This window comes from Crassostrea angulata, chromosome 8, assembly GCF_025612915.1.
Source record: "Crassostrea angulata isolate pt1a10 chromosome 8, ASM2561291v2, whole genome shotgun sequence".
NCBI classification, from domain to species: domain Eukaryota; kingdom Metazoa; phylum Mollusca; class Bivalvia; order Ostreida; family Ostreidae; genus Magallana; species Magallana angulata.
The window spans coordinates 3,522,971-3,626,653 of NC_069118.1; the positions used below are offsets into that span (position 1 = coordinate 3,522,971).

A 103,683-nucleotide genomic window follows, 5' to 3' on the forward strand; every position below is an offset into this window, starting at 1 on the left:
ATTAATTAAAACAGAAGTATTAAACTTTCTTAAAAAAATGAAGAATGATAAAAGTCCTGGACCGGATGGTTTCTCTAGTGAGTTTTTTAAATTTTTTTGGAAAGACTTGGGTTCCTTTATAACACGGGCAATAAATAACTCATATGAATTGTTAAACTTTTCAGAAACTAATAAATTAGGAATTATTACCTGTATTCCCAAAGAAGGAAAACCTAAGCAATATTTAAAAAATTGGCGCCCAATAAGTCTATTAAATGTTGTCTATAAATTAGCCTCTGGATGTATAGCTGAACGATTAAAAAAAGTCTTGGACAAACTAATCAGTAGTGACCAAACAGGATTTTTAAAGGGGAGATTCATAGGAGAAAATATTAGACTAGTGTATGATTTAATGAACTATACTGAACAAAACCAAATACCAGGATTATTAATGTTGATAGACTTTGAAAAAGCATTTGATTCCATATCTTGGAGATTTATTTACCAGACCCTTGATCTATTTAATTTTGGTGATTCAATTAAAGATTGGGTAAAAACTTTCTATAGTGGAATCAAGTCATGTGTTATTCAAAATGGGATAGCGTCAGATTATTTTTACCCTCAAAGGGGCTGTAGACAGGGTGACCCAATTTCACCATATCTTTTTCTTTTATGTGCAAAAGTTTTAGGGATTCTTATAAGAAATAACAAAGATATTAAAGGTATAATTATAGAAGGAGAAGAATATAAACTGTCACAGTATGCAGATGATACTACTCTGTTTTCAGATGGATCCCCAGAATCATTAGATGGAATTCTAAGAGAACTAGATTTTTTTGCTGACTTATCAGGACTAAAAATAAATTTTTCTAAAACAAAACTTGTTTGGATTGGGAGCAAAAAATTTTCTAAAGAGGTTTTTCATCATTCAAGATGGAAGTTAGAATGGGGAAATAACACTTTTGACTTGTTAGGAATTAAATTCTCCATAAATCTTACTGAAATGATTGATTTAAATTACAACCCAATATTTCAAAAAATTCAAAGTACTTTGAAACAATGGAAACGCAGAAAACTAACACCTTTTGGACGATTAGTGGTTTTGAAAAATTTAATTATTCCAAAATTTAACCACCTTATTCTTACCTTACCAAATCCCAACAATGAAATGTTAAAGGAAATTGATAAAGAACTATATTATTTCCTATGGGGTGGCAAAGTCCACAAAATAAAAAAAAATATTGTCATCCAAGATTATAGACTGGGGGGATTGAAAATGATTGATTACTCTGATTTTACACTTGCTTTGAAATCAAGTTGGATTCGTAGACTCCTCACATCAAAATCCAAGTGGGTTAATTTATTAGAAGCTCAAATGAAAATAAAAATAAATAACTTATGGATAAAGGGCTCGGATTATGTACTTAAACACAGTAAAAGTATAGGTAACAAATTTTGGTCAGAGGTGTTCCTAAGTTACATAAAAATAAGTGAGACAATCTCCCAAAACACCAATTCACTTTTTGAACACATATGGTATAACCCAAGGGTAAAGATAAACAAGGAAAGTATATTTTTAAGAAGTTTTTTTAATGCTGGTTTTGTTTGCATCATTGACCTTTTTGATATAGATGGTGACTTTAGAAGTTTTGAATCTTTAATTGAACTTGGTATTAAGACTAACTTTGTTGAATATAATGGTCTAAAAAAGAGTATATTAAAACGAATAGGTGAATGCAATATAAAGGAAATTAAACCAACAGTTGGACCATATATCCCAAACACATTATCCATATTCTACAAAAATAGAAAAGGATGTAAAGATATGTATAATATATTGATAAGGGAAAAGAGGGTCCAAAATAAAGCAATACTAAAATGGGAAGAGAATGACACAATATTTAATGAGAATGATTGGTATAAAATATTTGAACTTCCTTTTAAGACAACCCAAGAATCTAAATTCCATTGGTTACAATTCCAAATTTTACACAGGATATTACCAACAAATTATTACTTGCATAAGCTTAAACTTATTGAATCCCCTAAATGTTCTTTTTGTAAACAAGATTCTGAAACAATCGGCCATCTTTTTGTGGAATGCCCATTTGTAAAAGAACTATGGAGTGACATTGAAGAGTTATTTTTAAGAAACTACAGGGTGTCCCTAATGTTTGATAAGCAAAGTATACTTTTTGGTAAATATAAAAACTACCATATGTATAGAATACAAAACCTTTTAAGTTATATTGTAAAACAGTATATTTTCACTTGTAGACTTAAAACTTACCCAACTTTAAATGTGTTGGAACTCAAAAGGAAAATTGAAAACAGGCTTCTTGTGGAAAAATATTTACTTTTAAAGAACTGTGAATTTGAAAAATTTGAGAGACACTTGGAGAATATTATTGAAAGAATTTAGCAAGTCTTTACTATATCCCCAACTATTTGTTAAAAGAATGTATGATGCTTTTTTAAAATATCTAAATAAATCTTTTTGATAAGCAAACCCTGATAGACAGCTATGCTGCAAAGCAACCATTGCCCCGTCAGCTTTTTTCTCTCCGCCTTCTTTTCTCTCATAAATAAATATATGTACATGTACATGCTAAATATTATGTTCATGCTGGTGTTTGTGTATATTATAATCACATATTGGAAAATCCTTAAATTTAGAGCTGTCAATTTATAAGTTGGTGTGCATGTTATATTTTTTATTTGCTTTTCTTCTTTTGTTTCTTTTGTTTGTGTTTATATGCATATTATTTCACTCAATGTTTTCTGTCCTTTCTCACCCCCACTAAAAACATAAAAAACAAACTTTCACACCATTGTGAACTATTATATATCTATTCTTGCATGTATATTGTATGTAAAAAAATGTTGAGATTCCAAAAGAAATGTATTATGTAAGAAAGCTGTGAAAGTCATGAATAAAAAACATAAATAAAAAAAAAAAAAAAAAAAAGATAAGATTGATTTCAAATTTAGTTTAAATGTCTTTCAGAAAATTGACTGATTTTGTAACATATGTTTACCTTCTTGAAGGACAGGATACATTGTAAACGTTGGTAATAATCACTTAGTTTTCTAAATGAGTCACAAAGGTATATGTCTATTCGCTCACAATAGTCTATTAATAAACTTTGTTAGGTTTCAAGATGCCATTAAAAACCTCTGTGTTTTATGGTTTGCATTTTCATGCAAATAAAATAAACTCTCTCATGCAACTATTAACCTATAAACGCAATTTAGTGCCAGAAATAATTCATCTGGCGGCCGCAAAATAAATATCAGTTAGTAAGGTATTGCTTGATTTTACACCAAAAAAACACATTTTTGCATTATGCGAACAATTTATATGCTTCTTTATTCTTGTCACCTCTCAAACACCTTTCGTGTAATTTAAAGTGTCTGACGACGTTGCTGTTACGAATAAATATCTTCCAAAACATTTCAACTGCTAGAGGCACTCATGAAGAAAAGAAGTACCACACTACATAAGAATCAGACAACATCAGGCAATACAATACATGACATTAGCAAGAAATTACCTTTCTGTTAGTGAATTTAAAATCGCTTGTTTAATACATTCGTGCAGTTTTATTTTGATTTGTTCTTTGATAAAACCACAGGTGCGTTGTATGTTTTCAATATATGCTTAGGTATTCTAGAAGGAACACTGTTAGCTTCGTGTATTGTTTTGGAAAAACTCGATTAGCATAAGGGATTTGGGTTAGTTTTTATTGTGTAAATAAAACGTATTGATCAGTAGTTGATAAATTCAATGTAATGTATCTTGAAGCATTGTATTTCAAGGAAAATTATTTATAAATACCTTTTAAAAAGTCAGATTTTAATTGGTACGAACAATTCAGATATTTATATAGTAGTATGTCAGTCCTTCTCAGAACTGATACTCCATTGCACTGGTTGCGTTGTTAAAAAATTAAGTTTGCCATATTGTTTTAATAATTTAGTTTTCCAAAAGAATATCATTTATGCTATTTCTTCTGAGAACTATTCCCACATAAATGTTGTATTTACAAATCTAGCTCAGATTCTTTGCATGGGGGGTATAGTCACAGTAACGGATGTTAAACTTATCGAACTAATGCTTTATTCCCACAAAAAATAATAAAGAGTCTTAAAATTCACTAATTCTCTCTATATTTCAAATTATTAAGAAGTCTATTACTAAAATTAACCTTGAAATGCAAGGACAATTTTTTTAAAACTGCCAAATATTGAATGCACAGCAAGCATGGAAATCGACAGAGACCCATTGCAACGTGTTTTAATGATACAAGTAGTTACTTTAATTTAAGAAACATATATATAAATGTATTTGCCTCTTGAATGCGAAATTATGTGTGCCATAAATGTTTATAAAAGGATATTGTTCAGTTTACAAAAAAAATGTAAATATTGGTACAAAATGAAAAGATAAAGTAACGGATGTTAAATGAAACTTGAAACTACATCCCATTATATGATACAAGGTAAGTATTTCTTCAAAAAGTAATTCAATATAACTAATGATAATGGTTTGTGAAATAATGGTACATGTTTTGACAAAAATAATTGTAAATCTTATAAAATTTACTTTTCCTCTCTCATATCAATTATTTTCAACCGGTCCTTGATTTTGATTTCCCGATATTGGCGGTTGTATTTCCGCTGTATTAAATACCATCGAGAAAAATAAGAAATTCATGTTTAATTAAATCAGGTTTAATTCATAATGTATTTGCATATACATGTAGGTTTCTTTAACTATTTTGAATGCAAATACACAGTATCACAGACGAATTTATATGACGTTTTCAATCTCAATCATTATTGGATTAGTTTTCATTACATCGAACAAGGCGAAATGTTTTTTCGAATGTGGCGGGGTCCGAGGAATATCTATTTTTGATAGAGAAGGAGGGAAGGGGGTTGTTCCGGGCCTATTTTCGATAAACTTATTATGTACATGTAAATATATACAGCTTTTAGATCGGATTCGGACCCTCCCCTTCCATGTAGATCCGCACATACACCGTGACCAAATTTTTCATTCAATAAACTTTTCATATTTAATAAATTGCTTATAAATCATTAAACAAAATTAATATTGAAATGTGTCTTTTCATATAAATGTATAAACAATGAAAACACACTTTGCCAATAAAGAAATAACTTAAAAATTGTATTTTTGTGCGATAAAGCCGATACCGGGCGTTGTATTATAACTTCTTTTTATATAACTAAGCTCCTTAAAATCTGTTACCATTGCTCTTTTTAAATAATACTTAGAGTCAGTGGATATTTTACCAAAACAAAATCTATACAGCTCCCAATGGATGTCGTTACTTGTATATGTTCTCAATTATGTGCATTGTCAAAAAACAATCATATGTATTTGTGTATATATGTTATATGATCGATAATCAAATATATAATAAATAACAAATGTTGGGATCTTTCAAAATTGCTATTGTTTTGGTAAATTCGTTCTTACGAATGGTTTTTACTTTACTGTTACGTCATGAATGCCTAGATATTTGAAAATTTCCGATTAGTTATAGTAATATCCAAAAATAGAAGATAGTAACACTTGTTAACGGTAACGCTTGTTAATAAAAAGTCATATATTTCATTGATTTTCTTTACATCAATGCTTTAATTAGTTTGAATATCCCCCAAAAATGATGCTATACATCTATTTTAAAGATATATAGGATGGGATTATTTAGAATATATTGTTTACGCAGACAAAAAGTGGTAACGCTTGTTAATCCTTAATCATATGACAGTGAAAGAATCGGAGAAATGCCGAGATTTTTAACAATGCAAATGCTATATAGTAAAAACGGATTACATGTATATACTTATATGCCAACAAAATAGATGAATTCAAATGAAACTTGATTGATAAAAGATCGTTTGTGGCTTAGTTTCTATTGAAGGGTAAGTTTTGGTAACGCTTGTTATTGCTAACATTGCGACAGGTTTTATTAAGCCTTGGTTAAAAAAAATATTGACAAGTGGCAAATATTGTAGTCTCTAAAACGTTTGGGATTTATTACATAAATAGTTATATTTCTATTTTTTCCTTTCCTGACTTCAGTAGCTGAAAAATGGACAAACATTATCACTACCATAAATGGCGACATTTGGAAATCACTGTGACATCTATAATTCGGCTGTTGAAATAATAATAATTCATATAAAAATATAAACGGCAATTAAATCTGGGGACGTTTGTTATCTAATACCACTTTTAAAATGTCGACATTTTAGCGGTGGGTCACGTCATCAACGAAAACTCTTCAAAGGACCCATCACTCATGCAACTCATGCGACGCCTTATGGTTTTATCTATAACACACATCATCAATGCCCTAGCTAAACATATTGAAGGGTCAGTAACATATCTACAGATTTACTTTCTCAATTACAGGTCAAAGAATTCCAAGCATGGTTCCCATACATTGATCCGACCTGAAGTACTCGGGGACATGTTTTAGCTTAACGGAACTTTTTATAACTCAGGCGCTTCTTTTATAAAATGCATGTTTTTTAGTCAATGTTTGGCGACGACCTTGTGGTTTCACTACATAATATTTGTCCCTACCTTATTTTATTGATTGCAAATTCTTTTTTTTTTTTGGTCGTTTACTCTAATACGTCTTGAATTATTGACCATTTCTATTCTTGTTACCTATGAGTAACTGTTATGATTTCATAGGAAGGTTTAAACAAACATTAATATTTATTTCGCTATAAATTATTTCTGACACCATCTTGCGTTCGTAGATTAATAATTGTATGACAAAAATTTTATTAACTTCGCATAGACATTTCACGTCATAGAAAACACAGGTTTAAAAGCATTATGAAAGTTAACGAAATCTATCAATGTATTCTTACCGACTAGACATAAACATCTTCGACCTAACAGAAAAAAACTAAGTAGTTATTGCCAACGTATGATTATGTCAGTGTACCTTGTCTTTACGAAAGTAACAATTACGTTACATAATCTATTAGAAAAGTTAATTTTATTCCTTTTCTTCATTTTCTGACTGACGTAAAACAAAGTTTATAATCAATATTGTCTTTGCTCTAATTCGAAATGTCTGTTCTTTCGGGAGGGGGAAAATCCCGAACTAGATATTTTTGTACATGTGTAACTTTGATTGAAGCAAACTCAATTGCCTTCGTGGGTGGCTGTGTGGATTTTGCTACTTAATTGTTTACGTAAGATTTAAACAGGGATTTTCACATAAATTCGCTTTTAAACTCACTCCCGAAATCAAGAGTTGCGTAATTTTGGTATAAGCATAAAGTAAAATTTAAAACTGGGGTAAAACCTATATTTGAGCTAAGTTTTCTTTTTAATGTCTGCAAAAGTTTGGTGCAGCGGCGTAATTAGGCAACATCAAAATGCAGATTATAATGGTATTGAGGCCCAGTTATATTGGACGCTCGACAGCTTTAAAATTTGCTTTTAAATACTGATCGGTTTTGACTTTTCATCAATTTCAAAAAGAAAACAAAATTGGATATACTGTGAAATCTTTAAAATTCGTGATTGCTCAATTTTCGTGGTATTCGTGGATAGCTCTCGCCAACGAATTTACAACCTTAATGAAAATTAATTATAAAAGAGTTAGTTTACCACCTAAAACTAAAAACTGATGCATCCACAAAATTACATCCCAACGAATATGCAAAAAACCCATAATACAAGAAAATTGGCCCCCAAGAAAATTAAATGATTCCACAGTATGCATATTTATTTTAAAATAATAGTAAAAACAAATGGGATTTGATGTTTATCTAAAATCTAGTAATTATCAACATATCAATCTTATTTCTTAATTTCAAAAGGAGGATGAAAAACAAATATAATTGCGAAAACACCACCATTTTAATACTCATATAAGCTTCAATATTCGTTGTCTGTACTGATCAAAACAATGGTATTTCTATATCCTAGAAATGGCGACTAGTGGCACTTTTAAGTCTTGGATAACAGGTCTAGACTGTTTTCTGTTTAAAAGCCACATACATTCTTATACAACTGATTATCTATAGGAATCAAGTATATAATGTAATGATGTAACTAGGCACATACAAAGTGTATGCATTTTTAACAAATGGTCGTTGAGCACCTTGAGACCCCAAGGGTTTTAAAACAGAGTGGGAACTAAGTAAAACGCTTATGAAAAACAGATTAATTCAGAGGTTTTTAATAACGTTTGTTCTTAAAATTACGTGTTTTTATATCCTATTTTTGTAAAGAGCATGTGGATATATCATCCAAAAAAAATTTCAATTAGTTCACTTATAGCTGTCAACAAAATATGTTGGTTAAATAAGTTAAAAGATCATTTTTTGTATAAAATATGTTTAAACGAAAACTTTTGTTGCCAGCTATAATAACATTAATCGAACAATTTTCTATTGATATAGCTATATGCTCTATGTTATAAAAGATCGTCATTTGAAGGACAAACGTTGTTTTGAGCTTCAGAATTCATCAGTTTTTCATAAGATTTTAAATTAAATTCCCACTCGGCTTTAACATCCTTGGGGTTTCAATGTTACTCAACGACCAATTGTTAATAATGCATGCCATGTGTACGTGCCTACTTAAAACTGTACATTAAATGCTATAAATGATTTCTATAAAAGATCACAAATATTAAAATGTTTGTAGCTTTCAGAATATTTTGGAATTAAAATTTTACAGGTTTAAAGCAAAGGGGGCAACTCTTCAAGAACAGGGATATGACATTTAATAGAACATATTTTACTATTACATACTGACACTTGAACATAAAAAGTATGTCTACGTATACTGAGTGTAAAGACCATACATATCTGGTATGCATCCAGATTCATTGCGTCCAGGGCTATCATGAATTGGACACCTTATATTAAATATAAAAATCTTTGCATCAAGATAAAAGTATTAAATACTGATTGTATTTATCGATACGGTTTTTACAATAACTTTCGTCATACGACATCTAAGGGATTAAAAGTTTAAATCAAACGTATCTTATCATTTCAAACTTGCAATACCTGTTAAGCAGTGGAATGCCATACCATACACTTGAAGTTTTGCATTACAGCAAAGATAAGATTGATTCCAAGTTTAGTTTAAATGCCTTTCAGAAAATTGACAGATTTTACGTTTTGAAAGATTATGTAACATATGTTTACCTTCTTGAAGGACAAGTTTCCTAAATGGGTCACACATGCATATGTCTAGTCGTACACAATATTCTATTAATAAACTTCGTTAGGTTTCATGATGCCATTAAAAACCTGTGTGTTTTATGGTTTGTATTTTCATGCAAATAAAATAAACTCTCTGTCATGGAATTATTAACCTATGAACGCAATTTAGTGCCAGAAATAATTCATCTGGCGGCTGCAAAATAAATATCAGTTAGTAAGGTATTGTTTGATTTTACACGAAAAAAATAGTTTTACATTATGCGAACAATTTATATGCTTCTTTATTCTTGTTACCTCTAGATACACGTGTAATTTAAAGTGTTTTACGACTTTACTGTAACGAATAAATATCTTCCAAAACATTTACACTGCTAGAGGCATTCTTGAAGAAAAGAAGTACTATACTACATAAGAATCAGATAACATCAGGCAATACAATACAAGACATTAGCAAGAAATTACCATTCTGTTAGTGAATTTAAAATCGCTTGTTTAATACATTCCTGCAGTTTTACTTTGATTTGTTCTTTGATAACAACACAGGTGCGTTGTATGTTTTCAATATATGCAATAGTATTCTAGAAGGAACACTGTTAGCTTCGTGTATTGTTTTGGAAAATCTCGATTAGCATAAGGGATTTGGGTTAGTTTTTATTGTGTAAATAAAACGTATTAATCAGTATGCTTATTTATATTATCTTGTATTTATATTATCTTTGTATTATCTTATTGGTTTTTAAATCACTGGTCTGAGGAGTTATTACCTCTTTTAACAAGAAGAATTTCAGGAATGAAATATTTGATTAACAGTGGAAGCATTCAACGCTTTGGTTTTACAGCCACTTGTGTGAACCATCTAGGATTTTTTACTAAGAAAATTGTTCCCCGTATTTGTTTCTAAATGTATAAAAAGTTTTGGTCATTTTTGGCCATTTTTATTGAAGCATATCCCATATTGCAACTAAGAGGCATCTATTATAATTACGATGGAACCTATGCTTTTATCAGATACAACAAATAAAGCGGTTATATGAAAACGTTTGTCTTCAGCTCCGAGCTTTTTCCATTCCACATTTTGTAAACTAAATTCAACACGTTTAAATCACCAGTTAAATTAATCTAAATTTTTATACTTTTCCCAACATAAATTTTGGAAAAACCATGATAAAAAGTCTTCTTTTTTCTCGATATATAGATATTTTGTTTTAAATTTTAATATTAATGAAGTATTATCTTATGTATTTCTTCTTTTATAGTTTACGATTCAAAAATGAAAAAAAATTCAAAATTATTTTCAGACATGATATCCGAAAACCTTAAGCTTAAATACTCTTAACACAATAAGACGAACAATAGAGGAAATTTCATAATAGTAGTTAGGTGTTATATCAAATAAATTAAAGTAGCCGAAGCAACTTAGAATAGAAATGGAAAAAAAAACATGCCCTGAGTAAACCAAACTTCTTACATTCATTTTACATTTTGTCGAAATAGTGTCTGCTGCATTGTCCTTTTGCAACACCAAAGAGATCGCAATTTTTTTTTCATAAATTCATAATTCATAAAATTGTAAGGTACTTCATGTATTCATTACTATCTGAAATAAATCAAATGCCACAAAATGGTCACTATCATCAGTGGACTTTTTTTGCACAGTGAGAAAACCGGGACTGTTGGTCTCTAGCTGTCGGTCTGAAAAAAAATCGGATGTAAGACCTTAAAGCTACAGTGCCTCTCATAGCAAAAGATAACTGCAATTTAAGGCGCACAAAAATGCGCTAGTTTCTGACTGATTTACCTTACTGACAAACACATTCTGTGAAGATAAAAATTAGTATCATTAAAGAACTATATATGATATAAGTCAAATTTGGCCCCCATAAATCGCTATTTTTAAAATGATTCAGGTACATTAATTTGTTGTGCTATTTTATATAAGAGTTGACATAAAATATGTTTTACACCTATTTATTTGATTTATATGCACTCACTGGTAGTATATGACGTCAGAAATGACGCTATTTTTATAATTCAATCAAAATCAGTCAAAAATTGACATTTTTCTGATCTTTTTTCGAATTGGAAATATAGAGCGACTCTTTGAACAAGAACAAACTTTTGGTCACTTATAAGTATTGGGGAGATACATCTTTAGTGAAAATATTTTGCTTGTTCAAGCAGTCGCTCAATGTTTCCTTAAAGAAAAACTGCTTCAAAACAAGCCGTTACATGCTTAAAATGAGAAAATGGCGGGAAAAGGTAAAGTTTATGATGTCATATTTTTAAATTGTGGGCACTAAAAACCGACATGAAAACTATGAAAAACTTCAAATGTATATTTGTACAAATAAAACAAAGAATTACAGTAAAATGAAAATGTTCATTTAAGGGGGGCTATTTTAGGCTCAAACCATATATAGTGAGGCATTTTATTATTGATGTTGTCTCTTTATTTACGTCATACTTTTTCCGTAACACTCTAACCGCCTTCGGAAAATGATGGATGTTAAATTCAAATCGAAATCGAAAGTTGCAATTTTTGCAAGTTAACAAATTGTACCACTTATTTTATGGGGCTGATTATGGTAATTTAAATAATACCTGAGGCAAATTACGTCATGATATCTGTTGTAAATTATCCAAGAATATGTTGGTACATAATTTGTTCGAAAACAAAATTAGTCATTTCAAAACTAGAGCGAATGTTTGTGCGCCGTAAAATTCATTTTTTTTAACTATGGGAGGCACTGCAGCTCCCATGTCGTCATTCCGATATTTTCCCACCGGGAGTACAGACTTGCAGCCAAGAAAACATTCTTTGTTAAACATTGTCAAAAAAAAGACATATCGTGTATATATGTTTAAAAAAACACAATACGTTCAAAGTTTTAAAGACCTCAAAAGTGAACGAGAGTTTTACGGCATTTCCAAAAAAGGTTTTATTTTTGTTTTTTAAAAACAGTTGAGACACTTAGTTTGGTAGGAATTTGTTTGAACATATTTTATTATATATAATATACAAAGGGTTCTTGTAACTTACTAGGTTCTCACCTTAGGAATTGGGAGGAATTAAAGTTTGGAAAACTTTTTTTCACTATACTTATGTTATTTATGTGCATACAAGACGGCCAACATTGTGAAGTTATTTCAATTAGTTCAGTGATCACTAATTCTTTCAAATAAATCTCCATTTTTTTTATATCTTTAACTGTAGTTCAAGTTCACTAAAATGCTTTTTTCTTCAGTTTATTCAAATGATTACACCGCTGAGGTTTTCTTAAAGATAATATGAATCATTGTTTGCATTGTACTGTAGTAATTGTTAAGAAACACTGCAAGACGACAGATCAAATCTGATATGATTTTAGAAATATCAATTTTTTTATCAGATAAATTCCTCGATATAATGACCAAAGAGTTCATTACTTAAACACCGTTTACGGTTGCCAATAGATCGATAATTTAAGCGCTACAAGGTCTTTTCTATTGAGTCTCTTTTGCATATTACAAATTGACAAACTTGTGATTTAAAACCACCTTTCAACCATTAGTTTGTGAGGCCTTTTAGAATTTTACGTCTTAACATTGCTGCTAAAAATATACAGAGTTACTTCAAATTACAAGTGTTGACCAACCATTTATGAATCACTGTGGTTGTATTTAATAATTAGAACTAACTTAACACCAAATGTAAACAATGTTTATCTCTGTACTGTTTATTTTGATATTGAAACAATAACAATTGTAATTCACTCTAATGATAATTATTTGATACGTTGTAAGACCATTTGATAAAACAATATGTTTAAACCAGCAATTTTATTGATGAATATAAGCATTTTTATAATAATAAGCAAAGAAATTTTCCTTTCATTTCTTTATGTGCTATTTATTTGACCCAGATATTCAGATAAGCTTTTTTGAGTACTTAGTAAACGTTGTTAAGAGAATCTGAATTTATAACGTTCCCCCATGATATGAGACCCCTTGAGGGCCTCGAGGTTGCCCAGGGCTACTTGCTATCAATGCATGCACTTTGTATTTTGCCTAGTTACATCATTGAATTTTAAAGAGTATCAATGATATAAAAATGTATGAAGCCTTTAAATATAAAACAGGCTTCTTCCAGTCCAGTCATTAAAGCGCAATTTAACGCTACTTTGGGACATAGAAATACTACAGTTTTCATCGTGTGAGACAATGAATATTGCAGAATATGTGAGTACAGAAATACATGTAGTTACTAAACGCACTTTATGTGCTATTTATTTGACCCAGATATTCAGATAAGCTTTTTTGAGTACTTAGTAAACGTTGGTAAGAGAATCTGAATTTATAACGTTCCCCCATGATATGAGACCCCTTGAGGGCCTCGAGGTTTCCCAGGGCTACTTGCTATCAATGCATGCACTTTGTATTTTGCCTAGTTACATCATTGAATTTTAAAGAGTATCAATGATATAAAAATGTATGAAGCCTTTAAATATAAAACAGGCTTCTTCCAGTTCAGTCATTAAAGCGCAATTTAACGCTACTTTGGGACATAGAAATACTACAGTTTTCATCGTGTGAGACAATGAATATTGCAGAATATGTGAGTACAGAAATACATGTAGTTACTAAACGCACTTTCTTGCAATGTTGTCCTCCATACGTATTTTGCAAATTAGGAATAAAAGATGAGTGTGTTCGTTATTACTTGATATAGACTTGTTTTCGCAATTATCTTTGAGATACCCATATACGAGGGCTTTCCAAAGTTACATAGACAGAACCTGTTAATGGCATTAAACGTCTATGTTCTCTTCCATTACCTTTTTGCAAACAATACCGAAAAAATCAAATTACGTGATTCATTCATTTTTACAGAATAAGAAACAAGAAGCAACAAGTTGTGTCTAGCGGTACCATGTGCGGCCTCGAAACTTTACCGTAGATGCGCCGTTGTCAAACTCTTTAGGATAACATATTCAATTTATTTCCGAAAATTCCGAAAATAACACATGCCTTAAACAGAAGTCAAGCATTATAAGCATTAAATAAATTTTGTTTTTTCTTCAACAAAACTGAATATGTGCCCGATGCAACGGTCACACCTTTTACTTGTTAAATTCATAGTATAATCTAAATAGTAAGTGTATATAATAACATCCTGCATGTGCGATTTTTGTGGTATCTTTATTGAATTCTGTCATACAATATTTAAATTCATACACACAAACTACCTACAGCGCAGGAATATATCGTCAGTTGTGGTTTAGTACACTTGTACAAACAGTATGCCAAAACATATGTTCACAACTCAATGATACAAAAAGGGGAATAACTCTTGATACAAAAAAAATTGTACCAAAATATTCATTTACTATAACAGTCACGAAACTTGTCCTTTTATTTTCTTTGTTGCTTAACTATTGAATCAAAAACTGCATATCTAAGCAATTTTATTTGTTTTATTGACATTAAAACCGCCATTGAATTTGTTTATAGAACTTGACTAAATTTTATCCTGTACTGTTGCGCCGCCTTGTCGCCATTTTACCACGAAGTCAAACATTACATTGTCGCAAAATGCATAAAAAATCATAAAAAAAACTCTGTAATAGCCAAACACATTTAATGGTTAATAAGATAACAATGATAAATACACCTTTTCTTTTATTTTTTTTTTTATCATGAAAGTGCTTTCCTGAGGACTTTGGTCTCATTTTGTTGATGTAAACGATTCGCTTTGACATTGTGCCGCTTAAGGTTATTTTCATCTAGTATGCTTTTATTTTACCAATTTAATCTCGCATAATTTCTAAAGTAAACACATAATCGTAATGTATATTACTTGAACTATATTTCATAAATGTTTCTTCTATTAATTATAACCCAACTTGTTATGCAATTTTAGGACAACCTTCGTAAATATATTCATTACATTGGTGATTTTTCTGGTTTTTAAGGTCAATAAAAATGGAGTTCAAATGCCAAGGTGTATCTCGAACATCTTGTGTAACTAAGTTATCAAACTTAAGGCACTTCCATGTACTGACCTTATCCTACTTAGTATTTACTAGTTGTAGTCATGGTAGTATTCTCATAAGAAAAACAAAACAAAACAAATCACAGTGCCAAACATTTTTTAAATTTTTGTTTTAGACACCATCGCTATTTTTTTTAATAATTGTAAGAGCAAATTTTGTTCTAGAAATAAAAATATGTTTTCAAAAATTAAAAACATTACATCAAAAATATATCAATTGGATTTTATAGATTGAAATGGATGACACAAAACGCAAGAATTACATGATAGTTGGGGCCATAGACTTTGGAACAACTTTCTCAGGATACGCTTTTTCTACAAAACATGATTTTTTGACAGACCCCAAAAACATCAGGAACATTAGCATAAAACACTGGGTGGATCCTATCAGCGCAATGATGTATTACAAGACCTCAACATGCATTCTGTTCACCGAAGAAAAAATATTCGACAAATTTGGTTTTGAGGCAGAGGCTAAGTATTTGGACCTGATACTTGACAATGATCATGAAAAATGATATTTTTTCAGAAGATTTAAAATGTCTCTTTACGCAATACAGGTAAAATGTCTATTTCATTCGAATTTTTAAGTTTCTAGTATTATCATATACGAATTTTTTCTGTGTATGATTTACGCCCGTTTCTTGTTTAAAGTCAGAAGTCCAAGAAATGTTAGTTGAAGATGAAACTGGAAAGACTATGTCTGCTCGAAAAGTGTTTTCCGAATCACTCAGATTTTTAGTGAATTCACTGTTTGATGAAGTGAGGAAACAGCAAACCGATATTGAAATGACGGATATTAGATGGGTTGTCACAGTGCCAGCAATCTGGTCTGACCCCGCAAAGGCATTCATGAGGAAAGCTGCAATAGAGGTGTTCCTTTCTATCATATATTTTTAATTACTTTAAAGAAAACAATGTTATATTACTTAACAAATGGGCAAATGGGGATAACAATGTTCAATAAAATTAAAAACATGTTTGTTAACTGAACTCTCCGACATATTGATATCTGATATGAATTAGTTGTTTATTACAGGCTGGAATAGACTCTGGTATGTTGACGATAGCTTTAGAACCTGAAGCGGCAGCTCTATATGTTAAACATCTTCCTGTAGAGAAAAGAATTTGTGAAAATGAGAACGAAGACTTCGAGACATTTGCTCCCGGTTCAAAATACATTGTTGTGGATGTTGGAGGTATGGTATGCGTTAACCTTTTTTCTATCTACATGTAACATACCACCGAAATCATTTTAAGTGTTTGAGTTTGTTATAAAAGTAAAATTTAAAAGTAACTCACACTTGACAGGGGGTACAATTGATATAACTGCGCACGAGGTGCTGGAGGACGGTCACGTCAAAGAACTTATTAAAGCCACTGGAGGGAACTGGGGAGGCACAAAGGTGGACGAAGAATATATGGATTTTATCAAACGTCTCATTGGTGAAGATACTGCAAAGTATATTGATGAAAACATACCAAGTGTATTTTTTGAAGCTTGTAGGGAGTTTGAAATGGCCAAAAGAACAATCAAACCCAATTCCGACGGCAAATTTAATGTCAGGATTCCCTCTCAAATCGGGGAAACCTACTCAATAGTATATTGCGGTAGAGAGTTGAAATCAGTAAAAACTGTCTTTACAAAGTATGAAAAACATATGGCCGTTTCATTTACTGGAGACAAACTGCGACTGAAATCAAAAGATGCCAAAGATTTCTTTGCTGAATCGATAACAAAAATTGCTGATTATCTTTCAGAACTTATTCAGCAAGATGGTGGAAATGACATTACTACTATTATTCTTGTTGGTGGCTATGCAGAGTCTCCGATGCTTATTGAGGGAATTAAATCCAGGTTTTCTCACATGCGTGTTATCATCCCTACAGAAGCAGCATGGTCAATTTTGCTTGGCGCAGTCATTTTCGGTCACAGTCCCAACCTTATAAAACATAGACGAAGCAAGTATACCTATGGCATTGGCGTAAACAAAAAGTTCAATCCTTCTGAACACGATGAAAAACATAAATATGAAGAAAATGGAGAATTTCGATGTTGGGGGCTTTTTAGTAAACTAGTAGAGATCGATGAAATTGTATCTGTCGGTGAATACAGAAAAATTGATAGGCATTTTCATATAAAGAATTGTAAAGAGGAAGGGAATTTCAAATTGTACGCTAGTACATTGAAAAATCCAAAATATGTTGATGAGGAAGAATGTTTCTTCATCGGGCATATTCTGTCGCCTGGTCATGAGTTTCTTCCCAAGCATATCATTTACATCGATGTGTGTTTTGGAGAAACGCAAATCATGTTCTTAGCACAGCAACCAAAGAGTGATAAATTTTTTCTTTGCTATCTTGGAGATTGATTTAAAAGCCAAAGGCTTATGCGTATTTATGTTACTAACACAAAGGTAACAATACATACTTATGTTAATCAGATTGTTGAGTGGAAGACTTCAAGACAATAAGACATTTTTTTTCTTGATATTATTTACTCCATTGTCTAGTGTACTCATGACTCATGTGTAGATATTTTGTATCAGTCGTTTGCACATTATCTTTCTGAAAATTAGTCCAAAAAATAATCTAGGGCATATATTTTAAGAATGTCAATATTGATTTTGCTTATAACAAGGCCACGTTCTTGATTTCCTCATAATTGGAAAGTAATAGACGAAAGTATTAAAACCATTGATAGAAGTTTTTATTCTCTTCGATCAAATATTTATTCTTCCGGTTCTCAACTTTTATGCAGTTTGTTCAGAAAAAAAATATATGTAGCATCAAAGCAACACAAAACGCAGGATTGAGGTAGCACTTTTCAAGTTGTGTATTGATCAAACCATTGATAAGTGTAAAGTATGAAATTCAATGTACGGGGTAGTGTTGTTCTAGTCGGATTATTTATATCGTAAACAACGACAGAGGAAATCCTGGGCGAGAAACAAAAGTATAACTACATACCTCTTAACATATATTTGATAAAATCAACATCTGTTCTAATATTTTCAACAAAAAACACTTATCAACTTGAAGATACTTTTTATTATTCTTATATTTTACGTATTTTAAATCTGTTTTAGTGCTGTTTACAAATTTACAGAACATAACACTTACAGTTCTGTCGTCATCTTTTTGTAAATCAATCTATTTTATGTAAAAAAAAAATTGTCTTTTGTATTTTTATATAGATAATAATTTTTTCTACGTATTATTTGAAAATCTGTGATTTTTCTGTAAGATTTGTTGTTTTTAAAATCCATATAGGAATATAATAACTAAGCTATGTTATGTCACGTTGTTCCTGTTTGAAAATGCTTCAAGAAAATTAACATCAACACTTCTCCTTGTTGGTGATCTTGTAGGGAAAATGTTGAAACAATATTACATGTACATGTTTTTATTTCCTATGATAAGGTACAACGACTGTGAAGTGATTTAATATTTTGTATATGTCATTAACAACTAAGCATTTGTGTAACAAAATAGCCCTTGTTACCTATCATTATATAATCGAACACTGGTGATTGGACTTTATATTTTACGTATCCTATAACTTTGACTATACTGATTGGACGTTACATATTATTCTTTGAACTATTGTGATTTGACTTTATCATTTAATTTCAGAATCAGTATAGAATGCTTTCGTAAAGTAAATACCTTTATTTAATGTATATTCCATGTTAATTGAATCACGAATATTATGTGTCCATCAAAGACTTTATTGCTTTAAAGGAAGGTCAGAGAGAGAGCCAATAGCTACCATGTTTACATATTTATGGGGTGTATTGTTTTGAGGTGATGATCCTTTAATGACCGTAATTAAATCCTTAAGCTTGCTGGTCAGTATGTCTCCAATTTGGACATATGTTCTCGATTAGTACACAAATATCCTGAGGGGGTAAAGTTTGAAATAAACTAAACAATTACATACATCATTCGGCTAATCGAAGTCAATTAGCCCTTTGATCGGCTCAGGTAAATGACAGTAATTGGTCACGATACAGTGACCCTCCCACTAGTCAATATCTGTCGCAACCTTGATTGACCCTAAGTACACTGATTAAGGGCGGGTTCTTGACTGACCAGCTTGACGCCATCTTGGAGCATCATAGTAACAAGGTGGTGGCGCCCTCTTAATGGGCTTTTCAACACCCAGTGAACACTTATATTACTTTGATAGTTGTTTTCCCCAAATAGTATGAAACTACCAACTTCTCGGCTGTTAGGTTAATTCCGACGCTCTTTCGAACTCTCAACATCTCTCTCTCTGACTTCCCCGAATTGGGACTGTGTATTTAGTTTGTTTTTTTCCGAATAAAACCACTATACGATCACTTAAGACTTTTACTTAACGTGTACACTAGTTACGTACTATATGCGTGGTAGTGTTATATTCGTTAAAAACTAAATATTCCACATACATGTACGAGGGTCAATAAAAAAAGAAAACAATGTGACTGTATCATATTCTTGTTTTATTGATAAACGATGTTTCATTCCATTTGATGAAAAGGGATTTTTGTTACCCAATTTTAAAATCAACATGTTTGTCACCACGGCGCACGGCGGTAACATTGAAAACATATATTAACGTCAAGATGACGCACGCACAGATTAGAAATAACCAATCTTTCTTTCACTCTTGTTTTTTGCGCTTTTCACTATACAGTTAAAATCAGAAATATAAATAATTCATTTGACATCTAATATGTTCACATATATTCGAAAATCATATATTAGTTCCTCGAAGTTTTCTTGTTTTTTACCACATGTCTGTTTACAGTAAGGAAATTCCGGAACGTCTGATGACGTTGTTTATTTTTTGATCAAATATTTATAGATATTCTACTCTCTTTCGTATTGTTTGATGTCCAAAACACATTTACCACAACCCAACAAAATGTGTTACAGTTAAACATAAAAGTGAAAATATTTTTTCACTTATTTTTCTTCCACTGCGCATTTTCTGTTTTTATACACTTTTCCCGAGTTAGATTGAAAATGAAAAATGACAATAACAAACTGTCAATCAGGCATGTAAAGGCTTCCCGATGGATTTTTCAGCGATGTTTAGAAAGTCACTTGTCTGAACTTCATACGATATGACGTCACTTTCTTCATTCCTGTTGATTGTACTGAGGGAATGTATCTTAACGTTAAAGTGAATTATATAAAACCACTATTTAACCGCATTTTCCTCTACATAAATGCTGCCGTTAATGCTAGACGTACAGAATTCATTCATATTAAAAACCAGTACCAAATAATCGGCAGTTTTAAAGTTTCGTTTTAAGTAAAAGACTATTAATGAACTAGTGGTTTGGAGACTCTCACTGCTACGTGTAAACAACTGAATGAAGAAATTTTAATGCATTTAAAACCAGCTTGGCGCAGGTGAAAGATCAACATAATTTTAGAATATTTTACGTGAAATTGGTAGAGAATATGAGTACCAATGTGAATCGTGCTCGGGAAACCTACAGATTTACCCAATGTTTGTAAATCGCTTTTGATTAGAAAAAATGTGCACTATTTTGATGATTTTGTGGAATGTTGCAACAATATCTTCCATAAACGAAATATCTATTTCTTTCCCAAGCAAGAACTTCCAAGTATATGACTTAACAAAGGATTTTTCTTAAAATATGTATAATTTAATGTTATTAATGCGATTCAAATAGATCATTTGCAATATTAGGATTCGCCTGTCACGTGATAACAAAGAACATATGACGTCACAAAAATGCATCAAATATAATGTTTAACATCGGTGTTAATAAATGTAACATAGATTTTAAGAAATACTCCCGGTCAAAGTATTTTTGCAATGATAAAAAAAATATCGTTTTCCAGCCGTTTTTTAGCATCGGGACGCCTTAACATTGCTGCGCATCTCGAAAATCCATGAAACAAAATACAAATTCAAAGCAGAGCAACACAGACCTCTAAAAAGATAGAGGTAGAATCAGGTGCCTAGGAGGAGTGAGCATTCTCTGCTGACCAGTCACACTCGCCGTGTGGTCTTTGTCGTAATCGGGGAAAAAACGGAAAAGTCCGTAGACAATACCATACAATCCATACTGTTAATACTCTTTGTTGCGCCAGGAGGTCCGGCGACGTCAATGTTTTACTCCATTTTAATGAGGACTTTATGTCTTTATTTACTTATATCTGTTCAAAAAATCTATATATCTCGTCATTTTATGGTACATAGAATATTATGACAATTTTTGATTTTAGGTTTCAGTATTAGTTAGTTTTAAGCCCAATTTATGTAGAAATTACATAATATGGTTTATTGTTGACACAACCTAAAGTTTGACCGTGTGATATGACTTTATTTTCGCAGGATTAAGTTTTAAATAATTCTTAGCAATATACAAATTTTTTTATTTCAAATTGTTTCAAACAATTAAAAAATAATATCTACTGAATTTAATAATAATATGACGTTAAATAACATAGCTATGGCAAACATCTTCGTATTTTTTATTGACCCTCGTAAATCTTAATTTGTACGTGTTCTTTCTCAAATTTGCCATTATCAGGTTGATCCTGAAGTTCGTTTAACGAAATTTCACGTTTATTTTGATTATACGTTTAACATGAACATTGTTTACCTTTCCTATCGTGTATCATCCTATTGTATCGTGCGTGTATACTGCTCCATCCTGCGTTAATCCTATCTAATCGTTGGTGAATCATATCCCATCCTTTATCTTGTAAAAATAAATTTGCGTACATGTTTTTAAATTTCCTGTAATTAAGTAGAAAGACTATGAAGTGATGTGGTGATGTAGATTTTTATGTATATAAAAAGACTTCTAAAAAGGTTGACTTTTATGATTTTATTCTTTGTGGAATACAATTGTCAAATGATAGCAGGGTTATAAATTTAATAATTTCATATGTTAAATAATATATTTTATGGCCTAAATGCAAAATATTTTTAGTGGGGATTACTCGGTCACTCAAATAAAATTTTAAAAAAGCAGTACAATTTTAAAAAATTATGGCTTTTATGGAAAATTTCCTAAATTAAGCTTATTCATGTCATTACTTTTTTTTATATCTTAAAGTAACCACTTACCCCAAATTGATTTGGTATTAGTTATATGCAACGCAACCAATAAAAAATATATATAATATTATTGTGTAATTACATTAATTATATTATAAAGTACATTACATATGCCTCCTTGTCACCCCTTCATATATGTCGTCCATTCTTGAAGTCGTTTCTGGCATTCTGGTTTTGTGTTTGTCACTCATGATAGTTTTACTGTTTATGAAAGATTTTTTGTTTTAATTAAGAAAAGCTTCAAGTATACTGTGGTTTTGTGGGTAATTGTCCAAAACACCTTTTATTATTTTTTATTGCATTTTCCTTAACACTTCTTTACTTACATCACAAATACTAGATAAATCAATTCCTCCAGGTAAATGGTGTCGAATAGTTAAATCAATATCAAAGTGTAACAATAAAAAAAAATACCACCTCTAATAAAATCAAATGGTAAAATATATATACACCCAGTAGATAAAGCATCAGAACTTAACAAACATTTTGCAAGCATATCACATATAGAAACAACTAATGAGCCCAGTCTTCCACCTCAGGGCCCAGGGCCCCCTCTCAGCATAGATAGAATTAACATCACAGCTCAAGATGTTGTTGATCAATTATCAAATCTAAATATCACCAAACCTCCAGGCCCAGACGGTATCTCACCTAAGATTCTTAAAAATATCATACCTTCAATCAATCATCCAATCGCTAAATTATTTAACCTTACACTTCAAAATCAAGAATTACCTTTTATATGGAAATTGTCACATATTACACTTGTATATAAGAACAAGGGCAAACCAGAGGAGCCCTAAAACTATAGACCAATGCACTCTTGTGCAAAACACTGGAAAAAATTCTTTTAAAAAACCTGCACAATTATATAAAGGACCATAATCTTTTATTTAAAAACCAATCAGGATTTCAGCCCTCTGATTCCACTATTAATCAGCTTACTGAAATTTATAATATTATAATATCTAACCTTGATAAAGGTAAAGATATTATGTTCATATTTTGTGACATATCAAAAGCATCTGATAAGGTCTGGCATAAAGGTCTCATCTATGAATTACAAAAATATGGAATCAGAGGAGAAATCCTTGGATGGATAGAAAACTACATTACTGATAGAATACAAAAGGTTGTCATCGAGGGCTGTTCCTCAGAAATTGAAACCACTAATGCAGGAGTACCCGTGGGGTCAGTGTTAGGACCCTTCCTCTTTCTTATTTACATTAATGATATTGTTAAAAATATATGCAACCAAATAAGACTCTTTGCAGATGACACATCACTTTTTGTAGTAATTGATGATAATGATAATTATTCAACTAAATCATTAACAGCTGATCTTGAAAAAATCAAACAGTGGTCTAATCAATAGCTGGTGGATTTTAATCCAAACAAAACAATAAATGTTAACTTTTCTAGAAAGAAAAAACCCATCCCCAGGTCTCTTTTGGTAACACTTTAAACAATATTATCCAAAAAAATAATCATTGTCACTTACGACTTACTTTTGCAATCAAATGGGGGATGGTCACATCATATATCAAATATCTACGAAAAAGCATGCCAAAGATTGAACATGGTACGCATTCTTAAATATGAAATAAATAGGGAGTCATTGATTAAAATTTACTTTGCATTTATTCGCCCTGTGTTAGAGTATGGTGATGCAGTCTGGGACAATTGTACAGATGAACAAACTAATTAATTGGAAAGTATACAGATTTAAGCTGCACGAATAATTACTGGTCTCAACTACTGGTCTCATCTAAACAATACCTATTTCAGGAATTAGGCTGGGAAACACTTAAGAAACGTAGAAATAACCATAAATTAATATTATTGTTCAAAATATTAAACAATTATACCCCTGAATACTTATCTAATAGAATTGGTGTCTGTTTCCCCTCACATAATACCTACAATCTTCGTAACAATTTCATCTATCGCACTCCTGTTGCAAGAACAACATATTACTTCAATAGTTTTATACCATCTACAATTATATTGTGGAACAATCTATCTCAAAATACAAAAAATATAACTACAGTTTCAGCATTTAAGAACAGCCTCAAAAATATTAATAGTAAAAAACTGAATATGCATAAATTAATTAACCATGTCAAAAGATTAGAAAATATTTGGCATTGTCAGTTGAGAAATAACAGTAGTAACTTAAATGCTGACCTTTACTCACACCACCTTATTGCTTCTCCGCTATGTCAGAAGTGCTTTCTTGAAGTGGAAGACTCTAAACATTATTTCTTACACTGACCATTATATGCCTCCCAAAGAAAATCTCTATTTGATTATATGAACGACAATTCCATACCAATCACAATTAAGAATATACTTTTTTATGTGATAAACTAACATTTCAAAATAACGTACTATTAATTGATAAAATTCATTTTTACATAAAAAGTACAAACATATTTAAGTAAATTAATAGGTTAAAATGTACACATTGTATAAAAAATGTATCAAAATGGGTACCGCTGACTTTCCTTACACTCCCTTTTTTTCATTTTTTTTATTGCTTATTTGTTCTCCCCCTCCCCCTCCCACCCCATCCCCCCAAACTTGCCATTTTTTTCTACTCTGTTATCAATTTTTGTTTTGTTTTTATTACATGTTTTTTCTTTTCTTTCTCATTTTTTTCTCTACACTACGTATACTTTTTTTTTTTATTTTCAACCTTAGCAATTTACCATTATTTTTCTATTTTTTTGATAATCATTTTGCTATCATAAGCTATTTGTTTTTTGTTTTTGTTTTTTTTTTTTTGGCACTGTACCTCCTTCCAATGCTATTTATGATATTAAAATTCAGTTGCAATATACATGTATATATATATATATATATATATATATCTTATTAAAAATTATATAATTACTCATATTATACCTTGACTACAGGAGAGAACAAAAATAGGCATTATGCCTGCTGCTCAATCCATTTCAATGTATCTATATACTTGAATAAAATACTTCTTAAATTAAATTATTACTTCTTTGAAAACGTATAGCGGCTTGACGTCGTTTATTCGGTTGTTTTTACAATGAAATATTAATAAATGATCCACAATCTATTTAGAAATAAAAATATTAATATGAATAAATGATCTGTTTAAATTACTTCACTCAATATTTTCATGAAAATCTCAACACCTTTTTTAATATATTTACAAGGTAAGGTCCCTTTTATCATAGCTAATTAAATAGAAAAATAAATGATGACAAACCTAGGCATTTGATGACAGTGCATGGACATGAGGTTGAAAGACGATCATATCATATCATATCAAATGTATATCATGTATGTGATGGAACACTATCATGAAGTAAACGAGCATCCCTATATCCTGACACTGTGATTATATTTTTTTGAGTTTTTATAATATACCGAACTGTTAAAATTTTGCCCTTCGTTTTCATAGGTAGGGGTCATTACATTTTCTTGAATCGGCAAAAGACGCCCACTTTTTTACAGACGTAATGGATAGTCACCGCATGTTTATCTATTGTACTCCTATATATATATATATATATATATATATATATATATATATATATATATATATATATATATATATATATATATATATAAAATTGTTTCTTCTTCTGCGCGTTCTCTGTTGTACACGGTATAATTTGACCTGTTAAGTGTTATTATTCACCTCATGATTTCTAACCCAAGGTAACTTTGTGAATACAGGACTCCTGTCACGTGACGTATTAGGTAGCATGCATTCTGCTGGGCGATATCATTTGTCTAAACCTATTCCACTTCATCTAAATCGAGTGATGGGTTTTTTTTTTACATTTCTCTGCAAAAATATTAAGAGTATCGGTTCTGTGCCACGTTACTGATTAATCTACTTCTAAATTCTTTTCGAATACGTTGACATCAACTTCTGATTGATCGTCAATGGCTTTCTGTACTGGCCGATTTTATATATTATTTATTTTAATTTGAAACCTTTCAAAAATGGTAACATGCAGAGAGAGAGAAAGAGAGAGAGAGAGAGAGAGAGAATATTACAGTAATTTTAGATCACTCATTACAATATACGTAAGATCAACCCCCCCCCCCCCCCCCCCCCCGTGCATATGCATGAGTCCTATCTTCAATCAAGGGCAGATTTATCTTCAATCAAGAGCAGACAAGTCTAAATTCAAGATATATGCAGGGAAGCACTGGCAGAAGAAAACAAGAATTATTTTTGGCACCTCAATTTAAAAGCATTACGACAATAAATTTCTATTGAAAATTGACCAAACTACTAGCATATAACAAATGACTTGTAGTAAAACTGAGCGAGGAATAAACGTAACAGTAGTGACCGAAAGAGGACCCAAAATAAGGCCTTATATGCAGTCATCATTTTGCTGCATCGTTGACGGACTGATGACTGCATGTAAGGCCTAATTTCATCATATTATCATTAGGATAATATTTATCATTATTATATCAGACCTATTAACATTCCCCCAATATCTGAATTTGAGTGTTTGCGTCATTATACAGCTTGAAATTTGACTACAAATGACAGAGAGTAAAGTATGCAATCGATTACTGCATGCGACATAGGAAATCAAAAAACAAGAAACATGATATAATATACATGATAAATGAAATGAACATGAAAATGTGGGGGTATCTATGCTTATTAATAAAATAAATTTTGCTAATAAAACTATACGAAATGCTTACACCAGAATCAATGATTAAACATTTGATAATTCAACACATATCTGGTGATGTCCATAAACTATAATTGAATTTTACCTCATGAAGGGTGATTTAATCATGCAACGGACACAAGCATTTGATGGGACGACTTTGAAAGCACAACAAATTTCGTCATTAAATACTCTATAAAATTCAAGAAATGAAAATTCTCTAGTTACAGCCATAATCTGCATATGGACCAAACAGTCAGAGGTCGAAAAAAGTTTTCATTTGATTTAGCTGCAACAAAAAGAATTAAAGCAACATATAATCATTTAATTCTAATTTAAACTCACATGTCCTGTAAGTCTATCATGTGGATTTTTTTTATCTAAGTTTTAAAAATTAATATTTAAATAAATTGATAATTTGCTTTAAATTTCAATCAGCTTAGGAAACTGAAAAAAGAGAAAAAAAATCAAAAATAAATGTGATTAGATATCTTTAAAAAATGAAGAAATTCGGATTCATCATACAATTTCTATTGTAAATTGTTATTATGGTCTTCCGTTTCTAACTGAAGACCTTCTTGTTTTCGTTCTGTTTCTTTTTCTTCGCTATTTTTCTTTTTTTTCCAACAAATTTTGTGCACGCGATTTCTCAAAAACGACTCAACCGATTTTCATTAAACTTTCAGATATGATAGATTGTTTTGAACATATTCTATTGACTTAGCAAAAGGATCAGAAACAAGTTCTAACAACTTACAAGTTCCTCTCCTTAAATATAACAATAGTTGTCATGCATATGAATATAGAACAAAAGAAAATATAATATTGATATACACAAAGAAATATTATTTAAATCTCAAGGATTCGTCTATAAACTTTTGTACAGAAGCAAAAATGGTTTTGTTGATATGTAAAGGAAGGTTGTTGTTGCCATATAAAAGTAAATCAGTATCAATATTGACTAAATCTAACATAAACAATTGATCAAACATGTTGTTTCTCGCTCTAGAGTATTTTTTACAAGAAAAAAAGAAATGATACACATCTTCTGTTTGACCACATAAACATAACGGATTATTTATAATATTACGTTTACAAAGATCATAGTTTAATACACAGTTTTGTCTCAGCTTTGTATGAATAATGTTGGTACAGCGTTTACCAAAAGAAAAATAAATAGGGGGTTTCGTAACTTTAGGCATATGTTTGCAAAACAAATTGATTGAGGTGGCTTTTCTGGCTTCTATATTTAGTGAATTCCATTGATTGACAGCATTGGTTACAAATGATTTTTTAAGTAAGTCTAACCTGCACTTAGGAACATTAAACTGATCCTTGTTTCGTGTGTTGTATCGCGATATATTTTCCCTCTTGTTAGGAATAATATCACATAAATAATCAGGCAGACTCCCCATATTTAATTTGAACATAGTTTTCATCTTGGCGATGTATCGTCTGGTTTGTAAAATTTCCCACCCTGTTTCTAAGTAAAGCGCTTCCCTTGGTACAAAAATTGGCAACCCAGTGACAATTCGTGCAGCACACAATTGAACCTTTTCAAGTTTGTCTGCATCATGCACAGAACAGCCATTCCACACAATCGACGCATATTCAAGGGTAGGTCTTACGAATGAAATGTATAATTTTTTAAGAGTCCTAATTTTTTGTATGCAGAGTCTACAATACCATCAATGTATTCAGACCAGCTGAGATTTTGCGATAATAAAAGTTCTAAATGGCGATTGGTCGAGACAAACTCTAGTCTATCGCCTTCAAAAAATAACTTAGGTAAAACAGAGTTACGCTTCTTAGTAAAAAAAAAAACAACCTTTTTTTGATGAATTAAATTTAAGAAGCCACTTTTTGGACCACGATTCCAAAATTTTTAAATCATGATTTAAAATATATTCAATGTTAAGTATGTTGTTTGAAGAATATTGAAGCGAACTGTCATCAGCAAATAATCTACACAATGATAACATATTAACCGCCACATCATTGACATATATCAAAAATAAAAGAGGTCCTAATACAGATCCCTGGGGTACACCTGCTGAAATTTCTGATTTGCTTGACAAAAGATCTTTATACATAACTTTTTGGGACCTTTGACTTAAGTAACTAGAAAACCACTTAAGAAGATCACCACATACTCCATAGGTTTGTAACTTGAATAAAAGGCCGCTATGCCATACTCTGTCAAATGCCTTTGACAGATCACAAAAAATCATACATGAAAATTTACCTTCATTAATATTTTGAACAATGCTGTGATACGTTTCTAGTAGTTGATAAACAGTGGAATGACCTGGTAAAAAACCGGCTTGATATCGATAAAATAAATTGTTCCTATGAAAATAGTTGTACACATGTTTAAAAACGATTCTTTCCATAATTTTAGTAACACATTATAACAAAGATACCGGTCTATAATTAGAAACCAATGACGGATCATCTTTTTTGAATAGAGGAATAACGTGAGCAATTTTCCAAAAACATGGAAAAGTATTATCAACAAGTGATCTGTTAAATAACAATGGAAGTGGTTTTACAATAGTAAAAAGGGTTGCCTTCAACATTTTGTGGCTAACCAAATCAGGACCAATTGCTTTATTAACAGGTAATATTGAAATAATGTCTAACACTTCTTGTTCATTTATATAAATATTACAAAGTGTTTCTCTACATAAACTATACATATTAGGTAAAGCTGCATTCTTATTGTCTACAGAAGAAAGAGAAGAAAAATATGTATTAAGAGATTCGATCTTCCCAATATCTGAATAAACAAACTTGGTTGTACCGTTTACATTAGAAATTTGAATAGGTGGTAGTTGCGTTGAAAGCTTCATATGAAATGAGTCTTTCATCAGCTTCCAGTATAACTTAGTATTATTTTTGCTTGAATCATTTAAATACGTTTCTATATTGTCATAATAATTTGAGATAGCGTGTTTTTTCGTTAACTGAATTTCGGACCTTTCTATACGCAGACCAAACAGAATCTTTATTCGTTTCAATTGCTTTGTTACGCAGTCGATCTCGAACTCTGATCGTTCTCCGTAATACAGAGTCAAACCATGGCTTGTCACGAGGCCGAATGGTTATTGTTTGTTCCGGTATACATTCCCTAACAAACGAGAGAAATTTTGTGGTAAAATTATCAACTGCTATATTAACTTTGTCAGCTTCCGTAATAATGTTTGTCCAATCGCAATGTTGAATTAAGGAATTTGGTTTATCGAAGTCAGCATCTTTGTAGATCCATACCTTACGTTTGTAAGAACGATTATAGTTTAGACTTGACGAAAGCGCTATGTATGTCGCTTTGTGATCGCTAACGGACGAGTCCATTACTATTGTACCCGATTCGTAAACTTGGATACTGCAGTATCTGTAGAAGTGAAAATTGGGTCAAGAAGTGTGTTCGACGTGTGTGAAATTCTGGTCGGTTCATGGATATTGTTAACAAGGTTGTACGTAGAAGAAATTTCAAGGATAATGTGCGTTCGTGGAACAATAAGGAGATCTACATTGATATCACCAGCAATTATTATTTTATCTGAGCGCTCGCCTACTTGGTCTATGCTCCAGGAAAGTTTAGTCCAAAAACTGATATCGGAATTTGGTGGGGATATAGACAGCAAAGAAAATATTTAAAGGTATGGTTGTCTATTTCTACCCATATACATTCAACGTCAGCGGGTTCAAATTCGGGACGTCTAGTAGCACGTATTTGATCCGAAAGGTAAATCATTACACCACCACCAAAACAATTTCTATCTTTACGCAATATTTGACTGAAACCGTCTAAAATAATGTTATCGTTACTAACACTGGGATCTAAGTGGGTTTCGGTGAAACATAGTATATCAAAGTCTTGAATAAGGTAGTTTAAATGACCTAACTTGTGTCTGATACTGCGGATATTGAGATGTAGAATATTCAGAATATTTACAATAGAAGGACCTGGATTAAGTTCAATATCTCCGCACAGCAGTAAAAGGATAAACATAAAAAATTGGGGAAAAAAATCAATATGCACAGAAATTTGTATTATGCTTAACAATAGGTGGCTAAATGCGTTACATAGATAATAAAAAAGAAACAGAAAATTTGCAAGTGGGGAATTCAGAAATAAATAAACTTTTGATACACCTCTACATCTAAAATAAAACAAGCCGATTGCAGCTCGATACTGCTCGACTGAGTTACCCATTATCTATCTTGTGATAGACTAAACATGAAAAAAACGGGCTGCAATCGAAAGAAATATTTGCTTCTAAATAAATTGCAAAATCAGGAGTGTGTGTAAAGTTATTAGCATGACAGAGAAAATGTTCAAAAAGTATAAAACATATAATACAAAAAAGTGGAAAACAAGACATAGAAACAAAAATAAATGTAGCAGAAACGAAAGTAAATGTTGTACATGTATAGGATGTATATACATGTACATGTATAATAATATAACATGCAAAAAAATATGAAAGAAAATAAACACAATAGAATATAAATTCAAAAAAATGAGCCGCTTTTTCCGAGAGTTTTGAGTAAAGCAAACTCTGCACAGACAGAATAGACAACACAAAGTAAATAGTAAGAAACGAAACACAGTGAAGTTATTGAAGACAAAAGCTGTGTTTTGCATGTAGTAAATATTTACAGAGTATTTGTACACCCAACGTTGAGTGTCGAGCGTGTGAACGTGAGTCAACAAAACTGCACATAACAATATGCCGATCATTGATTACACAAATATACAGGTGTGGAAGGTAGCTGTAATACACATGGTGATGTATAATCAGAGTTTATCACGTGACCGAATTGAATTAGATCTGCCTCTTCCCGAATGTAATGGGCGCGATTGTTGAGATCGTAAACTTTAATTTTGCCATTGGAGGAAGAAACCGATTTCAGGTTGTGATTTCTGCATAATTGCCTGCCAAGGAACAAGAATCTATCCCGGTATTTGGTCAGGTCCTCATTGATGGCCACATTTCTAGTACTTGGGTTGTTTTTGAATTTTTCGAGTTTTTGACGAGATGAAATTTAAGATCAACCGACTTTAGTCTGGCAATAATTTGTCTTGGGCGTGTTCGATTTCGATCTGATAGATACTGATCTAAAGTTTACATTTAATTTTTAATTTTGATGACGTCATTTCCGTTTTTGAGATATTGACATTATAGCTATTTTCAGAGGGTCGGCTTGTCCTGGGGTCTTCTCCTTAACGATTGAAGATATTGAGTTCAAACTTCCAGGAATGGTACATGTAGTCGAAAGATTGTAAATGTGTCTTTAGGCATTCATTTTTGTCTGACTTAAAAGGCGCTGAAGCTCGCCTGGACCGGAAATTTGAGATTTAAAAAACGTTGTTATCTTTTCGGGTTTTCTTTGTTTATCTCTGTTCTGAAAAATATAAAACATGTAATGTAAAAAAGGTTTATATGTACTAGATCTTTCATTTGATATCAATAAAAAGGGATTGATTTTATCATGTGTTACGTAATTAAGGGTTTTAAGGGCCAAAAGTCCAAAATTTTGATCAACCATATCTCAGAAAGGAAAAATATTTCGAAATGTAGCACAGAAGACAAGTTGTTAAAAATGATGTTCTTAACAATATGCAACCTTTAAAATTTCGTTAAATGACCCCAAAGGAGACAAGGAATCGGCCTCTAAAACCCTTTTTGTCATATAACTCCAGAACGGTAACAAATTTCTAAACACTTGTTGAACAAGATGTGTTCAGAATTAAATGTCCTTTTATTTGATATCAAGAAAAAGGGGCTGGCCCCTTTAATTGGGGAACCAAAGGGCTCTACAGTTTTATCTAAAGCCCTTTACTGAGGGATATTTTGTGAAATGTTATAGAAGTAAATATGTTTATTTTACAGTTACATGTATCCAAGCAAAGTAATTATTTCATTATATGTTATGTAATTAGGAGTTTCTAGGGTCCAGTAGTCCAACATTTGATCAATCATATCTCAGAAAGGAAAAATATTTCGAAATGCAGCACAGAAGAAAAAAGTTGTTAAAAATTATGTTCTTAACAATATGCAACCTTCAAAATTTCGTTAAACGGCTTAAAACGTTCTTTCTCATATATCTCTAGAACGGTAACAAATTTCTAAACATTTGTTGACAAATATGTTTAGAATTAAATGTCCTTTTATTTGATATCAAGAAAAAGGGGCTGGCCCCCTAAATAAGGGAATCAAAGGGCTCTTAATTCTTTTATCTGTAGCCATTTACTGAGAGATATTTTGTAAAAGGTTAATAAAGCAAATACATGTATGTTTATCTTAGAATTATGTATCCAAGCAAAAATAATGATTTCATCGTGTGTTGTGTAATTAGGGTTTTTAGGGGTCGAAAGTCTAAAATTTGATCACCCATATCTGAGAAAGGAAATTTTTTTCGAAACAGTACAAAAGAAAAGTTGTTCAGAATGATGTTCTTAACAATATACAACCTTCAAAATGTCGCTAAACGGCCCATATAGGTGATAAGGGATCGGCCCCTAAAACGTTCTTTCCCATATCTCTCAAGAACGGTAACGAATTTCTAAACATTTGTTGACAAAATGTGTTCAGACTTAATGACCTTACATATCCTAACAATAAAAGGATTTCCTCTTGCGTAACCTAATTAGGGTTTTTAGGGGCCAGTGGTAAACAAGTTTTATTTTTTCTATCTTGATTGGAAGAAATGCAAGTATTTAAAATGCAATGTAAGAGAACTTATATTTTAAAGAGATACAACAAAACATTAGTATGTCACTCCTTTTTTCCATATCATATTTTTTGTCGAAAATGAAAGTCGATTATGTCATATTTTCCTCTAAAAATCGGACGGAAGACCTCCTCTTTGCTCGCAACGAGATCGTTTTTAGTTTCCTGTACTTGTTCTGTGTTCATCAAATTCATTTATTTTTTAGAAAGGCCGCTTAAGCTAAAATCGGGTCACGTGAATTTCTGTTGACCGCTCCTATAACATTTCATTGAAGATGTTTACCAGTTGGTGGCACCGTATCGTTAACGTTTAGTAGAGATGGTAAGTACAGTGTAATTTATGCCTATAATGTATTTTAATCTTTGATGTAAGCAATAATTAACTGAGGAACGACACAGACAATATTTAAACAATCCAGAAAATTTTTCCAGGGGGGGTCCGAAGGATAATTGTGTTTGCCAGGGGGGGTCCGAGGCATATTTTCGCGATAATTTTACTATGTAAATTTAATAAATTTTCATTTTCCAGGGGGGGGTCGGCATAAGTACGTTAGCTAAAAGAAACAGCCAAATCGTCTCCTGTGAGACTTTGAGTCTGCCATCGTCATGATTATTTCGTGCAGTCCGGGATTTTACTAAGGTCGCTGTAGGTTCAGACCAATCGATAAACAGGGTGTGTCAATTTCAGTCTGGCTGTTTCTATAGAGCTATGAATTAACTATAAATTTCCGTAAGAAATAGAGGAAATTATGCTTGGTAGATGTAAATATAAAATGATGCATGCATTGCAGTATGCATTTGTCGATTTAAAAAATGCAAAGCGGGCATCAATACCCAAATAAGCAACGTTCATTTATTTTCTTTAATATTAGAAAATGAAAGTGTGTGCCTTCTTACAAAGTAAATACAAATGTACACGTTATAGGCTTTGTTAAACAATCTTGCAAACTGCTTGTAGTAAATAATATCAATGTCAAAAATAAATACGTAAAGTATTTGGCTGCTTTGCTAGGTATAACTAATCATTATAAATCCGTGCTAAATTTTAAAATATATTCATAATTTTACATTTCTGTGCAAATAAAACAACCCCCCCCCCCCCCCAAAAAAAAAAAAAGGAAATGCATATTAATGTAAAATACATCATTTGGAAATCAACTTTCGTTTTGGATAAATTATTTTATTATAACACTCTTTATCATAAGCCAACGATAAGTCTAATCATATCATGAGATTGTGTTATCAACTCTGTTTTAAACATACTCATATGAAAATAAAAGTTGAGAAATCCACTTGTACACAGATTAACTGAAATTTTAATCTAATTTAATTTAATTTAATTTATAAACTTTATATCGAATCTTTATACCCACATAAAAACATAGCACTCTATAGAAATTAGTCGGTATATCCTCCCTTTTTAAGGGAAGAGTAACTTTGACCATACCTCTAATCAAAGCAGCTAACTCTAGTTAAAAAAAAAAGCTTTATAAAGTCAAATATACAAAGCCGTGTCGTTTCTGATGTTGTTGCGTCAACAATTTAGAATTAGGATAATTTATACATGATAATATCCCAGATTGTCGGCTTGCTTTTATCAACAATGTATTTGACGTTTAAAAACAATGCACTAAGTGCTAGCGCAATTTCAACAATTAAACTATCTTTGCTCACCTAAAAAATATTGAATTTTTTAAAATTCATAATGAGTGTCAGAAAAGGTTTAAGAATCTGGTAGGAATGTATGGGTAAAAATCTTTTTTTTTTTATTTTAATCTGTATGATGAACTGCAATGCCATGAAAGTCAAAGTTATAAATAGGGAAGGTATAATGCCTCAGTAATGGTATGTTTCACAGCTTATTGTTTCACACAAAGATTAAATATCAGTGTTTTAAACTCAATAAAGTGCATACTGTGACGTGATTTATAAACAAATCAAAATAAAAAGTAGTTAGCAGATAAACAAAATATTTAATTTTGTAACAGTTGTGATCTATTGATAAAAAATGTAATCAATGAAATTGAATTTTAGACTTCAAAGAGGAATTATTTGCTAGTAGCAGCAATTGACTTTGGAACAACATTTTCTGGATACGCATTTTCATCAAAACATGATTTTGAGAAGGACCCAACAAAGGCTAGCCTAAGACGGTGGGTAGACCCTATAAGCTCGATGATGTACTGCAAGACTTCGACGTGCATTTTATTCACTGAAGATCAGAAGTTTGATAAATTTGGATTTGAGGCAGAGGCCAAATACTTGGACCTGATTTCTGACAATAACCAGAACAATTGGTATTTTTTCACAAAGTTTAAGATGTTGCTTTACGAAATACAGGTAAATTACTTAATACCTATCATTCTTGTATATGTAAATAATATGTATTATAATATCTATATAATTGCAGTAAAGACGGTAAAATCATAACTAGTACTTATACCAGACTGAGTTCTGCAACATTCAATTAATATGTTCTTTTTTTAAGTCAGAGGATCAACAACTTTTAATTAAGGATGACAATGGCAAAGCAATGTCCGCCCTAGTTGTATTTTCTGAATCACTTCGATATTTAAAACAATCTCTGTTGGATGAAATCAAGAATCAGTTCATCAATATTGAATTAAACGAAATAAAATGGGTAATTACAGTACCAGCTATCTGGTCTGATCCTGCAAAAGCTTTCATGAGGAGGGCTGCGATGAAGGTATTTTTAAATAATATTTTGTTTTCGACAGTTTTCATATAAATTTCAAATTAAGTTCAAATAAACATGAAATAATCAAATCATCAGGTTAATATAAACGAAAACGCATTCTCCATATTTTTGAGATATTTTGAATAAACAAGATTTTCAAAGTAATGCATAATTATATTATTGAATCGAAAAATTCAAGCACACCTCCTTGCAAATCTGTTTTCTAGCTGCAATATGAACGCAAACGAATTCTTAATAGAAAATTACAAGCGTATATCATTCAGTAAAGATTCTTTGAGCAAATTTTATTGAAAAACCTTTTAATGCAATTTATCACAGGCAGGAATAGACTCCGAGATGCTAACAATAGCATTGGAACCTGAAGCAGCAGCGCTGTATATTAAACACATTCCTATAGAGAAAAGAGTGGATGAAAGCAAGGAAGGAGTTTTACAGGTCTTTTGTCCTGGAACAAAATACATCATAGTGGACGCTGGGGGTAAATTGTTTGTTAACATACATTTTTATTTAAAGAGAAATAGACCATTCCATATTATACGTCAGTAATATAGGTTAGAGGCTGATTCAATAGAAATTTGTATTTGATTGTAGGTGGTACAATTGACATAACTGCACACGAAGTGCTGGAAGACGGTCACGTCAGAGAACTCATTAAAGCCACTGGAGGGAACTGGGGAGGTACGAGGGTCGACGAAGAATATATGGATTTTATCAAATCTATCATTGGTGAAGAGGCCACAAAACATATTGAAGAAAGCAAACCTGACGTGTTTTTTGAAGCCTGTAGAGAGTTTGAAATGGCTAAACGTAGAATTAAACCGATGTCCGACAATAAATTTACAGTTAAAATTCCGTTGTGCATCGGGGAAGAGTACACAAATTATAATGAAGGTAAAAGTTTAAATTTATTAGAAACTTGTTTATCAAGGACTGGTATACAAATAGGGATTTCATTTATCAGAGATAAATTGCGATTGGCATCAACAGATGCAGAATATTTTTTTAAACAATCAATCACTGAAATATCTAATCATCTTAAGAAACTATTTCAAAATAAGGACGGAAAAGGCATCTCCACCATAATTCTTGTCGGTGGTTATGCAGAATCTCCAACGCTTATCGAAGGAATCAAATCCAACTTTCCTGAAATGCGTACGGTTATTCCACAAGAAGCATCTTCGTCTATTTTGCTTGGCGCACTCATTTTTGGTCACAACCCCAGTCTTATAAGACAGAGGCGGAGCAAGTACACCTATGGTATTTGTGTGAACAAAAAATTCAATCCTTCCGAACACGATGAAAAACATAGATATGAAGAAAATGGAGAATATCGATGTGGGGGATATTTTAGTAAACTAGTAGAGGTTGATGAAAGTTTTGATGTTGAAGAATCTCAATTTGAAAAACGATATCGCATAAAGAAGTGTAAAGATGAGGGAAATTTGAAATTATATGCCAGTACATCGAAATGGCCTAAGTATGTTGATGAAGAAGACTGTTTTTACATTGGGCATATTCTGTCTCCAGGGCACGAGTTTGTCCCTGAAGAATATATATATATTAATGTTTTCTTTGGAGACACGCAAATTTTCTTCCTAGCTAACCAACCAAAAAGTAAAAAGACGGCTCTTTGCTATCTTGGACAATAATGAAAAAGCTACACATCCCATTTACATTTACCTGTTCCTGCCTAAAAGCGTTCAATGATGATATGAAGATCGATTATTTAAATCATTAGTTGGATTTTTAAAAAATTGTTTTTGTATTAATCACCTGTTTAGGTTGGTTTTTCTTTTTTGTCACCTTTTGTCTGGTGAACTAAGCGCAATTATCATTCTCAGTGACCATTGAACTTGAAACATGCATTTACGAGGAGGTTTTTGCATGATACATAAAACTCAGTATATCATTTATATTATATTCTTCTATATCATATATAATATTATTTGCATTTAAGTTATTTCAATCTCGCTATCTGTACATTTTTGATGCTACTACACAATGTGTTTAATATGTTATTTCTAATGCAGTTGTTTCACGATACCTAGGCATACTTGTAAAAGTGTCATAATTTCAATATCTTCTAGAACAATTATCAATTATTGAGCTTGACAATATTTTCTAAAACGCTCTTTAGTAATTCCTTTTTATGGTTTCGTCATCATATTATTGCTAAATCCCCTTTAACGGGGCATAGTCACGATTTTGGTCAAAAATTATTTTTCCGGTTTTAATGTTTACAATGCATAAGTAAGGTATTTTTAATATGCAACCACAAATTTGAGGGTCATGTGTTGAGTTATAAGCGAATTACAGAGCTTTAAATCTTTAAAACTATGTAAACAAAGCTTTTGTTTACATTTTGAATGTTAATGAAATGCCAAATTTTAGACCTTGAATGAATGTGTTAAACGTTAGAAAATCTTTATTTATGCTTCAAATGAATAAGAAGATGGACAAATTAGCTTTAAAAAAGATTTTTACTGGTATATTGAACCTGTATGTAAATAAAAACAGGGCATGAGCCTTGTTTACATAATAAAGAATAGCGAGCGCTGTATCTTGCTTATTTAAACAATAAAATGCTTTCTTTGGTGATTCATTCGGGATATGAAGGTAGCGGGTTATGTAAATAATTTTTTTCTGCAATAATCGCTACCTTCATAACCCGCATGAATCATCAAAGAAAGCATTATATTGTTTATATTAACATCTTTTAGCTAATTGATAAATTGAAGTTAGTAAAATTCACTAAATTACTGTTAATGTACATAAGTACGTTAGCTAAAAGAAACAGCCAAATCGTCTCTTGTGAGACTTTGAGACTGACATCATCATGATTATTTCATGCAGTCCGTGATCTTTCTTAGGTCGCTGTAGATTTCGACCAATCGATAAACAGGGCGTGTCAATTTCAGACCTGTCAATTTCTACTCAAGTTTCAGCCGCTGTAGTTTTCGATCGATCGATAAACGGAGCGTGTAGATTTCAGTCTGGCTGTGTCTATAGAGCTATGAATTAACTATAAGTTTCAGTAAGAAATAGAGGAAAAAATACTTGGTATATGTAAATGTAGCTTAATGACTGACTCTCAAATTTCATTTGATCATTAGAAATGCATTTCTAAAGCATTGTAAAAAATAAAAACAGATAAAAAGAATTTGACCAAAAATAATGCCCATAATTGTATCAAATTCAGAATATCAGACAAGATTTTCTAGACGTATATTTTTTAAACAATGCATGAAGTGTAAATGATGTCCACCTTTTAATAATAATATTTGTGTCGAGTTTGGCTAGCAATAAAGTCTAAACACCAAAACAGCAGTTGCAGTTCTTTTTCTACGAGTTATTCAATATAGATCTACTTGCTTACAGTAGATATATTCCAGTACATGCCTAGAAAAAATGTTCATTGAACGTGGAAACTGCTAATTGTCCGTGCAGCTGTCGGGCCCTACGACGTGAATATTATTACTGCCGAAGGAAAACGTAAGTCTGGTGCTCGATAATCGTTCTTGATGGAAGTACGTCATCGCACGTTGCGAGTTGAATCCTGTCTTTAAGGTCTAGATCTAGTAAATGAAAGGTGCCTACAAGTTTATGAAATTCAAGATATAAACTCTTTTAATGATGCTTCATAACAATATCTTTGTTTCATAGGATGTACCGGGGCTTAATTTTTTTGGTAAACACAATAAAAAATCATCTTTTAAACAAATGATGAAATATGAAGGATAAAAGTAACAAATATCAGAGTTTAGTCCATTTTTGACAAATGAAATATATTCAGAATGTCTACAGTTTCTCCAAAAACGGCATTAAACAAGCTCTTGACCTCTTTAAAATGATGTCAAATAGAATATAGGTACGGGGATTACTTTTCCCGTGGTTGAATATAGAATGTCAAAATATTGTTTTATTTTCTACACAATTATAGCCGTAAAATACGGCAAAGATTATTCAGATGAAATCGGAGATGGAAGTAAAATAATGCGTCAGACTTTACTGTCACTTTAAATTTTGAATTTAAAAGTAACATACATCAAAATTCTAACTTTGGCTTAGGTTTAAAAATGTATGTTCCACGTTAGATTTTCAAACAAACCATATAAACCCTGTTTTTCTGATCTATGGGTTTGGTAACGCCAGAGAAGGCATAAGGAAGTGTATGAAATACTGTGCTAATGTAAAACCCTCCGTAATTCATCCTAATTAAATAATAACTCATTAATCATCCATTCATCTTACTTTTTATTTTTGCAAGATAAAATATATTTTTTCTTTTATCATAATAACATATGACGATGATATATTAAAAACTGCAAACTTATTTAAACAAGTCATAGTTCCAAAGAAAACTTCATAAAAAGCACTGAGTAAACTCTCAAAATGTTCCAATTTGACAAGTTATATACAAGATAATTTTATAAGAAACAAATGACATTGTGTTCTAAATAGACAGAACACATTAGTATTTACAAGGTGTGAGTATGAGACAAAACACATAATAATTCTCTCAGTAACTGGCATTTTCACAGTATATATTTATAACAACCATTTCATTCAACAACTTATTTCAATGATATACAAGTAGACACCATTTTGGTGACTAATGAATAAAACTGTTCCTAAAGACAACAAATTAAAATTAAACAAATCTCATTCTACCAAACAATAAAAACACTTTTCATGTTTTATCATTAAAAAAATGCAAAAACCATAAAACTTAAACTTGTGAAAATAATTTCTGAAAGTATTGTTTTTACTTTTAAAATAAATATTGCACATTCAATATAAACAAAACATAAAAAATTCATACTAATTTTCTTATAAATGTAACATCAATATGATCACTGTCATAATGAAAGTTCTTTTAACTTGCATATCAAATTTAAAGGTCTTGGTAAAATCATTTTCCATTGAATTTGTTAAAATACATTTCATACATACTCGTACATAGCACCAGAGCAAAACATTGACCATAATACATAATGGTATCAATGTATCATTTCTATACAATATCTCCTATGACAGCTCTATTAATCACAAATAGAATAATTATTAGAATGGTCAGTCCCATGACTATGTACTGTATACAAGGCAGTATTCGTCCCTGTTTTATTTTCGCCCCTTTCTCCTTTGTTGTCAGCTGTGGAATGTAAGACTGGGATAATTCTTAAAATAACTGTTTTGATTAGAAAGAGCATCTATTTTAACTGTGTCTGGTTGAATTCCAGATGGGACAAAACTGTCTGAAAGTGTAAAAGGTTGAAAATAACCCTGTATACAGTGTTATAGGGATGTTGACAAGTTGTATTTACACAATATTAAACAATGGTAAAATTTAAAACTGTTTGTCTACTGACAAGATGTGGTGTTGATGGGTGGGGTATACATTTGTGTAAAAGGTTGAAAATAACACATGCGAAAATAACCCCCTATACAGTGTTATAGGGATGTTGACAAGTTGTATTTTCACAATTTTAAACAATGGTAAAATTTAAAATTGCTTGTCTACTGACAAGATGTGGTGTTGATGAGTGGGGTATACATTTGTGGTAGGCTCATATGGTTTGTGAGACAGGATTTTAAAAATCTAAAATAATGAAATGAATATCACTGAAAGGTGGTACATGAAGTGAGGGGGCAGGGCATAAGATAACAGGGGGTGAAGTATGCTAAATTTGAGTGTTACATAACGTCTGTTGTACTTGCTCATTGCATAGTATTAATGTAAGAATTGCACTTCAGATAAAAGTTTTCTTCTCAGAGAAGGAGAGCTGTAGTCCTCCAAATTTCGAAATCAAATCTCGGCAGATTCCTTTCGCCATTGCACTTGGAGCTGTAGGCATTGTCTGCAGGCATCCTGTGCTCAATATCTTTACTAGATAACCAGCATCACAGTCGAAAGTTCATGAGCACAGATTTGCAGTGTTCAGAGACAAGAAAACACTCATACAGAACTGAGCGTTCGCATTCATAACATGTCTGATGAATCGTCCAGGTTACTGGGACTCACGGGCTCAGACGACAGCATAGGGTCCGCGTTCACGGGAGAACTGTCATCCATGAACTCATCCATGATGTTAGCATGGTTCACGAAAACATTGGTTTGAGTTAGATCAGGCTGGAATTTGGCGGCCTGAAAGGGGGCAGGTTGCTGGGTGAGTGTCAGTTGTTCTATTTCGTTGTCAAGACCAGTTCCCATTCCTTGAGATTTCATGACCAACTCCATTTGCTGAAATTTAAAGAGGTGATTGAAATTACTGTATAAAGAGAAAAAAATTAGTTTACTTTCTACTGTATATAACAATTTAAGATTTTTCATTAAAGTTTAAGATGATTATTGTTCATCATTAAAAATTAAAATTATCAAAACAATCTTTTTTACCTTAAATCTTCTGACACAATTAATCTACCTGTGTCCCTATCACAAACAATCTATCTAATATCAAGAGTACCCAATGTCAAACAGTTAATATCTTCAGTGACATTGTCATTGTTAGATGCAGTACATCTATGGTCTTAACTGACAAATTACTGTAAACTAATATTTGTAACATTACAGTATTTGGTGAGGAATTATTTTTCAACAGTTAAAGTGTCTTTGATTTAGTGCATTCCTGGATGTATATTTATGTGTGACATTTAGCAATGTTATTGATTTAGTGGAGGCAGCATTCTGCCAAAACACTAATTAGAAAACACAGCCAATGAATTATTATTACAGTAGATTAGGACTACTGGGGCACACACCTGCATTCTGAGGAGCAGCTTCCTGTTGTTCATCTCCAGCTGTCTCTGGCGGGTCTCCATCTGCTTCACCCGGTCCTGGTCCTTCTTCAGCCGGCGGATGTACTCCACTGAGGCCTTCAGGATCGTCCCTTTGTTCTGTCTCATGTCACTGTAAAACACAACAGGTTGAATGCAATAACCAATCAGTGAAGATGTTATAATCAATGTTATAATGAAACAACCAATCAATGAAGCTATTACATGTACAAGGAATCAATATTGTAATGAAACAACCAATCAATTTACTTCTCACTCAACTAATTAATTCTTTAAATATTTCAGAGACCATATTGTAATTATTTGACCTGCATTAAGAATTCAAAACTTTGTATACATCTACAAACAAAGTTAAACCAGAATGTTGATTTGATATTGCCATTAATTTTGGAGCATGAGTTATTCGCTCTTTAGTATCTGAGTCAGTGATGACTAAATGTACTTGTATAAATGTTCAGAATCTATTATTACATGTCCCCTAGCTATATGGTAAACAATAAACCACAATATCACAAGTACGCATTAAATCTGAATTGCTCTTGACTTTTAACAAGCGTTCCTACTTCAATAAGAGCAATTTTGTGTATTCAAATATTTTGCGAAAAAAATTACAATGCTAAACTTTTTTAAAAACTATTTCTTAAAAGATTCTTTAACAGTTTCTACCCATAAAAGTAGCTGTTCTCACATAAATGCTTAATATGTATATCAAATTTTAAAATACCGTAATTCAAATACATGATTAATGCCAAAGACCCAATGACAATAGACAGTGACCCTCAACTGCTGTCTCCTGATGATACTGTATCCAAATAAATTTTGCTTTGTCAGCAAATTAACGTTTGCAATTCAAGACTAATCAACATTTGCTCTTGAGAATTAAAATCAGACTAAATAAACCTGCAGATTTGGAAAAAAAAATGCACATGTACTGAAATTCTCTCACAATAGAATAATTTATTGCTTTCTTGACTGAAAAATTGCTCATCATTTTAACAAACACAAACATACGGTGGATTGACTATGTCAGCAAATCTTACCGGTACATGTATGTGCATGTATATCTATCATAACACTTACGGGTCGGTGCTCTTTGGGAGGAGAGTGCCAAGTTCTTTGATTCTGTCGTTTATGTTGAATCTTCTTCTTCTCTCAACTATTCGAAATAAAATCATTTTATTTCAAAAGAGTTGCACATACATTTAATTCAACATAAAACTGATGCTTGGGAGCTTTCTGTAAGTTTCTATGGTGTTCATTCACATGTATTAATAATATACATTTATTTAACAAAATAAGACAATATCTTCACCAAAACATTTATAGCAATATGTAGACAGACATTGGAAAAACCAATTAATATATAAAAATAGATTTTTAAAAAATATCTAAAATCAAGTCATTTTAATAGGTTTCTACCAGGAACGAATCACTTTCTAAAATTACTCCCAATTTTTTCAGGGAACCCTTTATTTTCAGTATCACATAACCTACAGTGCAAGCCACTTAGGGTGGAGATAGCAGGAGTTTTTATGATAACTCTCATTTGGTACTTATCATCAAAGCTGAAGAAGATACCATAATACACAATAACACAGACAAACACTGTATATTGCTTGCTTCCTCTGTTCTCGTACACTTTGTACTTGGGAGTCAGTGCAGTGTACTTGTACAGAACGCAGAATTTATCTAACGACCTTTGAAGGGAGTACTTGACAGGAGAGTGAAGGACAACTCCACCAATTGGACCGTGTGTTGTACAGACAATCCATATGTATTTCATTACTACTAGATTTCTAAGGACCCTTACAAAGTTCTTGATGTTCTAACAATTCAACATTTGGTTGTGTTTTCTATTTAACCTTTTGGCAGAAAGCAGCTTTTGCAACATCAAGTTTACTGTGTAAGGTAAAGCTAAACTTGTTAAAAATCAATTTCCTTTCAAGATCTTACAAGCTATTAATATTCTTTTAGATTAGTAAATATAAATTAAAAAAGCAAAACAACTATCAAAGCTTAAAGAAAAAAACTTCATTAAAAATTTTTTGCAAAGAGAAAAAAGTTTGATAGCTTAATGCCATTCTAATTTGATCCTCCAAAAAATAGACCAACTGTTAAACCATTTCTAATTTTCTGTAACTGACCCCCCCCCCCCCCCCTTCCCTTCAATTCACCTTCAAAATAAGGGGTGTATTTGACTGCACTAAAAATCTTATTGATTTTAATCCTAACTCATTAGATCTTGCACAAGAATTCTATGACTCCTCTTATTTATATCCCTCTCCAACTAATAATACAGGTGCCACCCCTGGCAGGTTCTGGATCCACCACTTACTCATGTTATGGTTGTCTTTCTTCTGTCGGTCCTTTGCCCACATTCTCTTTTCCTCCTCGGACATGAACTCTGGCAGTCTCAGTTCCCCCGCCTGAAACTTGGCGGGGCAGGAGCTGGCTCCATTCGACGCATCATCATTTGTGTCGTACAGACCAAGGATGTTGTTTGAATGGGGAAGCTAAAAACAAAATGAGAATGATGGATCAAAAGAAATAGAATAGAACATTGTTATTTGTTTGCATGAGATTATTAAAAGCAGAACAATACTAACAACAAAGCATTTTTTCAAACTAAAGATAATACCAAAGATAAAGAAGTGAGGTGGTTCCATCAGTTGATATCAATTCACTAGCTTTTCATTGATAAATAAATTGATTTTTTTTAATTACAACATGACAAATTTGTTGTCAAAATTAGAGAATAAATCAAACTGTAAGGCGTTCTAAAAATATTATAAAAAGGATTGACTAGAGAATAAAAAAATTGGCCTCTGTCATTGATTATGTAAAAATTACAAAGTACATGTACCTTATAAATTACTTTATAAATCCTCATGGCTCATGAAACCAGAAAATTACTAACTCAGTCAGTGTTTCCTTTAAATGTCATCTTTTTCTACATACAGGTATGTTTTCAGATATGCTTGAGTTAGTTCTTTTGAGCATTTGCATTTAAATGTCACATGATTTCACATGGCCAAAAACCTTCACTCACACACCGCTCAACCATATACAGACCAGTCACCTTCAGAATGGCCTTGATCTGTAGCACATAATGAAGCTAACAATCAGAAATCTTAGCAATGACAGGAATCGTCCAGGTGAGACCTTGTAAATGCAGTGAAATCAAGGACTGTTTTAACTTGACTACAGCAGAGACAATAAAACAAAAGCATGTACAAGTATTAACATACCTGCATCTTATCGAAAAATAGAACATCATGCCACATGATTGAGTTCATGACGGGTGATGAAGACAAGAGAGGAAATGGAAGTGAAAGTAACAATAAAAACACATGGAAAGGAAAATATCATAACTCGTAATTATCACACTTGGCGGAGTTAGTCATCTCCTCCAAAAAAAGACACAAAATAACAATGTTGTCCGACAAGAGGTTAAGTGTGACTAGATTAAACTCCGTGAGTGGGCCTCTATTTCTGTGGACCCTTCAGTGGTACGTGCTTCTATCTCTCCCCCTCAGTCGCAAGTTCAAAAGTCGATGATGTTAAAGCCACTGGAAGATCCAATTAATGGGGGCTTTGGATGAGCCAGGAAAGAGGCTCTGATCAAATAGTCAACAAATGGCGACGTTGTTTCGGGGGAGGTTAATGGGACCTTTGTTTGTTTGTTTGTTACACCTACAGAGAGACCTTGTTACATTGTTTTGTATTAATTGGTGTACAGTGTACTTTATGTAACAATGCAATGGTTGTGTTTGTTTTTTGCAATTGAAAAAAAAAAACCAAAGTCTCACCTGTACTTGTCTCGATAATTAATTAAACGTTAATTAGTTTCTAATGACCGACAAAAAAAACAACAACCTTGCATCATATCAATTCATTTGCTAAAGGAGACTGCAAACTTTTGATTCACCTGGTAAAATAGTGATAAAGGAATGAGAGAGAACATTGCTTTGAGACAGAAACACAAAAACTGACGAACTATTTTCTTTATTGAAAAAAAAAACAACTGTGGAACCTTTATTGGGGGACCAATGTTCGTCGCTTTCGTGGGTAACCCTTGCCCATGCATGACTTTATATCCCCACAAACGTATATATGAACATTTGCTTAATATTTATTATTATTCCAAACTTTTAATCAACAAAATTACATCCCCATGAACCAGGAAAAAAGGCTACCCACAAACACTGACTCCCACAAAGACAACTGGAAAAGAGTAAAAGAGTGTTGGTTTTTTGTTGGATTTTTTTATTTGTTTTTTTTTTTGTTTTTTGGGGTTTTTGTTTGTTTGTTTTTGTTTGTTTTTTTGGGGGGAGCTGTTATTTATTGTGACTTACTGTTGTGGACATGTGGTTGAGGGAGGGTTCCAACAGATTAAGATCCTGGTCTACATTAGGATCCACTGACTCCAAGCTGATGAGGTCATTCAAAAGGTTATCCACCTGTCAAATATAGAACAAAGTGATAAAAATCTCCTTCATTATCATGTTTTGATTAGTAATATTACAAAAGCATGTGTTTGACAATAACAAGGATGCACTTAAGTGATGGAGAGGGAAGGGAGGGAGATCTAGATAGTATCAATTCAATATTGACAAATATTAAATCAGCATTATTATTGGAGACCTATAAATAAAGTTCAGCAACAATTCTACTTATAATTATAATATTGCTTACGTCTATAGGTCAGATAAATACATATGATATTAATCAAGTTAATCATGTATCTCCACATTAAGATCATTCAATCTTTGCATCTACCTGGTATGTTTGGTAAACATTTATATATTTATCACAAATCAGTTTCAGGTACATATATAGATATAAAAAAAGTCTGCTTTGAATAGTATTATCACTCTCACGTTATTTTGTCAAATTTCAATATCTTCTGTTCAAGATCTCATCTAGAACAGAATCTGATGTGACATTGATGAATTGAGGATGTATTTTGATCTTTTTCTGCAAATATTCCTGACAATGTCTTGTGTGACAGGAAATATCTTGTACATCAATATTGTCAGTAAATCATCAATAGAACAAACCTAACACTATATCCAATCCTTTCAATTGTTTTTTGGCATTATTGTGATTTCATAGATCATATTATTTTGTATTTAACCCCGGCCTTCATGTATTACTGTGTATCACTAGAATCCCCTGACTTTTGATCTTTGAACCCCGCACCCCTTTTTATTGAGAGACAATTCAATCAGTTAATGGTTTTTCCTCAATTTGTATCAGGAAATATATGATCAAAGATAGGTTGTTGCGCTTTTTCTGAACGCCCTTAAACGTTTCAACTCACTCAACTATGGAGGAAGTTGAAAATCGAAAGTAAATTAAATTAAGGAAATATCTATTCATTAATGAATAATTAAGCACTCAACTTTATTTTTAACCAAGTTCTAATTTAAATATTTTAATCTTTAAGTTAGATAATGAAAGGTTGTATTCTAAATGCTTTTAAGCATTTGAAACTGAAAATAGTTATATTTTTTATTAAACTGCACCTTATTTATCTTGAATATTACATAAATTGCCACAATACGCAACATTGATTTATATTTGCTGGGCAGAAGTTAATTAGTTTTATCAGCTATCAAGGTACAAATATAATTTATCTAAACATTTACATTCTGAGAAAGAAATTCTACTGAAAGGTTCAATTTCAGAACATTTGCCTTGTTTGAAAAATAAATTTTTCATTTTCCTTAAGCATTTATTTATGTGTACCTTAATTAGTGTAGAATATTTATGACAGAAAAAACGTAACTACACATGAAAAGGAAATAACACTGTGCCCACCTCACTGTTTGAGAAAACAAAACAAAAAAACACCTGCATATTCAAGGGAAATAACTGCCCACATCTAAACAACTGCATATAAAAGAGACAACTCTGTCCATACCTCATTGAAATCGGAGACACTGTTAGTGGCACTGCTGAGTCCCATGGAGAGCGGGCTGTCCGGGTCCACGGGGGCGCTGCCGCTGACCGTAGTGGGCACCATGTTGGCCCCGGGGATCTGTGTGGTGAGGGCAGGCATAGACTGGGCAGTGGTCACCTTACCAGAGTTGTGCAGGAACAGGTGAATCTGTCGCTTCTGGTTCTCAGTCACATGAAACTGTGTTGGGTTTTCTAGCTGAGTCTTCACCTACAGACAAACAGAAAGTAGCTCTTCTCAATCACATAAAAAAACCTCTCTCTCTCTTTTTTAAAATCTCGCTGAAATTTTATGTTTTCTAATGGCTATTCAGCACTTGGGCGAGTGATATTAAGTGTCACCCTCGAATATCTCTTCCTGAAAAGGAGAATAAACAGGAAAATTAATCGTTGTTACTATATTTTACAGTAAGTAAAACACAGGGCATGAAAGCATACCTGCCATCTCTTTCCAAGTATAGAAAATGTATGCGTTTTTGACTTTATATTTATGACAAGTTTTGGACGGTCTGCAGTGTGTAGACAACCTTCGGTGGCTAGAGGTCGCTGACAGGGTAAGGTCATTCTTAAAGATCTTTACCTTCTCGGCCAGAGCCACTAATTACACGAAACAACCACGACAATACCCTGGCCCTCCTCAGTGCTAACTTCCTGCTCATGCCTAAAAGTGCTCTCGTTTGAAAAGCTTTTTCATAAACCTATCACTAAAATTGATTGTCAAAAATTCAATTCATACAAACAAGGAAAAAAAACATGCATAATCATCGTCTCAAATGCAAACAGGATCAAACATTTTTTTCTTACATGGGTATATTTATGATACAATTTAGCTTTCAACATTTGTGAAGTGTTCCTTTTAAAAGTAATGTGACAATGTTTGCATGGTACTGGCACTTACAAACATACATAAAGAGAAGGAGAACTGATTTTTTGGCAATGTTTCCTTTACGGACAGTGCAGGGAAATTTTTAACACAATCTGGGCTCCAATACAGATATATAAATCCTCCACTTACCTATCCATGTACAGCTGTTTATCAAGTTTACCATTATTCATTTTATGTAATAAATAAAAGTCAATGGCCACCAAACTATGAACTAAATTTTACACAAATGTACCAAATTAATGAATTAAATGACTATATATGAATGCAAGTTTGACAGAATGAGGACCAAATTATACACCTAATGATTTTTCTGGGTCTATTCAATTGCGAAACTGAGGGATCAATACACTTAAAAGAAAAAGACTTAACACTGAAACAGAAACAGCAAGATCATACAGCTCAAAGCAAAATTTTTTTTTTAAATGCACAACAAGGAAACATAAAATTATGGTATTCCGCATTTATTTCATACCTGTGAAAGGTCCACCTTGACACTTGATAATTTTCCTAACAGCAGAAAATTTACACTTCCTTCATCAAAATTTCATTCTGATATTGTCGCATGTATTATACATTCTTCACACTGATTAAATGAAATAACTTTTGTCCTATCATTTATCTTAAAGTTCAAAGGTGACTAGAGTCAACAAACTCCCCCCTACACCTATTTGTTTGTTTCTCCTGTGGGTATCAGTGGGTCCAGGGGAGACAAGATTATGATTTCAGCAGCCAGTTTGGTCTTGTCAAATCCCACAGATCAGTGCACTGTGACCAAAGAGGGCAGGTAAATTCATCAGTCCATAATTTGATAAAAAATGTATTAATTCATTTGTTTTACTGTCATATCATAATGAATCCAGAGGGTATATGTATCGATAGTTTTCCACTGGTGAACAAAAATGGCATATTTTATATTCCTGAACAGTAAAAATTTGAAGTGTAACTACAATGTTCAGGAACGAACTTTGCACACAAGCACTAATTAATATTCAAAATTTTGCACACAAACTGTAACTTTCAGAATGGTCTGTTTACACAGAGTACAAAAATTTAATCCCATTATCATTGCACCCAAACCTACATCATAACATATGTAACATTACATGGGCAGTGTACAATACAAATATACGCTAGAAACTGGGTTATCAATCGGTAAACAGTGGACTGTTTATCCTCTCTCCGTGTCTACAGCAGATGTATCCAGAATACCTAACCATCATATGTTATATGTGTGTCCAAAATCTAGTGCAATATTGCAGTCAAAAATCAACATTGAATTCACATGTACAATGTACTGTACTTCCAGTGAGATTTCTCCATGTAAGTCCTGATTGGATCAAAATACAGTTTACAAAAATAAATTCCTGCTTATGTTACATGTCAATACATGTACCAGTATTCACAATAAATCTGACATTTTCACCTTTGGATGTTGCACTTAAGTTGGCGGTAGACTCCTTCATTCCTCAACCCCTCCCCATTCCATCCCATCCCTCCACTTTAAATAGCTTTTGTACCGGTATGTCTTCAAGTTTGTGATACTGATTTTATCTACCTTTCCTTCACAATAAACAATTTTATGGGTTTTTTTTGTAAGATTAAATCTAACAAAAAACAACATTTTCAATAGATATACATGTATATGGTGACTTCCATGCACAGGAATGATTTGAGGCTAATTTAATTTAAATCAAAGCAATTTCCTTTACATCGTCATTGCTCATTACTCTAGTTGCCTTTATTCAATTATTGTACCAGTCACTTATATAATCTAATCAATATTAATAAGTGTGCATTCATGTGCAATAGGTTTTAGCATATATACATGTACTAAATCAAATATCGCTTATAACATGTATAAGCTGCACAGATAGTGACAGTAACTTTAATAAACTTGCATGTTATTTTCAAGTTACATGTACATGTTTTACAAAAAATTATAACTAAGTTGATTAAAAATCTGAATATCTATATATTTAAAGTCAAACAGGAGAGGATTAGGAAGGATGGATATAGTCAACAGATCTAACCCTTCATATCTACCATCAAACTTTAGGTATGATTATTTTTTAATCATAAACTATTACTTCCAAATGTTCTATCTTTAAAATCTGAATATCGACTATGTCCTTAAACAGAAATCTTCATCTAAAAGAAACTAATATAGTCTTAAAATGATAATGGACATCCAGCTTTCTTTAAATTCTACAAATGTCAGACCACAAAAATTGACCCCAAACTTAAACAGTACATACAGTAAAACACGCTTATAATAAATCAATAAGCGTCAATTCATTATAAACATGTAACTTTGCTAATTCATTATAAACATGTTTGCTCTAACCATATCTTACTGTATTTCGTGTATACTTACTGTAAGAACTCGTGTAGGGACCTCTGTACTGGAGCTAACGGAGCCCGCCGGTATCTGGATCGACTGAGGAGCGGTATGAGCTGGCCGGTAGGACTGGGAGTAGGATGGTGTCTGCTCGTTCTTTTTCTCCTCCTGTTCCGTCTGCAAACGCATCAGCTGGAGGCGGAGGTTGGCTCGCAGGTTTCCCTTTGAGACGTCTAGTTTTGTCATGTTGTTGCTGTAAAGAATTAAGATACAGTAACACCTCTATCAATCTAAATGATATATCTTATATAAACATATACCGGTATCTGCTCACAACTCGAAAGGGTAAGCATACATTTATAATAAGAGCTTGGGCAGAAAATGTCAATACCAGATTCTGAAGTAAAGAACAATCTTTTGATACATGTAAACAAACAATTAAATAATCTAATTATCAGTCAGAATAAGACAGTTACCATATGATTGATAAGAAAAGCATAAAACAGGAAAAAACCCAAAACAACACATGTACCTAGTCCGTGGCTGCTGATCCTGGGCATACATACAGGACTGCTGGTTCTGACTATTCATGTACATACAGGGTTTATATTCCTGTTCATACAAGTAACTACCATAAGAAGTTAGGTAATCCATTTGTGTGATGGTCACTTGGTCTCTATACTATAGTCAAAGCTAAATGATACAGCACCAACATGGGAGGTTTGATATAAGGTCTTGTGCTGAGAGGGAGTAAACTCGTGATTTAAATTTGATCTATACTATACTGTCTTAAATATTGTGAACAATAACATTCATTTTGGTTACACCTTATCACATGGACCAAAGACTGGAAGTCCTGTTTTGGGGGTTTATTTATAATTTACAAAATATATATAACACTTTACGCAATATCAAGTTACATGTACATATAAATAAAGAAACTTACATATATAAACAAAAATGTCATCAGTTTTTATGAACTCAATGGCTATCACATGACCCATAAACATAGAAAATGACCGCACAATGACACTTATAAGGTCCGGAAAGCTGTTGCCTGCATCTTTTGTTGTTTACATGAGTAATATCTTATTTGCATGGTGTGGTTAATGTGTAACTTCCGATGCACTACATAGCAAATACAGTAAAAATAGATATATAGGAAATTCTGTGATCTATCATAAAGGTTACTGGGAGTCGGAAACAAAGCATGTGAATGGATTCAAAATCATGAGATATCTGTGGGTGTGAAGAGTTCTTCCAGAAACCACCCACCAGATTCTACAAGGACTTTTGTTATCGGATGCTGTCATGTACTTAAACGGACCATTAAATTTCATACCAAGTATTGATTGCATTGATTGATGTGCAAGAAATTTTATAAATCTCTGCATACCAACATAAATGTAAGGAATCGAATAAATGACAAATTTAACAACAAAAATATGGAAATACATGAATATAAATGAAGTCTTTCCAATCTGATGGTTTTTTTTAAGTACAAGAAATAAATTTAAGTCTTTCAAATGTAATTTGATTTTAAAAGGTTAAGTTTCAAAAATCAGTGCTGGTCTTATGAACGGGGATAGAAAATATTGTACAGTCAGTGACAGAATAAAGGTACTGTAAGATGGGTAATACATTGTACAGAAATCCTAAGTCAGGTGTGATTTTCTACGACTGTCTCTGAAACTCTGAATATATGTACCGATATATTCATAAAAGAAATTGAATCATGCTTCCTGTATGCAGGATGCATTATAATTTTTAAATCTAATTTTCAGATATTGGATGTAAACTTCAGTTAAATTTCTTAGTCAAACTAATTCACTTTCATTTCAACCCACTGTCTATATAATTAACACTTATTAAGTTTGTTACTGATGACTGACTACAGAGATATATCCGGTTGATAAATCTCATGGATGGCAAGGCGAAGCCGAGTGTCTATGAGATTGATCAACCCATTGGCAATATAGTTCTGTAGTTTGTCAGTAACAAACCTAATATGTGTTTTGTTTTTCCAAGGACTATCAAGTGACATATTTATTCACAAAAAGCGATGATCTACGCAAACTCATTTATATAAGTTGCCTTACATTTTGTCCAATTTAACTTATTTAATAAACTCTTTAAAATTATCAATCTCACCTTTCAAATACCCTTTGAAAATCTTTGCTTAACTAATATTTACTTACAATATTTGTATACAGTGTGTCTTAAGTTACAAAATAAATTTAATATAAATACAATACACTAAATTGTTCCTTGATACGTTTTTTAGAGAACATGTCCCTGTTCTGTTCTGATCAACTTAAAATGCTTATTTTTATTTCCTAGCTAATTTTTGCATGTAGAGATAAAATTTCATGACATACTATTATTACCAATATTTGTTTTTTCAATTTTTAAACTTCAATTAAGTAGTGCATTATCATAATGTGTGAATCAAATATCCTGATATTATCTGTGTGAGGAAAAATTAACCAAGAAATTAGGCCTTCCAATTGTAAGTTAATCATGCTTCAATTTCTTTAGCTTTTTAAAGTGGCAAAGTGTTAAAACCTGAAACAATATTATATATTCTATATCTCGATCACTGAATACCCCCTCCTATATATATATTAGTTGACATGCAGTAATATTTACATTTTCCAGTGTCTTTGCCTGTGATAACACTACGTATCGGTTTTGTACTATATAACCCATAACTTCAAATGACGCCAAATTGAGGCGCCAGCGGGATTTGCTTATTTATATTTAAATATTTAATCGTACAATCACTTAAAATTATATAAATATAAGTAATAAGGAATCATTCTTATTATGAGGTGATATTTTGGGTTGGGGGATGATCAAATCTATCATAAAGCCCTTCGGTCTTTATTGGATTTGATCATGCCCCGGCCGAAATTATCACCTCATAATACACAAAGAATGATTCCTTGTTCCTTAATATATTCCATGTCTATTTCTCAGCTGGCTATATGCGCAGTCAGGAATTTTTAATACATGATTGCTGTAATTGTTATCAATTATTATTGTCGATACAACTATGTAGGCAGGTTACCAAATAATAATATATCAAACGAATTATCAAAGTTAACTATGTTCTGAGTGATAGTATTAATTAAGCTATAATATATAGGCTTAAATTAATTATAATAAATATTTATAACATATATACATCTACTTTGTTATTCATGTTTACATATCAGTTGGAATTTTTCTTTAATGAAAATATTTGAGGAAATATCTATAAATGTTCAAAACATCTTTTCGATCAGTATCTTGTCAAAGTTTTTTATTTCTTTTTCAAGAATTATCTAAACTATTATTTACACGTGTGATTAATTAGAACATAAGGATTAAAGTATATTTAACACAAATTTTTTCTGATAAGAGAATGAAGCTTATATCTGATATCACATGTGGCTTTGTATACAATACCCAGACATAGGACAAAGGGCACTTGACCGCAGTGACTCTTTGACACGCCCCCTAAATCACCCCGACCGTGTTTACGCAGTCACGCATCAAAACACATGTGTTCCGTAACAAAGTGTCATGGTGAAATAAACGCTTTAACATAAAAGACATATTTCCTACATTTCATAACTCGAGAAAAGCGTTATAAGGAACATGTATGGACTCAATATTTTTTCAACACGAAGAAAAATCACTGTTTATACAGACCTTTGGCTTTGAACGATCGTTTTACTTTTCAGCTGGTAAAAATTTTTGTCATCGTTTAAAACTTGATCTGCGTCGGCAAGTGAAGCTATATCAAACTCGATTCCAGAATCCTGCATTTTTGATTTCTGTCACAGTCGTTTTGAGAAATAAGAGTTTTCAACCTATTCACGAATGTCACAAGTATGGCAGATTCTCTATTGTGTGTGACGTAGCCTCGTTCTACTTTAAACAACCAATCGGGTGCCAGAAAATGCTGTTCGATGTTATTTTTAGATAATGCTGTCATTACTGTTGGAAAACCCAGCGTTTCGTGCAATAACTAGGAAGGGGGGGAAGGGTGTTCAAACAAACAGAAATGGTCGAAACCTACTAAGCCTATATATTTTTATTCAGAGGAGAATATTAGAATTTTCTGAATTTCAGCTCACATGCTAAAATATAATACTATTTTTCTATAGGCTATTAAAAAAAAAACCAAACATTAAAAATGCCCAATCTGATTAATATATGAATTATTAACTTCCATTTACCCCCCCCCCCCCAATAATTTTAATTCAATTGTAAAGTTGCCGAATAGATGTTCCTATATAAATTGACATTTTGTAAACTTGCCACTATTTTCCTACAAGTAGATGTAGCTCAACCCCCCCCCCCCCCCCGGAAAAATGGTCTTAAATTATTGCGTTGTCGAAAAGGCTTTATAGGGCCTATAATTACATAGCACCGTCGGTTCGACTTATTCAAATTGGACAGATTGAAAAATCCCCGTTTTGTTACTGTAATTAATTTAATACACGTACGAGTCCTTAATCTATATGAATGTACGTACTGCATACAAATCCATATATATATTAAAAGCCCCCCCCCCCCCGCGAAAAAGAGAGAGAGAGAGAGAGTGAGAGAGAGAGAGAGAGAGAGAGAGAGAGAGACTGGACTATTATGCATGTATGGTGCATTTACAAAAGTATTTACAGTTACTCAGAGAAGTCAGAGGGTTATTCATAGGCTGGAATACTAGCGAATACAAAGTAATACGATAAAGCCAAATTAGACCCTTTTTAAAAAAATACTGGAAGTCATCAAAACAATACAAAAGTTAAAGAGTTTTAGATTTTGTTAAATCTATTTGGCCAGATATACATGTATACCTCTACCATAGTTATTAAGGTCACAAATGGCCATGCATCGTCACTCCTGCAGAAATAAAAAAAAAAACATTCTGCCGAAAGGATCTCTAGAACACCCCATTGCAAATTGAAATGTATTGCAACTTTTTACCGTTTCGTGTCTCTTTTTGAATTATATACATTGTATATAAACAAATGCACATTTTACATACATTATGCATTATTAAATACGTGTTCAGTATTATCAGAGACATAAATAAATGTTATTTATGTCTCTGGTATTATATTAGGCTCTGAGATCGAATCCCATGTCAATGATTCAGTGTTCTTTTTGTGCAAAATTGACCGTATCTTGACGCCTCGATTTTTAAGTTCACTCTCTAATACCCTTATATTGAGGGTTTAGCAATTCAAAAGACTAGCACACACAGCATGCATACATGAACGAAGATCAGAAGACACAGTGCTAATTTTAAAAACAGACTATTAGTATAGTGTATATATACGTATTTCCATTTTTTAACTGAAAATTTAATAATACACACTGATCGATGACAATTCTTTTTTAGCTCACCTGAGTTGAAAGCTCAAGTGAGCTTTTCTGATCACTTTTTGTCCGGCGTCCGTCTGTCCGTCTGTCTAGATCTGTCTGTCTGTAAACTTTTTACACTTTCGACTTCTTCTCCAGAACCACTGGGCTTATTTCAACTAAATTTGGCACAAAACATCATTTGGTAAAGAGAATTCAAGTTTGTTAAAATGAAGGGCCAGGCTCTCTTTCAAGGGGAGATAATTAGGATTTATTGAAAATTTGTTGATATTTTTCAAAAATCTTAAATTCTTCTCAAAAACCGTTTGGCCAGAAAAGCTTAAACTTGTGTAGAAGCATCCTCTGATAGTGTAGATTGAAGTTTAATTGTTCAAATCATGTTCCCTGAGGGTATATGGGGCCACAATGGGGGTCAAAGTTTTACATAGCATATATATAGAGTAAATCTTTAAAAATCTTCCTTTCAGAAACCAATCAGCCAGGAAAGCTGATACTTATGTGAAAACATCATCATGTAGTGTAGATTTATAGTTGTGAAAATCATGACCCCAGCAGGGGTAGGGTGGGGCCACAATGGGGGGGGGGGGGGTCGAACTTTATATGGGAATATATAGTGTAAATTTTTTAAAATCTTCTTTTCAGAAACTAATCAGCCAGGAAGGCTGAAACTTGTGTAGAAGCATCTTTAGGTAGGAGAGATTCACGTTTGTTCAAATCATGATCCCCAAGGGTAGGGTGGGGCGGCTGGGGCCACAGTGGGGTCGAACTTTTACATAGGAATATATAGTGTAAATCTCTTAAATCTTCTTCTCAGAAACTAATCAGCCAGGAAAGCTAAAACTTGCGTGGAAGCATCCTTATGTAGATTACATACAAAATTGTGAAAATCATGGCCCCGGGGGTAGGGTGGAGCCACAATGGGGGGGGGGGTGGAACTTTACATAGAATATGTAGTGTAAATCTTTTAAAATCTTCTTCTCAAAAACCATTTGGCCAGAAAAGATAAAACTTGTGTGAAAGCATCCTCAGATATTGTAGATTAAAGTTTCTTCAAATCATGGTCCCTGGGGGTAAGGTGGGGCCACAATGAGGTCGAACTTTTACATGGAATATATTGTGTAAATCTTTTAATATCTTCTTCTCAGAAACTAATCAGCTAGGAAAGCTGAAACTTGTGTGGAAGCATCCTCAGGTAGGGTTGATTGAAGTTTTTTCATATCATGACCCTGTGGGTAGGATGGGGTCACAACGTTGGGTGGGGGGGGGGGGAGGGGAGGGGGCAAAAATTTACATAAGAACATTTTATAAATATCTTTTTCTAAAGACTGTTTGCATAGAAGAGCTGTCAATTTACTAAAAGCTTGATTATAAACATAAAAATGTCCAGGGTAAAAAAATGAACTTATATTTAATATACAGGATCTACATGTATTATACTACTTTGTACAGATAGTTTGTATTAAATAAGACTCCGTCAAGCTGATTTTACCATACCTATTGTTGCTCATGTGAGCGATATGGCCCATGGGCCTCTTGTTCATCTGTACTAAAAATGTTTGGAAGCATACGAGTCATACATTAGACTATATGTGCGATGAATTTCAAATAATATATATTATAATATATGCATATAAAGAATAAGGTTTCTGTTAGAAAAATATAACCAACAACAACGGATTAGAATTTTTATGAATTTGGGAAGATTTTAAATTTAAACAAAAAATTTATTTTTTTTTAGATTGCCAAAATTTCTTTTTTCATTTTTATTTTTTGGATGAGATTGCCCCCCCCCCCCCCCTCAGCACCTTTCAAAAACGATGATGTTTTACCGTGTCATCCCTCTTTTGGAATTTATCTACACGTAAATGCAATAAGTATTCGGTTCTGGGGTCCCAAGGTCAGAGAGGTAGTTTTTTTTTTATTATACCAACATTGACCAAAGCCTCAGCTTTAAGGGGGTCTTCCAGCTACATTCAATTCTAACAATTGTTCCGAAAATTAGGCGAGTCGATACCCATATTTGATAAGAACTATATTAGTCACATGAAACATTTGTAACACCAAAAGACACATGCAGTATTATTTGAACAAACTACTTTATATAGTAGTTTACGTATGTGCTTTTTTTCCTTTGCACTACTGGTAAATTAAATACAGAATGCATTATAGTTTAGAAAGTCGGGTTGGAACCTTTAGTATATAATTATAACTTCATGTTTCGGAATAAATAAAGAAATAAAACAAATGTGCAGCATGTATTTGCAAAAAAAAATATGAATACATGCTACATGTACATATACATGTATATTTACATTTCCAACTGCCATTGTCTGTGATAACATTACGAATCAATTTTGAACCCTAAAACCCGATTATTTCATGTTCAACATGAGTGACACAAATGGGCGTGTCTTACAGCATATTAAGCGAAAAACGGTTTTGGCTTCGCTGCGTAGTATTTCATAGCACGTGCTACATAAAAAAAATTAGGGGTTTTAAAATAAAGTTGTTTTAAAGTGTACAAATTGGAAAAAATATAAATATAAATAATAAGGAATCATTCTTTGAATATTATGAGGTGATTTCGGTCGGAACGTGGTCAAATCTATCATAAAGCCCTTCGGGCTTTATTGGATTTGACCACGCCCCGACCGAAAGTATCACCTCATAATACTCAAAGAATTATTTCTTATTCCTTAAATATAAAATACAGATAATACATACATATACCCAACTGATGAATAAAGTCACATAAACACTGTCAAAATATTTTTTTTTAAAGTGTTTAAAAGTGGGTTTTTTTTTTAAAGATAACTTTTAAAATAAGAAATACAAGTTGAATACGTAAAATGGTTTATATATGTTTCAATTATGACAACTATGCAAATTAAAAGCACAGCTATAGGTTTGTGTGTCATCGCTGGGATGGAAATTATTAAACAAATATAGTCTTTAATAGTGCACGCGTTACGAATTTTAGTATAAAGTACGTAAAAAATGGGGGCAGCACATAAAACGTAATTATCAAAGGGTGAAACAGCTGTCAGCTGTCATTGGCCTCTCAGGTTGTTAATATTGTGACCTTTTTACACTAGAGGTACCATTTTTTTAAAACAACGAATTATAATGCATACACATGTACACTTTCAATGAAGTGAATGGGTACATGTATACACTTAATTAATTAACACGTAAGTTTGCCACAATTTTCGATGCATAATTCCATAACACAACTGTATAATTGCTGGGGGTTTGTTTAGTTGATTGACCGAGTTTCTCTTTATATTATATAGTTGGATTATTTCTTTCATTAAACCCTATATTCGATTTTATCACATCCTACGATTGATAACTTAGTGCTTGTATGATGATATAAGTATTATTCATATGATTTTCAGTCAAGGTTTTGAAATTCTTAGAGTATTTTCATATGCAATCGCACTATCAATATATGTATTCAAAGACATATACGCAAGAAACATGTACATGTACACATTTTCCCCTGAATGTCTGGCCTAAAACGCATACATATCTTTGCAGATCAGTGATTTGAATTGCAATAAGACTGAACCACTAAGATTGAACCGAATTGATATCACCGTGGTACACATGCATGGTTACCTTTTGATGACTCGGACTTTCTCTATCTTCCCGCCTCTATTGACCCTGGAGTCCAGCAGACTCCTCAGCTGTATCCGCCTCTCCCCCTCCCCACTGAGCCGCCGCCCACTGTTTAGAACAATCACAGAGTCATCGCCGGTTATCGTCGTCGAGTCGTCAGATTTCACAGACACCTCAGAATCATCGAAACTCCCATCGTTATGAGCGCCCAAGGCGTAAAAATCGCCCTCTGGGTAACAGAGATTGATATCGATACCTCCGCCCGATACCTCATCGATGTGACTGTCATCGATCACCCTGGGGTTCTCGCACTCTGGGTCGCTCTCGCTCCTCTCTAACTTGATCTTTCGACCGTTTTGCACGAGGAATGCCTGAGTCGTTTGTTCGTCTCCCTCTGATTCCGTCCGACTGTCACACCGCTCCGGATCATCCGGGGACATTTTGGGAACTCTAAGATCTAGTCCAATGTCTTCATAGTCTCCCATAGTACCCATGCTTGTCAAGCAACGCCATGTGGGAAACGCCCCCTTTTAAACGTGGACAGATAGCTTTTGTTTACACCGCTATATAGATCAACACACAGACCAGAGCACGTTTATCTTATACTGTTATCAATTCATTTATTGGGTATGATAAATATGCATCCTCAGTCCACGGGCAATATGTAAAAGGGTCTAATTTGTTTAAAGATATATATGTACATGCATGTTAACCGTCTCCCCCAAGTGCATTTAAAAAAAAATTATAAACGCTGATGCTTTAAAATAAATAAATGCACCTTCTTGATTATTGCATCCTGCTCTACACAGATCGGGTCAAGTATTGACGTCCGATCAATCCCATAGGACGACATATACATCACATAGTCACATAGAGCATCAAAGAAAGGGAAACGGGCGGCCAATTCACCAACCAATGCAAACATACCGCTATACCATGGTACTTGTAAAGGGTAGACTATTGGACGATTAAAGTGCGGGTTTTTTTTGTCAAAAAGGGATTAAACAGGATAAGTGAAACACAGAACAATTGTTGAATAATAAATGGAAACTTAAAATTGTACTCACACCAAGTAAATTTCAAAATGTATGCTTTTGGCAGATGAACACGTTGCGTTTATTTACAAAAAATACCCTCAACTGTAGACATGTAGGTTAGTTTACTATAGTCTGTCCCAAGTTATTTTTGCTGCATATTTGAACGATTTTTAATAAAAATACACATACCTGTGACTGAAGTGCAATAAAAATCGATGGAAGGGAAAATTCCCAAGATAACTTCATTCACACATTATCATTTTTCCCTCGTAAAAATTCACAGGAACGAAAACAGATTTCCTACGGAGATTTATAATGGGGAATGTTGACATCTTTTCTCCATTCGGAAATACTCGGGACCCCTCGCGCAATTTTTCAACGTTATCATCCGGGCGTCTTCATCTCCTTGGCAATGGAAAAACCTCGTAGACGTTTTATTCTTAGCCGTGTACTGATACCTGACAAGCTAGAGGGGGCGTTTCAAAGGGGAAATCTTGGGATTTTTTCATACTATTGAATGAACATCGTCTGAACCAAGAGGTATTTACATGTATAAATATTGAATAATTTAAGAAAATATGCGGCAAAAATATCTTGGGACAGACTATAATATACTATGTATACACGTGCCCATTTTATCTAATATGCTTTAAGTTTTTACAAAATGTACCATCAACTGTAGACATGTAGATTAATTTACTAATACTATGTATGCACGTGCCCATTTTATCTAATATGCTTTAAGTTTTAATCAAAGAATTGGTTAGTTTTAATGAATATAGAATACACGGCATAGACTTACAGATGGAGGTATCGCCACATCATCATAATGATTTCTGCCGTCGTAAAAGGTAGCCCATAGGTCCATTCCGAACCAGAAGTTCTAGGACTCGTGAATCAAATTCGTTAGCGCTCCGAATGGATTTTTTTTTTTTGCTAACTAAATTGGGTTACATTTTTCGTTATCTCAAACTAGAGTTATACAAATTTGAAATATCCAAGTATTCGAGATATCGAGGGTAAAATACTAAAAAAAACTTAAATCACTTCGACATGCTGGTATCCATTGTATTCGAGATGTCAGTGTTCGAGATATCGAAGTTCAACTGTAGTTCAATATAATTTTGAAAATTACACTTTTTTCTATGTGTTTATTATATGTTAGTCGAAAATGCAATTTAAAAATGCTCACCAAGTCGAATATGTTATTGATTCTGTAAAATGATTTTCTAATAAGTTTGTGTCGACCTCAGATGTTTCATTCTAAAAATAAAGGGAGGGGGGGGGGGGGTTCATAGTACTAGATCGTGCCATTATTGTTAGTATACAGACAACACTTGACTTTCTCGCCAAACAGCAAAATATTTGTCACTACTGCCCAAGACAAATTCAAAGTTTCAGCCCAACATTTTACGGGGGCGTTAATGACGAAATTTCAGTATTCTTGGTTATAGATACCCTACATTTATATCTGGTAGAACTATTCAAAATTTATACATGCTCGCCGTACGGTGGCGAAACACCTGATCGAGACAATAGATAAAAGATGAAGGAAAAGCGTAATTCGGGATTAATTTTAAAAAAATAACAAGAGGCCTATGGGCAACATTGCTCACCTGAGCAACGATAGACATCATAAAATCAGCTTTACGGAGTCATATAATACCAAAAAATATGGACATTGTACACGTAGTCTAACAGATCCTGTATAAAAAAATCATTTTTTCTCCTTGATATTCTGTTTATCATTGATCCCTTTATGTCACAGTAAAGTCAATTCACATATTTAACATTACTGTTCTAAAGACCTAAATCAATTGGGATATAAACCTACATCAAACTTGTGAAGCCTAAGAATTGTCCAGGGGCCAATGTCTATAAACAATTTTAAAGAATCAACGATATTTAAAAATGCTTGCATATAAGTAATATCCCACATTTGATAAAGCATTTTAGTTTTGGTGAATTTAAAATGTTTTCCTTTGTAAAATTGGACCCCCCCCCCCACCTGTGGCTCGATCCTTCTCCTGAATAACACTTGATTTCGACTAATTTGAATCTACACTTTCTAAAATTGCTTTCACTAATGTTGCACCTTTTCTAAGAAAATGTTTTTTTTAAAGAAAAGGATTTTTCTCGATAATAATATATTATATATTCCTTTGTTAAGATTTACCCCTCCCCATTGTGCGCCTACCCTATCCCTGGGGATCATAATTTGTCCAAACTTGAATTTACCCTACCTGGTGATACTTCACACAAGTTACAGCTTTTCTGGCCAGTCGTGTTCTGGGTAGAAGATAAAAATAAAATTTCTCATTATATTCCTATGTAAAAATTTGACCCACCATTGTGGCCCCTCTTACCCCACAGGGACCATGATTTGAACAAACTTGAATTTGCACTATTTTAGAATGCTTCCACACACGTTTCAGCTTTTCTGGCCAAATGGTTTTTGAGTAGAAGATTTTTAAAGATTAACTCAATACTCCTATATAAAACTTTAGATCCCCATTGTGGCCCCACCTTACCCCCAGGGACCGTGATTTGAACAAATTTGAATCTACACTTTCTGAGGACATGCTTCTATACAAGTTTCACCTTTTCTGGCTAAATAGTGCTTGAGATGAAGATTTTAAAAGATCAACTCTATATACTCCTTTGTAAAACTTCGACCCCCCCCCCCCCCATTGAGGCCCTACCTTACCCCCAGGGACCATTATTTGAATAAACTTGAATATAAACAATCTGAGGATGCTTTCACATAAATTTCAGCTTTTTTGGCCGTATGATTTTTAAGAAGATTTTTGAAAAATATTACCAAATTTTCAATAAATCTTAATTTAAAAAAGGGTGTGACCCTTTATTTTAACAAATTGAATTGAATCCCCTTTACCCAATGATGCTTTGTGCCAAGTCTGGTTGAAATTAGCCCTAGTGGTCGAAAATGTAAAAAGTTTACAGGCACACATACGGACGGACAGACAAAAAGTGATCAGAAAAGCTCACTTGAGCTCTCAGCTAAAAATAAAATTAATATTCACAAATTTTATTGATGGGGGAATGGGATTGTTTTAACCTTTTTAAAAACAACATTTACTATTAATCAATTTAGGTAATTATCTATCTCTATTACAGAAGGGGCATTGAAATGTGTGAATTTTAAATATGAATTATATTCCTTTAAACAAAATATAATTATCATTTAATAAAAATGCAAGCATTAGGGTACGGTGATTATGCATCTTAAATTTGCGTTAGGTTGTCCTGCATTTAATAAACAACATGTAGTTAAGGCATTACATATATATGTATATCCAAACTTTGATTATACTGAACTTGTGACCAACGTGTAGTAAATGCTACAGCTGTGGTAAATCTTAGTTGTGAGTCATGTTAAATTGTAGGGGCTCATCCTGGAGAGAGAGAGAGAGAGAGAGAGAGAGAGAGAGAGAGAGAGAGAGAGATTGAGATTGAGATTGAGATTTCAAAACACAACCTTTAACACAGTAATTTTAAGCTCTAATTTAATAAACTCTCTATATTGCTCCGAGTTCAAGTCATACACAATTCTTGTTACAAACACTTTGTAGATTGATAGAAAAAGTACAGATAACCATTTTGATGTTGCTTTGTAAAACAAAAACCCAAAATAAACATAACTTTAGAAACTTTTGGCTCAAAATAAACAACATTTCATACATGTACATGATCTTGTTTGATAACTTTTTTACTTTTTAATAAATATGAATAGATAAAATACAATAAAAATTGTCACTAACATTTTTTTAATCAATCAATTTTTAACTGTAAATTTATTTAAAAACATGCCCATAACCTATAGAAAGAAATTTGTTTGATAATATATCTGACTACTAGAATATATATTACATGGAAATGATACAAAATGAATAGTCTAATAACAGATTAAAATTGTTAAAATCTACGATAAACATCACAGTCCAGCTTATCATTAAAAATATCACATCAAAAAGCGATAATAAAAATACTGTATAATTAATACAAAAACAAGAAGAATCTGACTGAATGACTGGAGACATTTTACTGATTCGTTTCCCGTTTAGTCTAGCCTTAGTTCATAAAATATTAAAGCAGTCTCCTTGAGATTTAAATTTGTAAAGAATTAGTACATAAATTGGGAATGCATTACCTTTCACAGTGATATTGGTGATGATGGTAAAACTCCTCTTGATAATACTGCGGTAATAAAATGTGTAATTGTATCTCATAATGCACCAAAACTATTGAGAAGTTGTTTAACATCAAGAGTTATTGCCCTTGATCAGATCTCTCTTCCATTATATCTTACCCAGAAAGAGTGATTTAAGTAAAAGTGTAGGAAAATAGGATAACAAAAAAGTTCTTCTACATGTAAATATACTTATATCTAATAAAAAACAGGTAAAGTTGTTAACAAAATTGGAGAATCAATCTGTATATACATTTATGATTAATATATATCTAAATTCAAATATTTGAAAAATATACATTGGACGGAATAAATTTCATCGGCTGCATAAATTGCCAGAAAACAACATAACAGCTTATCAACAGCAATAGATTTAACACGACAAGCCCAATTGTTAGAATACTGCCAGAATAAAAAAAATAATACTTCTCTGCAAAGTTGAGCAAAAAATAAAAACACAAGCATTAGGTCTAGATATAGCCAACGTTAGTAGAGTTATAATCACATATCAGCCTTAGAACATAGGTGACCTTAAATCCAACATGGAAGAAGAGTAATCTTATCTTAGTGGACTACTTGGTATGACAGAACTCAGGGAAACATGGTATTCATGTGATAACATAATTAAGGTATTAAAACAGTTGTTGCTTGTACAGCCCCGAAAATTGAAAATTTGAAACAACAAGGTTTGTTTTCATGTTCCAACACCACTTTCATTAAACTTCACAATAATATACCGGTATTAGTACGATAATTATCAAACGAAGTCAACAGATCTTACACCAGTACTCCCTTATGGTCTATGGTTGGTAAGTACAAGTAAAGTGTTCTGTTATGTATATAATGGCTGCATACAACCAAACAAGTTAATTAAGCAAAATTAACCAAACATAAATCTCAAATATTTTTCACCATCAAGTCTATAACAAGGAACACATAGACAAAACTAACACCTCAGAACAGAAAGATTCATTAACATTCATCACATTCCTATCAGCTGAATAAATGCCTTCGATATACAGTGTATAACAACAGTAAGGTACCAGTATGCATGCCAGACTATATACCACAAACGGTAAAATATGCCTATACACTTGTTTCTGCACAAAACAAATCTTGATACAGATTGATAGGTGTGGTTCATAAGAATGCAATAAATCCTTAAATATCAACAACAAAAAAGGGAAAAATAGCGCATCTGAGTACATATCCATGAGGATAAATTCACTAAATAAGCAAACTTACTGAATAAAAGTTATGATAAGAGGAGTTCGTTGAGTATATCAACAACACACAGGGACAGGACTAGTTAAATGACATCTCTCTGGGGTTGTCTTGTACACAAAAAACAGCAGCAAATTGGATGCAAACAGTTCTGCAAAATTAATTGTTTACTTCTGTACTCAGATTTAAAATTTCAGTGGTGTTAACATTCTTGAATCAAATGCTGACTTAACATTCCGTATTTCTTTTAAATCTAAACTATCAAACAATTGATGTATGAATACTATAAGGCAAATAAGAAAACAAAAAGGTTTCATAATATAAAAATTCTACTTTGGTATTAGTACACTGTACAAATAAAAACATATATACATGTATCTATCACACCTAACACCAGATATTCCATTCAGAGCATCACTTACTCTGATGTTACAGAAATTATTAAGGTGGATTCTTCCTTCATAGAGTACAGGTTTGTTTAGACGTAAGTATTAATCAGCCTGTATAACACCCAGTTCAAGCACAGGCCACTTCAATGGCCGCGGCTGGTTGAGGGGGTGCCCACGCAATTGTGGGTTGAGGTTGTCGGTTGACCGGCTCAGCTTGAACCACAGTGGCTTCTCTGACCGGAGGCATGGTGACCTGCCTCTCCACTGCTGGTGGGGGAGGGTTCACTCTTGGTTGAGGTGGCTCAGCCCGGGGAGGAGGTGGCTCGGAGGGTGGGTGGGGTTGTAACATGGTCGTCTGAGTTGCTGCCGGACTTGTTTGATTCTGGACTGCGGTTTTGGGTCGCTCTTTTGCTGGGTTGTACCAATTCATGCAGGAAGCCACGGTTTCACGAACCGTGCCTCGCGCTGACATAGCACGGTTTTTTCTATTCAACAAACTAAGTTTGAGTGCCTCATTGTTCATAGCATTGATTGTATGTCTGTTAGGGTTGGCTGTTTCACTACCATGGGCATATCTATATGACGTTGTGTTGACCCCATCAAAAGAAGATGGAGGTTTGTTGACATATATTTGAGGTACTTTCTGGGAGGTCTTGAAGTCTTTTCGATACGTTGACAGTAAGGGTCGCTGGGTTCTCTGAATGTACTCCCGTTCTGGCATCCATGTCATGAAGTCTTGCTTGAAGCTGTAAGCCTTGTTTGGAGCCCGCTTACGTCCCAAACCCTACAACAGACATGTTATTACCATAAAGGTCATTATATAAGATAAGATTATATTTATTTAAAGTTCTGTTATACATATACAACAATAAACATTAGCTCTAAGGAGCTAATTTTATACTTTTCCAAAAATTTTTATTCATCTAAATTCATCTAAAAGACACAGCCTAATTATGTCTTGATCAAATTATCAAAATCCCATTCAAATCAGTGCATAGTCTGGGAAAAGATAACAGAAGGTTCCTGGCTCATGGATGTTACAGATCATTTGCACTCGATTTTCATCTCAATTGTTTAAACCTTAGTTTCCTTCATTAAACTCAACCCCTTATTATTGTTTGCTACTCACTTGTTCAAAGTATAAGGCATCATTGAGGAATGATTCCCTGTTGTCATGGTGAGAAAACACATGTCTGGCTGTAGGTTGCTTGAAAGAGATAAAAAGAGTTCTACAGTTGACTTCATCAACAACATTTCATATATATATATATACAAACTAAAACAATTATGGCATGATATTTACGCTTGCAAATGTTTTCCCTTATATAACACTGTTTGTGCAATCCGCTGTTACTTCTGCATAACATCATTATGGGTGAAGAGGTCAAAGTAGCGCATGAATAATCTAGGTCACTACTTTTTCTATGTGCTCAAACTAACCCACTTGTGCTGAAACACACCTATTGGATATCGTAATGAAAACATAATTTAGCCATGAAAAAAATAAACGTATCTGTATTTTGTTATATGAAGTTTTATTCATTCATTTTCTAAAAAATATAAAATTAATTGCGGGGGATAAATGATTCAGGTAAGATAGGCCTGTAAACAGAATAATGTTTATGGGTCAACATCGAGACGAGGTGTTCTTGATAATTACAATCGGAATTTGTCAAAGGAGTTAATTCAGTTAAAATTATTTCTGACTTTTTTATAAGCCTTGACTAAAATCGCAAACGCAATATCACAGACCTTTCGTGTTTAGTCCATTCAAGAATCACGGTCAAATTTAACTCCTTGTGCTTCTCAGTCCGTTTTGTTTCGTAAAAAGAACTTAGAAAATAAAATAGCTTTCCTATATAATGTTGGAGGAAAATCATATTGCTTTTGATTCTGTGATAGAGTTTCCCCTGAAAATGCCTAAATTTTACATTAAATTCGGACTTTATGGGATTTGATCACATGACCAACCCGTATTTATATCCCAATATACATCCAAAAATGATACCTTATTTCTTAATTATACGCGGTATTAATCATGCTGTAATCAAAAATTACATGTATAACCCTTTTTTTTTCCTTAAATGTTTAGTCTATTGAAGATATGAATTTTGTTAATGTGGTTAAAATTAAAGTCAGAGATAATTCAAGTGGATCTAAAAAATTGTGCATGAATAATAATTCTGATCACACAGGTTGTAAACCCCCCCTCCCCCCACCCTCCTTCTTTTTCATAAGTTTTTTAAAAGTTTTATTAAACCCCTTGAAAAGATTTAAATGGCAGAGTACTGTTTATTCTGCCTGTTTATTTCAAAGAACTAATTAACCTGTTGTCAACAAAACAAAACAGCTTATTTAGAGAGATGGCTACGGAGGTATTCAGTGATTGAACAATTGATGATAATCGCACCTCCCAGCATTATCTTCAGTCCCAATCTTAATCAGTCGAATTTGTCATTAGTCTTACTTGTCTTGACAACACAAGGAGAACAAAGTACAGACTATGTGTAGTGTAAACCGTACCTGTCTGATTGCCTCTAATAGCTCACACATAGCCAGGTAAACACAAGGCCAATTTATTCTAAAAACTTGTCCTAATCAAATATTGAACAAGTGAAAAGAAACTTGGCCCCCAAGTGTAAAAAGAAAAGCAAACTTTATTACTACGGAGAAATTCTAATACTTGCTAATCTTTTTGTCTAGGAGATATATTATCAACTTCAGGATGTGATATCTCCCTTAATCTGGGTGTCTGTTTGTGAAATTTTACACTTTGAGCAATGATAGCCAAATTACATAAGCTTTTTTCCTGATAATTTTTTTGGGGGATATATCAAGATTATAAAGAGTTTTAAAGTTTAAAATTCCTATATACCATCAGAATGAAGATAAAAATGTTGTTCAATTAAATACCACTTTCCTATCAACTTTGATGTTTATTTACAAATATTTGATATCAAATAAGATGACCAAACACATAATGCAAATATCAAATCTTTGCATAATAATTTATTGAAGGTTTGAATAAATTTCCTGTTAATCAGAATGATCATAAAAACCACCAGGAATTTTTCGTTACCTAAAAATCTTAATCTTAAAAGGAAATGACATGCATCCCCATAAAAAATATCTTTAGTTGTACATGTTGTACCTTTGACTTTGTACGATTATACAGTGTATTTCATAAATTCATCTAAAATTGGACTCCGGATGGCTTCAAATTCAGACACTTTAATTTTGTCCAGCAGTCATTACGTCTTCGATAAATATTATTCTTACACTAGATCTAAGTTTCATAAAATGCCTTGCCAGAAAAAGCCATAACTTTCATTTCCTTATATTACAGATATATGTAAGAACCCAGACCTGTTTTAAATTTTGACTTCAATATTAATAATGCTTGGGACTGGGGCAGAAAAAGTTCATGGTTTGAAGTGTCTGACAGTATACGTGACTTGGTGGGGCTCCTGCTACTGTATAGAACTGGTCAATGTCCAGCTGTTACAGACAGATCCTGTAGGCTGTGTATGGTCCTACCAACCTTTCTGAGTGATCAGAGCCAGAATGAGATGTACATTTTTGGCTACAACATACCTCCGAGTTTTACATAAAGAACTTTTTTTTTAGCTTTATACCAGTGAATGACCACCTGAACTGACATACAATCTGAGTCAAACCTGCATGCAGTCTGGCAAACTGCACCGGTACAAGCACTGTGTCTGTTCAGTGTTTGGCCTATTCATTGAACCCTTGTTCTGTCATTATCGATACAAGTTAAACATGATACAACACATTACTGGCATTATTGATCTGACGTTAAGCGATTGATTGTTGTTTTGAATTAAAATGTTCTGCAACCCAGCCTTAAATATGAAAATCTTGCATTACAATGGAAAATTGTATTGGCAAGCTTTTGATCCATATTTTGTATAATACAGAGTGGTTTCTCAAGTATCTTTAGACTGTTTTTCCTTTTGAACTGTCTTTGATGTATTCATAACCTCACTAGGAAGTCAAAAGCAAGAAGAAAATGTCTTAATTTAATGGACAAAAACTCCATAGCTGTTTTTGTGCTAGAAGGTGGTTGAATCTGTGTACAAAGGGTTTTATTTATTCTTTAAACTAAACTTTAATGTTGGGCTGCATCCCTAGGTTACACTATTGACATATGTATCAAATTCAAACATGAAGCTCTTTTTACAACATCATGTTTTAAAACCTGATTACCCGGTACTTCAATATCATCTGACTCAAATTAACTGCTGTACAGTGATATTCCTTATAAACATTTTATAACGCTTCTATTGCTGGGGGTACTTATAAAAACTTAACAAAAGGTACTTATTAGAACTTAACAAAAGGATTTCATATTTACTTTGATATTTCTTTTATATACATAAGATGTTTCAAATAAAGATGAGTGTATATTTGTGTACTTAGCCGTGGAAGCCAGTTTTAACTGCCATTGCAAACTTAACAGCATTTATAGACTTACCAAATGTGATCACTTGTTTGATTTCGAAAACAAAAACTTTTTCTTTTCTATTGCTTGCATTTAAACAACCAACCAGTATGGATTTAAATTTCTGCAAAATCGTGATCATCTCCATAAACAAATTCGAATCTTTACAAAAAAAGCAATTTCAATATATTGAAAATATTCAATGTCAATTCATACCTTTAGAATACATTTGTGAAATATTGTAAAAAGTGGTGTTTAAGATTTGATAAAGAAAACAGAATGCCAGTGTATTAAACATTTAAAAGAAATGGCCTAATATAGCATTTATATTCTTCTACAGTCACTGTCATGGTATGTAAGCTGTGAGGAGATAGGAATCTAGTCCACAAATTAATTGTACATTAATTCTCCAAAATGAATGCTCCCCTGGTGATAACTGAATAGTCCAGAGCGATGTACGTACATATACAATGTACACTAGCTGATACTAGTATGTATGTAGGGAGGCACATGCTGGCAATATTCTAGGTACCAATTATTAATATACACTCCACAAATATATAACTTTTTGAGAATGGATGCTTATGCTTACCGGTAATACTGATAATATGGGCTCAGAGCTTTATTATAAATAATAACGATAATCATTCAAGTTTAGATTGTTGAGTTTTTTTTACTAAGAATACAGGAATTACAGTTGCCAAGGGTTTCAGTTGATGATGGAAAACATTCAAATGATTATGGATGACACTATATTTGATGATATTTTCTTTATTGTTATGATAAAGAGATAAAAAACAAGATACTACAACCTTTAGTTATCAAACAGTTTTGTTTTTATCAGCTTTGGAATCATATACTGTATTGAGGGTTATTTTTGCCTTTCTACAGTTGGAAACACTTTTGCCCCGTCTTAAATTCGCCAAAACAAAGTTGTGTTAAAACAGAGATAATTTAAGACATTGGAATTTGCCCAGTCTTAGATTTGCCCATGCACTGACAACAGGGGCAAAAATAAAACAGGGACAAATATTTTCCTGTATACAGTAAATTTGGTGGGGGCTCTACATTCATGGCTTACTTAGCAATTATCCAAGGTTCAATGGAATGTAATCTTGGAATAAGTTTAATGGCAATTAATATGAAGATGATGTTTCATTACTCATTAGGTGTGACAACATGGACAAATTTAAATTTGTGGGTGTCAGAAGAATGTACCAATGGAATCCACTAAACCATGCATCATGCACAAGTTCGAATTATTCCTACAGTATCTGTAGAATTAAAACTTTCTGAATCAAATGAATTTTTAAATTAATGATGTTTTGTTGAAATTGAGAGCTAGGTTTAATACACTGGGGTGCACATTATTATAATCCCTCCCATTCATTTCATTTTCTTTGCAGAAAAAACCCAAACATGTATTCATACAGCTCTGGCCAGCAGAGATATATATATTAAAGTAGATACCTGTGACCTGTTCAGGAATTTGTTAGGCGGTTGAGGTTTCGCTAGCTGTCTGTATTCACATACAAAATCGTTGCGTGTCTTGCTGCGGAAATGTCCATAGTAACCACTAGGAAACTGTCAATAGGAAGAGGAGTTATGGCGTAAGATATAATGCGAAGCCCTGTACAAAATGACGGTCAATGGAAATTTACAACTGAATACCTAACATCAACCTGTACCTGGAAATTACATAATGCAGTCTTTTAATCTGTAATCTGTTCTAAATGAGCAGTAAACGTTTATGCATTAAGTATGTGTTGATCAGTTCAGCTTAAGTACATGTACATGTATTTATAAACCATTCATATGGCCAGATATCATATCAGCTTGGTTAAGTATTATTAAACCATATAAACAGAGTTCAATTATAATATGAAATCTTCTTCTGATGCACATGCAAATGATAGAACCATTTTAACAAGAGCTTGGACTTTCAGTAGGATGTAACTATCAATTTTTTTTCGTCAAAACAAGTCAAAATGACACTGGTTACAAGCGAAATATACACAGATTGTGTAGTCTTTGCCCAAAAGCCAGAGATTGTCTTTTTGATTTCAAAGAGCCATGACTGAGTGGCCTACAATGAAATAGACAGGCTTACATCACATTGCTGTTTGCCACAACTATCCAAAGTCCAAGCTCTTGTTAAATTGCTTCTAAACCTAATTTTACCTCAAGTGTAAATTGCAAAATATTAGGATTGGTATATGTATATCTATAAGTAGTGTAAATCTGTAGACTATTTTTCAGCATCAGCTATTTAAAGCATCTTATTCTTTTTCCCTTTGATTACAGACCACAAGCCTTATCATAATTTATACTCTGTCCCAAGATATTTTGGATTCACATTTGGCTTAATTGCTTGATATTTATAAATACCTCAGGATTCAAACGATGTTCATTTATAAGTATGAAAAATTTCCAAGATTTCTCAGTCAAAACGCCCCTGTTAGCTTATCAGGTTTCAATACAATCCCGAAAAATGTGATGTCTACGGAGATTTTGTATTGCAGCAAGCCCGGATGATAACGTTGAAATATTGCGCGATGTATTCCGAGTGTATTCCGAATGGAGAAAAGATGTAAACATTCCCCATTATAAATCTCCGTAAGGAATCTGTTTTCGTTCATGTGAATTTTTCCGAGTGAAAGATGATAATGTGTCAATGAAATTATCTTGGAAAATATCCCTTTCAACTATTTCAATTGCACTTCTTTCACAGGTAAGTGTATTTTTATTAAAAATCGTCCAAATGTGCTGCATAAATATCTTGGGACAGACTATAATCATTTATATTATATTGTGACATGTCTGCCCAAGAGCATCTACGACACTATATATATGGTCAATGAGTACGTAGTACATGTATACATGCACAGTTTTTTTATAGGTGGTAGCATAGTCACTACAGAACTAATGGGTGAATTTAGTAACCTCTGATGCTGATAATCCTGGAATAATTTTCAGATTTATCAAATTCAAACCATTCAGAAGAGCAGAGACATCTTTTATTTATTTATGTCTATGAGAACTGGTATAGCAGAATTTAACATCTAAATTTAATAATTGACATACACACAATCCAAATCTCCTTTTAATAAACATTTATCATTATATCAAATCGACATAAGAATTTTAAACAAATTTTAGCTGCACAACACTTTCACGGGCAGGCTAGAAAGTTATAACCATGCTTTTACAGACAAAACTATTACAATGTGTTGTATTTTCCCCCCTACATCATCTCTCTTTCACGACGTATTCTCACACAGCCAACACAACAATATATTGACAAGGTAAAACAATACGTTGTTAAACTACTGTCTAGATTGAATCAATGCAATAAAAACATCAGTTCAAATGTAAAAATGAGTTTCATATAATCTTACCCAGCTGCCAACAATTTCTGTTGCGCAGGTCATCTCTGATTTCACCATAAACTCAGCTTTTTATGTCAGATGCATAACATAACTTTTATACAACTAATAACATTAAACACATTGACTTTTATCGCCAAAATATCGAGTATCCAAGTGCGTTGACTTCGGCAATGGCGATATAAACACATCCAGTTGGCCGTAGCTACTCATCTTTTTAATCCAATGAAAATAGGCCTTACAAAGAGTGCAAGGTGCGAGACAGACATCACTTCCGGTATAAGATCGTCTGCTGGAACAGACGAAAGATAACACTGCAGGTAATCTCGAGTTGAGAGGAACTTTTAGATTTTTTAAAATTTTAGATATCTATATTGTACATTGTAAGATTCACAAAATGTTTTGATTAACTTGAACACACAGAAATGCGTTTTTGATAGCCCCCCCCCCACTCCCCTTGTGCATGCTTGTTTTTGCTTTTTAGGAAATCCTTGAAATTTATTAAGATTAAAGAAGTATATGCCATACAGTTTGATTGGTATAAAACTAGTGTTTATAGAATAATAAAGAATTAAGTTAGTGATTATATAGTGGCAATAGGCCTATTTCATTAATCATGTTCTTGTTATTCTTTCAAAGTTTTTAATTTCAGAAAAATGAAGAAAGGCATGTTTTCAAACCATGTTTCAAGAAGAGATTTATTCCTGTATGGTGGACAAAAGAGGTAAATGCATATCTGAGTACACCTGAACCATTACATCACAGAGATTTGACTCTGAGCGTGCAAATGAAAAAAAGGGGTATATATATTATATACCTACATGTATTTACTGGATATGAGGACGATCTAGCAAGGTTATTGTCCCCCAAGACAGCAGATATTTCACGAGGCAAAGCTGAGGGAAATAGTTGCTGTCGAGGGGGACAATAAACTTGCTATTGTCAGAATAGTAAGTATAAATAGGTATTTTATTATACCAAAGAAAACTAATATTTGTCGGAGATGCATAATTTCTTGATGAGTAACAAATTAGAGTTATCGGACTTTGAATTTAAAGTAGCAATCGCATTACGACAGAGGTGTTCCAGGTTTAAAAAGGAGGGAAATTGAATGCCACCCCCCCCCCCCCCCCCCCCCCCTGTGAATAGTTTCGATGACTCTTCACCATGGGCAGATTCTAAGCATGGAAACTATTCCCGGTTAGATATGGGAGCTCCACTTTAGTCCAATTAATCCACACTTTGCAAAAGTTGTTTTCCTAGCTTTGCGGGGTTAACCCAAAGATCAGAGGAAAAACCAAACTTTTAATCTTTATTCAAGTTGAAATATAATTTAAGTCAGACTCAATGAAAATTATTCTTTTTTGTTCCTCTGTATATGTAGTGTATTTAAAGAAAAAATATTGGTTTTTTTTTATATATATATAAAGACTTAAAATTGAGGTAATTGTAACTGAGTTGTACTAACTTATTGCTGTATTATTACAGTCAGAAGACAGAGAAGTCCACTTTTGTACAGTATTCCAGTCAGTCACAGGGAGAATTTTCACAATGCCAAGATGGATTTAATTCCAGTTGTGGATCTACAGATCAGGTAAAGTGTCATTCAGAAAAAAGGAAAATGGGATAGGTGAAGTAAGTAATAATTCTTGTAATTTTGTTGCTGACCCCGTCATAGTCATTATCAGATTCAGGAATTTTTGCCTGTGAAGAAGAGGCATTGTGATATAGGCTTTTGTTGATTAGCATAATTATATATATAGCCATGGGATTAATGCATATAAGATGTATAGTGTATAGTGTATATATTGATAACTTATCAATACAGTAAAACTTGGTTATAGGGATGTCCTTGGGACCAAATGATTTACTTCGTTATATCATTATATCTGTATAACGAATTCGTAATAATAACTGCTGCGAATTCACTATATACATGTTGTCCTTCACCAGTTTACAATTTTTGCTGATTGAGGCATAAATTGAAAATTCATTCTTCTGATACCTTTTATAATCGGATTGTGAATTGAAGAATTTATATATATGTGAAAATAAATTCATCTAAACTATTATGTTACATGGTAGTGCAGACTTTTTAAATTGTAAAGAAATTCCTTATTAAAGTGTTGAATTTCGTTATTATTCACCTCTACGGAACTCAAAATCAGTTCGTATTTCGTAATATCTGAATTCTTGTAACTGTAACATTTTGCAATGATTTGTTATGAATTTAACCAGGGACTCTAAAAAACTTTGCTATATCTGAGATTTTGCTATATCTCAGTGTTCGTACTATACGAGTTTTACTAATTATATACATTTAATTCTATTTGTTATTTTCCTACTAGAGAGGACCAAAAATTTTTGCATATATCTCAAAATTATCTCGAAAATCAATCAAAGTGATTCTTCCTTTGAATCTTTGAAAAAATATCCTGTTATTACTTTTTATTGAAATTGGTAGTAATTAGTTATAGGTGACATCAAGTTTTATCTATGAAAAATAATATTATTTTACAGTTGTCTCAAGGGAGGAAGATGTTTGACAGCTACAACACTCCACAGAACTCCTCCAATAAAGGCCTGGTATCCCTGATGAAGCCTGCCTCCAGTATGCCAGGAGTCCATGAACGACCGAAATTCCAGCAGCAGTTTCAGAGCAACAGACATAAGGCCAAAGAAAATGAAGAAAGGTACATGGAAAATTGCAACCAAAACTTACCTTATAATAAAATTGATAGATAAATGATTTAAAAGAGAGAGAGAGAGAGAGAGAGAGAGAGTGGGCTACACTAATTATGATTGTAAAGTTTATTTTTTATATCATTATAATGTTCTGTAAAGGTTTTTGTATGTGTTTATAAATAATAGAGTAATTTGTCGTTCCTCAGACATCTGATGAAAAAAGTAATATGATTAATAAATAAAATTATCATATTTGTAGGCAAAATATTTAAGCGAAACATTAATAAATTAAAGTTGACAATTATATATTATTTTTTATTCATAAATTAAAACAATTTAAATTAGGGATGTCAACGAGTACCCGGTTAACCGGGTACTCGATCGAACGTTTGAGTATCGAATACTAAAATCGGTACTCGGTTACTCGGATGTATATTTTTTAATATTTCTATGTTTATTTAAAAATGCATTAAAACATCGGTTTTAAAAATTAAAATGTCCATTGCACTTGTACATACAGTAATTAGGATTTCTTACGCCTCTAAATATGCTAAATGACCGTTATCGCCTGTGGCAGTGTTTAGTTGTATATAATAATTATCGTAAACAAGCACCTGTTACCTAGCTTTTCTCACATTTGGCTGTCTTCTACCCTTATTTTTGGCTTAGTTTAATGATTTGTTTTCACTGAACATCGTTTATATAGTCTATCATATAAATTAGATAGCACAAAGTAGAGAAATTGAACAGACCTAAAATGCCGCCACCGACTTCAAAGTTCTGGAAATATTTTCAAAGAACTGAAGATTCAAAAACGTAAAATGTCAGCTGTGCAAAGTAAACTTATCCTATACGGGGGGAACGACAAAAATGTTAAATCACACTCTTCACATAAGGAAGAATTTGACAGGCCAGAAACTCCAGAAAAACAACCGACTTTATCGAATTTTGTCAATTCTCCAAGAATTAAGCCGTAAATTCTCGGGAAAAGAGACACATACAAACACACTTATGGGGAAACCTCCCATTAGATCATGTGGTTTGTTTCTACAAAAGTGACCAAGGTTTTACAGTTATCAATGTACTTGTTCATATTTATTTACACTTTTACCGAGTACCCGGGTACTCGATTGGAAAAACTTCCGAGTAACCGATCAGTACTAAAAATTGGCCGATTTGACATCCCTAATTTAAATATATATGAAAAATAGAACAGAAAATAGAACAGAAAAAATCCTAATTGCCGGAAATTCAAAGTAATATTAAATGCATATGTTCGTTTAAAAATGAGGATGTGGGTCTGACAACCAAAAAATTAAATTGATGTGGCCTTAAGTTATACTATTTAAAATTTCAGAGAACTGTTACAGACAATATCACAGTCTATTAGAGATTGTTCAGAAGAGGTAGGTAACAATTACCTAATTGACTGTTTTGAAATTTAATGTAAATGCTGCAATTTATCAGTATACATGCATGCATATATGTATAATATTTTCATATATATGTACTAAAAAGCTTACTTCTCCCAAGATGACATAGTCTGTAAAATATATACCTAGTATTCATGCAATCGCATTTACTTGTTAAGAGATTATGCCCAAGTAGGATCTTAAATGTTTTCATTTCTTTATACAGGTTCAGAATGTTGTGAAAGTGTTGCCAGAACATTTAGGGGATCACATGCAAATATTTGGAGATTCTCTTACCAAAATCATTAACAACAGTATGTGCATCACTTCATGAGCTGTTTTATAAGCTGGAGTTATTTCACTTAATTCTGCAATATGGAACTACTGGTATATGAATATTTTGACAGGTCTTAGAGAGCAGATGGAAAATGTCATCTTGACTTTTCAAGAGCAAAAAGATTCTAGAAAGCAGATTCATGAAATGAAAGGAATTATAGAAGAGGTTAAAATGGTTTACCATTTTATTAGTTAAAATTGAGAAAAAAAAACCAATAGAAGCATGCAGAATCTATTACTTTTATTTAGTTATATCTGTAGAACATTTTTGGTTCTATTTAAGTAATGTACTTTTAAAGAGATCCAATTTTGAAATTTTAGAAACAAGCCAGGATAATTGAGCTCCAAAGACAGCTGGAGCACCAGCAGAAGGTGGGGAGTGACCACTCAGTGGAGAAAGTCACGGAGGTACTCCACAGAAACCAGGAGTTGGTGGACAAACAGCTCCAGAAGCTGACGGAGAGCAGCCATATCATCACCGAGAACCAGCAGAGAATACTACAGGGCCAGGACCACCAGCAAAGGGCAGGACACCAGCTCCACAATGAACTACAGAGAAGACTTGAGAGTTTTCCCTCCCAAGTCACAGAGAACAGCAGGTAAAAAAAATGTTTGAATTCATGTTCATTACACTACATTAGATTTCATGCACAAGTTCTATTTTGATAGTTAATATTTAATTTCATGTCATCAATATTAATCTTCTATGATTTTTAATGGTATATATGACTTTTTAATCCATTATGCCTTATTGAAACACTTGTATATTAGCTGCACATTGAGACACATGGAAAAAAAATAAGCATGATGTATGACATTAAAAAATATCAAAGATAACAATGTTCTTCAGACTGTTTTCCAAAGATGCAAAATGTAAATGAAATAAGATTAAAATTGTAGATTTGCAGAAGAAATAAGATGCATTAGGAGAGATCTAGAAATTCAGAAGCGAGAAGCATTTGAATTCTTTCAAGACTCTCTTTCAAAGTGCAATGATGAACAGAGGAGAGACATGGCTAAACAGTTTGAGAATGAGCTTCATCGGTCTACTAACACAATCTGCAATACATCCAACAGTGTGGCTAACATTCAAAGAGAATACCTCCAAAATACTCTGAAACAACAACAGGAAGAATTGAAGGAATACATACACTCTCAGTTAATGAAGTCAAGGGTAGATAAATCCAAAGACGATGTCCTTCAACCTGTCACACAAAAACACACTGATAATTCACAAATTTATCGAGCACAATATAGCAGGTCCAGATCTGATACACATCTAGAGAATGGAAAATCTGCTATTGGTTGTGTTTTGTATCACCAACAGAACTCTGAACAGAACTATAGAGATACCCAGGAACATAATTTCAGCTTGACAGAAAGCAAAAGAAGCGAATCTGGAGGAAAACTGAAAGCTGTTCAACATAATTTTATGTCTCCAAAGGAGAACAGATATCCAGAACAAGCCAAAACATTTTTCCAGAGACCCAATCCTTCTCCAGTGGCCACAGTTCTACCCCAGCCCCAAGGTCTGGTACAACCTAGGATAGGAAGGACTGTACAGAGAGACACCAGGACACCTGATGAAGAACAGCTGACAAGTAGAAATTCTTGGAGGAAAAGCAGGAAGAAGACAAATATCCCCACCAGGAGATCTCAGAGACTTGCAAGCTCTACACAGGAATCTCAGAACAGTTCTCAGGATGATTATGTCTATGCTTCACAAACACATGAAAAAACTCGAACACAATCGCCTTATTCTTCTGATGAGTCTCAGCATCACATTGCTCCATCTTATGCCAAGAAACCTAGATATGACAGCCAGAGAAGGGAGGATGTGCCAAGTTTGTCTAAAACATTTACTCACTCTTCTATGTATCAAACCGCAGTTAATCCTGTGTATGAGTACAGAAGCAGTACAAAATCCAATGTTAAACCTCTATCAAAGAAGTTTGGTGAAGAAGATGCTGATGTTTTCCAATTTTCTGATGAAAATTCTAATTCCCTGGCTAGGAGACAAAAAGGAACATCTTCAAGGTACATGCAATTCTTGCCAATGAAAGGCATTTTTTTTTTTTGGAATGTAATTTAGAAAACTGAAAATTGTATTGCATCTAAGTTCTTTACAAATTTGGTTAATTACAGTTTAAATAGAAGACATGTAAGTCAGGTTGACAATGACATTGAAGAGGTAAGTACATGTATCACATGAATAATGTTCAATAAATATGTCAGATTTCATACATTTATGCATAAAATTGTGTTTTATCAGTTTAAAATGCACACTCATTATCAAAAGTTTTACTGTTCTCTTCTTTGAATATATCATACTTTTAAAAAACATAGGCAAATTTAAGAAAACCGCAGCTTTCCTATATCAAACAATTGATTGGATAAACAGGTTGTTCAATTTCCTTATTTATTTTTTGCAATAGCATCTTGACTCTTCTCCCTCTGTGTCTATCACCAAAATCATGATCAAGAGGAAATCCCGCAAAGATTCGCCAGCATCATCTGTGTTTAGCAACTTCAGGACATGTAAGTGACTTTCTTTCAAAAAATATTGTACTTATACCACCACTTTGAAGGAGAGGGGGTATACTGTTTTACCTTTGTATGTCTGCCAGTAACAAGTTTCTGTTGCATTTTTCTAAGCAACATTATTCGCAGATGCTTAAAATTTTAATACACATTCTTTCTTTAGGTGCGCAATATGGTGGGATTCATTTTTGTACCAATCAGAAGTCAAATTCCTGTTAAATGACAACGTTTTTCTAGTCTAAATTTTCAAAAAAATTATTCTCAAAGATTTCTCAGCAACTATTCATTGCAGATAGTTGAAATTTTAACACACTCTTTGTTTAGGCTTGCCATATGGTGGAATTCATTTTTGAAAAAAAAAATAATGTCAACTTCCTGTTTAATGTCAACTTTACTTATTTTGTAAATTGTTGTCAGATAAATGACAATACATGTGTAATAATCTAATTATTCTATACTAATATCTATTTAAATATTGATTCATTGTAGATGCTCGATCCCAATCGCGCCAAACTTCTGCAGCCACTCCTCAATACAAACAGTCTGAAAATGGCTGGAAAGTCAACAGAGGGGTATGTAAATAAGACATTTTTTGCATAAATTTGTCTTTATTTGAAACTATTTATGTAATATGTACGTAAAGCTCCTCTGAACATATTATTGTCCACATTTTGTATCAGTTGACACTGTAATATCCTCTCTCTAAAAGAGAATGGATTTAGAGCACCTGATTTTCATCAAATATAAAAAAATATGTACCCATTTCTTGTAATAAGGATCGAGTTATTTCTGACACAGGACGTGCTGATGCAGAGACAGGCCAGCTACAAGAGGAAGATGATGCAGGTGGATGATGACCTTCTGGAACTGTCGCATCGCATCCAGGTCCAACTCAAGAGGCGGTGCTAATGACCCAGGACCAACTCAAGAGGCGGTGCTAATGACCCAGATCCCGCTCAGATCCAGGACCTGCTAGAGAGATCCTGCTAAGATCAAGCTGCTCATGTTTTGCCCTAAGTTTCCACACGACTCGCTCCAGTATTATTGTGAAATAATACATGATATTGTACATTTATCTATTTTCTTTCATTGTAATGACATAACGTGAAAGGCTTTTGTATTTCTGTTTTCTTAAGTATTTGCTGACTTTAAAAATAATGGTGGATCCATTTGTCATCAAAGCTGATGCCTGTGATATGTTGATGCCCTGCTGGCAACAAGAAGATTTAGCAGTGATAGTTATGTCTCTTTTTAATTACCAGTTAAAGTATATTTTCTTGTTGAATAGGTAGTTTTCATAAGACTACCTTCAGGTTGTATGATGTGTTAACTTTTTTTTATTTGTTAATTCAATAAAATGTTCTTAAAAATTAACTTGGGTTTATTTGATTAGGAAATGAAAACCATTTAGTGCAATAAAGTAATTGTAGGTATGGTTAATTTGAACAAAACACAACAAATTTGATAAAATCATTAAAATGCATAAAAATTCTGTTTATTTTTTAATAGATGAGTTGCGAGTCAAAGATGAACTATCTTTTTTAATAGTCAAACTGTTCATGAATGTCGCCCACAAATTCACATATATGATCAAAGTCAATGTTCATCACACTGTCTCTATCCTGTAACAACTGCACTGCAGCCATTGACTTCTTCTTGTTCTTTGATATCACTTCTCCAAGCTAAAGAGTAAAAATTGAGGACTAGTTAATGAAATTAAGCTGTATTTGGTACAGTCGGATATTGAAATTTCAATAAATATACAATAAAATGCTTTTAAAGGGAGGTAACTCCTGTTCCTTACCTGTCCTCTGTACTTCCCTGAGACAACCAGAACAAATGCACCCTCAGATTTTGGGATGACTGTCTCCAACTGAGATTGAGCTAGACCTGTAAAAAAGGAATGTTTTGCTTTATCAATAATATGGGGTTTAATGGACAAGTGTGCACTTTTTACGTTGAAGCAAAACTGAGTAGGTTTCCAATTAATAATTTTTTTTAAAATTCATAATACTAGTAGTTATTTATAAAGCAAAGAAATAGAAATTTCTTGTGATCAAAGATTTTGCATCTCTGGTGAGTATTGGTGTAAATCAATTTATATTACTAATACATGTATGATTGCTTTGACGTGCATTTCTTACCTTCCAACACATTTCCTTCTTCTGATTTACAAATACAGTTTTCTGGCCCTGGAACATCTAAAACTGTTACCTTAAATTAAAAACACCATATATAAATTAACCTTCACTAAATAAAACTGCACATCAAAGTTCTTAAGTGTTAAATATAATATGATAAATAGTGTTAACGTCTTTGGTAACGTTTTTGGTAATGTCTTGGTCTCTTGGATGCAATATGAAATACCCCCCTAGTTGCTTTCTCTTGGGAGAGATGATAGTGAAGTTAATATATTTGGTCTGACAAAGTAGTCTGAACTGTCTCTTGTTGCATATGATAAGCCCAAATGAGCATGAAATTGAAGATACACAAAGAAAATCTGTGATTCAAAAGTTCATCATTTTCAATGGTTCATGCTCTATGTAAATACTTCTGTAAAATACACGTTGGACTGTTAAATTCTGAGTTCAGACTGAACTTCAGTATAAATATTAAAAGTATGAGTCCATGAGTACTAGGTGTATATACATAGCAATAAAATTAAATCTTTTTTTACCTTGCTTTTATGGTACTTTCCTTTCTTGTAATTCTTGTCGATAATTCGGACTTTAATTTGTGGCCTCACCCAGATTTCTGATGGATGTGGAACATGTTCTCTGATAAAGCAAAGATAACATATCACAAGTGTGTAAAATTAACCATTTTAGAAAAGGAAATTATACCAAAATCTAATACACAAGAATACACAAAGACAAAAATCTAATACACAAGAATACACATAGAAAAAAATATTGCATATTATCATCTGCAGGAGGCCTTACTTTTTTACTAGGTTTAACTTAACTTTAAACTGGTTCTAACTTTGAAAGCATTGTTTAGTCATTATCTCTAACATCTCCTCCTAAGAAAAAGGACCACAAATTTTGAAAAAAGTAACATTAAAAATCCTTGTCAATACATGTTAAAAAGGTTTACCTTGAATGCTTCATAAAACCTATCCTAGGCTTAAGCTTATATGTATAGTTTTTGTATAATTTGTAAGTAACGGTTGAGAGAATTCCAACCTTTCTTCATACTTCCTCTTCCTTGCTTCTTGATAATGCCTGTCCGCCTCCTCCTGAAGTCTACTCTCCCCAATCCTACTCTCTTCTTCCCTGTGAGACCCATTTCTCTCTTTGTAATCTTTCTTTCTGTCTTCTTTGTCTCGTCTGTGAGATTTTTCATTTGACCTTGATTCATATTTTTCTGACCTTCCCTTTGACCTTGACCTTGATCTGTGTTTGTGTGACCTTTTATGAGATCGTTCTCGAGACCTTGACCTGGATCGCTTCTTGGACTCATTCTTCTGTCTTTCTTTCTCTTTGTATTCATCAGTTTTTCCTTTGTCTGAAAAGATAGCATTGGAATTTACAATGTATAAAACCCCACACATACACAAACCTGAGTCTGTCAAAAATATAGAATAGTCTATGAATGTAGAATTTTGCAGTTTATATTCATAAGGGAAAACTTTGAAAGTTATTCATTAAGTAAACTATTTTTTATAAAGATGGCATTGTGATGTTAACAGGAAATTTTCTTGAAATATGGAACTGCCATTGATGCTAATCTTGAGACATTTTTTATCAAAAGTGACATGTAAACTAAGACAGCCTGACTGCACTACTTACTGAGGTACTTGGAGTACTTGTTGTACTCCTTCTTGCTGACCAGTTTGACACTGTACTGGCTCTGTGTCACTATTTTACCAGACAGTGTCAGCTTCACCATCACTCGAGCGTTGTCCTCATCCAGACCCTCGATCTATAAAGACATACAAAAAGGTGGTGATTAGCTTTGACCATATACTTATACACAGGTAACATTCTCTCTTTTAAAAGAAATCAGGTGTCTGTAGTGTTCTCACTATATAATATTTCTGCTCAGTTATTTTTGTGTCATATTTATGTCCATGTAAAATGAATGGTGTTTTTTTTTTACTTGTTAGTTGTATGGGTATATGTAGTTGCTTTTTATTCTTATTTTGATATCATCTTGCAGTGAAAAATGAATAACATAAAGAAACAATAACAATGATTGATCAATGAAAAATAAATTATTTTGAACAAAAAAAAATCCAAAGGTGTTCATTCTTATAAATGGAGTCTCTGAATTAATGTTTAAATAATTAAGGTCTTCCGTTTCCAACGGAAGACCTTATAGTTTTCGTACTGTTTCTTCTTCTTATTATTTTTTCCACAAATTTTGTGCACACGATATCTCAAAAACTATTCGGCCGATTTCAACCATTTTTTCACAGATGATTGCCAGTGGTCATAATTCTAGAAGTTTTTTGAAATTTTGAAATCGTCACTTCCGGTTCCGATTTACGGCCGATTTTGTAAATTTTTACGACCAATTTTGTGCAGACATAAACTCAGAGACTATCAGAGACGTGAATATAAAATTTTCAGGATAAGTAGACCATAGTTTGAAGTTGTGCACAATGCAGTTTTTTACGCCAGTGGCGCAAAGTTTGGGAGCTCGCCTGGGCTAAAAAATTGGATACGAATTTTAAATCAAAATTTTGATACGTTTTGATCTGTATCTTTTTATGAGTTGATATTTTCTTAAGACATATATAATAAAAGTGGTAGAGAATTTAAAGTTCTTTCCAACAAAACCAAGAAATAGGGACTGGTCCCTTAGATTAGGGGCCAAGACACTCGTAAACTCTATTACAAATAACTTAAATACGATAAAGATTTTGTAATGCATTATAGAAGCAAAGTTGTTTTATCTATCAGGTAAAATCATTGCCACGCCCATTTACTACGTAATTAGACGTGATGACGTTATTACAGATTTTAGGGGACTAAAACCCTAAATCTTTAATGTTTTGTATGTGAAAAAGCAAAAGGTTTTGTTAATCATTTAAAAAGATATTGACAATCGTATACATTATCTGAAAGGGAGGGGTTGAGTGGAATTTCTGAAATTTCATTGATATTTTAATCGTATCGTTGAAATATTGAACGGAAGACCTACTTGTTACTCGTAACGAGATCGTATCTAGTTTTGTATCTATTATTTGAATATTAATAACTCAGACTCACTACTCCATACAAGTCTTTGTTGACTCCCTTAGTAAGAACACAGTAAGCTCCCTTTTTAAAAGTCAGGATGTCCTCATCTTTGTCTTTTGATTTGTCCTCTCCGTTCCACCTAGCTTGTTTGGCTTCAGAGATATCAGCCCCCAAACCAAGACCCTTAGGTCGAAGAGTGGCAGTGACAGGTGCAACATTTCTTTAAAAAAGAAAAAGTATGTAATGCATTTGAAAAATTTGAATTACTTCCTTTATTTTCACTAAAATTCTAATAGAATATGACAAGTATATTCTTACATGTATAATGAATGCGTATAGAATTTAAATACTGTCAGTCACATGGAAAGATAAATGTTTACAAACTTTTTGTGCTTTCCTATCCCCTCGCCATCTTTCCAACCCATTCCTCGTAACATAGCCATGCCATATTGTTCAATAGGAATCTCATCATAATCTGCCTCATCTGGCTACAAGCAAAAAGAAATAAATTGTTAATGCTTGTTAATTTTCAATATCTTCAACTCAACAGACAGTTATCAACAACAAATATACACCCATCGATCCCATTAACACTTGGCAAGTACTTCTATAAATTGTATATATACACTGTACTGTGGAAGCACATATATTTATTCATGATTGGGTTAAAATTTTGTTGGTTTTAAACTAAATAAAATTTCTTTGAGATTTAATTTTGTCATAATGTAATATCTAAAAATGTATTACTTATCAACTCTGTATTTATAAATACTTAAGTTTAACATTTGTAAATGGATTTAATTTCCTTGATAAATACTGCCAACAAAAATACGAAATTAAATCTTTAACAAATATTTCTGCTTCTACATTAAAAAAAAAAATCTATCAGTAATCAATACGTCTACAAAAAAAAAATCTTTTTAATTACTTCACTAGGTCTCAGTGACACATCGAGTTTGTCGTCGGTCTCAAAGCCCTCAGGAACTTTATTCTGCATCAACAGAGGAATGTGGAGGTCAGAGTCTTCTACCTTTCCTTGTTCATCCCATGCTTCATTCTTACGAGCTGCATCTACAATTAGAATTTTCATTCTTTGTTACAATCGAAAAGTTTGATATCATGTAAGTCATTCTTTAATCTGATTACTAATACGAGATTTTTGTGTGTTGTCTTTTGATTGTATTAAGGGGCTTGAATAGTCAATTACAATAAAAGTATAGTTTTATCTTGACATAACTTTATCATTTTTATCATAACTTATGATCTTTCATTACTCATAATTATGTACATATATTATTCGGGTTTTTTTTTTAAGTCAGTGGTGTTTATTCACAGTAGAAAACATCCCCCATCAAAATGATGTCACATAGATCATTCCATGATGCCCATTAGCAGAAACCTACAGTCAGTCTCCCAGTGAAACTTTTTCCTTGTTTTCATACCTTGAAAAAACTGTTTTATGAGCCTTTATCATTTGAAAATGGGAGGAGGTAAAAGAGTAAGTACAAGGTATATATAAGTATAGAGTAGACTAGATGTGGGTTTCTGCTGCTTCTTTATATCAAACAATTATACCTGCTAATCTAAAATTTCTATTTTAAATGAAAACTTGCAGCAAGTGAAATCATGTCTATTTGAATTGTTCAAAATCATAGTAGCCAGAAGATATTCTCTTTTGAGAAGTGGACAGGCATAGCCTACATCCACTTCTCTTCGCAAGCCCTCATATTTTGATTCTGGAAAACGTGTAAATGTCGGAACCAAAGACGGTTTACACTTGGAGCCATATTTCGACTCCAGTTTCACTGAATTTTCGTAACAGACCTATTATTTCTACATTTTAAACATAAATGCATCCATATATCACAAAAAAATCATCACTAACCCGTTGTCAAATCATTTTCTCAACTTCTACATCCCGGGTTTAAATTTTGTGTATCACATTGTTTATCTAGGTCAGCGCAGATTAAATGTTTGTGTTTCGGATAAAATTGGAAACCTAATAAAGACAATAATGTCAAAAACGTTACTTGATCAACTTAATCTTACAATGTACATACCAATACTGAGTCACAAAAATACAAAGTGATATTTCTTCCCTTTTTAAGCATCTCTGATGGTGACAAATTTTGCTCTACAACTGTTTTTAAACATTAAAACGAATTTTGATTAATATAGCATACAAGAAAGATTAAAATGAAGGGTTTTTATTGTTTTAAGTGACTTAATTATTTATTTAATCGTATGAATTTTGTCTATTTGTCTTAGAATGCAATACCTCTTTAAATTAAAATAAAAACACCTTTTATCTAATGTCTTCAATCAGAACAATATTTTCCGTTTTTTTCCGACTCTAAATTTTCTACTTTTTAAACCTCCTATAGCGAGCGATCACATAATTTAAACCCGGAATGAAGAAGTTGAGAAAATGATTTGACAGCGGGTTAGTGTTGATTTGTATGTGATATATGGATGCATTATTGTTTCAAATGTAGAAATAATAGGTTTGGTACGAAAATTGAGGGAAACTGGAGTCGAAACAGCGGTCGAAGCGTAAACCGTCTTTGGTTCCGACATTTACACGTTTTCCAGAATCAAAATATGAGGGCTTGCGAAGAGAAGTGGATGTAGGCTATGCCTGTCCACTTCTCAAAAGAGAATAGCCAGAAGAGTGTACCCTCTAAAATTTCCTTCAAGGCTTCATCCTCCTCAGCATCTTTTCCTTTAAGTGGCTGATCCCGATCCTTCTCCTTCTTTAATATATCCTCTCTCCTCCATTTATTTTGTTTGATCAGGGGAATCACATACTCTTTTTTCTCCTTTTCTGGTTTTGTTCTACATATCAAAAGTTGAAAATGATTTTATGTAAGTTTAGAATTTTGTTAAAAAAGGGGGGGGGGTTAATAAATGACAGTTTATAAAAATGTGACACTTAAATAGGTTGAGAACAACTTTTAAAAGGATGGTATCTCACAAAACCAGTATAATTCCTGAACAGTACATGTATACAGGAACGAAAACATTTTAGTTTTATTCATTTTTTTTTACGCCGATGCATCCGAATGGTAATTAAATTCATTTATGCGACGGTCGCCTCAACGATCGCACCGTAAACAATATTATGAAAAGATATGTTTTAAAAATCCGTTAATTGGAATGTTTTATTACAGTAGTGAGGAATGGTTTCAAATAGCGAGATACTTCTATTATGAGAAAATTCAAATTGTTACGCCAACAACTTAAATCATAAAAAGTCCTCGTGATTTCAGTTGAATACAAACCCCTTTAATGTTTTGTTATCTACTGAAGTAACATAATCGATTGCTGTGTCCTCTTCCTTTTCTTTCTCAGCCACAGATGATTTTAAAATCTCTTTTTTCTCAATCTTTTTAGAGAAACCAAACGATAGCGGTTTTGTCTCAGCCATGTTTATTTTTAACCGGAAGTCGTAATAGTAACGTCAAGAAAAGAGTTCCTCAAAGGGTAACCACTCTGTTATACCCCCCCCCCCCCCCCCAAAAAAATCGACAACGATGCCTTACACTTTAAAGTTATAACATACTGCATACAATATTAAAAAAAATATTAACAACTATGTAATTAATACTATTTCTATTTTTTGTATCTTATATATTTACACGAGCATATTATTATGATTTTTTTAAAAGAAAATTCATTAGAATTATCTAATGAAGCATGTTGGAAAAAATAATTTTAGAAAATCAATTTGCAAAATAAGAATGTTAAATACATTTCACATGATTGACACCAACTACTAGTATCAGTAGGGTAGACTTATTATTAACTTTCTCTAAAACGTTTTTAAAACATGCGAGAAATAAAGCTTACAACAATTATCAATTCCGACATTAAGTCTTTATTTCGATGAAAGAATCGAATCATACGTGTTGTAACACACATGTTTTGATTTTTTGTAATATACGATATTAATCAAAATTAAATAAATCGAGCAGATAAGTGACTTTCCGCTAGTGCTCAAAATATGGAATTCGCCAACTGAATAGAAATGTCATTATTCCGTACAAAAAATTCCAGGCAACTTGGCCAATCTACAATAAAATACATATCACTGACTACACACTGTACTCATGAAGGATAATCGACAAGAATTTTTAATCTAATGTTTTTTCTTAACTTTTTATTTTTATTTCAAAAACTCTTCTATAGCTATTGTTTGTTTTATCTTTTTTCAATATTATTGAATTAATGTGTTTACTTTACACTACAGTGATAAATGATATAAAACAGGCGTTACGAGCAGTGCCGTACGTCACTTTTCTATCTAAAATTTCATAATCATGTTTCAGGTAAAAAAAAAAAAAAAGAGGGGGGGGGGGCTTGAAAAATCTTCATATTATCTGTTTGAGGAGAAAAAAATAAACCGTTGAAAGTTACATGTAACATAAAACAAAAGTCTGCTATTACAATTTCTAGATTGTTTGCTATTACAGTTTCTAGATAGTATACAATATTTTCACATTACCCAAAGAAGGTTTTCTAACACTATAATTTTTTTTTCTTTTTACTTTTTCTTGTCTTCAAATGATAATTAATATATACGTTTAATCATTTAAATTATACATGTAGTAACTTTGTTTCGAAAAGGAAGCTACACATGTATTTTGGAGCGGTAAATATTGATTCTATATCGTATTGTTATATTATACATTGTGTTACACATTCTATCCTGCTTCCTTGAATAAACATCAATTCTTAATTTATTAATAACTCAAAAGACTTGATTTGTTCTGATCAGATTCTCTGTATAAAAGCGAGTAGCTTAGCAGCCGCAGAATTGATTACCAATTTTCACAAATACATGTAGTTTAAAAACACATGGAGAATTCATAAAAAAAAAATGGATAAATTATCAATTTTTATGATGTTCTTTATTCACTTTTCTTTTCTCGCTCGCTCGCTCTCTCTCTCTTTTTTTTTTAAAGAAACCCTTTAAACAAGCAAAGATGGCATTTGACATTATGGCAGTGCACGGCGCAAATACTCAAAAAGAACAATATTGACTCCCCCTAACACATTTACTGACAAATCGCTGTAAAAACTTCGTGTCGCCGCGGTCCACAGATCGGGTGCTGGTCACCCTCACAGTCAAAATATGGACAAGTTCACCTCTAATAGGGGGAGTTTTATAAGTTGTCATTAGTAAAAGGGTTTCATAATCCGAGGAACACCCCTAAAAAGAAATAATAAATTATTCCAGATGTATATAAGGAACGCTGAATTAACATTGAAAGTTATCACCTGCGATTATTGATTGCTGTTAAGAAATAAACTGCTGTCTTCTGATTGGTAAGTAAATTTATTCAGTTCAGTTTATTTTCACTCAACACCATATAATGGTACAAGAGGTACATAAGAAGAACAAACATATTTACATATATACAATATAGTTGTATAGTTCAAGCAAGTAAGTGGGGTGAACGAACAATATGATTAATTTTTGAAATAAAGAAACACAGTTTTCTTAATGTGATATAATCGACTGAAGACATGATTTCATAAAACTTTTTAGTGTTAGGAGAAGAACAGTAATATGAATCTAAAAACTGACTTCGTAATTTACTTAATGCCTTGCATTCTAATATAACATGAAATTCATCACCAATTTTGTTACAATTACACAAATTACAATAACGTTTACTTCTTTCAACAATACTCCACCTTCCTATTTCAACCGGAAGATGATGATTTGTAGTTCTAAACTTAACTAATATTTTTCTTAATTTACTGGGTAACAAGAGTAAGTAGCGTTCACATTCAAAATTTGTTTTATAAATTCTATATATAACACCCTTAGTCGATTCCTGAATATCGTTATGCCATTTTTGTAAAAATTGATCTCTTAACCTTTGGTTAATAGTTGTCTTAATCCAACTGGAGTTATAATGGTACGATTCATGATCACACCATAAATTTGAAAGCCCACATTTATCTAAAACAATTTTTAAAGAGCATAGCCATGGATTTAATATTTGTCCCTTATCAAAAAGAATACGTACATACATATATATGATTTTGCTTAACTTGTTTTCACTGCTATTGATTATGTTGGCCCAGAATGAAATCATTCTAGTAAAAATGGTTATATACAGAGGAAATCGTCCAGTTTCACCATATACCATGTAACTAGGTGTACAACTTTTCAGATTAAGTATATGTTTCAAATATTTTAAATGGACACGTTCAATAATCTCAATATTTTCATAACCCTTAACTTCGCATGCATACAATAAAACTGGTACAACAATTTTATCAAATAAATCTAATTGACACTCAAGAGGTAAATTAAAAGTTCTTATCTTCCTTATAACTCCATACATTGATTTCTGTGCTTGCTCACATAGCCGTTTTTTTGCTTTGAAAAATGAACCTGTTCTTGAGAAAATTACACCGAGATAATTAAATTCCTTAACTATTTCAATAGGTAAACCATTATATGAAAAGACATATTTGGGTTGACGACCTTTAGAAAATACAACAATTTTTGTTTTACAAATATTAACAGTAAGTTTCCACGTATCACAGTATCTATAGAATTCATTAAGGTCAAACTGTAAGTCGTTTGCTAAAATAACAGTATCGTCTGCATAAAACAGGATAAACATTTTCAAATATAAAAATAGTTCCTTTTCAATTCCCTCAGTAATTGTAGACAGTCCAGTTATGTTTTTATCTAACAAATAATCTTCTAGATCATTTATATACAAGGGAAACAAGAATGGAGATAAACTTTCTCCTTGTCGTACACCGACATTACAAGTAAAAAGATCAGATGAAAAACCATTAATACATATTTTTGATTTTATACCTTTGTACATGTTTTTTATGTATGTAAAACATTTGCCATTTATTCCACTTTTAAGAAGTTTGTAAATATTTCAATATTAAACAAACAAAAAACCATATAAATTAACAGCGATGATAGAACCGGGTTTTGACATTATTAGGCACTTAGATATGGAAACATTAATTAAACGGCTTAATATCAACAGTTCACTAATGGTAAATTAAAAAAAAAACCACTATATAAAAAACCCATAACCGTTTCATTTTCATTTATTTATTTATTCTCATATTGTATAAAACAACATAGAGAATATATACAATACAGACAATATCATACAAAAAGCAAGATCGAGTGTATACTTTACACATCAACCTGGAGAGTTGACTCTTTTATTTATAATATCGATAAATTTACCAAAGTCATTAATAACAGCTAATTTTTAACATGAAAAAAATTCAAAAAATTTGAAAACATTTGGTCGTCTAAAATACTTTGATGGTAAATAGGCTTTTCTATATTCTTTCAAATCTTGACATGATATCATAATACAGGTTTAGTGATATTCATCGCCAATGTTATTTTTACATAAATTACAAAATCGTTGATTCCTAGGTATATTGTTCCATCTGCCTGTACCAATAGGCAGTTTATGATCGCTTGTTCTAAATCTAAGTGATGTGGTAACATTACTCATAGAAGCACCAGAGTTTATGTATTTTCTAGGTACAAAAATACTGTTATATGTAGTAAACAAATTAATATACATCTGGGCTGCATTTACAAAAGAACTTACGACAAAGTCGTAAATATTTACAGTCTCATAAAATGAACTTTAAAGAACAAAATTGACATAGAACCATTTGTTTACAAATATTTCAATTCCCATAATTATAATTTCCAGCCATAAGAATAAATTATTGATTATATTTTGTGATTAAGAAGCATTCATTAATTTTCTTTTGTAAAATGCAGCTCAGTCCTTTACTAGATGCGTTACAACCTATTTTTGTTGAAATTGATCAATCAAAGTTTGCTTAAATTTAACATTTAAAATCGATTTTTCATTTTCTACAGTATGCGTCAACCAGACATAGCCTAGACGACATTCATGTAAAATATTCTGTATACATTTAACCCATTCAAAATTATAATTATTGTGTTGTGTTAGGCTGTGTAAAACAATTTTACAATATACATTGTATTTGACAATTTTTATTCTTTACCTTTCAACAATCTAATCTCAAAACTTAACATTCTAATTTTTACATTCACACACAATGGATATCTAGCAAGTTCTCCATAGATCATAAAATTTGGTGTGGATATCTTAAGACTAAGTAAAAGTTTACAAAATTTAAAATGCAAATTTTCAATGATACATTATTTTATCAAAGAAGATGGGGGAATAAGATGGCGCAAATGCCCATTCGGATAAGTAGTGAAATACAATTTTAAATTTATTTTTCCCCAATTAAATCTATTCAAAAATATTATAATACAACTGTGCAAAAGAAAAATTTCTAACTAAAGTCAGTTTTTGATATATTTAACAAAAAAAAAGAAAAAAAATATTGTTGGAAATTTTGGTGGTATCGAACCCGTAACATAAAAACCCTAGATATATAAGGTTAGCTTATGCCAGGTACTCTAACCACTAAGCCATTTCAGACACAACAAAGTGGGCTTTTTAAATATTATGTGAGACTAAGGTCACGAACTACCGGACTTGTATTATTTTTTCAAAACGTTCAGTTGTTGGGATACAAAATGATATTTTTAATGTATAGTGGGTCATCTCTCCACGTTTTTTTTATTGAAATCGGTTAGTTTTCCAATAGACCTTGATTAGACTTTGAGAAAAATATGGAGCACAGACCCACTCTATAAAAGAAAATGCCTTGAAGTTCTAAAAAATGACAGTATTTGCAGGTTTTGATACGTATACGCCTGTTTGAGTCAACATATTCCAAGTATTGAACATACCTATAGGTTAAAAATCAATGAATCGTTAAATTTATATTGTTTTAATGATTTTAGAATAACCCATCAGATTTATTGATACTTTAATTTTTCAGTAGCCTGTCCGATCGCGTATGGGCATTTTACACGCCTTATCCACCCATCTTCAAATTTCAAAACCCCACAATTTAGTTCCATACAGTAAAATTGGAACTGTCATTTTATCGAACATATCAAGTTGACAATCAATCGATAGATTTAGTTCTCTTGACTTTTTAATTATTGCGTACATAGCTCTGGTAGCTCTGGTCACTACATATTTCCAAGTACTGAGGAAAGAGCCTGTTCTTGAAAATATAACTCCTAAATATTACAATTCCTTAACGAAATTTCTATTTCGTTACCATTGTATACAAATGATTCATTTGAAGTTTGCCTGCCTTTACCAAAAATAATAATTTTAGTTTTCCTATAACATTCACTTGTAATTTCCATTTTCAAAGAACATTTGAAAACAATGAAGCTGGTATTGTAGATCATCGTTAGTTTCAGACGTTGGTACAGTGTCGTTCGCGTACAGCATAATCATGATTCTTAGAATAGATAACAAGTTAGTTTTTGTTCAGTTTCTTCAGACATGCTTTTCAGTCCTGACATTTTCATGTGATAAAAAAATGTAACAATCTTCCATTTGTAATTCCCTCATTCGCAAACTGCGAAATTTGCATACAATTAATTTGAATTTAGACAATTCAAATGTGATAGTGAATTATATATCTAGCGTGTTTAAAAAATATTTAATGATATGTGCAATAAATAGATAGGCCTCAATGTAAAAGTATTGGATACAGTACTTCACCGTAAACGAAATACACAGGTCACTATAATAGATGGTATATTAACTTTGCATACATTTAATAAATCTGATGAAATACGCAAGTAACCGAACATCTCTTGGTTTGTACACATTAAACAGGTTTTTTTTTATCTGATTATTTTTTTATATTAAAGATACATTTAACGTTACAAATATCAATTTTTGATAAATAAATATGTTTAACTCCATAATGATACTTAGCATGAAACTAATATTTTACACAGAACATGTAATGATTACGTGGATTAAATACACTATCCCCCCAAAGTTAAAACATAACCATGATGATTGACAGTTTTAAAAAAAAGAGCAATGCACTTTCTCAATACAGACGACAAATGTATATACATGTATGTGTATGTACAGAATAGAAATATTCACTGATAGAAAATGTTCCTCTTGTTAGATACACTGTTCTGAAAAAATACCGATATTGTTTAGAGTTCCTTACAAAGACTGACTATCCTTACATGTATATACATGTATTACACTCATATCTAGACGTATGGCTACGAAGAGAAATTATATTGTAGTCACATGTACCAGAACTCTTTTGATAGGTTGTCCCTTTTTTAGCTAAACTTACAGGGATAAATTTTATATGCAACTATCAGTAGACTCTTTTAAAATAAACCATTAATAGATAATAAACCATATTGATGTTTGACATATTGATAAATAATGTTAGTAATTAAAAACAATTATAGGCTCTTTGTTCCGATAGCGAGGTTCACCTATCAGATGGAATATACCCCATCCCCAGCTAGACAAACTGTATCGATGGAATATGTGCCCCTATTATAGAGTTACTTTTTAATGAATTTTAATAGAATATGTGATACTAGCTAAAAGAATGTTTGTTTCCCTTGCTAAACTTACTGTTCTGATTGATAATTTCCTTTAGCTACAATATGTACGCATTAATATAATATGAAGACTTTGATAGCTCTAATACATTTTGTTATACTTTCATGTTAAATACTGAAATCTGATTGGTTAAGACGCAGTTAATAATATTTTCTATTACCCTCAGCGTTAGCAACGCACTTAGCAACGGGTAACATTAAAAAATGTTACATGCGCGAAAATTATGCGCGTACGGTTCGCTGTAGAATTCACGTTATTCCTATATAAAAGCAGTAAAATTTTCTTAAAAATTAATACTATTAATACTTAAAACTATTTATATAAAGTTTCCCTAGCCACACTTGGTACATGTATACACTTGTTCCGTTCGATAATGTTCCACAAGCTGAACTAATGTTCACAGTGAGTAACTGTCATGAAATAAAGGCATTCCAAATCAGTCTGAAACCTGCCACCTCATAGATGTATTTCTTGTAAGTTGTTAACTCTTCCCTAATATTATTTAATCGTCTGGAAGCATACACCACTGATACAAATTTAATAATATCAATGAAAAAAGATTCAACTTTAGGTCATATTTTGACATTACAATATCTCAGTCTTATTTTTATGAAAAGAGAAAAGAAATTGTACTGTACTTTTCTCTATTTTAAAAAGGCGCTCGACACTGTATATAAGAAATGGAATTTACGGGATTTGTTTTGATATATCATTTAAAACATCTGCACAGATATTTAGTCATTAGTGAAACTGAAACGTGTTATTTTTCTTTTTTCCCCCGAATACAACTTAGGAGTAAAGCAAGGAGAAACCGTTTCCCATTTTTTTCTTTGTGTACATTAACGACTTTTTTAATTCTTAGTAAAACAAACAATTGTTGAAATTCTGTTCCCGAAAAAAATGTAACTATCAAACCCAAATAGTTCAAGTTCAAGTTCAAGTTCATTTATTCGCTCAAAACCATTTCAAACATATGGTACATGAGGACAAAAATAACATTAAAATATACATATAAATTGATCAGAGGTAAACAATTATATTAATGTAAAGGTTATAGAGTTAGGAAAAGTTATACAAAGTGAAACTCATGGAGGACAGACTACCTCGTATATCTTTGTTATGAAAATACACAATTTTCTCAGCAATTTCAGGTTACATGTTGTCATAAGATACGAAAATTTTAACACATTAGGTCTAACTGAAAAATTTTTGTCTATAAACTTGTTCCGGACTTGTGATATTGCATCACATTCTAAAATATAATGAAATTCATCGGCTATACGTTTTGTATTACAGAGAGGACAAAATCTTTCATTTAATGGGATACCCTCCCATCTTCCCAGTTCAACTGGTAGATGGTGATTTGAAGTACGAAATTTACCTAGAATTTTTCTGAATTTCAGGGGTAAAATATCTAAATATTTTTCATATCCAAAATTTGTTTTAAAAATTTTATATATTACTCCTTTTGATGAATTATTTATATCAGCATGCCACTTTTGAATAAATTGATCTTGTAATCTCTGTTTAACTGCCGTTGAAACCCATTTTTGATTAACAATATTTAAAAACTGACTATGCCAGACATTTGATAAACCACATGAGTTAAAAACATGACGAATACAATCAATCCAAGGGTTAGTACTGGTTGTATTTTCAGTCTGATTCAACAAGTACCGGTATAATATATTTGTAATGCTAGTATTAGTACTAGAAATTAATTTACACCAGTATGATACCATTCTAGTAAATACAATTACAGATAAAGGAAAACGACCTGTTTCTCCGTAAACCATATAGTTTGGAGTACTACTTTTTAAACATAAAATGTGCTTTAAAAACTTTAGGTGAACACGTTCAATACTATCAAGTTTTTCAAAACCCCATACTTCGCAACCATACAGCAATACAGGTACAACCATTTTATCAAAGAGTTCTAACTGACATGTAACTGGTAGATTAAATTGTCTAATTTTTCTAATGACACCATACATTGCCTTTTGGGCTTGGTCACATAAATGTTTTTTGGCTTTTAAAAAAGAGCCAGTTCTTGAGAATATAATGCCAAGGTACTTAAATTCTTTAACACTTTCTAAAACTCTATCGTTAAAATAAAAAACTCTTTTACACATTCGTCCTTTGGAAAAAATTAATACTTTTGTTTTATCTATATTAACATTTAATTTCCACTCTTTACAATAACATTCAAACTCATTCAGTGCGTTCTGCAAATCATCGCCAGATTCCGCCAAGATAACAGTATCGTCTGCATAAAGAAGTACAAGTAGTTTTATATATATACATAATTCATTTTCTATTGATGTGGTAAAACTTTGCAGACCAGCAATATTTTTTTCAACAAGATAATTTTCTAAATCATTTATGTACAATGAAAACAAAAATGGTGACAAATTTTCACCTTGGCGGACTCCAACATTACAAGAAAAAAAGTCGGATACCGTGCCATTCATCTTGATGCGTGATTTAATACCTTTATACATATTTGTAATATATTTAAAACATTTACCATTAATACCATAATTTAAGAGCTTGCACCATAAACCATTTCTCCAAACTGTGTCAAACGCCTGTTTGAAATCTATAAAAGCACAGAACAGTTTTTTCTTACATTTCATTAACGTATTGGATAAAAATTGTAAAGTAAGAATGTGGTCTAAAGTAGAAAAACCTTTCCTGAAACCCGCTTGGTTATTATGGATCAGTTCTATCTCTTCTGAATACAATTCTAAACGCTTACTTAAAATGGACGTAAATAATTTACCCAAACAACTTAGTAACGTAATGGGTCGGTAGTTTTCAGGAGAAGTGGGATCACCCTTGTTCTTATAAATAGGTTTAATAATACCAACTAGCCATTCCTCTGGTACCAGCCCACTATCAAATACAGCATTAAAAAACAACTTATAAATTGGTAGGAATGTATTCAAAGTAGAGGCAATATGCTCATTAACAATATTATCATAGCCGGGAGCTTTACCATTTTTGAATTTCTTTACAGCGTCGGTTATTTCCGACTCAATAATTTCGCAGTTTCAAACAATTGTTGAAATTCTGTTCCCGAAAAAAATGTAACTATCAAACCCAAATATAAACCATGGTTTGACTCAGCTTACGGAGAGAGATTAGACAAAGAGCCGCTTAGGAGATATCGCAAATAAAATCTTAAAACGCTTAAGATATGCAAAAATTTAAAAATGGAAATCTGATCAATTGGTATAACAGTTACCTTGTAACAGAAAGCAACGAGATATATATCGAGGAATGTTGTCTTCTATTAAGTCTACTAATGATGGAGTGCCTCAAGGTTATGTACATGTACATGGGCCATTGGTATTTCTTAATCATGTAAACGATATATCAAATAATATCAAATAATATTAACATTTTGCAGGCTTTTTTGTAGATGAGAAAAGTCTTTAAAATGCTGCAATCAATGAACGCAATATGGGATTTAATCTTAATCAGTTCAATTTTTCAAAAACAAAGGTTGTCCAGTTTTATAAAACCCATTATTTAAACCATACATGTGCGTTAAAATTTCAACCATGCAATATGGATTTCGTATCTACCCATAACACACTTTGGTGTTATGTTTTCTGAGGACCTTTCCTGGTAATCTTATATAATTAAATTGTAGAAAATTCTCAAAAGAAATTTGGTTTAACGAAAAAACTTAAAATTCAAACTAAACAGAAAATCAGTTTTATTATTATATACTTAATTTGCAAGGCCTCACTAAGAATATGCATCTGATGTTAAGGGCGGATGTTCTGTGACCGATCCTTAAAAATAAGAAAAAAAAATGCAATTGATTGCAGCAAGAGTTTTTCCTATTTTTGCTTCTAGGGAGGGAATCTCTTTGCTTTGAAACAGTAAGGAAAATGCTATATAGTTCAAGGAAAACATCCAGGCTAAAAGATTGACCGAAACATATCACCCAGTTTTGTAATGGATATTTTTCCAAACAAGGTGTTAATGCAATTAACGATACCACAAGAAATGCATATAATTACTCTATACCAAAATGTCGTTTAGAATGGTATGGAACGCCATAGCTGCCTTTAGGTCAATTTCATATTATATGAATTGGTATTTCAATTATATGCAATAGTAATATCATTATATGCAGTGGTAACATCATTATATGCAGTGGTAACATCATTATATGCAGTGCAAACATCATTATATACTGGGATTTCGCCATTATATTCAGGGGTAAAAGTTTTATATGAAGTGGTAACATCATTACGTTATGTCGTAAGATCATTATGTGCAGTGGTTTATTCATTATATGCTATGAATAAATCTTTATATGATATGATAAACTCATTTCATACAGAGCTAAACTCATAATGAACTATTGTTCAATCGTTATGTTATATGGTACACTCTTCATGTGCAGTTGCAAAATCCTTTTATGCAGTGCAACTTCTTGACATTAGGTGATAAGTTCATTATATGCAGTACTAACACCATGTTATGGTGTATTAAAACCATTATGTATGGTGGTAAAACCTTTATGTATTGTGGTGAAAGCTTTACATGCAATTGTTAATTCTTTTTATGATGTGACAATTTCATAAAGTGTCGTTGTTGAGTCATTATATAATGAGGTCAGTTCTTTACATGATGCAATCATTGCATTATATTAAGTGGTAACTTTTTTATATGCAGTCGTAACTCTTTATGATGAGGTTGTAAATTGGTTCTCGCTGAAAAGTTTTAATGGGGGAAGAGGTCCAGTTTTATTTTTAAAAAGATGCCGCGTTCATTGTGACGATGCACATTTCCTGGTCAACTTGTC

General features: G+C 32.4%; 6 protein-coding genes across 10 annotated transcripts; 3 read left to right on the forward strand and 3 right to left on the reverse strand.

Annotated features, from left to right (window-relative positions):
* The first annotated feature begins 13,678 nt into the window (after positions 1-13,678).
* LOC128157799 (heat shock 70 kDa protein 12A-like) lies at positions 13,679-19,711 on the forward strand. Of its 2 annotated transcripts, none has more exons than XM_052820422.1 (5): positions 13,679-13,813; positions 15,481-15,810; positions 15,905-16,123; positions 16,290-16,449; positions 16,562-19,711. In XM_052820422.1, the coding sequence occupies exons 2-5, from the start codon at positions 15,790-15,792 to the stop codon at positions 17,620-17,622; spliced, it is 1,461 nt and encodes a 486-aa protein (XP_052676382.1). In that variant the 5' UTR covers positions 13,679-13,813; positions 15,481-15,789; the 3' UTR covers positions 17,623-19,711. The 2 variants fall into 2 exon arrangements, with proteins under 2 accessions (XP_052676382.1, XP_052676383.1); XM_052820423.1 differs by having other exon boundaries at positions 15,590-15,810.
* A 14,222-nt stretch (positions 19,712-33,933) lies between these two features.
* LOC128157910 (heat shock 70 kDa protein 12A-like) lies at positions 33,934-39,796 on the forward strand. The gene is made up of 5 exons (XM_052820568.1): positions 33,934-34,090; positions 35,803-36,108; positions 36,257-36,475; positions 36,806-36,965; positions 37,079-39,796. The coding sequence occupies exons 1-5, from the start codon at positions 34,088-34,090 to the stop codon at positions 38,134-38,136; spliced, it is 1,746 nt and encodes a 581-aa protein (XP_052676528.1). The 5' UTR covers positions 33,934-34,087; the 3' UTR covers positions 38,137-39,796.
* Positions 39,797-40,721: 925 nt separating this feature from the next.
* On the reverse strand, positions 40,722-61,988 carry LOC128159329 (microphthalmia-associated transcription factor-like). Of its 3 annotated transcripts, none has more exons than XM_052822384.1 (8): positions 61,462-61,988; positions 52,504-52,720; positions 49,209-49,454; positions 47,638-47,742; positions 45,618-45,795; positions 44,363-44,438; positions 43,247-43,394; positions 40,722-42,728 (listed from the first exon to the last, which is right to left on the reverse strand). In XM_052822384.1, exons 1-8 carry the CDS (start codon positions 61,953-61,955, stop codon positions 42,468-42,470), a joined length of 1,725 nt encoding a protein of 574 aa, XP_052678344.1. In that variant the 5' UTR covers positions 61,956-61,988; the 3' UTR covers positions 40,722-42,467. The 3 variants fall into 3 exon arrangements, with proteins under 3 accessions (XP_052678344.1, XP_052678346.1, XP_052678345.1); XM_052822386.1 differs by lacking the exon at positions 61,462-61,988 and adding an exon at positions 56,164-56,369; XM_052822385.1 differs by lacking the exon at positions 61,462-61,988 and adding an exon at positions 53,000-53,229.
* A 4,023-nt stretch (positions 61,989-66,011) lies between these two features.
* On the reverse strand, positions 66,012-76,383 carry LOC128158533 (uncharacterized). The gene is made up of 4 exons (XM_052821409.1): positions 76,182-76,383; positions 74,254-74,367; positions 69,451-69,528; positions 66,012-69,105 (listed from the first exon to the last, which is right to left on the reverse strand). The coding sequence occupies exons 1-4, from the start codon at positions 76,227-76,229 to the stop codon at positions 68,449-68,451; spliced, it is 897 nt and encodes a 298-aa protein (XP_052677369.1). The 5' UTR covers positions 76,230-76,383; the 3' UTR covers positions 66,012-68,448.
* A 21-nt stretch (positions 76,384-76,404) lies between these two features.
* LOC128158530 (uncharacterized) lies at positions 76,405-84,517 on the forward strand. The gene is made up of 13 exons (XM_052821405.1): positions 76,405-76,489; positions 76,822-76,893; positions 77,658-77,763; positions 78,690-78,862; positions 80,212-80,260; positions 80,493-80,580; positions 80,674-80,768; positions 80,924-81,201; positions 81,503-82,639; positions 82,748-82,793; positions 83,038-83,140; positions 83,633-83,715; positions 83,942-84,517. The coding sequence occupies exons 2-13, from the start codon at positions 76,826-76,828 to the stop codon at positions 84,050-84,052; spliced, it is 2,337 nt and encodes a 778-aa protein (XP_052677365.1). The 5' UTR covers positions 76,405-76,489; positions 76,822-76,825; the 3' UTR covers positions 84,053-84,517.
* Positions 84,518-84,616: 99 nt separating this feature from the next.
* Positions 84,617-91,766, reverse strand: LOC128158531 (G-patch domain and KOW motifs-containing protein-like). Of its 2 annotated transcripts, none has more exons than XM_052821407.1 (11): positions 91,611-91,766; positions 91,007-91,164; positions 89,258-89,400; positions 88,714-88,817; positions 88,360-88,549; positions 86,935-87,067; positions 86,341-86,650; positions 85,821-85,920; positions 85,288-85,357; positions 84,948-85,033; positions 84,617-84,825 (listed from the first exon to the last, which is right to left on the reverse strand). In XM_052821407.1, exons 1-11 carry the CDS (start codon positions 91,754-91,756, stop codon positions 84,685-84,687), a joined length of 1,581 nt encoding a protein of 526 aa, XP_052677367.1. In that variant the 5' UTR covers positions 91,757-91,766; the 3' UTR covers positions 84,617-84,684. The 2 variants fall into 2 exon arrangements, with proteins under 2 accessions (XP_052677367.1, XP_052677366.1); XM_052821406.1 differs by having other exon boundaries at positions 86,329-86,650.
* Positions 91,767-103,683: the final 11,917 nt, after the last annotated feature.

Coding starts and splice junctions, on each gene's coding strand:
- LOC128157799 (XM_052820422.1), top strand. CDS start 15,790: ATGTCTCTTTACGCAATACAG. Junction 15,811..15,904: donor TGTCTCTTTACGCAATACAG/GTAAAATGTCTA, acceptor TCTTGTTTAAAG/TCAGAAGTCCAAGAAATGTT. Junction 16,124..16,289: donor TGAGGAAAGCTGCAATAGAG/GTGTTCCTTTCT, acceptor TGTTTATTACAG/GCTGGAATAGACTCTGGTAT.
- LOC128157910 (XM_052820568.1), top strand. Junction 36,109..36,256: donor TGTTGCTTTACGAAATACAG/GTAAATTACTTA, acceptor TCTTTTTTTAAG/TCAGAGGATCAACAACTTTT. Junction 36,476..36,805: donor TGAGGAGGGCTGCGATGAAG/GTATTTTTAAAT, acceptor AATTTATCACAG/GCAGGAATAGACTCCGAGAT.
- LOC128159329 (XM_052822384.1), bottom strand. CDS start 61,955: ATGGGTACTATGGGAGACTATGAAGACATTGGACTAGATCTTAGAGTT. Junction 52,721..61,461: donor AAAGTCCGAGTCATCAAAAG/GTAACCATGCAT, acceptor AATTCTTTACAG/CAACAACATGACAAAACTAG. Junction 44,439..45,617: donor GAAAGACAACCATAACATGA/GTAAGTGGTGGA, acceptor TATTTCGAATAG/TTGAGAGAAGAAGAAGATTC.
- LOC128158533 (XM_052821409.1), bottom strand. CDS start 76,229: ATGGTGAAATCAGAGATGACCTGCGCAACAGAAATTGTTGGCAGCTGG. Junction 69,529..74,253: donor AATTCCTGAACAGGTCACAG/GTATCTACTTTA, acceptor ATCTCTTTCAAG/CAACCTACAGCCAGACATGT. Junction 69,106..69,450: donor ATGCCTTATACTTTGAACAA/GTGAGTAGCAAA, acceptor TGTCTGTTGTAG/GGTTTGGGACGTAAGCGGGC.
- LOC128158530 (XM_052821405.1), top strand. CDS start 76,826: ATGAAGAAAGGCATGTTTTCAAACCATGTTTCAAGAAGAGATTTATTC. Junction 77,764..78,689: donor GTTGTGGATCTACAGATCAG/GTAAAGTGTCAT, acceptor ATTATTTTACAG/TTGTCTCAAGGGAGGAAGAT. Junction 82,794..83,037: donor TTGACAATGACATTGAAGAG/GTAAGTACATGT, acceptor TTTTTGCAATAG/CATCTTGACTCTTCTCCCTC.
- LOC128158531 (XM_052821406.1), bottom strand. CDS start 91,756: ATGGCTGAGACAAAACCGCTATCGTTTGGTTTCTCTAAAAAGATTGAG. Junction 88,818..89,257: donor TGTCACTGAGACCTAGTGAA/GTAATTAAAAAG, acceptor TTTTGCTTGTAG/CCAGATGAGGCAGATTATGA. Junction 85,921..86,328: donor AAGAGGAAGTATGAAGAAAG/GTTGGAATTCTC, acceptor TTGCTTTATCAG/AGAACATGTTCCACATCCAT.